This window comes from Nothobranchius furzeri, chromosome 14, assembly GCF_043380555.1.
Source record: "Nothobranchius furzeri strain GRZ-AD chromosome 14, NfurGRZ-RIMD1, whole genome shotgun sequence".
NCBI classification, from domain to species: Eukaryota; Metazoa; Chordata; class Actinopteri; order Cyprinodontiformes; family Nothobranchiidae; genus Nothobranchius; species Nothobranchius furzeri.
In genome coordinates, this window is record NC_091754.1 from 61,733,389 (window position 1) to 61,862,725 (window position 129,337).

A 129,337-nucleotide genomic window follows, 5' to 3' on the forward strand; every position below is an offset into this window, starting at 1 on the left:
GTTGGATCCAAGATGGCCGATTCAAAATGGCCACCATGGTCACCACCCATTTTGAAAAGTTTGCTCCCTCACATATACTAATGTGCCACAAACAGGATGTTAATTTCACCAACAATTCCCATTTTATCAAGGTGTATCCATATTAATGGCCCACCCTGAAATAATGAAGAAAATCAAGTCTGTAACTAGTTAGAAAAGTAGTTACCACACCTTATACGTGTAGGCTGGCATTACTCTTTGTGGAAAGCTATTCTGGTAACATGATGGGATAATTGGGGAGGAGGAATAATCTAATGACTACCCACAGCTTCACACAATTAGATTGGTTGGAATGTGCTGTATATTTTTAGTTAATGCAGTCTCCTACCCACAGAGGTTAAACTTAATGCAAATGCTTTGATTTAATCTTTGAAAAAGCTAAACGCTGAAAATATGTTTGACCATTTATTCTTTGTAAGAAATCTCCTGAGCAGGACTTTGTCCTCAATCCTGGTCCTCAAGGGCCACTGCGGCCATGTTTCTATATGTCCCTTCTATGATTCCCAACCAGTGATTAATAGGCTTCTGAAAAACCGAGGGCATGCTGAAGAGGTCGATCAGTAAGCGAAGGGTGTGGGTGTTTTGGAGTTAAAACATGCAGAGACCAGGATTAAATAACCCCAATCTGTAATCACTTTGTATTTATGCTAATGCATTTTCTTTCCCGTTTCTCCTGTCAGATTTTGGAAAATGGAGATGCGTTAACATGGAAGACGAAAATGCATCATTTCAAAAATAAACATTTTGACAGCGGCACAAGTACGTGGTCGCTTATTTTACTCTTGTTAACAGCTTGTATTAAATTCACAGCCTTTGTTTGGATTATCCCATCTCTCCACCATTCCTAATAACCTTTAAATTCAGTGTTTTAACTTATGTAGTCCCCTCCACCTTTCTAAAGATCATCTACTGGCAGTAGAACGTGAGGACGTTCTGTTGGTTTCCTCGTATTAATACCGCAGGACAGTGGAGGCCACAGGTCAGGGTGTCCAGCCAGGCCATGTACAGAGCACTGGGACAGTCACTTTGTGGAACCGGAAGGCTCCTGGGGGATAAAAATAATATTCACATCATCATTATTGAATATAACAACAACAGATAACATCTAATGACAAAGCAAGTCATTGAGTATTGGTCTTTCATCACTTTTCATATTTAAAAAGTACATTTCTGGGTAAAATGAAAGTTTTCTGTTTCTTGTAGACTGGACGCTACGGCTGAGTGCCTCTAAATCTCGGATCATTACTGAACAAGTACTCACACAAGAACTAGAGCAGTATGTTGGGAATTCTTTCGGATGATTTCGTTCAGCCTCACTTTACTTTCAGACTGTAGAGAAAAGGAAATAAGCTGACTTTAGCCGCATTAAAGAGAAGAGACATGTACAACATATTTTCATACACAAATATTTGACAGAAAAAATGAGTCATCCCACACCGCGTTAGTTCAAACACAAACCTTTAGCTTGAAGGCTTCATACTCTTTATCAGATATATTCCAAGGAGCTTTCTGTCTCAGTTCCTGCATGGAGACGCCTTCCTGCTGCTCATCAAACAGCCTGAAGGGGGCGACATTCTCCTCAAACCTGCTCAAACTGCAAAGCAACATCGAAGGAAAAATAACTGTTGTGTTATCTAGACACGTAATAGTAAAGATTAGATTCAGCTTTTAAAAGCAGGTGACATTAACTTTAGGTCTACAGCAGTGGTAATGTGCCCCCATGTGGTGGATTCTGGATATGTCACTTTATTCTACCATTAATGTGTTAATTATAAATAGTTTTACGTGAATGGACATTAGAATTGCTGTGACCTTTTAGGATGAGGACGTTTGTCTATGTCTGTCATAACTATGACGTCATGAACATCCAGGCGAAACCTCTTCAGCAGAGCAATCATCCTAAAAGAAAAGAAAAACAAATAAGCTTACAAACTTCAGGTGTTCAACACTAATCCAGTCCTCTTTAGCAGATTATGAATAGAATGTTTAATCACAGTAGAATAAATTCCAGATTGAATTGCCTAAATTATATTCTCAGATTTATTGGAATGGTGACTAATAACATTTGTAACCAACGTTCATGATTCAAATGCCTCTTTAATTAGAACATTTTAATAAAACCGAAAATTGAAACATAGTAAAAAAAATTTCTTAACCTAAAATTGTGATTTCCTACACAATAGTGACGACTCACCTAATTAGTTATCAATTTCAAAATTATTTACAAAGAGGAGCTAAAATAGCAAAAACAATAATATTAACAGCATCAAGTATTGGTAAAACAAGTAAAAGGTGGTTCAACAAAATACGGACATTTCAGGGGTGATCTTTATTAATCTCCGAATTAATTGTTTTCATTTTTGTAAGTTTTTCTGAACTGTAATTGTAATATTTTTCTGTTTGATGTTACGTGTTGTATTTGATAAGGAAAGCTGGTAAAATATATTTTGTTTGTTTTCATTTAAAGGCCCCGTGTGTGAAATCCATTGAAATCAAGATGAAAAAATGCGACTCTTTAGCGCCACCCAGGTCAGAGAAAGTATTGCATCTAGGGTGGCCCACTCATGAGTTTGACTGTATAACCAAGTTCCAACCTGTGTAGCCTAACCCACACGAAGCTTAAAACAAGCTACTCAACCTCTTTAGAAAACATTTATAATTATGACTGTTTATCAATCTACCAGTACTGAAGGAAGCAAGCTAGTTCTGTTAAAGCTGTCACCATTCACACAGGGAGGAGGGGTGACGTCAGCCGGGAGGTCCGGTGTTGTGAGAAATTGTGTTCCCCTGAAATATTTTCAGAAGTGTGGGGGATGTTGTCTGTGCCTAAAATAATTTCATGTTACTCATCTTGTTAGATTAATTTCCATAATAGCGGAGCAGGTGCGGATTTCAGACGCATCATGCATGTCTCCGTTTTAAACATGTTTAAACTGTTCAGAATACAAATCCAGGCTCTGTCTCGTTAGATTGTTGTAACTAAAGTTTGTACTGAATGAAACTTTACATGAAACCATGTTGAAAAGAGAAGGATCCGATTAAATCGTCTCCCCCTCATTTACAGTCACGGAGTACAGCTTAGTACGCATGGCTCTGGGGTTAATCAAGTTTAATTGTTTCTCTTTGCAACAATCTTCACAAGAAGGCAAAACAGTTAAATGGCAGCTTACAGATATTTCCATTTGACTGTTTATTTTGACGGATAAGCTCAAGGATGTTGGTTGTTTTGAAAGAATTACCGCGACGCACACTGATGCGCACACAGATGAGCTGACATTTTAATCATTATGCACATCGCAGAGGTAACTAAATCAATCAAGAAATGATTCCCATCAGAACATCAGAGCTTTATACTGGACACTGTGCTCAGCACGGCTCGGAGCGCCCACGGTGGACAGTGGGCTGAAGATCTGTAGAGAGGTTTGCAGCGCAGTGCAGAACCACGGCGCATGCGGTAAGATTTCTTCCCACTGAAACGGTCTGGAAACCCGGTCTCTCTGATGGATGTGTCACTTGGAAAAATGTTCACTGATTATGAAACTTTGGCTGAACAGCACATGTTCCCATCTCTAATATGCAGACACGTGATGCATCCAGTCGACCTTACCAATGGCTGCTTATTAGGGTCAAAACGCCCTGGGGAGTGCAAACTTAATCAAAATAACGAGTCGTCAGACTCGCTTTCATCAGTGGCAAGTGAAGAGGTAAATGTGTAAAACATTTAGGAATAGTCAAAGTTTTGTAACTGTTTGTTACAAATCAGTAAATGTGTTTTGTCTTCAAGGGGTCCCGTAGAAGGAAACATGGCATCTATTATAGCGCCGCCCTGCGACTTAGACACGCTCCCATGTATTTTAGACCTGATTTTTATGGCTATATGTCATAAAGCTGCCAATATTTTTCAACAACTGGGCGTCGTTTCATTAATTTTCAACATTTTGATAGATATTTCTAGAGATTAATGGTAAAATCTACACATTGTCCCTTTAAACCAACAACAGCCTTCCCCGTTGCGAGTCAAGATGGCTGAGTCCATGAATGTTTAGTTACAGTGTGACATAGATCTGTCAAGCTTTTCAGATCCTAGAGTTTCACCATCTATTTTCTATCAGAAGCTGATGCAGGAGATAGGTGTAGGAGACTATTTTCATGTTCAGCCTACATGAAAAACAAATTACAATCAGAAATATAATCAAAAAGTGGTTTTTCAGTGATCCACATCCTTTAAGGATGAAAAGGAAACATAATTAAGGTGGGTGATTTGTTCTACACCCACTGTATTTGTACAGTGTAAGTGGGGAGATAAAACACCTACTCATTGCGTCCCTCTTCCATGTTATGTTCATCTCCCACGATGAAAACTCTGACCTTACACCTTCGCCAGCGTCTTCTCCTGGTGAACAGATACGGCACCAATAACGTCAGACCTGCAACGAGACAATTAAAAAAAGAAGCTAACTTGTTATGTTTTTTTTTAAACAGGAATTATTTTTTACTAAATCAAAATTAAGCAAGACTGAAAAAATAAATAAAACACCTCAGTGTAAAACCTTTTTTACTAACATACTTATTTAATGTAGATAATTAGCATTTCTTTCAGCTCTGGGTTATTGCATTTCCACTACAGTGTTAAATAGGCGAGGTAAACCGTTTTGCTTCTCTTCAGTGGCTGATGCGTCACCATCTGTAGCAGCAGCGTTTTATTGATGGTTGGGACTAGGGATGGGTACGTTTGACATTTGAATCGATTCGGTACTAATTCCCGGTACCTAGGAATCGATACCGGTACTTAACGGTACCAATTTTCGATACTTTTGGGTGATTAATATTTTAATTCTCTTTTATAATCAAATATATATTTTTCTCAATTTATAAACATATTTGATAAATATCACAATAAATAACATACAACTGTTTGTATTTTAACATGGTCCTTGTAGTTTTATAAGCTGATAATTAAACTGAAGCAAACATCTTTGCTGTGACTTAAATTTACTGTGTATCTTCATTCCTTTTGCCCTTCTTTTTCATTTGATTTTTCCTACTGGGAAGTTAGAAATTCCGAGGAGAAAGCGAACGCACCATTTGCTGACAACAATGGTGGCAATGGAAGCTAACAAATCAAGCTAACATTATCTTAAACAGTTCATTTAGCTGCTGGAGCAGATTAAAACGATGATGCCTCACACTTAGATCGTTGTTGCTGGTTTCATCTTCACCCAATCACCCGTCACATTTAGTAAAGTGAAGCCAAACTTTAGAGCGCATTCATGTTCTTCTAGTTGGAAATTCGGAGTTCGGAGGAGAAAACGAACGCACCATTAGCGGAACGGAAGCTAACATATCAAGCTAACGTTATCTTAAACATTTTATTTACCTAGCGGAGCAGATTAAGGTGAGGATGTCTCACTTAGATCGTTGTCGCTGGTTTCATCATCACCCAGTTACCCATCACATTTAGTGAAGTGGACCCAAGCGTTAGCGTGCGTTCTTTCTACCATGCTGCTCTGTTTACAACTCGCTCGCAGCGACCGACGACATAACGCTCTTGCGCATGCGCAGCTGTCTAGGCAAGTTCTCGTTATGAAGGACGGGTACCGAAACGAGGCACCGTTTGAAACGACGTGAATCGGTGCTCAGTCGGTACTATGGAATTCGGTCGGTACCTTAAAAAGTACCGAATTCGGTACCCATCTGTTATGACCCCTGCGTTCCTGGGCTCCGTTTTAAAGCACTGCACCATGGACAGCTCCTCTCTCCGACTCGCTGAGACAGCTGATCAGCACCATGGAGAGAGGCACGCCGAGACGCACCCTTCTGCCGGCCCGCTGACACCAGCTGGGGACAATCAGGACTCATCAGGGACGCCTTACAAAGGAAGACGAGACGCGATTCAGGAAGAGGGAGCGCAGGAGTGGGTCCAGAAGAAGGGAGTCCAGAGCAAGAGGAGTTCAGCGAGAAGGATCCAGAGCGCGGAGTCCGAGGCGCAGAAAAAGAAGCACGGACTTCAGCAGAAGAGCGCAGAGAAAGTGAAGTATGAGGTGTTCCGGAAGAGAGTTGCAGCCGGAGATCGTGGAAACGAGTTACAGAGACACGATAAGTGGATTACAGAGACAAGAGACGAGAGACAACACAGGGATCTTTTTCTGGAGGAGAACCATCTGCTTCCAGAGAGAGAGGGAGAGAGAGAGAGAGAAAACAGGAGAGCGTGAGACGCCGGCCACGTTCGGAGCTGCACGGGACCGAAAGGAGGACAAATACCCAAAGGAGGGTATTATACGAGTGTAGGGCCTTGCCCAGAGCTTTAGTTATACTTTTAAGAGACCAGACCTCTGGCTTTATTAATTTCAAGGACCAGTTTTCACCTGCCAGAGACACTTTTAGTTTAATAAACTCCTTTTGAACTTTTAATTGTCCTCGTGTTTGCTCCCACCACACTTGTGTTGCCCCTCTTGGTATTCCTAGGACTGGAGGGGTGTAACACCATCACTAGTTGGGACTGCTCATCTGTACTCAGAGTTTTAAAGGGACGCCAGGCCATTAATGTGGTAAACCCTGGTCACCTGTTTTGTTTCTGGTTGCTAAATTCAAAATCTAATACCTCCTATTCGTTTGTACCAATTAGCATCATTTAAACTCACCTCCGTCATCTGCAATCCAGTAGACATCGATAGTTTTCTTCCCCTGGCTGTTTTGAAACACCGTCTTGATCTGATCACTGTTGTCTTCATCAGACACGTCATCGGCTACAAAAACCAGCAAAGAACAAATATGAGAGGAATAAATCCCCTATGATCTTTGTGAGTGTACCAACAAGTAAACCCTGCTAATCCCTGCTAATCTGCTCCAAAATTGTTTAATCTGGTATTTGCACACCTAGACACTCTGGATCACTCTGTTACACCAGTAACATTACCAAGAACTCAACGCATGAGTATAGATTGAATCAGTGGAACACTGAACTGAAATGTTTGTTTAAGGCCACGTTGAGAGCAGGAGGTTTGGACCCAAAAGGCAGAACACCAGAACTACTCAGGCAGGAGCGGTTGCATGAATAAAAAATTATTTAATTAGGATGATGAGCAAAAAATCCAAAAGGGCAGGAAGCCAAACCTAAAGTCTAAAACACTGAATGACAAAAACAAAAGCTCATTTATGAGCAAGAACCTAGAATTTCTAGAGGGGGACAAAATAACGCTGACAAAGACCATGGAACGACACACACTGAGGCCCTGTCCACACGTAGCCGGGTTTTTTTAAAAACGAATATCTGCCCCTCCAAAAACTTGCATCCACACCACCTTGTTTTAAAACAAACTCTGTCCACACGTACCCGGATAAATACGTTGTTAAGGACATGCCAGACCTGTAGGCGGCAGTACTTCCCCCGTTCTTAACCTCGTCCTTCGTCTGTGGTCTTCTGCAAGGAGCAGTAATTCCGCTTGCAAAAACAAACAAGCAGAAAGCGCTTGGACAGTTGATAAAGCGAGCGCAGCTCTGAGGGCATCCATGCTGTCGGCTAGTGTAAACACAGGTCGCACACGTGATGTCAGCATTTTTTTGTCGCGGAAAGTGACGTTGCGGACCTTAAAACTTCGGTTTTGTCTGTGCACACGCAGACACCCAAAACGGAGAAAACGCAGATCTTCACTTTGGCCGGAGTTTTTAAAAAGATCCGTTTTCGTGTGGAAGACAGGCCAAAACGTAGAAAAATATCTACGTTTTGGCAGATCCCCGGCTACGTGTGGACAGGGCCTCAGAGACAAGTCAGGGTTGTATACACAGAGGGAAGCAATCAGGGAAACAGGTAGCAGGTGTGTGGGGAGTATGAGCTGAAGGGATCAGGAGAGACTTATTAAATAAGTGGGGGAGGAACACATTGTACCAAAGGGAAATACTAACCAGATAATATAAATATACAGATAACTAAAGATAAGTGAACTACTAAACCTGAAACTTGACACCAGAACAAACAAGAAACACTAAATCTTCTACTTGGGAAACTAAAGAGACCAGAACCAAAAGAGAGGCAATCTATGACACTAAATGGGATGGGATAACTAAGTATGAAGTGACTAGGGGGAACATGAGGGAGATGTGGAGGAAGCTGGGGACCAAAGAGGCACAGAAGATTTGGGGACAAATGAGGAAAACCTGAAGGGACACCTGGGGGGAAACCTGGAGGGGCTGGGGAGCCAAAAGGATACAGAAACGCTGGGGGGGGGGGGGGGGGGGGGGGGGGGGCATTAGGGAAACCAGGAGGGAGCTGGGGACCAAAGGGGGCACAGATTAGGGGACACATGAGGGGAACCTGGAGGGAGAACTGGAGGGGGCTGGGGACCAAAAGGACACGAAACATGACAATTAATTCCTCCCGTAGGTCTATTTGTTACACCCAGCTGTGTAACAAATTAGTCACATGCTTTTAGTGTAGAGTGTTATTATTGTTAACATATTGGGTTCAGTGTGGTAATGTTTGGTCTCAGTAGCTTTTGTATAAAACCGGCTGGCACAAGAACTGTTCAGCTAAAGATTTGAACTAAGTACTCCCCTGTAATTATTAAGGGTTATTGGACAATAAAATGCAGTAAATGTTTGTCTGGATGGGGATTTCTACTCCAGTTACACAGTCTGTACACAGCATTTTGTGATGGAAAATATCCAAAGCCAGATTCTCATATGGCTGAGACTGTCGGTGAAAAGTTTTGGACGGTATTTGCAAATCAATTTGTAAAATGCCTTGAAATGTTTACAAAGGTTCTGTTTCCTTGCATGTGTTCCAGTGCTTGGCGTTCATGTTTTTGGTGTTTTTTTACCATGTTCAGTAATGTCCAAAGATGTTGCGAGAAAAACATCTGGAACACACCAATGAATCGTTTATGTCCAGGTGTGAAGGTCGTTAATACCCTACTTAGACGAGCTATTTTCACAACACATAATTCTGTCTGAAAGTGGAACTTTTTTAGAAATGAGAGGGCCGATCTGTTCTAATTTTATTTCCACGTCATTTGAAATGCTAGAATTAGTGTTGGAATCTATGTGTGTGTTCTCACCAGCTTCATCCTCATTTGGTTGTTGGTCATGATGTTCTGCAGGCTCATCGGGCTCAAAGCCCTGGTTTACTGTAGGATGAACGTCATATTAGCAGATTTGCTTCATGGAAGAATGTCCACAAGCACAGAGGAAAAAACATGTCACTGCATCAGACCTTCAGATTCCAAATCATCAGAGATATCCAGACCATCCATCATCCTCAGGATGCACAAACAGTAGTTAGAGTCAAATGTGTCACTGGAGAAAAGAAAAGAATAATAAAATAAAACAAAAACAACCTTAGAATTTGAAAGGATTCCTAGAATTAGTCTTTGGTTGTACTGGATTATGGACCATTTCTAGATTACATTGCCACAGAGCCAACAATAAACTATTTAGTTTGTTTTCTCTTGGAAAGGCACCAATAATATTAAGTTGCTTACTAAATTGTTTTGATGTAGTCTTCAATACTTCCAGGAGTGCTCTCCCTCCAGTTGGACTTGAAACCCAAAACCAGAGTGTTGGGTTTCAGCTTGCCAAGACCTGTGGCCTACAGAGGTGGAGAAGAACAAACAGGTCAAACAAATGAGGTATTGTCTAAACATCACGATTGATGATATACAACAACAATCTGTTGATCAGGGTTGATGCCCCAACTTTACTTTAATGTTGAATGTTAAAATGTCCATAATGTTATATATTGTATTGTAAATAGGGCAACTTGAACACATGAGTAGGTCAGACACTGAGTCCAACCCTCGTAGAGCACAGACTCCAGATTAGACACCCCAACAGGACAGAACCTCCAAACAGGCCATAATGGCTTCAGTTGTTCAACGAAATAACAACAACTGTTTATATATGTTTATATGGTTAATGATAAAACTATAGAAAATTGAGTTTTACAAATTTTCATCAGGAATAGATGTTGTAGGGCTGTGTTGGTTGATGCAGCTCTGCAATATCACATGGACATTAGGGGCAGTTCCCCTGGACTGGCAGACCGGGGTGGTGGTGCCCCTATTGAAAAAGGGGGGCTGCAGAATGTTTTCCAACTACAGGGGGATCGCACTCCTGAGCCTCCGGGGTAACCTAACAAGCAATGTGGTTTTCATCCTGGCTGTGGATCACTGACCAGCTCTATACCCTTAGGGTGTCCTGGAGGGTGGGTGGGAGTTCGCCCAACAACTCTACGTGTGTTTTGTGGATTTGGAGAAGGAATTCGACCGTTTCCCTTGGGGGACAAATATGGGCTATCAGGCTCTCTGATATGGGCCATCAGGGACCGGTGTCAGAGCTTGGTCCGCATTGCCGGCAGTAAGTCAGGCTCGAGAGTTGGACTGCCAAGGGTGCCCTTTGTCACAGATTTTGTTCATAACTTTTATGGACATGATTTCTAGATGCAGCCAAGGTGTTGTGAGGATCTGTGCTAGCGGGCTAAGGATGTGGTCCTGTTGGCTTCATCAGAACGTGATCTCCGGCTTTGGCCGGAGTGGTTCCAGCCGAGTGTGAAGCAGCTGGGATGAGAATCAGCTCCTCTAAATCTGAGACCATGGTCTTGAGTCGGAAAAGGGTAGAATACCTTCTCCAGGTCAGGGATGAGGTCCCGCCTCAAGGGAAGGAGGCAGGACCTTGTTCACGAGAATCGAGAGATCAACAGGCAGATTGGATCTACATCTGCAGTGATGCGGCTATGAACTGGTACGTCCTAATGAAGAGAGAGCTGAGCCAGAAGGCAAAGCTCCCAATTTACCAGTCAGTCTATGTTCCTACCCTCACCTATGGTCTCGAGCTTTGGGTAGAGACTGAAAGAACAAGATCACGAATACAAGCGGCCGAAATGAGTTTTCTCCGCAGGGTGGCTGGGCTCTCCCTTAGAGATAAGGATGAGAGGCTCAGTCATACGGGAGGGGATCAGAGTAGACCTGCTGCTCCTCCACATCGAGAGGAGCCTGCTGAGGTGGCTCAATCATTTAGTAAGGATGCCTCCTGGACGCCTCCCTGGTGACGTTTTCCAGGAATGTCCAACCAGGAGGAGACCCAAAGGTAGACCCAGGACACACTGGAGGGACTGTGTCTTACGGCTGGCCAGGGAACGCCTTAGGATTCCCCTGGAGGAGCTGGTCCAAGTGGCAGGGGAGAAGGAAGTCTAGGCCTTCCTGCGTAGGCTGCTGCCCCTGCGACCCGATTCCGGATAAGCGGAAGAGAATGACTGTTTCTTCTTGTTCACATTACAAATGACACAAGATGATCTGTTGAATTTTATCCCTCTTGCCGGGAATCTTTATTTTAAAACTCACTCGCAGCAACAGCATTTACAAGCTTTACACAGGCTCTGACATCACTTCCTTCTTTTTCACTGGTGTTACACTCTAAAACCCCCGGGTGAAACACATAGCTGTAAAAAAAGCAATTCCTATTGCTACAGAATGCATCATGCATATAAATGAGATGATCCCCAAAAATTATTTTCACATCTGCATAAAAATACCCAATTTGATACAGTTACACTACAGGTTCCAATGGAAATTAAATCTTCTAACCTGTTTATTTTTAAAATTGATGTTAGCTTTGTTGGTGAATGCAGACAGAAGCCCAATCCCAATACTCGCAAGTACGTAGGGTGTCTCGATTCTCAAATGCGGAAGTTGATCACGCCGCTCATGAACCCTTGGTCCGCCCGTATTACCCACAATCCATTGCTGCGGGAGAAAAGGCTCAAGTGCCTTTTTTGAAAATATGTATTTTCAAATGAAAGTGGTTAATTTTAGGAAGATTAGCTAATGCTCTGAAACTTTCAGAGAAAGCAGCAATGCATGTACATTTATTTCAAATCATTGTTTGGTTGTTCGTTAGAAATTTTGTTAATAAAGTTTTTTTTAAAGTATCACAGCGACCAGAATCCCAGCATGCGTTGCGGTTGATGACGCAATGTTCCCTCTCTCAATTCTGCAATTATTTGCACACCTGTGTACTACGAACTCGAAGCCTTACAGCGCACTTTCTCCAAGTGTACTTTGCTGAAGACCACAGTGAGAGTACTGAGATTGGGCCAGAGAGCTAGAGACACCCCACCCTACCCTGGCAGAGGAAACATGTCCTACCTGTAACAAGTGTTTAGCTCCTTCTCTGATGCTGTCAGCGGTAAAAGGAGTGTAAAATGATCGAACCTTCCTCTTGTTCATCCACTTCACCAAGATGTCTGTCCCATCCTGAGACCGTGATCTTCTCTCCGGCTCCTAAGTAAGTTCAATAAGCTCAGTATTGTCTCCTCAAACACGAAGAAATCCAGTGAAAAAGACATTTGCTGAGTTAATATGCACAAAAAGAAACGTAAATCACATTTTTACTTACTGGATAAAACAAATTCTGTTAATAGGTGACGCCAGTGTATGTGGCACGCCGTCTGCTCCCTGCTTTCTCTAATGTTTTTGTTTGTGCTTGTATCTTGTGTGAGTACAGTAACCCTGCTGATTAACCTATGACTGTGAAATGCTACTTGAGCTACGCCAAAACCCTGTCTTGGAGAAATCAGAAACTTTGAATGATTGGCAGGATTTTGGGGTTTCATCTCGCTTCTGTATGGCACTACTGATCAAACTGCGGCAGATCCCGTCTCAGACCTGCTGGTGGAGACATCGGGGGTGTCGGGGGGGTGGGGGTGGGTGGGGGGGGGACGTGGAGGGTGCTGTTTTTTGTTCTTTTCTTACACAGTTTAGTAAAAATATAGATTTTCCCCTGACATGTTTCAGCTAGTATCTCTAGCCATCATCAGAGATCACTGGTGTTGATGGCATCCCTTCCTTTAATCTGTGGGCAGCAAAGGCCCTCTGCCCCAGGGACGGTGGTCGACTGTTGCTTCCTGGGCGCTCTATAGGTAGGGTTAAAGTGGAGGTGGGGGTCTATGCTCCCCCTCCTCTGAGCGCCCTGACTTAGTGTGGAAGTCCTGATGCTGCCGGGGCAGACGGCTCCTCTGATGGCGTTTCCTTGCGTTACCATACTTGGCTCATCTGGAGTATGCTGAATATAAATTTTTACTGATGTGTGTGCGTGTGTGTGTGTGTGCACGTATGTGCGTGTGTGTGTGTGCATATGTTTGTTAATGTTTTTAAAATGTTATGGGAATTTGGGGTCATTTTGTAAAGCTCTTTGCTTGAAAAAAGCTTTATAAATAAAATCTGATTGATTGATTGATTGATTGATTGATTGATTGATTGATTGATTGATTGATTGATTGATTGATTGATTGATTGATTGATTGATAGGACAGTGTCGCCCTCTACTGCCCGCATCTTCCTTGCTGATCAACAATAGAAAAGAAAAACGAACCAACAAGAAGAACCAGAAATATAGAAAGACTAGAACCCAAACCAGTAATAACCTTTCTGTGTATCAAAGGCATATCAGAAAAAAAATTACAACAATGAAAAAAGAAAATATCAGGTTTCAGTAAAAGATTAGTACACTCAAAGGACAAGCAGGATAAAAATGTGGAGTCATACACAAAATACCATGCAAACTGCAATAAAACTGGAGAAACCGGACGCCAACTTAACACTGGAAGAATAGAACATCAGAGTGAGTGTGAGAGGAAAAGTCAAAGACAAGATGCAGAAAACACAATAAAGAAATCAGCTGGAACAGAGCACTGCACAAGGGAAACTCATATGATGGACTGGGACGGAACAAGTATCATAAACGCCGAACCACAAAAATACAAAAGATGGATCAAAGAAGCCATAGAAAAAAGGAGACGTGGGCACACAGTCATGAACAGATTGGATCACGCATGAGATTGTGTCATCAGCAAGGAGGATGCGGCTAGTAGAGGGCGACACCGTCCTCTGCTGCCCGCGGAAAAAAGAAGTAACGCCACCGTCACCGGCGATCTCTGATGATAGCTAGAGATACTAGTTCAAACATGTCAGGTAAAAAAACAGTTTTTTACTAAACTGTGTAAGAAAAGAACAATAAATGTACAACGAATAGAAACACAGAAGGAACGTACAAAACAGCTTAGCTGTCGGGTCCCACATACCGCCTTGTGGCTCCTTTACGTTTGTTGGATTCTGTTCCATCCTGCCTAGTACCGCTGGTGGGATTTGGACTTTGTATTCCTGTGGGTGACTCAAGTACTTTATTGGAAATATTACCAGTGGATTATACCTGTTTTAATGTCCCACATTTATCCAGAAGAGGGACATTATGTTTATGTATTTATTTAAAATCTGGGATGGCTAACCAAGATAAAGCCTCTCTTGTCAAGAGCACATTTGGAAACTGTACTACATGTTTTTTTTTCATGTCCCGCCTCGACTATTGTAACGCGTTGTATTCTGGACTGAGTCAGGCTGCCACTGACCGGCTCCAGCTAGTCCAAAACTCTGCACTAGAAGGAGGGAGCACATTACCCCTGTGTTAGCTTCTCTGCACTGTCTCCCGATGTGAATGTGTGCAAATGAGTGGATGAATGTGTTGTGAAGTCCCTTGGGGGGGTGTAGAACACTAAAAGGACCCTATACAAATAGAGACCATTTGCCATTTAATTATGTTTTCCCTAATGAAAAATCAGTGATTGAACTCTTACTAATAAAATGTCTCCGCAGATCATCAGGCTGATTTGTTTAGTGAAGCAGGCGACAAAGTCCACCAGTGCAGGCCGTTGGTTTGGAGGCCCAGTCAGAACAAGGCATTGTGGCCTAAAAAAATGAGAATGCAACAAATGGGGTCAATAGGTCATGAGAAAGAAAGTGGTTTTTGTGCCCTGCGTTTTAAATATCAGGAAATGGTTAACAAAAAAAAAACATGTTCCAAAACTGTTTTGATCTAACCTCAAGTGTACACAGTATCACAAAATGGTAAAAGCTCACGTATAAAACCATTTGCATTTCCCCTAAGACTGGGGACCTTGATAAAACTAAGGTCACTTCCCGAACACAAAGCAAAACTCGTTGAACCACCGCATCTTTTGACAAGCCGTCAGAACCTGTTGCACGCTAACGCTGGCACAGCAAATGGGTCCTTAAGAGTCCTTCCTTAGACGCAAACAACTACATGTTGTGCCCTGGAGACAACCCGAGACTGGTCTAGTGGTGCTGCGGTTTCTCCTACAGACTTTGGTGCCTTGGTGTCCACGGACTTCCTGACATTCCGGATCTACAACGGGGGTTTCATGTAAAGGTTACGTAGGCGCGACAGATTGCGTCTGATGCCGTTTTACAAACCATCACTTCTAGTAGATAGCAGACCAAATATCAATCACACTCAGTTCTCAGTTTCTTCCAGATACGAGGGTTCTGATAAACATCTCATCTATGATCACACCGCACACTCCAACACACTTCCTTCTTTCATGGTTGTCATGTCTTATAATTTGTTTAGAAAATAAATTTCTTACTTTTTATAAACTTGACTTTGTCTGAATTAATATGAAGGGCACTTATGGTCCATGAATAAGCAAAGAATCCTAATTCTTCTGGTAAAGTATTCAAGGATCAGTCAGGTTGATATTCTATTGTTATATGGAATCATCAAATCTTGCTGATCATAATTAAAACCCCAAAATACATATGTAGGCAAGCCCTACATATTGGCTATTTGGGGCTATTTGTTTAATAAACTTCTTGTAAATTTTGCCCCATTTCATCAAAATCAGAGCTGCTCATGGTTTCTGTTTATCTATTATTATTTTTAATTTTACATTTCCCCTGGCAATATAAACACCCCCCCCCCCCCCCCCCAAAAAAAAAAATTGTGTTTCTACTACAGGACTACAAATGCAAGGACAACAATTGCACATTTGTCCGGACCTACCAAAATCTACAGTGTCTACGTGCTAACATCACTTTTACAAATGTGGAGTGACCTCATCGGAAGGTGCAGCACCCTGAGCAGGCTCATGTAAATTATGGTGTCTAACATAATGTCCGCTACAGACTTATGTATTTTAGACCCAACTTTTATTGTTATATGTTTCGAAGCCACCAATATTTTTCAACGAATGGAAATAATTTTATTCATTTTCAACAACATTTTGATGGATATTTGCAGAAATTGAGTTATAAGCACACATTGTTTCTTAAAGGTTGGGACAGATGGCCAGGGGGGCTGGGTAGGGGTGTGCTCTGTAAAGCATTACTTAATATTAAGATTAATTTGTTAAGCAGTGGTTAATGCTTTATTTATTAGTGTATTAATGCTTTATGGGCTCGACACATGGGAGGCGACATCGCCTCTCCTCCATTCATTTTCAATGAGACATGCGCGACAAAGCGATAATCGCGGGTATCCCTCCTACTAAACGAAACGCGAAAAACGTGCGTGTGAAATTTTGTGCTTGTGCACGTGTCGTGCACAGACGACCCAGCGACGCGATCCCAGAAAGTTGAAATATTTTTAACTTGTCATCGCTGTCGCTCAGACGAGGACCAATCAACAGAGGTTTCATTCACTGACCAATGAGCAGACAGGATGCGCCGGACATCTCCGAGCAAACATGGAGAAGTTGATTATTATTATGTTTTATAGTAAAATCAGAAGTAATATTTCACATAACTCTAGCAGCACCTTGTGAAACATCATATCTACCACTTTATTAACTCTGAACCGCTTAAATAACCTTAATTCCCTCCAACCTGACACAGCCAAGCAAAACAACAGAAGTTTCGATTTCGCCATGGGACAGAACACGTAGACGGTGTGTCAGATAATAAAAGCGACAGCGACAAATTTCGCTGATCGTGGTCGTTTGTCGCCTCCCATGTGTCAAGCCCATAATAATGCACTATGTGGCATTAATAAAGGGACTAGCTTGCTACCAGCTAATTTAATATGTGCATTAGATTTTGTATTTTATTTGTCCTTTATAATAGTTTGCTTTGAAAAAAAAAACATCTTAGTAGGGATGAGCGAGTACACCACTATCTGTATCTGTATGACCATCTAAATTATCTGTATCTGTACTCGGAGTGGGCGTGGCCTAACCCGGAAGTGGGTGTAGTTTAACCGGGAGTGGGTGTGGTTTACATCAATACATTATTTTAAGTCTGATCAGGAGTTGTTATGTGTATTGTTTATTTGAAAACTATTTACAGAGCAGCCTCAGAGTTGATATTAAATGTTTTTGACCACAATAGTAAAGAAACTATGACAGAACAAGTTTTTCAATAAAATCAGAACATTAACATTTCAGTGCATGAATTAAGAGAGAGAGAAGAAAAGATGTTTACTATAGCGTCTCTCAAGATAAAAATCACGGGGCGCTTCACAAAAACAAAACATGTAAAATAGAAAAAAGAATTTAGAAAATGATTAAGATATATTTAAAATGAGCAAAAAATAGACTATTGTGATTAAAAATGTAACGAAAGAGAGAGAGTGAATAGGAAAGAGGGAGTGAATCCTGAGGAAGAGGAGAGAGGAAAAAATACCCGACCGGAGCGGAGGCAGTGACTGACGCAGCACGAGCCGTTTTCAGCTCTGTCTTGTCAAATGCAACACGTATGTCATGAAAAAAGTGACTTTAAAGTGACTTTAAAAAGAAGCAAACTGAAGAAAACATAGGGAGTACTGAAGAAACGTGAACAGTGAAGCAAGCACAGACATCCGTTATTGTCTGTGTGTGTGTGCGTGGATGGACCGGACACGGACTGAAATGTGAGTTCCAGGCTGCTGAGTTTTGTGTGTAGGGAGGGGCGGGCACTCTATTTGACTGGCCAATCACAGAGCGTGAAGAAGGTCAGTTACCCAATGAGGGTTTTCCTTCAGCATGATTACAGATATTTACGAGTTTTACTCGTTTCATGCTCGTACTCGTCAAAAATGCTTAATCCGTACAAGATACTCGTCTGAAACCAACACATTCTCACTCCCAGCGCGTCAAAAACAAACGCTTGGTCAGCCACCCTCCACGTCAGACCCCTGACGCCAAAAGTGCCCTTTTTCGTTACTTATGTGCGAAAAGGGTTTTTTCCCTTATTTGACTGCAGATCCCAATGCAGCGTTACACTGACGCGATGGGATGTCCGCAGCCAGGGCACCAAACAAGCTCATTGTACCTCACCTTAACCTTGTCCTCTTATTTAACCTTCCCCTCACCCCTATCCTAACCTTAACCATCTTGCCAGCGAACACGTTAGTGATGTGTCGATCGCTCTAAAAGCCGGCTCTATGAAGTGAAAGGCGAGAGCCGCCTCGTGATTGGTCGAGTTTGGACCGAGCCAATAAGAGGGGGAGGTTTCAACTACCACGGTGGAGGTTAAAAGCAGAGGGTATTTGTAACCTCCCCCTCACCAGATGGTATGTTCTAACGTTCCCCTTGGGCGGCAAATACGAAAATTCACAGTCAGACTCTGACTGTCAGAGTCAGAATGCAGGGGAAACAAACGCTTGATCGCAGTGAGAGTAACGTTTTAGGTAGCAAGAGGGTTAAGGTTAGGATGAGGGAGAGGGGAAGGTTATAAATAGCGAAACGTTAAGGTTTAGGTGCGGTTAAATGAGCTGGTTCGGTGCCGCATCAGCGGATTCTAATCACGTCAGTTTTACGCTGCATTGGGATCTGCAGTTACAAAAGGGAAAAACCCCTTCTCGCACATAAGTAACGAAAAAGGGCACTTTTGGCGTCTGGGGCCTGACGTGGAGGGTGGCTGACCAAGCGTTTGTTTCCGACGCTTAGGGTGTGAGATGTCTGAAACGAGTATCCGGCTCATCCCTACATCTTAGATGGCTTACCTGAAATTCTTGACATGATCCTCCACACCAGTCAGAGAGACAGAATATGACAGGGCCATGTTGTACGTTCCTGCTTGAACTGAAGAACCCCAGTTTACCTCTGTGGGAAAAGAACAATTTTTATGTTTTTTTGAGAACAAGAAGTTTGATTTTCAAATACCCAACAGGTCAGCGTGTCAGTTCTGAACCAATGGAGGGACAAACATTATAACTTTATCTTTTATTGGTGCAATCCAATTTAAATTGGGCAGGTTCAAAACAACATGGCTGCAATGTAATTCACTAGTGGCTGAGATCTTAGAAATATATGTAACTCAAACGGATATTTTTTAATAAACACCTTCTACTGAAATATTCTTCCTCAAAAATAAAACATAATTCGTTACAAATCAGCTAATTGAACTGTGCAGTTGTAAATAAAGCATGACAAAAATGATTTTATACTTTTTTCAACCTTAAAGGTGAACTATGTAAGAATTGGACATTATAATAAACACAAAACAGTCCCGTGTGTCTGCCACTTTGCAGGGAAGGTTACGATACCAAGACCTCCTTTTCAGCTGGCTGGGGGAACGCCAGGTTTTCTGTTTTCAAAAAAAAAAAAACAGCTGGGTCGTGACAGCCTTTCTGTTAACAAACGGCGCCCCCCTCATTCTTCCTGGTCCCAGAGCCAATCATATTTTCGTCTGTGGAGTTCAAGGGAAGTAGGGGCGCTGAGGGTGCTGCAGCACCCCCTTGTGGATGACAAAATGTATGCATGTCGACATGCTGCAAGCAAAAGTAAAAGTATTTTATTAGATTTTGTTTTGAGTTTAATTTAACACAACTATAAATACATATTATTTTCAAAAACATTTATGTCTTATATATAAGACATATGTGTGTACACACAAGTGGGGAGACTTGTTTGTTAATTTGCCTGTTGATTCGTTATCGGGATGGGAAACTCACTAGATTGTCTATATACTTTTTGTTCATGTATTTTGAAGAAGAGCTTCACGTTGGTTTTCCGTTGATAAATGCGGCCGCTGCTTTGGTGTAAACCGACGTAACATTTATTTATGTTTATGTTTATGTGCTTAGCAGACGCTTTTACCCAAAGCGACTTACAATTTTTTTTAAACTATAGGGCATGTTGTGATCTGAGGGGGAAACCAGAGTACCTGGAGAAAACCCACGCATGCATGGGGAGAACACGCAACTCCACGCAGAAAGGACGCAGCCGAGTTTCGAACCTGCGACCTTCGTGCTGCGAGGCAACAGTGCTAACAACTGCGCCACCATGCAGCCCATTACGTATTTATGTAGAGCAAGGGCGGCAAATACACACCTCAGACATGTGCACCTGCGTGGAAATGTTGTGGAACAGTTGGATATATGAGACATGATGATGCAGCGTTTCATCAGCGCAATTCCAGAGCGCAGGAACAATTTTGGAGTGCTATTGTAGACGTAAGTAAGACCGATTTGATTATTGCTCTTTGTTCACTCTGTGTGGATAGGTTGATCAGATCTGTGCTTGTCACCGTGGTCCTTAACTCATTCACTGCCATTGACGACTAAAGTCGTCATTTTAAATCCAACCGTTCACTGCCAATGACGATTAGTCATCATTTGCTTTTTTTTTTTTACTGTTTGGGCGTCGGACGAGCCCCCGCACAGAGAGAACAAACATCTCAACTCTGAAGCCGATCTTCATCCTCATATGTCACATGTCACGTGATCAGGACGCAGAAAATCCGTGTGTTAGGAGATCGTTTTGGGCCGTTCCTGTAAAAAAAGTGAGGCGCGAACCGGAAAAGCGTCTGCCGATCACAATTCGACAACGGATTATGAAAGAACGGATAACGCTCGAAAGGTGTGGATTCTTCCTGATGTAAGAGGTGAGTCTCCTCTTTGTTTTGGTGTCGACGTCATCCTAGCGCACAACGTTCTGTGACTCTTAAAAAAACAGTAAAAATGGTGAGAAACGCTGGCAGCGAAGGCCTTTAGCGATCAGGAAACGGCTGGTAGTGAATTGGTTAATTGCACGAGTTACGTTCAAAAAATAACACGCAAAATCCACAAAGTAGTCAACTTTATTTTTTTACACGTTTAGCATACGCAGCTACATTTTGGGTCACACACCAAAACACACCTGACTCTGTTTCTCAACAATTTTGTTCCCAGCATTTAAGCAGATTAGCATCTCCTCCTTCTGTGCAGGAGCGCAGATTACTGATGCGCTCCAGCTGTGGCTCAGTGCGCACTCCTCTCCCCACACGTGCTCGTCCCAGCGCACTGCAGCAAAAACTCCTCACTACACACCTTATGCACTTATGCACTTATTTCAGATATGCAATACCGATTTCACTTGTCTCTCGTGTTTAAACTTTCTCAAAGTTCAAACCTTGAGACGCTGACCACAAAGCGCTGTAAAAAATAAAAAAAGCCTTCATAGTGGAGCTAAAAACGTGTGTGAAAGGTGAACCGTTAACCGTTACCACACTGATGTTTGCTGATATTGGTTTGAAACGTTTTTTCTGTGGCGTCACGTGTACATAAGCAATGGGCTCAGTTTTGTTTTTAGTTTCCATTGCATTAAATGAGATGTTCTTTTTGGGTGGTTCTGTTTCTGTTGATAAACACTTAGGTGTCAGATCTGTTGTCTGAAGAGCTGCACAGCATCAGTTCCCTTGCCAACGAGCGGTTCGGTGTGGATTCTGGAAGTTTTGACTTGTTATTTGTGGGTTTTCCCAGTGTTGATCGTAATAACTCCGGCTCTTGGTGGGTGCAGACGCTTTTCCTCTCCTCTCCTCCATATCTTATCCTCAAGGCCCTTTGTCTGTCTGTGTGTGCTGGGTGCACGGCTGCTTCTGCATTTTTCTGGAAACTGAAATTCACTTAAATGGATCTCGTCGGTTGGTTTCTCAACGCGATGGATAACATTTTTTGAACGATGAGAACGGGAGAAGGGGCTCCCGGATGCCCCGCCGGGACAGACCCAGTTGGACACATCATGGACTCCTGGAAACAGTGGAACTTGATCTGTCTTTCTCAGCTGTCGGTGGAGGACTCTGAAGACGTGTGGATATTCGTGGTGTTGGTGTCGGGTTTCCTGCTCATTGGCCTTGGAGGCTACCCGGCTTACCGGAAAATTAACGAGCTGTCGAGGAATATTGGCTTGATCCCGGAGCTCAGAGATGGTTTGCACCGCGCTGTGAATTCACAGACTCACATAATTGTTGAGATGAATCGTAAGCTTGGGACTTTGGCCGAGATTCATTCATTGGCACAAAAGATGGATGCCATCAAGGAGAGAGTGGATAAATCAGCAGGGATTGGGATAGTTTAATGTCCATTATTGGGATTTTGAGAGGTTGAGGACCAGCAGACTGTAAGACAGAGAGGAAATTATCTCTGTCTGGCCCCAAAACAATTTCTAATTGGAATCTGGTGCCCATGAGCCTGCAAGGCTCCAACGAAAACTCCCCCCTCAGAAGATATGTGGAATGTGCTGTCGCTATGGCAACTCAACTCTGTCTCCTATCCCAGCCTGGGCGGGACTGTGGGAAGGTCACTGAAGCATTCCAGGGTCACTGCAACCCTCAATGCTCCACCCCCTATTCACACTGAGGTGACATGCGCTGCTTATCGTGGCTGCAGGAACTGAAGTGTGGATAGTCCCAACCCACCACCCCACCTAGTGGACACTTATGTTGTGTTGTCTGAAGTCTGTTGCATACATGTTTGAGGTGGTTTTTGCAGAGCAAAGCTGCCCTCCTGGTGGGAGGGTAACTGTGAAGTGCCTTTTTTTCCCTCTACCTGAACCAATCCTCTTGTAACCCTCTTATCTCTATTAAGGTAGCGTGACTCAGGGTTGCGAATGACCACAGTCACCAATTCTTGTCATGTGTCTTGCCCATGTATGTCTGACCTCTGAATTGTGTGTACTGAAACTCTAATTTCCCTCTGGGATTAATAAAGTATCTTTGATTTGATTTGATTTGATTTGATTGAACGTAATGCTCCACTCTCCACAACCGGCTACAATCTCCAGCCATGAGGAGCCTCTCGCCCCTCTGTTTAGTAGAAACAGTGTTGTGGAGTGATCTGAAGCCAGCACATGGTGCAGTAGTGAAGGATTTTCTTGTCAGCATAAGAAGCCTCCATCCATCCCAAAGACTGAAGAACAGGAGAAATACAATGAAGCTAAACAAAGATATCTACAGGTCCTTCTAAAAAAGTTAGCATATTGTGATAAAGTTCATTATTGTCTGTAATGAACTGATCAACATTGGACTTTCATATATATTAGATTCATTGCACACAACTGAAATAAATCAAGCCTTTTACTGTTTCTAATATTGATTGATTGATTGATTGATTGATTGATTGATGATCAGGTAACTTATGGGGGCAGCATAGAGAGTTGGAAAATCCATATGTGGCAGAGGAGTTCAATGCCCACCTTGTAACCAGAGTGTTGCAGGTTCGCGTCCCATCTGTCGCAATTATTGTGGATGAATGAATGGTTGGATGGAGGGACCTGCAGTGCCTGTGTTTGACAGCTTCGCCTCTGTCAGTGCACCCCAGGGCAGCTGTGGCTACATCACCACCGGCACGTTTGTGAATGGGTGAATGAGTGGTTAGTTGTTAGGTGCCTTGGGAGGCGTCAAACACAGGCCAGTTACCATTCTTTACCAGTTAAACAGTCTGATTCATTCAAGTTAAGATTCATCCAGGAAACAGCAGAGAACGTCTTTACTAGTAGGACCCAACTCTTAGCATTAGCAACTCCACCACATGGCAGAACTCCTTCAGGCTTGAGCTATTAGATAAAACATCAGTAGTGGTAGAGCTGTGTTGTTGTTATCCAATCAGAGAAGAGATGTCCAAATATCAGGAAATAAAACTCAAATTCTGTTGTCTGAAGCTTTTTTTTTTTTTGCTCTGACTGAATTCTCCATGCTGAAACAGGCACACCAGAGCTAGACCACGACTTACACGGCATTCAGTATTCAGTCCTACTACCGTTTGGCGGGTTCATGTGTCATCAAAACATTTGTAGTGGTGTGTCTGTGTGTCGGAAGTTTGTAGTGGGTGTGTGACGTGTGTCGGAAGTTTGTAGTGGGTGTGTGATGTGTGTCGGAAGTTTGTAGTGGGTGTGTGATGTGTGTCGGAAGTTTGTAGTGGGTGTGTGACGTGTGTAGGATGTGTTTGTATTGCAAAAAAGCACAAGAAAAAGCCGAAAGACTGGGACTACAAAGAACTACAATTCACAGGAAAATGCCATCAAAGCAGGTGATTGGGTGAGTGATAATCATGTGACAGTTCACGTTGACAGCGTGATGACGTTTATTCTAGCGTGTGAAGCCGTGTGAGCTGCAGATCAGAACGACACAGCGTCTGTGTCTGAATGAAAACGCTTTTCTTATTTGCGCATTTTGGTTGTTTTTTGCAAACTCCTTAGCGGAAATACTCAGTGCTACGGGACATGTTCAGTGTGTGAGATTTAATTGTTCTCCTCCAGTTTAATATGTAAAAAAATGTTGTTCTATTTCATGTAGTTTTAGTTCTACAAGCATTTAAACACAGATATGCAAATGGGAGCGCCGGCACTCACGCTGGTTTTAAAGGGTTAAAATGTGTTAAAGAAATATACTTTGTACGGTATAGTATATATGTTTTTTTGAAGTAGATCATAATTGTAAAAACACAGATAGTGTTTCATGGATAATAAAACATAAAAACTTTAGTTTCCTATCCCTAATCAGCAACCCAGAGAAACTGAAACTGCAGAAACCAAATCTGACCGCAGAATGTCACTATTACTCCATTTTTACATAGTTCACCTTTAAAAACAGGGGAAAAAAAAACATTTCTGTCTTTATCCTCTGCTCACTATAAAACAATCTCCCAGGGAAACAACATAACACAGTTTCCTTTGCAGACTCACTGGGTTTGTTGTAGTTGACGTATCCAAAGAGGAAGAGTATGATGCACCAGGTTACCAGAGCTGCCCACCAAGTGAACAAGAACATCAGAACAGCAGCGACCATCGCCCCAAACAGAGCCGCCCACTTACTGTAATAGTGAAACGACGGCCTCCACCCTGGAAGAAGCACCAATGTAAGACATGAAAGAGTTTATCATGGAAGAAAGAATGGATGTTACAGTGTTGGTAGTCATGGAACTAAGGGAACCTCATGAAGATCTGTTTAATTCTCTTCTGAAAACTTGGCTTTACGGAGCTGATTGGTTAGATGTTTATACACTGTTTACGAAGGACACATCAGATCATGTTAGGTAAACTCTAGCACCAGAGGTGTGACCAAGTCACAAGTAAGTCACAAGTAAGTCACAAGTCTTTCCAGTCAAGTCCAATATTCTAGACTCAGTGTCACACTCCAATCAGCTGATGAATCCAGAACACTTACAAAGGGTTCCTGAGCCTTGAAGCTCAGGGGTGCCCAATCCTGGTCCTAAAGGGCTGGTATCCAGCATGTTTTAGAAGTTTCTTTGCTCCAACTCGCCAGATTCAGTCGTTGAATCACCTGTGCAGCAGCTCATCAGGCTCTGCTGAAGCCTGTTAATCACTCGCTGATTGGAATCAGGTGTGTTGAATCACCGTTAAAACTAACAGAGGTGTGACCAAGTCACTCACTTGCAAGTCACAAGTAAGTCACAAGTCTTTTTAGTCAAGTCTCGAGTCAAGTCAAAGACAACCAAGTCCAAGTGGAGTCCAAAGTCAATGATGTGGAAGACCAAGTCAAGTCCAAGTCCTTAACTTTGAATTTTCAAGTCATAATTCTTCTTCCGGCTCTTGAAGAGTACAGACGCTTTTTTCTCCTCTCCCTCCCTGCTCGTCCCAAGGCTCTCTGTCCTGTCTGCCTGTGCACGGCGCTTCTCTGCATTTCTTCTGGAAACTGGAAATGATTAAACATGGATCTGGTCAGTCGGTCTTTCAACGCGATTGACAAAATCTTTTCAACGATGAGATCGGGAGAAGGGGCTCCCGGATGCCCCTCTGGGACAGAGCCAGCTGGGCATATCATGGACTCCTGGAAACAGTGGAACCTGATCTGCCTCTCTCAACTGTCTGTAGAGGATTCTAAAGATGTCTGGATATTCGTCGTGTTGGTGTCGGGATTCCTGCTGTTTGGCCTGAGCGGCTACCTGCCGTACCGGAAAATTAATGAGCTTCCAAGGAATATTGGCTCAATCCCGGAGCTCAGGGAAGGAATGCATCGTGCTGTAAACTCACAAACTCATATAATTGTCGAGATGAGTCGTAAGCTTGGACCTTTGGCTGAGATTCAGGCTCTGGCACAGAAGGTGGATTCTATCAAGGAAAAAGTTGACGGATCAGCACGGATCGGAATAGTTTGATAACGCCATTATCGGATCTGGAGGGGTTGAAGACCGACAGAACTGTAAGGCAGAGAGGAAATCATCTCTGCCTGTGCCCAAAACAATTCTTGTTATCTGAATCTGGTGCCCTTGAAGCCTGTGAGGCTGAAGTGAAAACTCCCCTCAGAAGAAATGTGGAATGCTGCCGTTGCTATGGAAACCCTTTCTCCCTATCCCAGCCTGGGTGGGACTGTGACCGGTGAAGGCCGTGGAACCGTATCTAGGAGTCAACGTGATCTCTAACCATTATCTCCCTCCCCTGTCCAAACGGAGGTGATGAGCGCTGCTCTTGCGGCTGCACGCTCTGATGTGAGGACGGTCCCAACCTACCTGCCCACCTAGTGGACACTCATGTTGTGTATCGTCTGAAGTCTGTGTGCATTTCTGTCTGAGGTGTTTTGTTCATAGCAAAGCTATCCTCTCTGTCGGGGGTAACTCTGAAGTGCCCTTTTTCCCCTCCCCCTGACTCTATCCTCACATAAACCCTCTTGATCTATAACGGTAGCGCGACTCGTGTTGCGAATGACCACAGTCACCGATTCTTGTCATGTGTCTTTGTATGTATGTCTGATCTTGGAATTGTCTGTACTGAAACAATTGCTCCTCAGGGATGATTAAAGTTTTTTTTTTTATTTGAATTTGAATAATCAAGTCATCTGTTCAACTTCATTTTAATGATGATGATAATAATTAAATTCCAGAATAAAAGCTTCTTAAAGTTTCATTTATTTACTCAAACAAGCAGAAACTGAAACTGATTGTAAACAAAGAGCTGCTGCTTTTCGCAGTAAATCAAACCCAGAACCAAGAATGATTGATGATTTTTGTCCATGTTGTTCCACTTTAGTGCTAAAATATCAAATATGCTCAAGTCATCATCAAGTCAACAGATACAAGTCGATTCAAGTCGCAAGTCATTGGCATTCAAGTTCGAGCCAAGAGGTAAGTCTTCATAGATTTTATCAAGTCAAGCCAGAAGTCATTAAAATAACGACTCGAGTCTGACTCAAGTCCAAGTCATATGACTCGAGTCCACACCTCTGTCTAGCACCAAAAGCATGAACGACTCACCTGGGGAATTGGTGATTGAAGCATGAAAGCAGCTGAAGTTAATCAGACAGTAGGAACACAAAAAGAAGTTGGAGATCAGGGCAGCAATGGTGTTCAACTCCGCTGTGAGGCCACAGGAAACATAAACAGGAAGATTTTAGAACTTGAAAGAATATATTTTTGAGCGCGCTGCAACTTTATAGGAATAAATATTTGTAAACGCACCAATGAGAATGAAGGCTACAGATATCAGATAGCAGAGCAAATAGGCCCGGAGTGGTTCACTGTTTTTCCCATAACCCTTCGCAAAGTATATAATGTATGGGTAGATGTTGTCCTTGCACAAGCACTGAAAAAAAGAAAAATGTTACAAATATATACGTAATAAAAATGTTTTGTCTGTAATTATAAAATGTAAAAAAATACTTTTTTTTACGTAATCTCTGTTAAATTCTTAATTGTAAACCAAAAGTACCTATCGAATGTTCTTAAACCAATAAAATGAAAACGTTGTTCCTTGATATATCACAACTATTCCAAAGCGGAAAAAGTAAATTCTTAGAAACATTGTTTTAATGTGACCAATTATTAAGCCCTCGTGCACAAAGTTTCTCAAGTTTGCATCAAACTTTCTCTGGCCTGAGAACTTCCAGATGACGTACTGAGATTCATTTTGTCCTCTAAAACGGGGGTAAGTAACTATCCAGCATGTGTTAGTTGTTTCACTGCTCCATCACACCTGATTTACTGGCTAATTCACATATTTAGCAGCTCATCAAGTGCTGCAGAAACCCGTCAAAGACACGTTGGTTTAAACCAAGTGTGTTGGAGTAGGAAAACGACTAGAATATGAGCGAAAGAGTCGTAATCAAAGATCAGGGTTTCCGATCGCCGCTCAAATCTATACATGTCTGACGCTCTCTAGTAGAGGGCTCGCAGGTGGCAGGTGTCAATTTTCTGACAAAACCGTAAAAAGTTGTTTTCATTGTCATTGCTTCCAAATTTCTGCCTTAAGGGGTTAGTCTCATTCCTTTATTTTGAAGAGTTTGTACAGATATGAGCTTTATTTTGAAACTGCCCAATATATTTCTATATAGCTAGAAATAATAAAATATGTTGGAAATTAAAAGCATGTGTCCTTAAAGATCTAAACACAACAACATGAAACAGGCATCATAACTACTGGCGAGAATCGGAACCAAACTCCTAACATCTATATGTCTACAGCAGGGGTGTCAAACTCAAATTCACACGGGGCCGAAATGAAAATCTGGGATGAAGTCGCGGGCCAAACTTAATCATTTTTGAAAAAGTGACGGAAAATTTCTCCATTTTCTTTATCAACATATATGCAATTTTGAACCATTTAATTTGGAAACAAACTTATTTTTGCACTAACACTGTAGACCAGGGGTGTCAAATATGCGGCCCGCGGGCCAAATCCGGCCTGCAAACAGGTTAAGTCCGGCCCGCGAGATGGTTGTGCAAATTTATGTTCATACTTTACAATGTAGAGTGAAAATAAACTTATCTTTGTGAGCAAGTTTTCTCTGTAATGAGCATAAATAAAACAAAGCTGCACTCAAGGCTCACACAAGAACTTGAATCACTTCCTGAAGTTGGCCGCCACTCAGGATGTGACTTCTGATGTTGATGTGCTGGCGAAAGCTAAAAGATGTTAAGTAAAATGAGTCAAATATACTTTAAGTGCTGCATGAAACGGATCTACCCACGTGATCTGTAAGCTCTTTGAATCACTAAGGAATGTTTTATTTATTTATTTATTTATTTCTCAAATTTTCAAGTACACTTCAGTTGTTGTACTTGTACTATTTTGGATACACTGTCCTCAGGCTCCAGCCTTGTTTTATATTGATTGTATTAAAACAAAGAAAACAATCTGAAGTTGGTTTTAATTTACCGGTCCGGCCCACTTGGGACTAGATTTCCTTCAATGTGGCCCCTGAGCTAAAATGAGTTTGACACCCCTGCTGTAGACTCTACAGTGTTGTATGCAATAGCTATGGAAAGGTTATAAATAATCTTCACTTCCACTGTTTGAGATTAAAATCTGTACTCAGATACAGTTGGCTGAGGAAACCGCTCTTTGGGTTTGATGGTTTCTCACCTGAAAGACTTTTGGTGCCGAAACCAGAAATCCAAGAGCAGAGGACAAACTGGCTGCGAAGACACCAGCGGTGATGAGGTAGTAGAACCCAGAAAGTTGCCCCAATACCTGAACGCATCAAGAAATGTGTAGATTTGAACAAATTACATGAAAAAGTTCATTCTTAGTGTAATTTGCCATAATGGTGATGATCTTTGAAGGCAAACAAAGCGGTACCTTTACACTGTTGGATAGCCCATACCGACAGGACTGTGACTCGATGCAGTTTGTGAAATTCCAGCCTAGTTTACATGCAAGTCCCACACAGCCTTCTGTGCTGTTTCCAACAATGATGTCACTCATATTGCCAGAAGCATCCCGCACTACACAAGCCCCTAGAGGAAATCCAATACAAACGTTTAATTAAGGTACAACACTGGATCCATTATTATTTACTTGTACATTTTTCTCTTATAGTTCAGTTTATTTATTTTTATTTTTATTCCCCCCGTGTCCTGTCTGGCTGTGAAGCAAACAGAATTGATGTCTGAATGCTGGTGACAAGCCTTACAGATTTACTCTCAGGTGGAGCATCAAAGCGTCTGCTTTTAATGTCACGCCTGATACTTAAAACTTTATTGTTATTGTTTTTGAATGCTTTGTAATTCCGACCAGACACGGAGACAGAGGTGAAAGAGAAAGGAAGAGACAAAAGCTGGGGTGGGTGGAGGGTGTTCCACAAAAATAAACAATAATGAACAAGAGTCTGCTTCTAGACCTGCAGAAAGAGAGAAGAAAAAAAATGAGACACAACAACAATACAACAAGATCAAGCTATCACTGCGTCAGCCTAATGAAGAAATATAAAATCAACATTGTTTTACTGAACAATCACACGATAATAAATCACAGTGCATTTAGTGCCAACCACAGCCTTAAGAGCTGTGTTGAACGTGCCCAAGTCCATACTTATGAGAGCACCATCCGACCCGGGACCCAGGGGCGACCACCCCCGCCGGGGACCCAGCAAAGCCCAGGGACCCAGACCCCACCAGGCAGCCACCGGGATTGATCAGGCCGACGCCAAAAATCTTAAACTCCCTGACCCGGGAGCCACGACCCAGGCAGACCAAGGCACCGCACTCCACACCAGGTGTGGCAGGGGGAGGGGAGACGAAGATCTATATCATCAAAAGAAGTCCCAGGAGAAGGGAGGAGTCAAAGGCCCCACCTGACATATACAGTCATACACAAACACAGTCACACACTCCCTCCCTCATGCTCACACATACACAAACAACCAAAGACTTACAAAAATGCACGCCGGACACCCACTCATTCTTCCCATACACACCCTATTCACTCTGGTCCCGGTACTGCTGCACACTGGGTACAACCATCACCGGTTCCCAGAGTTTGACCCTTTCTGCTGGGGTGCTGATGAGCAGGCTCCCCGCCCAACGCTGGGCACAGCAACCCACCAACCCAGACCCCAACCGGACGGCCGGATCTCCCTCCTAGCCTCAGCCCCAGGAAGCCAAGTGACAACAGAGGTGTGCTAAGACCCCTAGTCTCCCTCCGCCTGCTCCAATATGGTGTTAGTGAGTGTTGATGAGGTGTATTCCATGGCTGTGGTGAGCGGGCAGTGCGGGCATCGTCTGGCCTATGCCAGCTGATGCCACCGCACCACCCCACTTGCACCCACAGCCCTCAGTGTCTAAGTGCAGTTTAAAATTGGAAGTGGACACCGGCACTTGGGATGAGGCTGAGATATTCCCCTGCCAACTGCCGTTGAATGTGCTCACTCCCAAGGCCCTAAGTGTGTGTTTGCGTGGAATGTTGTTGGTGGAAGTGTTTAAGGTGCAAATAAAACTGGGGGGCAGGTTGCCACAGGAATGCAGAAATGGGGTCCATATCCACACTCTCTGATTTGTCCACCCCCCAAGGTCCTATGTGCTTGTTTGTATGACATTGTAAGGGAGCAGGAGGAGAGAAATGTGTGGGGATGGGGAGGAATGGCTGGTTGGTCTTACCCCCAAATTCCACTACCTCCGCTCCGCTCCGGTCCGCCCCCGCCCTCCGCAGCCGCTCGCTTCCGAGCTCAATTTTTACTGCTACCCGCTTTACAACGGCTCCGCTCCGGTGCGGAGACCTGAGGTGGGCAAACAAGCATGCGCGGGATTTTCGAGATCTTGCGATACAGTCCGAGCAATAAACGCGGAAGTTAGATCCAAACACCCGTTGTGTGGGAGAAGCATCGGCATGAGCTGTTTAGAATCGATCCTATTTTTGCCGGACGCCGGAACAGAGGGCGGCGCACGGCGCCGCACTGTCGGAGCACAGCCGCAGTAGTGGAATAGCTCTGATTGACTACAACGGGACCGATTTTGCACCGGCGTTCGTGTCGGAGCGGAGCGCAGCGGAGCGGAGGTAGTGGAATTTGGGGGTTAGCCTTCGGGGAGCCAGCTTATAGTTCAGTTTAGTTTCAGTTTATGCATTTAGAAAGCACCTTCAAGGTGCTGAACACTTTTATGAAATCACATGATGAGAACAAATGTGGTGTTGTGGTAAATTAAAGTAAAAATAAAAAGATTAAATAAAAACAAGCATGAAACATTCAAAGAAAGTCAACTAAAAACACAAAGTGACAAAAAAAAACATGTTAAAATGAGATTAAAAAAAAAGAAAAACAAATCCAGGTTATATTATGATCCCTATCACTGAAACGCCATCCGATTAAAATGTCTTCAGGTAAGCCTTAAAGACCTCAAATGGTGTTTCCTGCCCAACACGTACGCAGGTTTCACGCTGGAAGCCTCAGCGGCACGAAACGGCAGAGGAACGGTTTACTCGCGAACTGCGGTCCTTTTCACACCAAGAGAGTCTTTGCAGCGGCATGGCTTCCTCGCTGTGCTCTTCGCTGGTCTTGCGAGATCACACAATTCCTCAAGACTTTGGGTCACGGAAGAAATACGATTGATATCGCTGTTTGATGTCGCATATGACGTTGTTCCTCTCCACTGCCAGGAATAAAGGCGTGAAAAAACGCCACTGCACTTCGGGAATGATGCTGTGAGTCAATAAGACATTACATACGCTTCATATAAATGAAATTGCACCACTGCAGTACTTTTATTTTGAAATTTACCTGTGATTTCACAATAAAACCGTGTGTGATTTCCTGTCTAGCCCTATGTTAACTACAGAAATTGATGCATCCCAGAAGCGGCACGAGGCAAAAATAGAACCCGATCTTTGCGGCGCGGCGTGCCGCTTCTGGGATGTGCCTGGAAGTTGCCGTGTTGCTGCTGGTTTGAAACCCTCCACAGACTATACAGGTAATGGATTCTACCTGAAGCAGTGACATTCCGCTGCCGTTCCGCACCGCTGATGCTTTCAGTGTGAAACCGGGGTTAAAAGCTACTTGTTCCAGACCATTGTGGTCAAAACTGCGTCTTCTTTTTTTTTTCTTTCCTTCTTTTTTTTTCTTTTTTGCTCTTTTATTTCTCTCTGAAAATGTGAGCAGTTTCATGAAAATCATTGATTTTTGGTGAAGTTTGAACCCAAACTAGTAGAAGTGAGCTGTTTCATGAAAATCATTGATATCTGGTAGAAGAAAAACAAGAAAAGATCTTTTCTATAGCGCCTCTCAAGATAAAAATCACAAGGCACTGGTGAAGAGAAAAAGTGAGCAGTTTCCTTTTACTTTTAACCCCCCACCCCCACCCCCCACCCCACCCCCCGATCTGTCTTTGGAACGGGGAACCACCAACAGCCCCTGCTCGGACTGGGATGGGACATACCTATGTAGTACTGCTGACAGATAAGGGTGAGCAGTGCCTTGAAGAGCCCTACTTTTGAGTGTAATCTCTCCTATCTATACTAGTTCAAAATGAGTATTGACTATTAACCGTTAGTTCAATTCAATTCAAAAATACTTAATTAATCCCAGAGGGAAATTGATTGCTGTAGTAGCTCAGAATAATAATAATAATCAAGTCATCAAAGAGGTGTTGTATATTACAATGGCTGTTGGCAGGAAGGATCTCCAGTAGCGGTCAGTGTTGCAGCCAAACTGAAGAAGCCTCTGACTGAAGACACTCTTCCGTTGTCGGACAGTCTTGTGGAGAGAATGCTCAGGGTTGTCCATCATTTTCTTGATTCTCTGGAGAATCCTTCTTTGCATCATCTCCTCCAGCGGTTCCACAGTCGTCCCCAGAACAGAACCAGCCTTTTTTATTAGGCTGTTGAGCCTTTTCAGGTCCCTGCTCCTGATGCTGCTACCCCAACAGACGATGGCTGAAAAGATCACACTCTCAACAACAGACTTGTAGAAGATCTGCAGCATCTTGCTACAGACGCTGAAGGACCTTAGCGTCCTCAAGAAGTGCAGTCTGCTGTGCCCCTTCTTGTAAACGGCTTCGCTGTTCTTTCTCCAGTCCAGTCTGTTGTCCAGGTGAACTCCAAGGTATTTGGTACTTTTGGCACTTTGGTATCAATCTGTGGTCTCAAAACAACCCTGCAGGGCTTCTTCAGCATCCTGTGACCATTTTCTAACAGTTCTTCTTGTCACAGGTTGCCTCTGAACAAGTGGTTTGTATTCGGAGCAGAGAAAAACAAGACTGTGATCTGAATGTCCCGGAGGAGGTCTTGTTTTGGACATGTATGCATTCTTTACATTTGCATAACACAAATCCAATATCTTGTTTTCTCTGGTGGAGCAGCTGACAAACTGTTGAAATGTTGGAAGTGAAGCAGAGAGCGAGGCATGATTAAAATCACCAGATATAGCCACAAATGCATTGGGGTGCTGGGTTTGTAGCTTAGCGACAACGGAACTGATGGCATCACATGCATTTTCAGCAATGGCTGAAGGTGGAATATAAATGGTTGCCAAGAAAACACTGGTGAACTCTCTTGGCAAATAATATGGGCGACAACTTACTGCCAAGAGTTCAACATCTGGGCTGCAGAGACGACATTTCACTGAAACATGACCTGGATGGCACCATCTGTTGTTGACAAGCACTGCCACTCCACCTCTTTTTCTTTTCTGCTCATACAGTCAGGAATCCTGGCAGAAAGACGCTGGAATCAGGGATATGGTCCTGCAGCCACGTCTCAGTGAAACACATATCACTGCACTGCCGATACTCTGGCTGAGTCCTTGAAAGGGCTTGGAGTTCATCCATCTTGTTGGCCAGTGATCTCACATTGCCCATTATGATCGATGGACGAGATGGTTTGAATTTCCTCTTTCTCTGTCTCCGTTTTGCTCCCGCTCTGCACCCACGCTTCTTGCGTTTTAGCTCATTTGGGATTTGTGGCTTTAGTTGAGGTATTATTTCAGCCTTCCCAGTGTTAATCAGCTGCTCCCGACTGTAAACCAGCTTGTTACCATGGTTACGCATCATAACAAATGCTCAAAAAGCGAAAAAGTGAAAAAATAGCAGTAAAAATCCTCTAAGCTTCACAGCACCAGAAACGGAAACGTAAAAGGTCAAAAAAAAAAATACAGTTTTTCTTAAGATGCTAGAAGAAAAAAAGGTCCAAAAAGGCAAAAACATACATGTAGTTAACAGAGCTACTCCAACATGCAGCCACCCAGAGCAGCGCGAGAATTCCGACTAATTATTCCTTTAATTTCAGGTTATAAAAAGTCTAATTTAGGGCGTTAAAAGTACAAAGCAGCTGTATACTGAATGTAGGGATGGGTACCGAATTCGGTACTTTTTAAGGTACCGACCGAATTCCACAGTACCGACCGAGCACCGATTCACGTCATTTCAAACGGTGCCTCGTTTCGGTACCCGTCCTTCATAACGAGAACTTGCCAAGAACCTGCGCATGCGCAAGAGCGTTTTGTCGTCGCTTGCTGTGAACCAGTTGTAAACAGAGCAGCATGGTAGAGAGAACGCACGCTAAAGCTTGGGTCCACTTCACTAAATGTGATGGGTAACTGGATGATGAAACCAGCGACAACTATCTAAGTGAGACATCCTCATCTTAATCTGCTCCGGTAGGTAAATATAATTAGCTTGATATGTTAGCTTCCGTTTCGCTAATGGTGCGTTCGCTTTCTCCTCGGAACTCCGAAATTCCGACTAGAACAACATGAACGCGCTCTAAAGTTTGGCTTCACTTTACTAAATGTGACTGGTGAAGACGAAACCAGTGACGATCTAAGTGTGAGGCATCGTTTTAATCTGCTCCAGCAGCTAAATAAACTGTTTAAGATATCGTTAGCTTGATATGTTAGCTTCCATTGTCACCATTGTGATCAGGTAATGGTGCGTTCGCTTTCTCCTCGGAAATTCTAACTTCCCAGTAGGAAAAATCAAATGAAAAAAGATGGCAAAAGGAATGAAGATACACAGTAAATTTAGTTCACAGTAAAGATGTTTGCTTCAGTTTAATTATCAGCTTATAAAACTACAAGGGCAATGCTAAAATACAAACAGTTGAATGTTATTTATCGTGATATTTATCAAATATTGTTATATATTGAGAAAAATATATATTTAATTTTAAAAGAGAATTAAAATAAAAAACACTCAAAAGTATCGAAAATTGGTACCGTTAAGTACCGGTATCGATTCGTAGGTACCGGTAATTAGTACCGGATCGATTCAAATGTCAAAGGTACCCATCCCTAACTGAATGAACAACCTACCGGCTGTTACTGATATCAACAGGTAGGTGATTGTTGTCCAGAAAATGGCCATCAAGGTGCCTTTGGGGATAGCAGTAGCAGGGTCCTGTAGAGACAAACAACATGAAAGGCAGCATTTATATCCTTGTGACGAAGTGGTAGGGATGATTTCCCATTCGCCCCTGGAATTTATTTCTGTAGCCTGCTGGCACTGTGATGGGGAACATTTTAACCAGACTGAAATGTGAATATTGCACTGGTGTGGATGTACTGAGTTTTGTTGGTATGTTGATGTAGTTCCCATTTGGGATTTCATGTTTGCTTTGTATCCAGAGCAGGTTGTGAGGGGAGGGCCCACCCAGTACCACCTCCCTGGACCATCCCATGATTGGCTGCTTCATTTGGACAAACCAAAGGAAGTGGGATTTGTTTCTTTGCTATTAGTGTAAAATTGTTTCTTGTATTGTAGAAACAGTTTTGTCTTTTGTATATGTTAACACTTAGGTACATTTATGTGGATATTTATTTCGTTTTGGGTTTAATGTTGGAGCACTGATGATTGGGGCTGATTGTTTGCAGGTGTGATTTTCTGGGGTATTTAAAGGAAACCAGGTGGAGGCTTGAGGGTTTTTTTTTCTGTGAAAAGAAAGCAATGAAATAAATGCCTGAGGAGCATTTTGGCTCCCAAGGGAAAATGTCCCTGTGCTGCAGTTTGCTCCTAAGACCTTCTGGCTGCTCTACATCCTCACAATCCTTCTGAGTGTTGTGTGTGTGTTTATGTTTTCATACTTTAAGGTCTCCAGAGATGTTTGCTCCAGACAGAATGCCAGTGGTAGCCGGGAAAAAAATGGCAAACATCTGGAAAAAACTCCCCTCAGAACCTCTCCAGTTTGGTGTTAGATTCTCTACAAAGATGTCACCTATGGAGAAGACCAAAAAGAAGTTCTTGTTAGTTTCCCTTTAAGAAAGTCACATTATATGCATTCATGTCTTGCATCACTACTGGTAGACACACTTGACCTGGTCAGAAAAGCTGTTTATACAAGAAAACGTTAAAACACGACGAAACACGACTTTCATCATTACCCACGTGAATGGGTCCATTTTCAGATCGTGAGACTATGGATTTTAAGATGGAGGTAAACGTTTCTACTAATCGGAAGGTTGCTGGTTCGAGCCCCACTCAGTCTGTCGCTGTCGTTGTGTCCTTGGGCAAGAAACTTAACCCACCTTGCCTGCTGGTGGTGGTCGGAGGGACCGGCGGCGCCAGTGCTCGGCAGCCTCGCCTCTGTCAGTGCGCCCCAGGGCAGCTGTGGCTACATCGTAGCTCATCCCCACCAGGGTGTGAATGTGTGTGTGAATGGGTGAATGACTGATTGTGTTGTAAAGCGCCTTGGGGGGTTCCAGGACTCTAGAAGGCGCTATATCAAATACAGGCCATTTACCATTTACCATTTTACTAGACATTCTTTGGTGAGAAATGACACAATATAGATGTTATTAAAAGTAGAAAGCAATGATTTTCCTCTTTAACAAATATCTCATGCAATCTGTTGTCCAACATTACCTTGGTAGCCAAAGAGGCCGACTGCCTGTTTCTCAGGAGGAGGAGGAATTATCGTTCCTGCGAAGTAGCTTGCAAGGGAGATCAAAAGAACTAAGAAAAACAAAATCTGAGCCTGTAAGGGAAAAAAATGAAAAGATTGGAGAAAATATGAATTAAAGCAAATAAGAAAGATTTACATATGTTCCAGATTTCCGTATGAAAAAGTGTTTTAAGTGTGTCCACCTTAGACTCCCACTCCATTCCAGCCAGTGTAATGAACAGGAGAATCGTCACAGTGATCACACCCACAATGCGGACATCATTTACTGCATCAGTCATGACAGCGTTAAACTCCTGCATCAACAAACCAGAACATTTAAATCAAATAATTAAAAGAAACAGAAACATCTCACTCAGTTATTGAGATTTGAATAAATGCAAATCCTGCAAATCTGAAAAAAGGCTGGGATGCCTGTGCAGACTCAGAGCCAGCTGGATATGAAATATGGTTCAATTTAACCTTCCTTCAAAAATGACTGAAGCATTAAACTTCTATTATATTTACATCTAACTTAAGTTTTAGAATGCCCCAAATTTTCCAGTTTTTTAAATTGGAAATGATGCAGTTTGATGTCACATTGCACTCTGAAATGAAAGCATAGTACAAATAAGCAATTGGAGTTAAAAATTATTTTTGTAATAGAAAAAAATATTCTTCAGAAAGTTCTTCCCATGTCTTTTGCAGAAGTTCCCATAGGTTGCTTTGCTTTCACTCTTCTGTCCAGTTCATCCCAAACCAGCTAGATGGGTTTTATGGGCTCGACACACGGGAGGCGACATCGCCTCTCCTCCATTCATTTTCAATGAGACATGCGCAACAAAGCGATGATCGCGGGTCTCCCTCCTACCAAGCGAAACGCGAAAAACGTGAGTGTGAAATTTTGCGCTCGTGCACGTGTCGTGCACGGATGACCCAGCGACGCGATCCCAGAAAGTTGAAACATTTTCAACTTTTCATCGCTGTCGCTCGGACGAGGACCAATCAACGGAGGTTTCATTCACTGACCAATGAGCGGACAGGATGCTCCGTACACCTCCGAGCAAACATGGAGGAGAAGTTGATTATTATTATGTTTTATAGTAAAATCAGAGTAAGATTTCACATAACTCCAGCAGCACCTTGTGAAACATCATATCTACTGCTTTATTAACTCTGAACCGCTTAAATAACCTTAATTCCCTCCTACCTGACACAGCCAAATAAAAGAATGGAAGTTTCGATTTCGCCATGGAACAGAACATGTAGACGGCTTTGCCGCTGGCCGCGGATCGCCTCCCGTGTGTCAGGTAATAAAAACGACAGCGACAAATTTCGCTGATCGCGGTCATTTGTCGCCTCCCGTGTGTCGAGCCCATAAGTCTGGAGACTGTGCTGACCACTCCATGTTTACAAGCTTACTATCTTGATCTGGGACGTTACTCGAGGTGAACCGTAAGCTGGACAATGTCCTCACGGCATTGCCTGTGATAGTACGCAAGATGGATTTGATCTCGGAGAGGGTCGCCGGACGATGCGGGGATGTTTAGAATGTAAAATTGGCTTCACTGGTGGACATGAATGACCACTTAGAGACTCCAAGGCGGAGGGGAAAATTATCGCTGCCTGCCCTAAACAAAGTCATGTTTATCCTTATCTGACGCCATAGCAGCCTCTCAAGGCTGCCTCAACACCCCCCCACGAAAGGAGGAATGCCGACAGATGCTGTGTCCCGACCTTCACCCTCTTCCTTCAGACTGACATGTCTGCGGGAACTTCAATGTGCTCTCTGGTCCTTATCTCTCCCTCCCACCTGTTGGTCTGCAGCTGGTCGATGCGCCGCAGTGGCAGCTCCCGTTGGAGGCTTCAGGATCCCGCCCAACCCTGCCTCCCCATCGGACTCTGATGTTGTATCTGTGCTGTTTTGTGCTTCCATGCTGAAAGGAGTTTTTTTGTATAATAGAGTTACTCCCCGCTGGGGCTAACTCTGCTATGCCTTTTTTTACCTTCCCCCACTTATCCTCATGTAACACCCTTTTCATCTATCTATTAAGGTAGCGCGACTCATGTTGCGAATGACCGCAGTCACCAATTCTTGTTATGTGTCTTACCCACGTATGTCTGATCTTTGAATTGTGTGTGCTGAAACTGAATTTTCATTTCTCTGTATGTCCTGCACATGTGGTAGAAAATAACAATAAATGCTTCTTCTTCTTCTTCTTTTTTCCTGAGGTAGTTCTGGCGTAGCTTGAACTTATGTTTTGGGTCATTATCTTGCTGTAGGATGAACCCCTGACCAACTAGACACATACCAGAGGGTACTGCATGGCGCTGGAGAATGCTGTGGTAGCCGATTTGGTTCAGGGTGCCTCTGACTCTGCACAAGTCACCGACCCTGGATCCAGCAAAACAGCCCCAGACCATCACACTTCCTCATCCGTGTTTGACAGTTGATGCCACACTCTGTGAAACCATCCTTTCACCTACTCGATGGCGTCCTGTGTGATGCTCCGAAGATTTAAAATTTGGATTCATCAGTCCATAATACTTTCTTCCAGTCTTCAGTAGTCCAATGGCGGTGTTTCATGGCCCAGGCAAGCCTCTTTGTCTTATTCTGACATCTAAGCGGTGGCTTTCTTGCTGCAACTTGCCCTGTCAAACCTGCAGCTCCAAGTCTTCTCTTCACAGTTAAAACTGAGGCTTGCGTACTACGACCACCACTATTAAGCTGCGCTTGAAGCTGTTGTGCTGTGAGCCGTCTATCACGCAAGCTGTTAACGCTCAGAACCTTGTCCTTTAATGCAGTTGTGGCTTTGGGTCTGCCAGACCTCTTCCTGTCAGAGTTTGCCCCAGAGTGCCTTTTGATAGTGAAGGAAACTGTACTCACTGGCGACTTGACTTTCTTTGCAATTTCTCTGTAGGAACGATCTACATTTTTAAGTGTTATGATGGTCTGTCTCTCTTCCATTGTTAATTGCCCTTTTCTCGCCATTTTTGTAGCAACACACTATTGTTAGAAAGAAAGAAAATTATCTTTTATATGGCGCCTCTCAAGATAAAGACCATGAGGCGCTGTGTAGTAAGTTACACGGCCTAAAAAAATTCCTAGCATGACAAAAAAATTAAAAATAAACAAAACACCAAAAATCACAATAGTACCTGCAGCAGATCACGGACCACCTCTGCAAAACCAACAGTATTGAGTGCACACGCCAGTGCATTGGCAAAGGAGAAGACCATGCCAATGGGCCCTCCAATCTCAGGACCCAGAGAGCGGGAGATCATGAAGTATGCACCACCTGTAGTACAATGTATAGACCAAAACTTATCAGAACTGCTAACAAAACATTGAAACACAAAAATGACCAAAGTAAAAGGGCTAGATATTTGTCAAACTATCACTTGGCTTCTGTGTGCTTCTTTTATTCTTTCCCATTGGTTTCACTGATCCATGTCTTTTCTAGCATCTATCTTTCCCTAGAATGAAACATGGATTACTTCAGATGTATAGATTAAGCTCCTTTAGACCACATTCAAGTAACTTTTGTGCTTGTGATCCAGTTTGTCAGTTAATTTTAAACAGAAACTTCCAGTTTCAAATGTAGCCTTTTTAACCAAATCTAAAGATTATTTGAAACTGTTTAAACTTTATTATTGTTGAACAAAACGATGCAAATAAAATATGTTCTGCACCCCTTTGATTACCTTGCTGCATAATGTAGATTTGCCATTTGGCCATTTATATGTCATGTAACCTGCTGACCATCCCAAATAGGAAGCCATGTGAAGATCAAATCTATTGTGGCCTAGTGGTAGAGTGCCTGCCCTGGGACTGAGAGATCAAGGTTCAAATCCAGTCAGGTCAAACCAAAGACTCAGTGCAGAGATGTCATTTCTCCTGTGTGTGTGAAAATTAACTTTAATAACGTGTAAAGTGAATTGGAACAAAATCTCCATAACCTCATCTGTTTGATTGCTGTTCGCTTTCCAATTCGCTTGGTTGTGTGGTTTGTGTTTGTTTTTCTCTGCTGTGCTTTTCAGGAATCTATTTTATTGTTTCCACCTGAAGGCGGAGACTCACCTGAGACCACCCTCCCGTTGGTGGCAATGGCAGAAATGGAGAGAGCAGTCACTGTGGTCACCACCACAGACATCAGGATGATAACACAAGTCAACACTGTCACAGAAAATATAAAGATATTAAACAAAATGTATGCATCTTACGTTGTATTTATACTTTCTGCACCTCCCAGTTGCTACTAACCCTAAACGTTTGACAGTTCTTTACAATGCAATAGAACAAGCTGCATGGTGGTTTAGCTTGTTTAGTTTCAAGAGTTTACTTACATGATTTAGCTAATAGGGAAAATTAGAATAGGCAATGTACAACAGTAGTGATGTGACGTTCACGAACGAATCAAATCTTTTGAACGGGTTTTTAAAGTGAACAATGAGTCGAGTCCCTCTAGAGAGCCGTTCATCTTGTCTTCCGGTAACAAACCTCCCCGAAAGTCGGTAAAGTGCACCCTCTCAAACCCCACCCACCGCTGTGACGAGTGTAGGAGGAACCCTAACCAACCCCGTGCACCCTCACGGACGCCGCAGGAAGACGTTGCTCTTAATACCCCCACCCCCACCCACCCGCTCTCTTGGCTTCACTTCGTTCAAAGGAGACAGTCTTTTGAACGGCTCTTTGAGGTAAACGACCGCCTAAAGAACGGCTCCCATGAAAGAGCATAAATCCCATCACCACACAAAAGCTACATTTAATTAATTAGATAGAAGTGGTTTAATATAAGTCTAAAGGGCAGTGGACACATTCAGAGAAATCTGCAGGAGACACAATCTGGACTTTTCTAATCATAGATGCAATTCAATTCAATAATTTTATTTCACTCAAAATTTAAATGTACAAACTTCAAATCAGAATACAATTGCCAACCAGAATACAAGCATTTGAGTGAAATAGGCGGAGGAAGAAGAAAAAATCTTACATGACCTACCCCCTTTAACTAAGACAAGATAAATTACAAAAAGTACAAAATGCATGATTACTACATGCAGGCTGCAGGAACTGAAGTAGGGATAGTCCCAACCCACCACCCTACCTAGTGGACACTTATGCAACAGACTTCAGACAACACAATCTGTTTGAGGTGTTTTTGCAGAGCAAAGCTGCCCTCCTGGTGGAGGGTAACTCTGAAGTGCCTTTTTTCCCTCCACCTGAACCAATCCTCATGTAATCCCCTCTTATCTCTGTTAAGGGAGCGTGACTCAGGGTTGCGAATGACCACAGTCACCAATTCTTGTCATGTGTCTTGCCCATGTATGTCTGATCTCTGAATTGTGTGTACTGAAACTCTAATGTCTCTCTGGGATTAATAAATTATATTTGATTTTGATTTGATTGATGTTCCAACACCCCACAATCATGCATAAGACTGTTTGTTTCTTAGGTGCAAACACATGTTTTGTCTGATCGAGCAGTAAACTGGATCTCAAAAAAATTGTAGAATAAAATTCAAAAAAGTTATATTCTGTAGAAATGATTTGTTTTTACGGTAACTATTATGACTGTGAGAGGGTCTTGGGTGGGCCAATCTGAGGTGTACCATGGTGACTGACACCATAGATTCAGACACATTCCCACCCATGCAGCGGGGATTCTCTACGTTGAAGGACCGTGAAATGTTCGGCTGCATGTGGTATTCTTTCTTTAGTGTCGATCTCGCACTTTTAAAAAAAATTGAAGATGAACTTCTGAATGAGTGGGTTCTCTGTAGCAGGTGAGACAAATGAATGAAGAGTTTACTCACCAATGCCTGCTTGGGACGTGATCCACGACAAGCGGAGGAACAGGATGACCCCCCAAATATTCAGCATGCAACGAACCTGTGAGCCAAATTTTGTTTGTATGATAGTCAGTAGTCATACAGTTTTAAACCTATTCTGTTGACAACAATCCACAATAAAGAAAACATTTACCATGACTCCAACTATCCAGCCAAATCTAACGGGAGCCTTTTCTGAAGCGCCATGAGACTCGACACTTTCAACATCTGGCTCTGGCTGGCTGCCCGAGTCTGATGTGGTGCCTCCATCAATTCCCACCTGTGCTACCTGTGAGAGTGCAACCAATACAAGTGAATGTAGAATGCTGCTTCAAGATTTTACTTGGTTGTCAATGTTTTTCTTTCATTGGAAAAATCACGTATTAACCACTGATAATCATATTTTCATTCGCACATTATTTATTTGTAATAATTTGCAGTAGAAATAAATGATAATTTTCACTCTCAGTTGTCTTTGGCAATCATCTCAAAGTGAGTGCAATTTTAAACTTTTAATAGATTTTACCATAGTTCCTGTTGTTGCATGACTTAATCTCTTCTTTAAGTAGTGGTGTGTGTGCTCCAGAAGTGCTAACATGTACCAGCTGCTCGTCCGTGGTTCAAAGAAAATGACAATATTTTAATAAAGTAGCTGCAGCAGCAGCTGTCTGGCAGTTAAAGAAAAGCCTGACTGAGAAGAGAGGGTGGAGGAAGTGAGGAAAAGAGCGGCAGTGCATTCATTTTAGCTTCGAGCTTTAAAGAGATAAGACTCTGGTGTTGGGGTGAGTTGCTTTCTGAATCATGAAGATAAAGAAGGGCCCAGAGCATTCATCTCACAGTGATTAGTGGGCGAGTGAACAAACTCTTCTGTGTTTGTGAGAGACTCGTTGACTGGATGTGACAAGATCTGTTCAGCTGGGCGAAGCTCACACATCTACAAGCTGGCTTATGTTTGATTAGACACGTCCAAGGATGGGCATCCTCCTGACCTGGCTACAACATCAAGGAGACGCAAAAGCTTGCCTCAGATGTTTTGCGTAGAGTTTCAAGAGAGGGCCTGCTCTTCATTGTCTGATGAGGCAACGAGTTGGCGTAATTCCCCAACTGGGGCACCAGGTCCATGGTGCTATAGACGGAGGATCTGCGCAGCTCTGCTCTCGAGCCATGGTGCTCTGACGTGCTGTTGGTAAAAGGTACAAAGCAGAAGGAACATTTTTAAAAAGACTTTTCATTTCATTTCAACACCACGTTCATGGGAAACAAAAAATTTTATCAACTGAAATTATTTATCTTAAACTTAGTTGAATGTAGCAAATCTGAAAGACTTTCATTTTTTGTTCATTGATTACATTTTTGAGGCAACTGGATTATATTGATTTAAGAAAAAAATGCTTCTTAAATAAATAAGAACAAATAATAGCCCACATGAGGACACCGCCACCACCGTGTTTCACCGTAGGCAGCATGCATTTCTCTTTGAAATCCTCACCTTTGTGATGCAGGTTTGAAACCATTAGTTTAAAAAAGAGATCATTGTCTCATCACTCCAGAGTCTAGATTCCCAGTAGTCTTCAACTCTTTCAGCATGGACCCTAGCAAATCCGACGTGTGCTATTTTTGTACGTGGGCTTTAGGAGAGGCTTCCTTCATGGACAATACCCATACATGCCATTCCTCTGCAGTGTGCGCCGTATGGTGTCATGGACAACGGCCACTCCAGTTTGGTGGATATATATACCCACACTTAGATGTATAGATTAAGCTGCTTTAGATCACTTGTAGGAGGAACCCTAACCAACCCCGTGCGCCCTCACGGAGCGGGCTGTTCTAGGTTGGGAAGTCCGGTGGAGTGTTATGCCAGTGATTTGTGGGAGTGAATTGAGGTGGGCCACCCAGAATGGGGCGGGATGGTCTGGGCTACCCATCGCTGCACCATGCAGGGGCTCTCTTCATTGAGGAACTTCTGACCCTGATTACTTTGGTGTGGGAGCCCAGTCGATGGCCAGCTGAACAGAAACTTTCCTGAAACCGGGTAAGCTTCCCACAGCTCCTAGATCCCACAGGCCTGATTTCTGTAAGGTGATGAATGCATGGTGTCTACCAGGTTGGTGCAGTTGCTTTTGCAATCGGAGAGTAGCGTTTATTTGTTTTATTTATATTTTTTTGCACCGTTCCAGCATGGCTTCCGGTTGAGTTGCTCAACGATGGACGCTGTGACACCATTTGATTTGGATGTTCGGTGGGCTCTGTCCAATACAGAAGTGGTGGTGGTGCTTTAGGTCATTGAAAGGACCTATGGCATGCTGTAGAAGGAGGGCCTTTTTTGGCCCTGCATAGCGCTAGAGTGCAGAAGCAGATGTTGCTTTGGATTTGGGATTTTTTGAGTGGATCCAGGTGAGGGTGGGGTTGGCTCTGTCCAGGTCCGTGTCTGTTGAGAATGGTGTCCCGTATGATAGTGTGATCAGCCCAGTCCTATTTAATGTTTAATTAATGGTTTTTTGGTTCATTGGGGGTGATGTGGGGAGGTCCTAGTTCGTGGACGATTGTGCGTTTTGGAAGCAAGGCCGGAACCTGCCACATATGCTCTGTAGGGTGCAGAAGAGTCTGGAAAGAGGTGGAGGATTGAGCGAGGAGCTGGGGTTTTAGGTTGTCGGTGACCAAGACCAAGTATGTGGTGTTTGGTTTTAGGAAGAGGGCTCCCAAAGGGCGCCTGACGTTGGGGTCTCAAGAGGGGGGCTTCTTATTATTTGGGCTTATGTTTGGATGAGAGGCTGACTTGGAGGTTGTGCATGAGCAGTCTGGATGCCAGGTGTGGTTGAGTACTAAATGTCATGTGCTGCTTGGCTGGGACTGGTTGGGGGTGGACAGGAGCTCTCGGTTGATGATGTACAGGGCTGTGTTGAGATCAATCCTGGACTATGGGTGTTTTGTGTATGGTTCAGTGCCTCCCTCGACCTTTTGGCTGCTGGATGTGGGGCATGCAGCTGCTTTGAGGGTATGCAGCAGGGACTTTTGTGTGACTCCTGTGTCCGTGCTTTAGGTGGAAGTGGGTTAGATGCCAATGGCCTGTCGATGGGTTAAGTCAGGGTTGCGACACGTGGTGAGGGTAAAATGGCTGCTCTTCTCTATCCGGTTGATGCTTTTCAAGTTGAGAGAAGAATGTGATGTTTGTTTTAAGTGAATTCCCTCTCATGTGTGGTTTGTGGTAATGAAGAGGTGATTTTGATTTTGGTGACTAAGAGCTTGCTTGGGAGTGATGTGGCGGGTTTGGGTGTGGGGGTGGGATCCCCAGAAGGCCACGCTGTGATTAGCTGGGTGGCTATGGAGCAGTGGCAATCCTCAATGGAATGAGAGAGTGATGGGTAAGGCATTTTGTGAACTGTAGAGGTCAAATGGAATTTGAAAACTGGACTTGGGTTGCGGGAGGCGGGATGCTGTGGTGTTGACCCAACTGAGACTGAGCTATTGTGATCTCAGGAGCGGGCTGTTCTAGGTTGGGAAGAACTCAGATGGGAAGTGTGATTGTGCGGGCCAGGAAACTGTGGTCCATGTCCAGTTGCACTGCCGACGGTATGAGTGTCGCAACTTGTTTGGGTTTCTGTGGGTGTGTGGGGTGAAGGTGTTCAGCCTTGGGATGGTGTTGGAGGCTGGGGACAGGCGGAGGGTGAAGGTGCTTATGGGTTTCTTTTGTGCCGTGGGGGTGTATGAAAGGCTCAAGCAGGGTGTAGTACCGGTTATGTTGTGGTGGCGGCAGCGATACGCCTTTTTGGCGCCCAGGCTGCTGTCCTTTTCAAAGAAAAAGAACAAATTTTTTCCAGTTATTTCTTTGGGTACCATAATTTTTGGTCTAGGCCTTTCCCATGAGTTTATTTTTTTAATAATTCCATTTAAAAGCAATGCCTGACTTTCACCGGTTCAAATTTCATAACATTTTTATTACTACTTTCATTACTTTTGTCAGATCCAACTAATTTCTGTGTGCATTTATTTCAAATTCCAACCTTAATTCCTCATCTGAGACGATGATGGTGGGAGGGATTTGTAGGTTACGGCCTCGCATGGTGCTGCCATCAAAATGATGTGACGAGTATCTGGGCGGCCCCTCTTCATTTGTCGAGAAGTAGACGCTTCTGACCAGCGCATTACGTCTGGATGCAAACTGCCCCATTGGCACCTTGTTCTTCTGATGTGTGATACAGAGAAACAATAATTCACTTTTATTCACTTTATCATATTTGTACACCTTTGTTTGTAATAGGAGCAAGCTAAGAGTGATGTAAGCACAAAAACCAAAGGATGGAGCCTGAGATCCTTAAGCAGTCACACGACTGAAAATTAGATATTACAATGAAGCAATTCAACAAATCTTTTCTAAAAAAAGAATAAAGGCGGCCTTGAGGAGACAGTCTGAAAGGTTATAATTAATTTGGATGGGGGGAAAAAACCTTTATATAGGCTCATGCGGTTCTGAACAAAGGCGCAAATGTCTAAATTCCGCTTTAAATGGAGGAATAAAAATGGTAGTATATCCGTTTACCGTTAGAAAATATTTAATTTTCCTAAATAACAGTTATACAAAACCTTTTGGATGTAGTGCACATATTTATTCCATGATTCATCCTAAAATAATTTCCTATAAACTGATTTATTCTGATTCTGTACAATAGTTAAAATATTTGTTCCAAAAATCTGATCTAGACTTTTATAGAAGCAGTTCATGTGATTCTGTAGTTTTACACTTTCACTAAAACAAACAAAAGTAATAATCTAGAAATGAATAATAAATATTACAACTTAGTTTCTCTGTGGAATATTTTTAGCATTGTAACAAAAACAAACTTCAAAGCCCAAAAGCTTACCTGACAATTTGCTCCGTTTGCAGGTGAGTCACCTTCAAGAGATGAAAGATGTGCAACGTATCGTGCTGCACACCTCCTCTAATTTATACCTTCAGTGAGGGCGGGTTACACCTCCCATTTACTACTTGTACTTTCCTCCCCCACACTCACACACACACACACACACACACACATTTCTAAAATCTCTGTACTTTCACCACCATGATTTTTTCTTTTTGCAACTGTTTTCTGGAAGGACGTCTCTAGGAAAGCAAATCTTAGTCACACATCAGTGGAAACATTCGGCAGCAGCACCGTTTGGTGTAAACAGCAGGATAAGTGGGCACTGAGTGGTGGGGACTGTAGCTGACCATGTTGTCTTACGTTAACATCTACTCTGTGTGATTTATTAAATACACAAAACCTTCATTTTTATCCATTTCTGTGGAAAAATGTCCTTAAATTCCTGTTAGCATCAACTTAACTTGGGAAGAACTGATCAGTAAAACAAAAAAAAAACTTATTTTGAGAATTTGGGAGAATAATATAAGCTGGTTTTGCTTTTAAAACCTGGTTTTGCCCGTATTATCACCAGAACCCCTTCCTTTCACCACATCACCCCGGTTCTCCAGCAGCTTCACTGGCTCCCAGTTAAATTTGGGTCCATCTTCAAAATTCTCCTCCATACCTTCAAAGCAATCCACAACCTCTCTCCTCCATATATCTCAGACCTTATAAGTATTCACACCCCATCCCGTTCTCTCAGATCTTCTTCTTCCATCCATCTTGCGGTTCCTTCTGCCCGTCTCGCTACCATGGGGAGCAGCGCTTTCAGCCGCTCTGCTCCTCGTCTCTGGAGCTCACTTCGCCCAGACATCAGGAACATCGACAGTTTTACCCTTTTCAAAACAAAACTCAAAACACACATGTTTAAATCTGCCTACAACCTCTGATTTTACTGAACTGTTTCTCTGTTTTTTCTTCTTTGGGTTTTATTATTGTTTTATTGTATTTTATTACGTGTTTTCTGTCAAGTGACCTTGGGTGTCCTGAAAGGCGCTTTTAAATAAAATGTATTATTATTATTATTATTAAAGCTGACACACGGGTTCATATTAATGGTTGAATGTTTTCAGATGTTTCAAGCTGAAGGTTCTAACCTAGATTTAGTTTTTTCTCCAGAAATGTTGACCATACACAAGCTTAAAATGTTTTCTACATCAATAAGGAACAGGAAGAGACCACAGGGCCCCTATGCCTTCCTTTTGTCTGTGTTGTTCTGCTCTAGCTTTTTGAGTTTGTGGACATTATTCAAACGTCTTTCCATTCAAGCAATATCACTCAGTATCTACTCTGTCGTTTGGTAATAATGGTTCCATTTCAGTCGTTCTCCAAGCGCAGTGATGAACAAAAGAAAGTTTAGCCCTTTCGTCATCCATGTGTACTGCAGACGTAAAACAGCACACATTAGACAACACTAACGAAATGAAGCGACTGCCTTTGTCTGACAAACAGCAACTTTTATTTATTAAATTTTATTCATTAACTTTTATTTATTTATTTGTTTATTTAACTGGTTTCCTGTCCGGTCACTGAATGACCTCTCCAACATGTCTTCTGGTTCCACACATCCTTGCAAATTGACTATTTCACGACCATAGGGTGCACCGTGTTATAGGGCGCAGCTTCAGTTACGGGTGTCTTTTTGGTATTTAACACGTACAAAAGGCGCACCAGGTTACAGGGCGCGGGCTCGGGAATCGGAACATATCAGTGCAAACCAGACATCGTGAAAATTATAAACAGCCAAAAGCATGCTTCACTTTACTGGTCTAGTCCTGGTTCAGACCTGGTTTAGAGCGCACGTGCGCTTCCTCATTGCGTGCGCTGACGGCTCGTGCTCTTCTTAAGGTTGGTTTATGCTTGACGCGTCCGCGAGGTCCGCACGGCTCCGCGCGGAAAAGTCGCGTCATTTTGCGTCATTTTAACAACCACGCCCCTCCACTGCGTCTCCGCACGGCCCAGAATTTCCGCAACGCGCACCTCGGAAAATTTCTAACCACGCGGACGGTCGGACGCGGAAAAACATGGCGAACCAGCAAGAACTAGTATGGCAGAGGTTCGTAAATACAGACATTTGTATGATTCAGCTCTCAGAGATCACCGTGATCAACATGTTGTTAATAATTCTTGGAGAGAAATAGCTCGCACTGTCGGAAAAGACGAGGACGCTGTTAAAAATGCTGGAATGCCATGTTGTAAACAGTCATTTCTACTTCTACTATGGTGTAGTGTTGGATGCATGCCGTAGAGCTCCATGCTGCCCCCTACAGTTTGGGACAATATTGGCTCGCCGCAGAGACGAGCCGCATGAACCATAAAAGCTGCGAGTTGTGAAGCGCGTTCCATCTGCGAGCCGCATCATCGCGCGGAAAGTGAATGTGTCAAGCATAAACCAAGCTTTATGCGCCGTGTTGAAGTTCAGAATGTGTTTACCGGTAGTTGGTGGATTTAACCACATAAACTTTCCACATGAACACAATCATATGTGTGTTATTAATAGGCCAAAGAAAATAGTGTGATTTGAATTGTGTTTTGTTTTAAAAAAAAAAAAGGCAGCGGGATCAAATATGAGTTTGGTTGTGCTTTATTTGAGTGCTATTAAATAATCATCAAATCCATCAAAGTCCTCATCTTCTGTATCTGATGAGAACAACTGGAACAACTGCACGTTCACGCCACGCCCCTTGTCTTCTACTACGTTTGCGTCTCACAACAACACAATAGGCACACCGCACCATAGGGCGCGGCGTACATTTTGGAGAAAATTTAAGACTTTTATGTGCGCCTTATGGTCGTGAAAATACGGTAAGATGTGTTCGAGAAACTAGGCAGTTAAAACATATTGGATAGTGACCCTCAAGTGCCAGGATTGGACGTGACAGATTTATTCGGCTGAGCGTTTACGGACACATTCTTGCATTATTTAAAGTGTTTCAGGTTTAAGCCTAAAAACGGAACAAATTAGAGCAAATTTATACAACACGAAACTATTAAAGTAAAATGTTTCACAGCGGTCTGGTGTCTTTGTTTGAAGTATTTACATGATGTCACTTCTGCGTGACAAAGTTGTTTATGTTGCAAACACCATCTATGTTGATGCTTAAACTTCTGCAGTTAGCGTGCAAACATGCTAATCATGTGAGCCTCCATAAACAGCTGAATATTTGTAAATTACAAACCATTAAATCTCAAAAGAGATCATTACTTATTTATTTTTTAATACCTCATTTTTATATCTAAACACAGCAGACTGTAGCAGAAGCCCAAAACATTTTACTCTGCAGGTTGGTCTCGCCGCCCTCCAGCAGAGCCTCAGCAGTCCTGAGTGGAAAAAACAAAGATTGGCGACAACTCATTTGAAACATCTTTGGCACTAACTTCGCACTATTAAGACTTGTGCTATTCTTTGTTTCAAGAGCAGTTATAAGTACTTAAAGCAGTTGTTTACTTGAGCCGGATGTTGCCGGAACAAGATCCGGGAACTATCTTATTTTGAAAGGACAGTTCCGGCAACTGTCTGCTAGGATCCGGCAACTCACGCGACAAACTTGTGCTACACGCGGGATTCGAATTACAGGTGAGCTAGGGAGCTCCTGGAAGCCCTCAACACGCCCAGGGAGAGTCCGAAACGATGGTTCTACTTCGGTCTATGTGGACTCTCCGGGGATTATTCAGAGCTGAGAGGTGCAGAGCTCTGATCGTTGACGCGCTCCAGACAGATGCATCCTGAGCACGGCCACAGTAACATTCTCAAAGTGTCGCCACCTCAAAAACTAAGTTAACACGTGATCGTTCATGTCGGCTCATTTCCTTTTATGTTTTCTGTCTTTTGTTTGTGTCTGATGCGTTTTACTGCTGCGGCGCGAAGTGCATCACCTGTTTTGTCCTCCAGTGACTTCAAGCTCTGTGAAGCTGACCCCCGTCAGCTTCAAAAGTGCAGGCGAATAGGCTGCTCGGTTAGTGCTCCGTTTGTGCTGATTTGTGCAGGTGAAGCTGACGTTCGTGCTGCTATGGTTTCTGAGATATTTAACTTTATTGTATAGGTCATTCAGAGGTCACCGTCCCCTCGGACTACTCCAAACTGCTCCAAAGTGGACCATAATAGTCTACCTCTTTAGTGCTTCGTTTGTGCTGATTTGTGCAGGTGAAACTGACGTTTGTGCTGCAACGGTTTCTGAGATATTACTCGTTTTAATTTAGCATGACGAGCGATGAAGCGATCAGCTCGGATTGGCAAGTTTCCATGTTTGAAAAGGCCGTGTTTTATGTTTTTGAACTCCGCTTCAACAGTGGCTGAGCTTGCTGTGATGCTGGAGCTTTGAAATGCAGGGACCATTATTCCTGTCCAGAGTGGCAAGTATGTGGAATAATGTCAGGAAGGAAGTGAATATTATCCCTGTCCCCATCAGCTGAAGCAAGTGACCTGCTCTCCTCACATATTTCTGTTATCCACTGTCGTATGTCAGTCTGGATCTCATCAAGGGATTCCTCTCTGTCTCGTCAGGAACGATGATGGAGTCATCAGCAATTTGGGCTTTCAGATATTTTTTGCTTGTTTCTGATGCAAGAGGGGCCCCAGAACTGTCATCACCTTCCGCTTCACTGAGGGCCACAACCATGATGGCGCGTTGGAGGTGTTTTGCTTGGTCCAAGCACTGTGACTGCAGACATTTTGCAATTGACCTGACAAAGAAATCTTTAACACGGCGTGTTTTCTTCTTCAGGCAGTCCCACTGGCACGTCATCTTGGTGCAGTGTGCAACATCCACCCTGATGAAACAAGGGGGAGGTTCAGCGGCCCGAGTTCCAAGAAGGACATGAAAGCATTCGTTGATGTAGGACTTCAGATCAGGGTGAGGAGTAAAAGCCTTGACCAGAGCACCAAGAATAGCTAGAGAAAAGTCACTCACAGCTTCCTTTGGTACAGGCGCACCCGAACGAATCCATTCTGTCAACCAGTTTGCGATGGCATTAATATCGTGTTTTTCTGACAACATTTGCACTACTGGGACACTGGGGCAATTTTTTGCTGTCAGAAGGCCTTGGTATATAAAGACATGACCAGATCTGCCATTTGGTGTTTGCAGCTTTTTCACAACTGAGCCCGTTGGGTCAAAGCACACAATTGAGGAATTTGTTTTGGACAACGTTTTGTAAACATTAGGGGTGGGCCGGTACGCCCCTGTCGGTCCGGTACTCACTTTCGTACAGAGTTTCTACTCTAATTGCGTTGCACATTAACCTACAGCATGCTAACTAAACACATAGTGGAGCACCGCAGAAGTTATGGCAAGCAACTCGGGAGAGGAAGAGCTCGAATATCCACCGTTGTTATTAAAGTCTCCTGTTTGGGAACACTACGGCTTCCCGGTGAGATATGTAGCAATGAACACATGTATCCCCACATTGCCAAGCTAGCAAAATGCTACCTTGCCATACCAGCATCCTCTGTCCCCAACGAGAGTTTTTTTTTCTACTGCTGGAGATATCGTAACTGCCAACAGATCTGCCCTTTCTGCAGACAATGTGGACTAATTTCTGGCAAAAAACATGAAGGTTGAGTGAACCTAAAAAGGCAACAAGCTGGAACTTCTCCATGTTGCAGACTGTTTTTGCTAACCTATTTCAATCTGAATAATTCCGTTTGTTCTTCATTTACACTTTAAGTTCTTAAAAAAACAGCACAATAATCATCTTGCAGATTCCTAAATAAATATTTAAACTTGCATGTCTCATACGGCTGCCACATCGTTGCCGCCCGCCTTCGACGTCTCCAAGTGTGTTGCCCTGCTTCCGCCCTTCCGAGAGACTGACGTGGATGGGTATTTTTCTGTTTTCGAGCAGATTGCGGTGACCTTCCAGTGGCCTCGTGAGGTGTGGTCATTATGTTTGCAATGCAGGCTCACAGGTAAGGCCCTTCAGGTCATTTCGGCTCTGTCTCTAATGGGCAGTTCTGATTATGAGTGTGTAAAAACCTCTGTGTTAAATGCATATGAACTCATTCCTGAGGCTTATCGTCAGCGTTTTCGCTCCGATAAACCTCGGTCTAACCAGACTTATGTGGAATATGCTCATGAGAAATCCGTACTCTTTGAAAAATGGTGTTCGGCTTCAGGGGTAGACTCCTTAGCTGACCTCAAAGAGCTAATTATGGTGGAGGAGTTTGAAAGACACGTGCCTGAGAAGCTCGTTATGTATTTGAATGAACAGAAGGTCTCCACTCTCTCTGCTGCGGCCCTGTTAGCAGATGAGTTCTCGCTAACGCATCGGGCTTGGGAGTCAAGAGCTGACCCCGGTCAACGTAGGAGACCCTCTGACACCTCCTCTGACCCTAGTGACCTTCCGGAGTGTTTTTATTGTCATGAAAGAGGTCATGTGATTCGTGATTGCTTTCATCTCCAGCGGAAAAATCGGAGGAGTGGGAACCTACCTCCGACAAAGCCCATAGCTGCTTGTGCTAAGAGCTGGAAGGCAAAGCTCTTGATTTCCTGGTTGATCTACGTTCCAACCCTCACCTATGGTCACGAGCTTTGGGTATTGACCAACAAAATGAGATTGCGAACACAAGAGGCCGAAATGAGTTTTTTTCTTCAGGGTGCCTGGGCCTTAGAGACAGGGTGAGAAGCTCGGTCATCCAGGAGGGGTTCGGCGTAGATCTGCTGCCAGTTGAGGTTGCTTGGGCATCTAGTTACGATGCATCCTGCACGCTTCCCTGGTGAGGTTTTTTTTTGGGCACGATCAACCAGGAACAGACCAAGGACACGCTGGATGGACCATGTCTCACGACTGGCCTTAGCGTTCCCCCGGAGGAGCTGGCCCAAGTGTTGGGCATTAGGAAAGTAGACCGCTGCAGGCTTCACAATTTCTTTTGTTGTTAAGCCTTGAAATCACATTTTCAAACACTTCCATGTTGCTCATGCATGCATTTTTCCAAGGTTTTCTTTTTTATTTGTGGTTTTTAGCAGTTGAAGATTACAATACTAGACTACTGCCTATGTGTATATACATGTACCTTGTTGTTATTTATCTTCAAATTATTCTCTTAAGCATATGTGTTGCTATAACAAGTGAATTTACCCACTGTGGGATTAATAAAGTGTGTTCTATTCTATTCTTTATTCTAGCCTCATGGAGGGGGCCGTCGGCTAGCACACTGCTGCTGACCACTTAAACATTCTTCGTCTCCTGAAAATAACATTTCACTTTCTTTGACGTTGAATGTGCTACTACTAGTTTACCCGTTGAATTAATTATAGATACATTTGTTATCTTTATCCTAGTGAATCTCTTACCAAACAGAATATTTACTAAGGAATCGCAATTCAGCCAATTGTCTCTTCTGATGTTAGAACTAATTTTATAGTACTGTTCAAAACCCAGTGTGAGGTTTTCACACAAACAACAACTTTATACGTTCATATTTTAGAAAATTTTATTACACAATTAAAATATACATGTACAAATATTGGTTATTAGTGGCATTTAGAAGGAACAAACTGAGGGTTACAATGCTACAGCTAATAAATACAAGTACAATTTGCTACGGGCAATGATTGTAGAAGCTTCAGCCCTCAGTTGGCTGCTTTAGCAGGTAAGTGTAAGGTTTCAGTGGTGACCTTTTTTCATTCTACAGCAAGAGATTAACAGAAATACAAGTAAAGGAATTCCGTAGTTGGATCATTTAAGCTGTTTTTACAGGACCGGAGCGTTTGCAAAACGGGATTTGCCGCGGCTCCCTGGGGAGGGTAAAGGTCGTTTATAAGATCAGACCGTGGCGGTAATGTGGCGCAATCGTGGCAATTTTATAAAAGATTAGGTGATGGTGACATAAAGGGGGTATGGGGGTGGTCTCTGCACTCCTGCAGACTTCCGTTTATCTTGGACATAACTTGCTTTTTATTGCGATTGAAGCTGTGATCGTCAAGTTTTTTTTTTTAACAAGCAGCTCCTAAAGGTGTCTGTCCCCATCCGTCCCTGTGCAGTCTCTGATGATCTGAGCTTCAGCTCTAACAGAGAGGCGCGTGGAGCGCTGCGGCGCTCCAGTTTGCCATCTCAGCTGATTTTGTTCAAAAAGCAAACCTTACCGCCTGTGTTTACTTTCATTTTCAATAAATTTGCCAGCCGGAGCTCAGCAATGACCCCCCACGTCATCATGACATCTGCCTCTGTTGCGCCATGGCGCATACGACAGACCATTATCGCAATATTACTACCAAGCAAGGTGGAACGAATGCCGCTATATTCGCGCAACGCCATGCCGGCATGGCGCGTTTAAAGACATACCATTGCGGTAATAGTACGCCAATTTGCCAGCATGGTCTGTCTTGTAAAAAGGGCTACAGAGGTTGAGTTAGTGGTGGGCAATATAAATAATATAAGGTAGAAACGATATAAAATTGGGTAATGATAAGTTTTTGGCTCTACCGCGATAACACATGATGTCACTAAGATGTGCACCCACGCCGACATTGGAACAACAGAATGGCAGTGACTGCATGCATGCAGCAGCAGGAGGAGGAGCATTCTACACTTTTTGGACACGTCTTTATTCTTCTGCAATATATTTTCCGTATGAGGATTTTTTAAAGCATGTCATTTTGACATACCGTAAATCCTCTAATACAGGCCCGGGCCTCTATTTGACTCAAGCTCATCAAGCTCCAGGCCTTTATTGGAAGGAGGGCCAGAATTAGAGGCAGGCCTCTATTTCCATTTGAGCAAAATGAACTAATGTTCATTGGAGTTTTTGACAATTAAAATTGTGCCCACATTTTCAAAGTTAAACACATTTCTTTTAACAACGGTAGTTTCTGCTTCAGTCATCTCCCCCCTCCCCCTGCTTTAGCCCTCCCCCCCCCCGCGCAGCGGCTGCAAACTCACTGATGCGCCTGCAGCCTCTCGGAGTTCCTGCTGCTCTAAACATTAAAATAATTATTTCATTTTCTGTTCCTCACTTCTGATTACCTTCAGTGGTGTCTGTTTGTTGCAACCAGCAGGAACAAACACTAACTTGTTTTTATTTGGCTATTTTTCTGTCCTGCCTGTTTATTATCTTCCTGCATCTCCTCTCAATCCTAAAGAGAAACTGCTACCTGGGTTCATATATATTCACCTTATGAGTTACCTTTGAACTGCAGTTCTAAAAGATCTACCGACCGCAAAAACAGCGGAGCGCTCGCTGTTTGGCGGCCGTATCAGTGATCAGTGCGTCTGAGGACAAGGTGATGCGCGCAGCGCCCCGCTCCACAGCATGCAGCGAAACGCATCAGGCGCAAATAAAAGACAGAAAACACTAAAGGAAATGAACTGACATGAACGATCGCGTGTTAAATTAGTTTTTGAGGTGGCGACACCTGATTGTTACTGTGGCCGTGCTCAGGAGGCAGATCTACCGACCGCGAAAACAGCGGAGCGCTCCCTGCTTGCCGGCCGCATCAGTGATCTGTGCGTCGGAGGACAAGTTGATGCGCTCCGCTCCACAGCAGCGATACACATCAGGCGCAAATAAAAGACAGAAAGCATTAAAGAAAATGAACCGACATGAACGATCGCGTGTCAGTACCTACGGTCTGGCACAGCGCGTTGCCCCCCCCCGAGCGCAGGAGCTTGTCACCTGCTGACAGCAGGCTGCTGTCTTTTCCGAGGGCTGCATCTTGCCGGTCATTATCACGTGACAGCGACTAGTCGACGACAGGCATAAAAAGTCACTATAGTGAAGTTGACTAGTTCATACAACCCCTACTGCTGCTCTCCAGAGTGTTCTGCAGCATAATCAGCACGTTCTCTTTGAACTTGATAGTGTAATGACCTGGCTGGGGTTGTAAGCCAGGTGCATTCTGGGTATTGTGTTATATGTGTTTCCTATGGTTCTGCTAGTTCCTATGTGCTGATTTGCGTGTTGTGTGAGTGTTATGTAAGCCACAGGGAAGGTGATGTGTGTTCTGTGGAGCGGGTTGAATTAGCATGGTTAACTGACACCGTGACTCTGTGTGGTAGGAGCGTGATAGAGGATCGTGTCTGTAGCGTTACAAAGCGTTGAAGAAAGAGCCTAATAAAGGGCTGCGTGAACCTCTACTGCCTCCTGCTGGTTGATTTGGGGTCTATAACCCTGTCGCTGGGACGCTCATACTTGCTTGTTACTACATTCTGCCCGGCCACAATAAGAGACCGGCCATTATTTACCTCAACTGACTCTGACACCGGCCACAATTGGAGGCCCGGCCTTATCGTAATAGCAGATGCTTCATATGCAATATAGATTGGAGGCCACATCGCCCAGCCCTAGGTTGAGTGATGCAAAAGCAAAATGTGCTGCTTTATTTTAGGGCTGTGATGGTACTAAACTGTCACAGGAAAGAATCAGCAATGGGCGCATGCAACCTGAAAATCGCAAGTTAGTCACTGGAAATGTGCTCCTTTCACACTAGCACCGGCTCCACACCGCTCGGGTAGCCCCAGTCAGCCCCAGCCTGGTGCAGTCGATTCCACACATCAGAATCAGAATCAGAATCAGAATAGGTTTATTGCCATTTTCAGTTAACAAACAATTCACAAACTAGGAACTTGCTTCGGTACTAACGTGCTACATATAACATGAATAATATAATTAAAAATAGAATAAAGTAGAATAAAATATAATAAACTAGCATAAAACTTTGCTATAACAATGGCAGGTAAAGGTAATTTGGCCGATAACGTGACGTTATGTCAAGTACCGAAGACGAGCATGGTTGTGTATTTATAAGCTGTTCACAAGTCCAACGGCAGATGGAAAGAAGCTGTTCTTATGGAGGGGGGTTCTGGTCTGGATGGACCGTAACCTCCTGCCCGAGGGAAGCGGCTCGAAAAGTCTGTGACCCAGGTGAGAAGGGTCAGCTGCTATCCGGCCTGCATGCCCCCGAGTTCTGGAGACGTACAGGTCCTGGAGAGATGGAAGGCTGCAGCCAATCACCTTCTCAGCGGCGCGCACAATGCGCTGCAGTCTATGTTTGTCCCTCACTGTGGCTCCAGCGTACCACACAGCAATGGAGGAGGTGAGGATGGACTCAATGATGGCCGTGTAAAACTGCACCATCATCTGGGCCGGCAGCTTGGCCTTTCTCAACTGCCGCAGAAAGTACATCCTCTGCTGGGCCTTTTTGATCAGGGAGCTGATGGATGACTCCCACCTAAGGTCCTGTGTGTTGGTCGTTCCGAGGAAGCGGAAGGAGTCCACAGTGGTGACGGGGGAGTCCGTCAGGACGAGGGGGAGAGATGGGGCTGTGACTTTCCTGAAGTCCACAATCATCTCCACTGTCTTCTGAGCATTGAGCTCCAGGTTGTTGCTGCTGCACCAGTACACCAGCCGTCCCACCTCCCTCCTGTAGGCGGACTCATCACCGTCAGAGATGAGCCCGATGAGGGTGGTGTCGTCCGCAAACTTGATCAGTTTAACGGAGTCATGGCTCGAGGTGCAGCAGTTTGTGTACAGGGAGAAGAGCAGAGGAGAAAGTACACAGCCCTGTGGAGCTCCTGTGCTAATTTTCTTAGCGGTGGAAACATTCTTCCCCAGCCGCACGCACTGCCTACGGTCTGTCAGGAAGTCAGTGATCCACCTGCAGGTGGAATTGGGTACGTTGAGCATGGAGAGTTTGTCCTGGAGCAGAGCAGGGAGGATGGTGTTGAACGCAGAGCTGAAGTCCACAAACAGGATCCTAGCGTAGGTTCCCGGGGAGTCCAGGTGCTGCAGGATGAAGTGGAGGGCCAGGGTGATGGCATCGTCTACAGACCTATTGGCTCTGTATGCGAACTGCAGAGGGTCCAGGTGGGGGGAGGTGAAGGACTTGAGATGAGGGAGGACCAGGCGCTCAGAAGACTTCATGACCACAGACGTCAGCGCCACAGGCCTGTAATCATTCAGTTCAGTGACATGGGGTTTCTTAGGCACAGGAACAATGGTGGACAGCTTAAAGCAGGCTGGAACATGGCAGGACTCCAAGGAGATGGTAAAGATGTCCGTGAAGATTGGAGACAGTACCTCTGTGCAGTGTCTCAGGGTCCTTTCTTAGGAATGCCAGAATGCAGTAAGAAGTTCTCAGCTCCTAGCTAATCAGCATTATAACGCCGTAAGGCCAGGTGGGCTGATTCTACCCACCAATCGGAGGTTTCCCCTAATGGAAGGTGTGAATTTGAGCCAGCTTATCAGTCAGCAGTGGGGGTGTTGGCTCTGGTCAGCCTGAAGCAGACCACCTCAGGAAGAGGGCTGAAAAACAGTCCGGTTGCTCCCTGACAAAAGGCAGGTTGTGCTAATGTGGACACTCTCCATGCTATCCAGACCATGCAGAGCCGATGCTAGTACAAGCACTCATTATCAGTACATAAAACAAATAAGCAAGATATTATCTGAAGCACTCAACACCAAATCACATAATAAATGTCTAGTTCAGATAACACACAGGCACTAGAAGACTTCCCTCTAGCTTCCTTCTTTCAACTCAGCAGTACAGATGTTCGATGCCCACTTGATCATTGGATTTAGGCACATTTCTAGCAAACCACAAAGTCAAAAACTTACTGAACCACAGATTATTCACACTGTTACATCCCTAGGTGTTGGAAACACTGAGGGAACATTTCCAGCACTTATACTTGAAATTAGCAGCTTCATCGAATACATCTAAAAACAAAAACAAGGTCAGGGACGAGGTCCTGCCCCAAGTGGAGGAGTGCAAGTATCTCAGGGTCTTGTTGGCGAGTAAGGGAGAGATGGAATGGGAGATCGATAGGCGGATTGGTGCTGCAACTGCAGTGATGCAGGCGTTGTACCGATCTGTCGTGGTGAAAAGAGAGCTGAACCGGAAGGCAAAGCTCTCGATTTACAGATCTACGTTTGTAAGATCAACTATGGTCATGAGCTTTGGGTAGTGACCAAAAGAATGAGATGGTGGATAGTAGTGCCCCATCGAGTTTTCTTTGGAATGTGGCTGGGCTTTCCCTTAGATATAGGATGAGAAGCTCAGTCATCCTATAGGAGCTCGAAGTAGACCGGCAAAGCAGTCATTCCTGCTAGAGACCTCTGCAACTGAATTGCTTAAACGAGTGATCCAGACCTTTAACTACTACATTTATTAAACAAATAGGGGTCCAGAAACTTCATCTTTCAAAACAATCATCTACTGGCAGTAGAACGTGAGGACGTTCTGTTGGTTTCCTCGTATTAATACCGCAGGACAGTGGAGGCCACAGGTGAGGGTGTCCAGCCAGGCCATGTACAGAACTCTGGGACAGTCACTTTGTGGAACCGGAAGGCTCCTGGTGGGTAAAAATAATATTCACATCAACATTATTGAATACAGTGATACTAGAAACAGTTGAGTTTTGGTTATTTATCACTTTTCATATTTAACCCCCAGAAACCCAAATTTAGAAAACAACTGCAAAATCTTTTTTTAACCTTTCACATGTTGTTCTAGGAGGCCAGATAAACGGGCCTATTTACACATTTTAACAGCCAATAGTGTTGCAGAACTGAGCAATAGGACCTATTAGCAATGTAAATGTGGTTTTAAAATGAAAAAAATGGGGAATGTTTATTCTTGTAGACTTAAATCTGATGTTGTAATATTACAACCGTGGGTCTCTGGGAGTTGGGACTTTAGAGACTGTTGAATTTTTATGCTCGCGATTGCCCCCTCAGGCCAAAAGCGTAACTGCGGCTTCAATAGTAGGCTCGTGCACGAGGCACGCATACTGTACGTGCACACTCCGTGTGTGTGTGTGTGTGTGTGTGTGTGTGTGTGGCCCGGAGGACAGAGGACAGGAGAACGTGCAGCTAATTAATTAAATAATGTGGTTCTGTACCTTTCTCTTCAGCACAGCCGACAAAGGTTTATGATGGGTCAGTCCTCCTGCATGCTCAGATCATTCCCTTCCCTTGCTTGAAAAATTGTTCCAAAATGAAAGTTGAACCCACACCTTTTTATCTGTGAATTCAATGCCGTTCGGCGAGTCTCAAATAAAAATTTGGGCATCTTACTATAAAAAATATACCATTAATGTAAAAAAGAAAATCTAAATAAACTATGTTCACATCCAGAATCAAACCCAGGTCTTCTGCATGGGAGTCAGATATCTTACAAGGTGAGCTACTCTCTAGTAACATTCACAGTATCTGTAGCATTTATATCCTTGATAACAGCTGAAACGTCAACCCAAAGAATGGTTCAGAGTGAAAATGGCTATTTTGTTGCTAATTAGCAGGAAATATCTAGAAGAAAGTTCTACAGAAAGTAGCTAAGGGTCCTCAGAAATGTAGCTAGCTTTGTCACTAGGCGTTAGGAACAGCGACAAAGTGGCACTGCCTCTCTCTCTGCTGCTAAAGCTACGGATAGCAAATGCTACGGGCGATGCCTGAGCGTGAACGCGCATGAAGCAGCCTGCTCGACCCGAGCATCTCTCTTTTTCTGTGATTTTGCAGAAAAACAGGCAATCACAGTAAAAATGCCAGGGCTCATTCTACAGGACCAGGGCATTGCAGGAGAATGTATGAAGAAGACATTTATTATTTCTATACGTGTTTTGGCCGTCAAACTTCCATAATGCCCCTTTAAAAAGTACATTTCTGGGTAAAATGAAAGTTTTCTGTTTCTTGTAGAAAGGACTCTACTGCTGAGTGCCTCTGAATCTCTGATCATTACTGAACAAGTACTCACACAAGGACTAGAGCAGTATGTTGGGAATTCTTTCGGATGATTTCGTTCAGCCTCACTTTACTTTCAGACTGTAGAGAAAAGGAAATAAGCTGACTTTAGTCACATTTGAAAGAAGTGTACAACATATTTTCATACATAAATAACTGACAGGGAAAAAAAATATGTCTCCACGTGTCAGTTGACTAAACACAAACCTTTAGCTTGAAGGCCTCATACTCTTTATCAGATATTTTCCAAGGAGCATTCTGTCTCAGTTCCTGGATGGATACGCCTTCCTCCTGCTCATCAAACAGCCTGAAGGGGGCGACATTCTCCTCAAACCTGCTCAAGCTGCAGAGCAAAGAGAAACACAAAACAAAAGGTAGTTTGCTGTAAAAAAATGTTTTATATTAAAATATTTTAATAAAGTACATACCACAAAACTATTCTAAGTTAAAAACACAAACAGCAACACCATTACTTTTTTCACATGGAAACAACATTTTAGCTAAATGTTGCGCTGTTATTGGACTGCCCAGCTTTCTTTAACCTGCTGGAAATATGCACCAGCTCACTAGATCCATACTGGATGAAGCTAAATTAATGAATGAATGAACATTGTTAGTTGTAACACTTTAATGGAAGGCTGATATTTCAATGTCTCCGACATGCAGGCTAGCATTAGCATTGCAGCAAAGCTAGCAGCTATGCTAAGCTTTAAAAGCATAATGAAAAACCATGAAGATTGCATCATTTGAAAAACAAAACCTTTCCAACATTCTTGTTAAGATGTTACTTGATGCACACTTACAAAACCCAAAATCTTGTGAGTCTTAGATGTTTCAGCGTGAGCTGTGACCTTCTAAAAGAATGAAAGTTTCCCATACATACCTTTTGGGATGAGGTTGTTTGTCTACGTCTGTCATGACGATGACATCATGGACATCCAGTCGGAACCTCTTCAGCAACGCGAGGATTCTAAAATACACAAAAATCAGAAGTTCAATATCTGATCTGATTTGATAATGGATACATGGACAGATGAACAGAACATCTATGACAGCTTCCAGTCAGGTTTTCGTAGAGCTCATTCTACTGAAACCGCTCTTCTTAGGGTCTCTAATGACCTTCTGACCCACAGTGATGCAGGGGACTGTTCTAGTCCTGCTGGACCTGACTGCAGCCTTTGACACTGTTGACCATCACCTGCTACTGGAGAGGCTGAGAGACTGGGTAGGCCTATCAGGATCCGCTCTGGAGGGGTTCTCCTCTTATCTCTTTGAGCGCTCCTTTTCTGTGGCCGTCTCCAAGTTTAGATCCTCCACCACCTCCCTTACCCATGGTGTCCCACAAGGTTGTGTGCTGGGGCCTCTACTCTTCCTCCTCTACCTGCTTCCTCTTCTGCACATCCTGAGCTCCTTCAAATGAATATCATACCATCTTTATGCAGATGACATCCAACTGTACATCTCCTTTAAGCCCCATGAGATGTCTAAGCTGCAGCTGTTACACACCTGCTTAGACTCTATCAAAGCCTGGATGGCTGGGAGCTTTCTGCAGCTGAATGAAGATAAGACTGAGATCCTCATCTGTGCCCCAGACAAGCTGGTTCCCAAAGTCAGAGACTCTCTTGGTCAGCTTGCTTCTCACACCAAACCTTCTGTCAGGAATCTTGGTGTGACCTTTGACCCAGCTCTCACCCTGGATTCTCATGTCAGTTCTCTTGTTCGCTCTTCCTTCTTCCATCTCAGGAACGTTGCTAAGCTGAGTCCCATTCTGTCCCACTCTGAACTTGAGACAGTTCTCCACACCTTCATCTCCTCACGCTTAGACTACTGTAACTCTCTTTTCACGTGTCTGAGCAGAACCTCCCTGAACCGTCTACAGGTGGTTCAGAACGCCTGTGCTCGGCTTCTGACCAAGTCCTCCAAACACACCCACATCACCCCGCTTCTCCTCCAGCTTCACTGGCTGCCAGTCAACTTCAGGGTTCATTTCCAGATCCTGGTTCTGGTCTATAGGGCCTTACATGGACAAGCACCATCTTACATTGGTGATCTTCTTAGTCCCTACACCCCCAGCAGGTCCCTGAGGTCCAGTGAACAAAGCCTACTGGTTGTGCAGCACCAGGCTAAAGGTCAAAGGTGACACATCATCTGCTGCTGTGGCCCCCAGACTCTGGACCTCTCTCCCCCTGAGCCTGAGATCAGTGGACTCAGTGGTCTCCTTTAAAAAGCAGCTGAAGACTCACTTGTTCAAGCTGGCTTTTGTTTGACCTTCTTCACCTCTCTCTCTTTATTCTGCTCTCCCCACCTATTCCACCTTCCTCAGGATCCACTGATTTCCCTCTTTCCTGTTCACTCTCTCTTTCTTTACATTTTTTCTTTTAAATCGCAATTGCTTATTTTTGCTCATTTTAAATATGTTTTGAAACATTTTCTAAATGCTTTTTTTATATTTTTACATTTTTTTTGTTTTTGTGAAGCGCCTCATGATTTTTATCTTGAGAGGCGCTATAGAAATGATATTTTCTTCTTCTTCTTCTTCTAAATAGATGCATATTTACAACATAGTATCATTGAAAATGAAGTTTGAAAATGAAGACGTGGAATTGCATAGACAAAATGAACTAGTACGTTAAACTGGAATGTTTACTGTGTAAAGTTCCTTGATATGATTCCGGTTGTGATTTGGTGCTGTCTAAATAAACTGAACTTGTCTTGTCCACGAGCCGAGGTGTGTGCTCCTCTCCCACTAACCATTTGCAAGTCAGTTTCCCACAGGTGAGGAGCGGGGGGGCAGCATCTGCACTGACTTTCCAATCAGGAGGTCGGGTATAAAGGGAGGATGGAGACACCACTCTACGCCGGATGATTGCTCCAGTTTAGGTAGCCCCAGCGACTCGTGTTTGTTTGCTCGCTTGACTCATTTTTGGAATATTGGATTTAGAACTTTGGACTGTCTTGGATTACGTTTTTGGATTATCCTTTGAAACTCCTGTTTTGTTATTCAATTTTTTTTATTAAGTTTTCCAAATTTTTATATACAAACACAAACAAAATACCCAAATACCCACCCCCCTTAGCACAGGCTAACTCAAAACTACACACAACCACCATTCATAATAATTTCAAAACATGCTATCCAACAACTTTTATATCTTTTTACCAATAAAAAACAAAAATTCATTCCAGGTTTCAAAATATGAGTCTTTTTTTCCCTTCATTTTAGCAATTGATAGTTCATAAGATACAATCTCCGTCATCGTTATTATCCCGTCTCTGTAACCAGGTAACTTTTCCATTTACACAGTATGACTCTAGCTGCTGAAATAAAACATGTAAGAGCCAGAGCCCCTGCCATTGTAGATATTTCGGTACACACGATAAGTCTCCTAATAAAGTCGAGCAGTTTCCAGGAGCCGGATACCCAACCACTCTTGCATTGTATTCAATATTTTTTTCCAAAAAGGTTGAGCAACATAGCATGACCACATAGAATGAATAAAAGTACCTTCCTGCCTTTTACATTTCCAGCATAAATTGTTCTTCATTAAACCCATTTTATAAAGACGAACCGGTGTACAGTAATATATGTGGATTATGTCTGTGAAGGTTCTCAGTCATCCAGGTCATTGCAGTCTAAGGAGCTTTGAAAGTAAAGCGTATGGACTTCTTTGAGTTGCTTGAAGACGTTTCACCTCTCATCCGAGAGGCTTCTTCAGTTCTAAGGTCAAATGGTGGAGAGTCCCAGATTTAAACCCAGTGGGAGTTTCCCCCCGAAGAGGGAACAAAAGACCCCTTGATGATCTTCTACATAAACACATTGAGGGTGTGTGTGGGTCCTATTCAGCCAGAGTTTCGGGTGAGCTCATTGTGAAACCTGGCCCCACCCTATCATGTGAATTCCTGAGGTCAGATGGCCCAGGATATGCGTGGGTGTTGAGGCATCTGGGAAGTGATCTCAAAACTGGATGCACAGTTGATGAAACATCTAAATGAATATCAGGTAATGGACACCTGTCAGTCTGGTTTTAGACAACAGCACAGCACTGAAACTGCTCACGTTCGGGTGTTTAATGACATTTTTCTGGCTTTAGATTCAGGTTTCCATGTGGTTCTGGTACTTTTGGATCTATCTGCAGCATTCGACACGATCGATCATGACATTTTGATCACAAGACTTCACACTTGGGCTGGCATTTCAGGCACAGCCCTGGATTGGTTTAGGTCATACTTTTGTAACAGGTCTGCTAGGGTCATGTTGGATGGCTGTTCATCCGAGTCACAACCTCTACGTTGGGGTGTCCCACAAGGTTAAATTCTCGGCCCGTTACTGTTCAACCTCTATATACTGCCCTTAGGAGCCATTTTCAGAAAGCACGCTGTCTCATACCATCTTTACGCTGACGACTGTCAAATCTACTTTTCATTCAAGCCAACTCAATCAACGAAAGCTCTGTCTGATTGCATCCTTGAGGTCGAGCAATGGCTAGCTGACAACTTCCTCCATCTTAATGACTCCAAGACTGAGTTAATCGTTTTCAGTCCTAACAGTACCACGGCGACTCATCAACCTGACCTCAACTATCTCTCACCTAATGTGTCCTCTGTAATCTCCAAACTTGGAGTAAAAATGGACCAGGCTCTGAAGATGGATGCCCAGGTCAATAACACAGTTAAATCATGTTTTTACCACCTAAGACGCATCTCGAAACTAAAGCACATCCTGAGTGTCCGTCTTCTGAAATCTGTGGTCCACACTTTCATCACCTCAAGGCTGGATTACTCCAACTCCTGCTTATACGGCATCAGTAAAGCAGCTCTTTCTAGACTTCAGCTGGTCCAGAATTCAGCAGCTAGGTTGCTGACTGGAGCTGACAGAAGACAACACATTTCTCCAATTCTGAAATCTCTCCACTGGTTGCCCGTGCAGTTCAGGATAAACTTCAAAATTATGCTTCTCACTTACAAATCCTTGAACCATCAAGCTCCTCCATATCTGTGTGAACTTGTCCATTACTACAACCCGCCGCGTGCTCTCAGGTCTGAAGATGAGCTCCTCCTAGCTGTTCCGAATGCACGTTTAAAAAGCCGTGGAGAAAGGGCTTTCTCTGTCTGTGCACCAAAGCTGTGGAACGCATTACCACTGCTAGTGAGGCTAGCACCAACAGCTAGCATTTTTAAATCACGCCTGAAAACTCACTACTTCAACCTAGCTTATACAACATAATTATGAACCTCACTTACATCTGCACTGTTTATAAACTGACTCCACAATTATCGACTTCCGCATTATTGAGGTTCTTTGTTAAATGTTTTTTCCTATTTTTATTCACCCTGTGTCTTATTGATTTTTAGCTGTTATTTTTGGGAATTTTGTTGTATTTCCTTTTTATCTTTTATCTGTGTTCAACATGTTTATATAACGCCTGTTTAATTAACCAACATTTTTAGTGTACAGCGCCTTGTTTGGTTGTAATGCCTTGTGAATGTGCTTTATAAATAAAATTAGATTGGATTGGATTATAGATGGCAGACAGTTGGTGTCGTAAACCACCGCCTCTGTTCAAAGATGGTTGCTCACAGTGGACATAAATGGCTTCCTTTACTCCTCTTTCAAACCATCGGTCCTCTCTGTCCAAAATGTGAACGTTGGCATCCTCGAAAGAGTGACCTTTGTCCTTTAGATGCAAATAAACTGCTGAGTCCTGTCCCGTGGAGGTGGCTCTTCTATGTTGTGCCATGCGCTTGTGAAGTGGCTGTTTGGTTTCCCCGATGTAGAGGTCTGGGCATTCCTCGCTGCACTGTACAGTGTACATTGTTCAGTTTGTGTTTAGGAGTTTTGTCTTTTGGGTGAACCAGTTTCTGTCTGAGTGTGTTGCTGGGTCTGAAGTACGCTGGTATGTTGTGTTTGGAGAAAACCTTCCTGAGTTTCTCTGATACACCGGCTACATAGGGGATGACAAGGTTGTTGCGTCTGTCTTTCTTTTCCTCCCTCGCTGGTGTCTGGTCTTCTTTTCTGTGCATCTTTGCCACATGTTTTAAGTGATTCCTTTATATGTGTGTGTTCCTTCTTTTTCCTTTCCGGCTTAGAGGGAACATGTTCTGCCAGGTGGTGTAGGGTCTTGATTACTCCAAGTTTGTGTTCCAGAGGGTGATGTGAGTCGAAGAGGAGGTACTGGTCCGTGTGTGTGGGCTTCCGGTACACCTCATATGTTGAGGTTGCCATTTTCTTCAAGGTGCAAAGTCCAGGAAAGGCAAGTAGTTGTCCTTTATGTTTTCCCTGGTGAACTAGATGTTTTTGTCCACGACATTGATGTGTGTAGTGAAGGATTCCACTTCTTGTGTTTTGATTTTGACCCAGGTGTCATCCACATATCTGTACCAGTGGCTGGGTGCTCTCCCTTTAAAAGAGCCTGGTGGGGAACACCCCACACCACATCAAGAACTCCACCTACTTCACTGACAAGGTCCAGAAACTTACCCTGGATCCAGATGAAACCATGGTGTCCTTTGACGTAGTCTCCCTCTTCACTTGCATACCCACTACGGAGGTAGTGGAGACTGTCAGAAAACGACTACAAGAAGACAGCGCCTTGGAGGACAGGACCAACTTCACACCCGATCAGATTTGCACACTGTTAGACCTCTGCCTCACCACTACATATTTCACATACAACAAAGGTTTCTACAGACAAAAACATGGCTGTACCATGGGCTCCCCTGTGTCACCTATTGTAGCCAACCTTTACATGGAGGAAGTGGAAAGAAAGGCTCTTTTAAAGCTAACCCTAACCCTAACCCTAACAGGGTCAAGTTTCACTCCCAGACTGGACACACAAGATTTGAGATTTAAAAACGGTAGAGGGTTGTCACCAGGTGCATGCTTTGGATTTACTGGATTAAAAAGAATGGCGTCGGTCTTGTTTTCGTTAACTGCAGTAATACAGTCGACAAGGACGCGTGTTGAGTCAGGTTTACTTAAAGCCAGATAAATCTGGCAATAGTCCGCGTAAAGGTGATAACTTATTCCAAGGCTTGTCAGAAACATCCCTAGTGGCAATAAGTAAATCAAGAATAGGAAGAGATACAAACCTTTTCTTTGTTCTGTATCAGGGAGAAGGGGTGTCTGGATGCGCTAGGGTGGCCAGAGGAAGTGGGGTAACAGGTTGATCAGAGACCCCAACATGGGACTGTCACCACTGACGTTGCCCAGGCAACTATCAAGTGACCTGGAGGTTGCTACTGCAGGTAGAATTTGACCAAGGGGCCAAGAGGGTGGAGACCCAACTGGGGCAAGAGGGGGTTTGTGGTGGACGTCAGACAAGACCATCTGTCTGGTCAGAGGACTCCAAGATGTTTTGGGGATGTGTCATTTTTGAGAGAAAGGGGAGTGTAGTGTGTGGTTGGTGAATGGGGGAAGGAGTAAGTTGGTATTTGATGCGAGTGAGTTTAGTTGATTAATATTTTCAAGTCAATATTTTCAATATAGACATTGATAAAGAAGTAAAATTGTAAAATTTGTTATATGTAAAAATTATGGTACACCAATAATATGGTTCCAGCTGGAACACAATGGACGGTATAAATTCTGCTCTCCGTTTTCAGCACCACGGACAGCGCTCCTCCTGCTAGCCCTGTTCCAGCACCACGGACAGCCCTGTTCCAGCACCACGGACAGTGCTCCTCCTGCTAGCCCTGTTCCAGCACCACGGACAGCGCTCCTCCTGCTAGCCCTGTTCCAGCACCACGGACAGCGCTCCTCCTGCTAGCCCTGTTCCAGCACCACGGACAGCGCTCGTCCTGCTAGCCCTGTTCCAGCACCACGGACAGCGCTCGTCCTGCTAGCCCTCTTCCAGCACCACGGACAGTGCTCCTCCTGCTAGCCCTGTTCCAGCACCACGGACACCGCTCGTCCTGCTCCAAAACTTTGCTGACAATATTTGAGCAGTAACGAACTTTAAGAGACTTTGTTAGTGGTTACGCAATTAAGGCAACATTTCCATCCTGCACGTGTTAGCTGTTTGTTTGCTCTTACACACTTGTTTGAAATGAATGAGTAATTACCAGCCCTCTGCAGAGTTAAACAAGGCAAGGGGAGAATTAAATTACTCCATTCAGGTGTGGTAGAGCACCCATACCTTCTTGGCAGCGTCATCCACAGTAAAGTGGATGAGGTGGTGGGTAAGTACAAGTATCTTGGTACTTGGATTGATAACAAGTTGCACTTTGACACAAACACAGACTGTTTTTAAATGTGGACAGTAGAGATTCTATCTTTTAAGGAACTTGGATTATTGTAATGTAAATAAAAGGATTCTCTGCCACTTTTACTGCTGCTTCATAGAGACTTTTTTCATTAGTTTGCTGGTACAAGGGTTTGTTTGTGAAAAAATAAGAACAAACTGCAAAACATGGTCAGAATCTGCTCTTAAATCATTGGAGTTAAACAAAGAGACCTTCAGTCTCTATGGGAGGAGAAGGTGCTAAAGAAGGTAATTTGGCTCCGCCTCTCCACGCTCCACACTTTGAGCTTCGCTCATGCCCTCAAGGCTTCGTTTTTATGTACCCTTTAAAAACAAATTGTTTCTCCAACTCTTTTGCCCCTTTTGCTATTGAACTATTAAAGAGCAAGTCACCCCCAAATCAACTATTTTTTTCTGATTAACTACATAAATGCATGTCTAATCGTGCTGCAGACACGTGTAGACAATAGTTTTGCACTTTAGTGCATTTTAGTTCAAATTAAAATTTTCTGTCTGAAACTGTCAGTGTTGTGCCGTTGTCGGGTAAAAACTCTTCACTGCATTTGAATTTAAATCTGCCACCGCTATTGGCTAAGAGGTATGCTATGATGTAAACTGGTACATTATGATGTCACAATGTCGTGAGTGTGTGTATTTGTTAGCGGCTCCACCCTCTCGGTCTGCTAGGCAACAGCATTTGTTGCATTTTTCAAACATGAAGTGGGAGTGAAGTACGCTTCTTGTAGGGGGTGACTTGCTCTTTAAATTTAATTAAAGAGCAAGTCACCCCTTACAAGAAGTGTACTCCACTCCCACTTCATGTTTGAAAAATGCAATAAATGCTGTTGCCTAGCAGACCGAGAGGGTGGAGCCACTAACAAATACACACACACTCACGACATTGTGACATCATAATGTACCAGTTTACATCATAGCATACCTCTTAGCCAATAGCGGTGGCAGATTTAAATTCAAATGCAGTGAAGAGTTTTTACCTGACAACGGCACAACACTGACCGTTTCAGGCAGAAAATTTAAATTTTAACTAAAATGCACTGAAGTGCTAAACTATTGACTTCACATGTCTGCAGCACGATTAGACACTCCCACTTCATGTTTGAAAAATGCAATAAATGCTGTTGCCTAGCAGACCGAGAGGGTGGAGCCACTAACAAATACACACACACTCACGACATTGTGACATCATAATGTACCAGTTTACATCATAGCATACCTCTTAGCCAATAGCGGTGGCAGATTTAAATTCAAATGCAGTGAAGAGTTTTTACCTGACAACGGCACAACACTGACCGTTTCAGGCAGAAAATTTAAATTTTAACTAAAATGCACTGAAGTGCTAAACTATTGACTTCACATGTCTGCAGCACGATTAGACACGCATTTATATAGTTTATCAGAAAAAAATAGTTGATTTGGGGGTGACTTGCTCTTTAAGGAGGTGTTACTAAGTAACATGGATCCTGGGTAGGGGCCCATTGTGATGGCTACTTATCACTGGAGCCTCTACGTCTGTAATGTTGGTGCTGATACACATGGACTGATTGTTTGTTTGTAAATTGTCGTCTATGTGGTTTGCTACAAACTAATTGTGGATCTTTGTAGTAGGTTTGGTGGGTTGGTGGACAGAGCGCCTGCCTTGCATGCTGTTTTTCTTTTTCTTTGACCTTACCGGTGTGAATCCCAGTTTCAGTAGTGATTTACTTTCTTTTTATTTAGACAGCTGACTACATTGCATCATTCATCCATTCACACACTGATGTTGATGAGCTTCGGTGTAGCCACAGCTGACCTGGGGGCACTGACAGAGGCGAAGCTGCCAAGCACAGGCGCCACCGGTCCCTCCGACCACCACCAGCAGGCAAGGTAGGTTAAGTGTCTTGCCCAAGGACACAACAGCAGAATGTTCTGTCTGGAGCCGGGATCAAACCTGCAACCTTCCGATTACCGGAAAACCCGCTCAATCTGTTCAGCTACTACTGCCCAAATAACTCATATTTAAGATCAAATGGCATCTCAGTAGCGTCAGCGGTAAGACTTTATCACACACTGTGCCTACCTTTGCTCCCATAAGTTTAAAATAGCATGATCTGGTCACTTAAACGTACATTTTTGGATTGAATTAGAATCAAAAGTTACTTTAGTGTCATGATCAAAATTTAAACCATGTAAGAAAAATATTTGGGCATCGGCAGTAATTGCATTTGCATTTCTGTGCTTTTTAATCATTTTTCATTTATCTTTCAAATTTCCCTTTAAGCTGAAAGACGAAAACTTGGTTAAAATGTTAGGGAAACAAAGACATACTCATCGCAACTCTCTTTCACAGTCTCCTCCTGTCCCATGATGAAAACTCTGACCTTACATCTGCGCCAGCGTCTTCTCCTTGTAAACAGGTATGGTACCAGTAATGTCAGACCTGAACAGAGTAAGATGAGTTTTGTGTTATGAATACAAGTTTGGTGGAGGGAACCAAAGCTGAATAGTTAAGACTCACCTCCATCATCTGCAATCCAGTAGACATCGATAGATTTCTTCCCCTGGCTGTGTTGAAACACCGTCTTGATCTGATCACTGTTTTCTTCATCGGACTCGTCATTGGCTACAAACAGTAGCAAAGGGCATCAACAAAAGAAAGAAATCCCGAGTGTAGCGTTGAAGGACAAGGAATGCAAAGGTTAAGACGGTGTCCTCTAGAGCTGAGGAAAATCAAATAATCGATGCATCGGGATGCGGACATGAACGATTCTGCATCGTAGAAGAGTACGCCATCATCGATTATAGTGGAATGTGGTTTTGTTTTTTTCACGGCGGCACCAGCGCAGCATCCAAATCTGTCAGAGTGAGCGTCCTCCACATTTACCAAGTGGTTCCACCTTAATGTGGTACTGCAGGGCTGAGCGCTAGAGTTGTAACCTGAGACCGATCCAGAACCGAATCAGCCCGACCGGTTCTGTTGAATTATGTTAATTGAGCGGGTTGTCATGCGTAGCGCTCCGCTCGATCAGCCACGAGAGAGAGAGAGAGAGAGAGAGAGAGAGAGAGAGAGAGAGAGAGAGAGAGAGAGAGAGAGAGAGAGAGAGAGAGAGAGAGAGAGAGAGAGAGAGAGAGAGAGAGAGAGAGAGAGAGAGAGAGAGAGAGAGAGAGAGAGAGAGAGAGAGAGAGAGAGAGAGAGAGAGAGAGAGAGAGAGAGAGAGAGAGAGAGAGAGAGAGAGAGAGAGAGAGAGAGAGAGAGAGAGAGAGAGAGAGAGAGAGAGAGAGAGAGAGAGAGAGAGAGAGAGAGAGAGAGAGAGAGAGAGAGAGAGAGAGAGAGAGAGAGAGAGAGAGAGAGAGAGAGAGAGAGAGAGAGAGAGAGAGAGAGAGAGAGAGAGAGACTCATCAAATCTTTTCAAATTTGGGATTTCTACATGTCATCGCATTTGGGGGGGTGTCAGTATTTTTTAGGTCAGCGAATCTGCGGGTCTGCAGCCGTAGATATTCATCACGTCTTCCTCATTCTTCACAGGTCGTGATGCTCTCGGATGAAAACATCTGTCTCTTTAGCTCCTGATCAGCTGATGACAGCTTCAACACACCACGCTGCTTAACGCACGCATGTCCTTATCAGTAACAGAAACTACGTTTTGTTAAAAGAAAACGGTAATTAATCAGTTTGCTCGTTACAGAAAGAAATATTTTTTAATTTAACGTGGTTATTTTAAACAGCGTTATTCCCATCACTGCTCTGTTGTGTCTACGGCATGCGGTCTCAGTGAGAACACTGAGGGTCTCCGCCCACCCGGCCAATCATCATCGTGTTTGTAAGTGCGTTACCGACACCTCTCTCTCCCTGGCTGCAGCTGAAGTGTGGCGGTCAGAAAGCCTCACACTGTTGCTCAACGTTCGACAAGCACATAGTAACGCACAACCTTCCGTCCCCGGTAACGGCGTTGCAAGTTCCCGCATTCCAAAAACAGTGGCAAGAAACGGAGTCAACAGGTGGACCACAGAGATAAGACTGGGCTCACACTGAAGTACACTGAACTTGCTCCTGCGAGTAAAATCAGCCAGAAGATAAGAAGGAGGGGTCCAACTGAAGGACAAGCACCGAAGCTGGGACAAAATAAGACCAACTGAAGAAAAGCATCTCAGGAGAGGACAAACCCTCCATGGAGAGTTCTGGACTTTGGGAGGAGCTGAAGACCAGTTTACAAATGTGACATCATATGGGTTTGGCTGTCTCGTGTTGAGCTAAGATAAGAAACTGACAAATGATCACTTCATTTTGCTGTCTTGTGATGATGAGATGTATGTAACTGAAAAACGATTACATTGTTTAGGCTGTCTCATGACTGTTTGAGATATTGCTTGGCAGTCACTCAGGATGAGTATAAAAAGAGCAGCTGGAAGTAGAGAAGTCAGTTGTTGGGGAGAGTTGGAGAGAGTTAGCCTAGTGAACTAGACCAAATTCTTGCTTTGCAAAGTTTGGTCTAGGCACGCTCCACTGGAACCTCGGCAGCTCCTACCAGGACTCTGGCTAGCCAATCACAGCTCTCTAGAGGGGTTTCAAACACATAAAGAGCTGTGACTGGTCCATAATGGTGGGCCAATCATAGTGCTCTATCTGCTTAGTGAACAAATCACAGAACTTTATCCGCTTTGTGGGCCAATCAGGGCACTCTATATGCCTGGTGGGTGGGATGATGCAACAGAGTGAAACAAGAGTATGTCACATTCATCGTCCAGTGGAATGCGGAGATCATTTGAAAGACAACGGTAGAACCCGCCCCACAACCGAGAGCCGTCAATGGAGCGTTGCCAGACTAATAATACATTTATTTAGTCTGGCTTGCCAGGCTAGGAGAGAGTCGTACTTAGAGTTAGAGTGTGACAGGTTAGTGTTGACACAAGTCAACCAGTTATTCTCAGGAAGATTTTAGCGTTGGCATCCTCCACAGGGGATAGGTTAGTTTTATATTTACCTATTTTTTGTATTTTGCAATTTTGAAATACATTTTTGGAAAAAGAAACCTCATTCTTGATTCTTAAAGGTCCTTTTTAAAGATTTAAGTGGAGGCCCTGACCAGATCTCCTCGAGGAGGTAAGCTGCCTTGAATAGCTTGTTCCTGTACTGCAGGTCTTGTTTACAGGTTGTGACAGACTAAGAAAAGAAACCTTAGATGAGGGAGAAATTCTCCCCCCCTTCTCGGTAGCGGGACACCCTAAGGATTATAGTTCATGACGGTTCGTTGGTTCAAACAGGCTCTTTTTGCACTAAAAAGTCTTTGTTTAGCGTGGGATGGAACCACTTTAAAGGGTGGATTAATTAGATTAATTGATTAATCTATGTTAGTCTGGCCAACTAATAAGAATCATTTTCTAGTTACCACCGCCCACAAATCAAACAGAAGCGCAAATTAATCCTGATAGGACCCAAATATTAATCACAAAGATGGCCTCTTTGTGAACTTTTGCCCTAGTATTTAAAACCACTAAATAACGGGAGAAGCTAAAAGGAAAGTGGTGTTATTACGGAAGAACAAGTAGCGCAAATTTCATTTCATCTTAAACTAGAAAGCAAGTCCTAATTAAAGGTGCGTGGTCCAAACCAGGGTCTAGTACAATAATACTCACCTGCGACCCCAACTTCCCTGAGAAAGCAGCGTATTCTAAGGTTCTAACGGAACCGGGTTCTAAAGAAACCAACAAATAGGACACGCTCGCTTCAACGGTAACGATGTTGCAACGGTGGGAAAAGTAACTAATTAGATTATTCCGTTACCTAAAAAAGAACGCCGTTAGTAACGCCGTTATTTTAAACGGCGTTACTCCCATCGCTGCTGACCGGCTATGGGTGACTATCCTGTGTCGATTAAACAAAGAAAATCCAGCGTTTTTCATGATAAATTAAAAACGCTGGAGAAGCTGACCAGGAAGGCAGGCTCTGTGGTCGGCATGAAACTGGACACGTTGGTGTCAGTGGCAGAGGAAAGGACATTAAAAAAACTGCTTGACATCATGGACAATGCTGGGCATCCTCTGCACACGGCCATGAACAAACAGAAGAGTCTGTTCAGTGAAAGGCTGCTTCTCCCCAAGATGAGAACTAACAGACTTAAAAACTCCTTTGTCCCACACGCCATCAGACTGTATAACTCCTCTCTGGAGAGGAGAGGGAGGAGAAACAGGAGGACAAAGGAGGGGGGGACACCGAAGCTGTAGTGACTCTTCACTTCACCGTGCACTACCTCAATGCAAGTACCTTTGTTAAACAGTTAAATTGGTTTAATGGTCAACGGTGCTAAGGACGTTGATATCTGGAAGGTGCAATTCAATTGTATTTTTATATTTATTTCTATTTTTATTAGTATATAATATTTTCTGACGTTCTGTAACCTCTGTCGGTGTTGCGCTGCTTTTTTTGGAAACTGAATTTCTCGAAGGAACTCACCCGAGGGATTAATAAAGTTTTATCTTATCTTATCTCTTATCTTAAATGAGCCGCACTTGTATAGCGCCACTCAGAGTAAGGACTCCAAAGCGCTTTACACTACAGTGTATCATTCATCCATTCACACACACATTCACACACTGATGGTGATGAGCTACGATGTAGCCACAGCTGCCCTGGGGCGCACTGACAGAGGCGAGGCTGTCGAGCACAGGCGCCACCGGACCCTCCGACCACCACCAGCAGGCAACATGGGTTAAGTGTCTCGCCCAAGGACACAACAGCAGCATTCACTGTCCGGAGCCGGACAGTGATCCCGGAGCCGGGATCGAACCTGCAACCTTCCGATTACCGGACAACCCGCTCAACCTGTTGAGCTCCTGCTGCCCCTAATTTTAAGGAGTCCGGAAGTCACTGTGCAGAAAAAGATTTTAGCAGGAAAACGGCAAGAAGTAAAATATGTACAAAATGTAAATAAGCAGCAGGAGCGAACAGGGAAGCGTCTGCACTACAACAAGGTGAGAAAACACATTTTAGAACACTTTTCTTGCTCAGATCCATGATAGACCCTGTCAGTGCGCCCCAGGGCAGCTGTGGCTCCATCGTAGCTCATCACCATCAGTGTGTGAATGTGTGAGTGAATGGATGAATGATACAAAGCGCTTTGGAGAGGTGCTATGCAAGTGTGGGTCATTATCATTATCAATGTGCAAATGAATGAAAAACAGCTTGAAACGGTCATATTTTAGAAAACAATTTTATTGCACAATTAAAGCATACATGTACACACTATGCCTTTAAATGAAGTTCATACACAATAAACTCTACTGTGCAAATGAATTTACTGCAGAATATTTTCTGTCCTTAAATTATAAAATGAATTATCTTACAGAGTTCACAGAAGCACCCTATCATTATGTCTTATGTTGGTTATTTAACGTGATGTTTGACTGATTTTCTGAACAAAAGTGTTGTTAGAACACCGAGAGCAGGACAGTGATTGTCAAAGCTTCAGCACTCGACTGGCTGCTGTTGCCTAACAGCAGGTCTGCATAGGCTCGTTTTTACTGGTGATGTTTTTGTCGCCATAACCAGGGGAGGATCGAGGTGCACAGGGGCCCATAGGCTACACTTGTTCGGAACCAAAAATGCTTGATCAAAGTGAAATATTCTTATCTGCAGATATTTATTTTAATTATGGCTGTCAAACAACTAAAAATGTTAATCTAATTAATCATTGGGTATTTGTGAATTTACCATGATTTACCAATATTTTCTGGCATTTTCATCCATTTCACCCCAGCAGCCAGGATCCGGGTTTAAGTTAGCATCCACCATCAGCGTCACCTGGCTAGGACCTTCTGCCGGGCTCCCATCAGAAACTACTTCAAGCAGGTCTGCCTCTGCCCCCAAGTGGACAACATCAGCTTCTCTGTGACTGCTCGTTCCCTCCATTGAGCTAGCATCATGAACCGCTGCCGCTCCAGCTAGCGCAGCTCCGTTGCCTTCATCGTGAACGTCTTGCTTTTCTGTAACCTGCTGTTGGGTCCAGCAGCAGGTTTAAAATATCCTGACAATTTTGGGATTCTCTGCAGAAGATTTTTGTGCTTTTGCTCTTTGATTCTCTCCGTTTTTCTTTTCTGAGCGACGCTCTCATGTTTTCTTTCAGACATTTTTTTTTCATTTTCCCTCGTTAAGTGCAGCAGCCTATGTGATACATGAATCTGACGTGTCACGTGACACGTTACTTAACTCAAGACCGCCACAATGTTTACCCAATCAGTGTCGCTTATGATTTTGTCGGCCAATACAGTTGAAGAACATTCTTGCATGTAAATTTAAATAAAATCATATATTTTTAGCTGGCCAATGGGGGCCCCAGAACACACGTGGCCCCCTAGGCTTAAGTCATATCAAGCCTGTGCATTAATCCGGCCCTGGCCATAACGCAGATAAAACAAACGTCACCGAGGATGCAACAGCCGATTGTGCAGGTAGAGGAAGTTTCCACAGACGTGTGGTGATGCTAAGGGCAAAAGCTTTATGTTATTAAGGAAATCAGCAACAGGTGCAGGCAACCTGCTGAAAAACACATTCGTCACTGCTAATCGGTGTTCACCGAGAAGCACACGTCTGTTTTAACAGAATAATTTGTTTACAGAAAACAAAAAAGAAATATTTTATTTAAAACACTTCACACCAACACAAATTATAGATGTTTAGCTCGGGTGACACATAGGAGCCTAAAAACCCGCCTGTTTCTTTCAGGTTATCCCTGAGTGTGGTAGTGCACGTAGGGCATGCCACAATCCAAAAACACACGGCATCATGGGTTACACACACTATTCCACCCACCGAGAGAAATCCAACCTTCTCGCTGTGAGATGAAAAGCTGCAGCTGAAGATCCAAAAAGGACTAAAGTCTCGACCCGTAACGCTCTGCCCCCTCTAGGACACTTCTGCTTCTGATTCTTTGGGTCATGCTTAATGTTTCTCATCAATAAAAATGTTTTAATATCAGAGATAATCCACATTATTTCATTTGGGGGGAAAAGCCACTCGATTCACCGTGGCCCCGTGTCACAAAGCTGCCGAGTGAACTGTGATCAACCAGATCAGGCACAAAGCTGATTTTAGCCACGCCCACGCCCTGGCTACAACCAGATCTGCAGACTTAAAGAGAAAGTCACCCCCAAATCAACTTTTTAAAAATAAACTATATAAATGCGTGTCTAATCGTGCTGCAAACACGTGTAGTCAATAGTTTAGCACTTTAGTTGAAATTTAAATTTTCTGCCTAAAACAGCGTCATGCCGTTGTCAGGTAAAAACTCTGCACTGCATTTGAATTTAAATCTGCCATCGCTTTTGGCTAAGAGGTACCCTAGAACATTAGCTGGTACCATGTGATGTCATAATGTCATGAGCCTGTGTGTATTTGTTAGCGGCTCCACCCTCCCGGTCTGCTAGGCAACAGCATTTGTTGCATTTTTCAAACAGGAAGTTGGAGTGGAGTCACACTCTGGTAGGGGGTGACTTGCTCTTTAAGGAAGCACTTCACAAGAACCTCTCTGAAATAATGGAGTAGGCTAAATGAGCTCAAAAAGCAAAGCTCTAAGAAAGATCAAGAGCACTTGAATTCATCCAGGAGAACGTCTGAAGCACTGCAGGACTGCATTAGAGGTCACGGGAGGCTTCGGGGAGGCGAGCGCTCAGCTACATCTGTGAAGCGATCACCACGGTTACGCGTAGTGATGGTGGTATGGTGGTTCGGGGCTGCTGCGCTGCATCAGGACCACACGAATTCTGCTTTGTAGCAGAAAATCCCGAAGGAGAAGCCTGACCTTTGACCCTAAACAGGCTGTTGGAAAAACACCCCTATGGGGCTGAATTGAAACAATGTTATAAATATGCACGGGACCTGATTCCTCCACAGAGATATCACTGCCAGGTGTGACAAACGTGTGTTTGGAGTTGTTGCTGTTATTAGTGTTTACTACGTACACGGTTAGCGAAGCAGGGGGATTTCCCTCAATGTGTCATCCACCTCCCATCTACTGTGCATCCATAGTAACATTTAAACTCAGTGCTTTCAGTTATCAACCCCCTGAGACTCCTCCATCTTTCTACACGATCATCTACTGGCAGTAGAACGTGAGGACGTTCTCTTGGTTTCCTCGTATTAGCACCGCTGGACAGTGGAGGCCACAGGTCAGGGTGTCCAGCCAGGCCATGTACAGAGCACTGGGACAGTCATTTTGTGGAACTGGGAGGCTCCTGGGGGATAAAATTATATTCACATCAACATTACTGAATAAAACAACAACATGTAGTGTTATTATATATAATACGTCATTGGTCAGTCATCATGTTTTTACTTTAAAAAGTACATTTTGTGTTTGTTTTAGATCGGATGCCACTGCTTTGTGCCTCTAAGTCTTGACACATCCTTGAGAATGTTAAACGTGCACTCACACAAGCACTAGAGCGGTATGTTGTGAATTCCTTCTGATGATTTCATTCAGCCTCACTTTACTTTCAGACTGTGGAGAAAAGAAAACAACCGGACTTTAGTCACATCAAAGAAAAGAGGCATGCTCAACATTATTTCTTATAAAATATTAGAAAAGTCGGCCCGCTCCACATGTTTGTTGAGTAAACGCACACCTTTGGCTTGAAGGCTTCGAACTCTTTATCAGATATTTTCCAGGGAAAAGCCTGTCTCAGTTCCTGGATGGAGACGCCCACTTGCTGCTCATCAAACAGCCTGAAGGGGGCGACATTCTCCTCAAACCTGCTCAAGCTGAAAATTGATGAGAAACAAACAAAAGTGAGTTTGCTGTGAAGAAAAAGTGTAATAATAATAATAATAATAATAATAATAATAATAATAATGATAATAATGATGATAATAATAATAGGAAAACAAATGATTATTGTATGAGAGGATGTTGGGTGGTGCCAGGGCTGCAGCCCCTTTTGCTGAATAATGACTATTATTGTACAATAATATATTGTAACATAATTCAATTCAATTCAGTTCAGTTTATTTATATAACACCAAATCACTACAACAGTCGTCTCAAGGCACTTCACTAATAAACATTCCAATACAGGTCAGTTCATTAAGCCAATCAGTAACAAGTGTCCTATATAAGGAACCCAGCAGGTTGCATCGAGTCACTGACTAGTGTCAGAGTCTTTACAGCAACACTCATACTAAGCAAGCATTTAGCGACAGTGGAGAGGAAAACTCTCTTTTAACGGGAAGAAACCTCCAGAGGATCCTGGCTCAGTGTAAGCAGCCATCCTCCATGTAATGTAATATATTATAATGTAATATAATATATATAATACAATGTAAGATATAATATAATATAATATAATATAATATAATATAATATAATATAATATAATATAATATAATATACTGATATAAGATACTGGTACCAATACCGATACCAATGCAGTTGCATGAAAGTGGCTTCACTCTAACTTGTCATTTCTGTTCACCTAATATTTTTGTTTTGTGATAAATTCTATTAACATATTTTATTTTTATCTACCTCATGGTCTTTTCCTGTTGAAAGCAGAGAAGAAAATTAAACCTGTAATCCAATTCATTTTATTTTATGTGTGGTAGAAGTATCAGTATCGGTAATCAGTATCGGCGAGTACTCAGATCCAGCTATTGGTATCGTATCAATTTGAAAAAAGTGGTATCGGTGCATCCCTGAATATAAAATAACATAACATATCATAATGTAATGCATTTGTTTAGCGCTTTTCTAAATCAGGGATCCCACAGTGCTTTACAGTACAATCATTCACACACTGATGGTGACTTTGCAGCCACAGCTGCCCTGGGGCACGCTAAAAAAGTTTAAATGTTTAATTCAGCCACATTATTTCATCAATATATAATTGATTTTAGTTTCAGATTTAATGTTTTGGAGTGGCTAAAGCAGATGGCAGGAAAAATATCAGACATCTCAGTCAAGAAAAGTTCTAGAAACAGCTTAGATCCTGCAGTATGCATATTTTATACAATAAAGACGTATATGTTCACGAGAAAGGTCGCCAACTCTGCATCCGTCTAGGTACATCCTCATACTGCTGTGCACTCTCTGATTGGCATTTGCACGTGAACTGGCTAACTGCGTGGGGCTCTCCGGGAGACAATAGCAGTAATGTAATGCCTACATTATAACCAAGTGCAGGGTCAGACTCTAACTTTCACGAATGTCTAAAGAGTCACACAGAAGTCCTGGATTGCAGCTTTAAGACAATGAATGAATAAACATTTATAAAAAAAATTAAAAAAAAGTTTCCCAGACGTACCTCTTGGGATGAGGATGTTTGTCTATGTCCGTCATCACTATGACGTCATGAACCTCCAGGCGGAACCTCTTCAGCAAGAAAATGATGCTGCAAACATACAGAGTGAACAGTTTAACATCTGATGGTCCCAGCATCACGCACGCACACACACACACACACACACGTCCAGACGGAATTACGTCAACAGAGACAAACGAGAAACGGTAAAAATGCTAGCTTGCATTAAACACTAAAAATCCTATCTTTGAGGTTTCCTGCTACACGCATCCAGACGGATTTGCTTTCTGCGGTGACCTGCATGCACCCATGTTCTGCGCTTGGGCTACCTCTGACTGCTACGTGTCACAGTGCTTTATAACTGACTTATTATATTTATGGCATCAATGCTAGACCTGTTTGGCCCTTGGCGTTGCTGTCACCTCAGTCCTCCTGCCTGTTGTTGCTGCCCTCCTGTGGCGGGAGAGGCTGTTTCAGGAGGAGTTTTTATATTTGTCCCAGGGGGAGACATTACCAGTCACTGGACTACCCGCTGGACTCGCGATTGCCCCTTTAACACATGTGACAATTGGATTATTACATCCTGGACCAGGATTCTTAAAGCTTCACCAGTCACAGATGTCCCAGTGCAGCCCCGACTCCATTTCCTGTTTGTGCTCTCCTCCTGGAGCTAGCCAACCTTACCGAGAGCAGCGTTCCATCTTCTCATCATCCCACAGCCCGCCCAGCCGTGACCAGACAGTCTTGTGGAAGGTTTGGCTTCACCTCGGTTTGCCACCTTGACCCATCATGGCTTCAGCCTCCAGTCACAATGGGGTGTATGGCAAGAGCAGTGGCTGAACGAGCCAACTGGAGTACCGGCCTCCACCTACAGGGGGTGCTGGAGCTAGAGGTCAGCTGTCCCAGCTCTCTGAAGTGTGTAGCTGCTGGCGTGGGTCTCTGTCTGCCCCACCATTGTACCTTCCAGCTAGTCACGGCGATGAATAACACCACCCTGCTGGTCCTCAGCATCTCTGGGATGTTGGGGGAGGGGATGGATCTGCAGGTGGAATCGAGCTGATACAGTTTTATAGCTCTGTGCAACCCCGGCCAGAACCTGGCAGAACCTGGCAGACCCGTCCAACAGGGAAGTGTGAGAAGCTCCCATCAGCCTCAGGGCTCCGCCTGCCCCGCTGCTCAGACCCAGCAGCCTCTCCTGATCCGGATCCCAATGGACCGTCAGTATAAGTCTGGGACCCATCGGCTGCAGGAGGAGGTGTGTGTGTGTGTGTGTGTGTGTGTGTGTGTGTGTGTGTGTGTGTGTGTGTGTGTGTGTGTGTGTGTGTGTGTGTGTGTGTGTGTGTGTGTGTGTGTGTGTGTGTGTGTGTGTGTGTGTGTGTGTGTGTGTGTGTGTGTGTGTGTGTGTGTGTGTGTGTGTGTGTGTGTGTGTGTATCTAGGAGTTCCTCTGATTTCCCTCAAAGGCCTGTTTCCATAGCAATCTTGTCCCTGCTCAGCAGCCTGATTGTAGAGAACCCCTCCCCACCCTGTTGCCCTAAGGGCATGGGCTCTTCCATTGTGTCTTTTGGCGTCACTCGCCTCGCAGTGTGACCAGGAAAAGTGCGCCATGGCAGCTGGGATTTAAAGACGTGTGCAAATGATCAAAACTATCTTCTCTGCGTTTCTATTCTGTTTGAACTCCAGCAGTAAAATTGAGTTCAGTGAAGGAAACAAAGACTTACTCATCACGACTCTCTTTCATGGAGCCCTCTCCGACTGTGATGAAAACTCTGACCTTACATCTGCGCCAGCGTCTTCTCCTGGTGAACAGGTACGGCACCAGTAACGTCAGGCCTTAACAGAGACCAATCACGTTAAAATCAGACAAACAAACATTTACGGAAGGAGCCAGAGTTCCTTTTCTACGAATCTACACGACATAGGCCCAATCCCAATACTCGCACTGCGCCCTGCAGACTGCAGCAAAGTGCACTTGGAGAAAATGTGCAGTAGGGTTCGAGTGCGTAGTGCACACGTGTGCAAATAATAGCAGAGTTGAGACGGAGCATTGCGTCATCGATCACAACGCGTGCCGGGATGCTGGTCGCTGTGAAAATTTTGTCTAAAACCTTTATTAACAACTTTCGAACAAACAATAAAGCATTTATTTGAAATAAATTTACATTTATTGCTGCTTTGTTTAAAACATTCAGAGCATCAAATAATCATCCTAAAATTAACTAATTCTATTAGAAAATACACATTTTCAGAAAAGGAACTTGAGCCTTTTCTCCTGCAGCAATGACTTGTGGGTAATACCCTCGCCCGAGGTCCGCATCGCTGCAGACTCGGGTGAAGTGCAGATTTAGGGTGCAATGGGGGCGTGGTCAACTTCCGCTCTTGAGAATCGAGACACCCTACACTTGCACTCCTGGCCGGGAACGCGCAAACGAAGGGCGCCAGTGCGAGTGTTGAGATTGGGCCTTAGACTCACCTCCATCATCAGCAATCCAGTAGACATCGATGGTTTTCATCCCCTGTCTATTTTGAAACACCGTCCTCATCTGGTCACTGTTTCCTCCATCAGACGCGTCATCGGCTACAAACAGCAGCAAAGGACAAATTATAAGAGGAAGCAATCCCCTATGAGCTGCGTGTTTGCAACAACAACCCTGCTGAACAGCTCCATGAAGCAATGTTTGGGCTAATCACACCCAAACACTCTGGGACGCTCCCCTGCACCAGGAACATTACTAACAAACACACATGTCTTAAATTTAGATCGTTTAAACGAAAGACTGAACCACATTTCCAGCCAAGTTCACTGAAGAGTTCTTTCTGTTCCATTATGTCCAAAGGTTTCCAAGAATCCCTGAGCTCCAGCATCAGTTATTCATAAACAAAAAGCTGAAATGTCTCAGTTTAAAAACCTCACATCTGTTCTTTTATTATGAACGTAGCACAAACACAAATCATGACGGTGCTCCAAATGAAACTCTCTCCTGCCAACACAAGAAAAGAAGAATTCCTGTTTATGAACCAGATTAACCTCATAGGGACTCATTAAAATACAAATATCATAATATCATATACACAAAAGAGTAATTATAAATGAGATAGTGCATATTTCAAGTCAGTTCAAAAGAAAAAAGGTTGGGCTACATTCATATTATAAAGAAACTTCTGAAGTTTTCTCAACGACGGCCTCCTCGTGTGGTCCTTTTGTTCTGATCTCCAGTCTGATTACCGTGTTTACACCTGTGCACCAAAGGAGGGACATCGTTCTATTTGACTGGACCAAAACCACAAAGAGCAAAGAAAAGGACAACAGGCTCAAAAGCACCATCATACGTGGCACGAGTCTCAGAGAAAATTAGAGGAATCTTCTCCAAACAGAACATCACTCTCAGAGAGATACTGGTCCATCCAATAGAGGCTAATGACTCATCAGGTAGTGGGGGAGGGGGGTACTCATATGTAGTTTCTGCTCATTAAGCAACAGCAGACAGCTACAGCTTATAAGCTTGACTCTCCCATATTCCAGTCAGAATTGACAAAGCTCCTCAGACGAGAAGCAAAATGTCTTCAAGAAACCAAAGAAGTCCAGCTGCCTCCATCAGAACCCTTTAGGATTACCAAGCCCTGGATGACTGAGAACCTTCACCAGCATGCTAAAACTGCAGGTGTGAAAATTCCCTTAATCCTCACCTGCATTCTCCTCTTCCTTGGTCTCCTCTGGGTTCTCCTCAGATTCATCAGGCTCAAAGCCCAGGTTCTCTGTAGGAGAAGCGTGACACTTTCAGGCTTGATTTATTATCAGAATTAATAAGCAGATGAAATAAGTTGTTGTGTCAAACCTTCAGTTTCAAGTTCATTATCAATATCCTGACCATCCATCATCCTCAGGATGCACAAGCAGAAGTTGGAGTCAAACGTGTCACTGGAGGACAGGAAGTAAATCACCTTTTTTTTTTTTGTTTATTTTGAATTGATGGTTAAGAAAAAGCCACTTACTAAATTGTGTTGGTATAATCCTCGATACTTTCCGGAGTGCTCTCTCTCCAGTTGAACTTGAAGCCCAGAACCAGAGTGTTTGGTTTCAGCTTCCCCAGACCCGTTGCCTTATTGAAAGTGAGAGTAAGAAAATAGCAAGTCAAACATAAATTCATAGCACTTAATTAAACAGTATTAACAGTCTAAAATAATTTAAGGTTGAATACGCAACCATTCATTAAAATGCTATGTTTTTATTTATTTAACCCCCCCTACGGGGCGTTTAGAGGTGTGCAGAATGAAAATACAGCATTTCCTTCAAAAGCTACATTTTTATCAAACATTTATTTCTGCCGTGTCTCCTGTGAGCTAATGCCGCAGCGCCAACTATCGTAATTTGACGACAGCTGGCAAAAAGCTCCAGAGTTGTTTAAAGTGGTTGCAGTAACCACATTTTACCACAGAAAGTCATTTTTACTTCATTTCTACACAATGCATCGTTACAAAATGCATCAGTTAAAACAATGCTTGTCAGCATGAGGATAAATAAAAATGGTGCAAAATTATTTTGCTTCAACTGTATTGTACACACTTAAATATTAGGGCCGGGACTTTAACACGTTAATTATGATTAATTAATTAATTAATTAGAAAAAACGATGCGTTAAATAAAATTAACGCATTTAATCGCAGCTTGTATTTCGAGCAAGGCGGAACCTTTTGTCATTGCACGATTTCCTCGTAGACCGGATATCACTGACGCACACAACAATGCACAGTGCTAATGGCTACTAAAACGGAATAAAAACAGAAGGAAGTTGCCTTGCTTGGACTGATGCAGGATTTAGGAAGCACATTCGCCTCTTTTCTTAACTTGGAAAAATAAAACTTCCAGACAACAACGGAGTCCGTGTCGCGGACATTTTTCAGAGATCGTCTCTGCTGCGGCTGCCCGGTGGCACCGGGAACTTTACAAAAGTTGCTGTAAGCTATATTTTTAACATTTACGTAACATCTGTGCAGCGCTGAAAGCACCAGACAGAATAATTCTGTGCCCTAACAGTAGTTTATGAAAGTAGTCAGACAAACGAGAGGCACCTGGCTGCCGCTGGGAGAACGCTCCGTGTTCCCACTACTCTGTAAACAATCACAAACAACGTGTCTTAAAGTTGAAAACAGACGTTTAAGTTAAAACACAAACACTCTAAAAATGTGATTAATTTAGATTAATTAATTACAAAGCCTCTAATTAATTAGATTACATTTTTTGATCGAGTCACGGCCCTATTAAATATTGCTTATTTCTCTAAAATTAATGCTGTTTTACAATTTAAACAAATACAACAGGTTAACAATTATTAAAATCGCCAAGTATATTTAGACTGACGTAGTAGTTTGTTGATGTCTTTCTTACCTGCAGCAGGTGTCTTGTGCCTTCTCTGAGGCTGCTAGAGGTAAAAGGAGTGTAAAAAGATCGGACCTTCCTCTTGTTCAACCAGTTCACCAACGTATCTGTTGCCTCCTTAGGCTGGGTATTGCTGTCCTCCTAAAAAGGTCAAAGTTCAACAATGAAGAAATGAATAACTGAATTTGCTCCACAAAACCAACTATGTATACCAAGGCCTTAACACAACGTAAGCTGCTTTGCTTTTTCTTTATGAAGACCCTCGCCTGAAGCTCATACCATTAAAATGTCTCCACAGATCATCAGGCTGACATGTTTAGTGAAGGTGGCAACAAAGTCCACCAGGGCAGGACGCCGGTTTGGGGGCCCAGTCATGACAAGGCACTGCGGCCTAAATCACCAAACAAGACCAGGGAGCAAGCATAACGTTCAGCAGCTACTCTCTAATGGTATAAATATAACACACCAAATGGGAAGGACGTTTTAGGTGACTTACCTGAAGTTTTTGACATGATCGTCCACACTAGTCAGTGAGGCAGAGTATGACAAGGCCATGTTATACGTTACGGCTTGGATCGATGAACCCCAGTTGACCTCTGTGAGGCGTGACAGAGAAATGCTCATGAGAGACAGGTTCCAGAACGGCTCAGAAAGTCTTCTGTCTGATCCAATGCAGCGTCGTCTGTGGAGATCCTATCTCTACCACTCAGTCTGAACTCGAGTCATGCTTAAGAGAGTTGTGAGTTGACTCGATGAGAACACCAGTGACTTGCACTTGGTCTCCGATTAGCAAAGTTAGGACTTGGACTTGCTAGGCGTGGTGCTGGTTGGAGCACTGCTGAGAGAGAGGAGCGGGCCTTGCAAGAGCATTCCTACCCCTTTCACACATTCTGACATCTTAACACCAAATGAAATGTCCCACTGAGGTTTTCTGCGATAGACCAACATAAAGTAGAACATAACTGTGAAGCGGAATTAAGCAAATAAAAATGTGAAGTGTGGTGTGCATTTGTATTCAGCCCCCTGCACTCTGATATGTCCCTAGATAAAGTCCACTGCAATCCTTTACCTTCAGAAGTCACCAGTTTAACAGAGCTCACCTGTGTGTTGTCAGACCTGCTCTGTTGTGCAAGTTCCTTCAAAAAAGTAAGGTAACGCTTTACAATAAGGGTCCCTTTATCAACATTACTCAGTACATTATTAAGCATTAATAAACAATTACATAAAATTTTACAACTGCTTTTATGCATTACATAGCATTACTAAACATATTATTTAATGAAATATTAAGCAGTTAACTAATGTCTATTACTGAACCTGAGGGTCCAAAATTCATTCAGTAATGATCAATTATGGTTAATTAATGCTTAAGTAATGCTCGGACATCTATTGAGCATTAATAAAGTGTTTACAAATGGATAAATGTTTACACTTTACAATAAGTGTCAAAAAGCTTAGTGCTGCATTAACTAAAATCTATTTAATCTGATATCTTTAATAGATATTAGTTAACCGTTTAATAATTCATTAGTAACGCTATGCAATGCATAAAAGCAGTTGTTAACACATTTTAATTTTTATTAATGTTTAATAATGCACTAAGAAACGTGAATAAAGGGATTGTAAATTGTTACCAAGGTCAATTAGTTATAGTTACTAAATATTTCCTTAAAAAACTGAGTAAGTAACTGAATTGCAATATCATTAAAGTAACTAGTTACCAGAAAAGTAACTGTTGTGTTACTCTTAAAAAATAAAGCTATGCAGTAACTATAAGTTGCTACAAAATAAACTAAAATGACTAAAACCTGTGTCCATTTTTTTTAAAATATGAAATTAAATCATTTTAAAAATGGGCACTTGTCAGATGGAACTACAAACAGGAGCTATAACAATCAAAACTATTAAAATTTCACTGAAACAATCAAATAAAATGCATAAATGCAAATATTATTTCTACATTTTTAACAGTAGAATAGGAGTGGATCTACATTAGATTATGTCTATTGTATAAAAGCCCTTTGTAGTTTTGTCTGTAAACTAACTGTATGCCTTTATTAACATTTCTACTCATCACTTAGAAACAGCATAACTATAAAAAACATCCTTAAAGACGACACGAGCACAGGCACAAAGAGGGCGACTTCTTTTTGCAAATTTGGTCCAGACCCAAACGCAGAAATGCCGGCTCTGGGTGGTACAGAGACACCGTTTGTTATAGCAACGTGAGCGCCTAAGGTCTATTCCAACAGGTTCAGCGTTACTGAGGGACTAAGGGAAGGACAAAGGACACTAACAGATTCCAGTTGGATGACTGGAGACTGAACCGGGAAGATCGTGACGAGGAATAAAAAAACTAACGTCTGAGCGGTGAACAGGAAAGCAGAACTTCCTTTCATGATTATGACCTGCATTTGTACAGGACCATTCTGGATCAGAGGACTCCAGAGTGCTTTACACTAAAGTCATTAATCAAAAGAAAAATTGTGTAAAATGTTGAGCTTCTAACCGATCTTATAGTTTGTAACATCACACATTATATCAGTATACTGTGTAGAGTGTGAGCCAACACGAATAAAACCAACACTTATACTCTATTGTTCATAAAAAAGCCATAAAATTACAGAAAAGTTAAATTTAGAAAGCATACTAACGATTTGTTTATTCAACCATCTATTCTGAAATTTTGGAACTTGGTGAATTTTAAAATTCTGTTAGTTAAGTAACTATCCATCCATTCATCCACCCATTTTCAGGCACTCATCCGGAGTTTCGTCACGAGGGCAGCAACCCAAGCGGTTAGTTAAACACCGTCATGTAATTTGCAGAATTGGCAAAAGTTTTCTTAAAGACCGAATAATTTAATGTTTATGACCATGAAATTAATTTTCTTTCTTTATTGAGAAAGGGGCGGGCCCTTAAAAAAGTGCTTCCTGCTCCCTTTTCGCTTATGTACAGTAAACGATGTACTGTGTGATTGGTTGACGTTATTTGTCCACTTGTGTGAAACAAACCCATTGGCTGACTGGTTGAGTCTTAAAGAGTAGGTCACCCCCTACCAGAGTCTTATTTTACTGCTACTTCCTGTTTGAAAAATGCAACAAATGATGTTGCCTGGCAGACTGAGAGGGCAGAGCCACTAACAAATACACACATATACACACACACCGCTCACAACGGCATTGTGACATCATGGTGTACCAGCAAACATCGTAGGGTACCTCTTAGCCAATAGCGAGGGCAGATTTAAATTCAAATGCAGTGCTGAGGTTTTACCTGGAGACGGTACAACACTGACAGTGTCAGGCAGAATATTTAAATTAGAATTAAGATGCACTACGGTACCAAATTATAGACTACACATGTCTACAGCATGATTAGACGCTCATTTATAAAGTCTATCAGAAAAAATATCTTTTGGGGGTGACTTGCTCTTTAACCGGAGCAAATAATCTTTTCTTGCAATTAATCTGTATCAGTGGTAAAGTCCTCCTTCTGCAACATACATAATTTTCTCTTTTTCTCACCAATAAAATTGCCTGTTGGTGATCAAAGCAATTTTTTTTAAGTTACTTATTCTAAAGAATGTAAAACAGACAGAAAACTATGCTAAAAATGAACAAAGGTCAAAGTATGCAGTCTGGCGCCCTGTTGGTTGAGAATGTTGAAAGCCACATCCTTCAAGCCTATACCTGTAGTATAAACGCTACTTATCAGCAGAAGTGTTCTTTTATTCAAAGACTTACTTGGTTTGGCGTAGACTACGTATCCATAGAGGAAGAGGACAATGCTCCAGGTGACAAGTGCAGCCCACCAAGTGAACAGAAATGTTAGAAGTGCACATACTACTGCTCCAAAAAGAGAGCTCCACTTGTAGTAGTACTTAAACCTCGGCCTCCACCCTAAAGAAAGCAACAACCAAAGAGAAAAAGGGCAGAATGTGAAAGAAAGAACATTTTTTCCTGGTGCCTCATTTATAAAGCTTGCGGGGTCGGAAAACTGTGTTAGCAACTTTCCGCGCAAACTTTGGGATTTATATAAAAAAAATAAATGGAAAAACTTTAAGTTGACTAAGGACCAGGCTTACGCACATTTTGGACATGGAGAGCCCCTACAGTGCTGCTGCTGAGAAGGATACAACAGCTGACATTATGCAATACCTGTTAGCTGATTTCTATTTTCTCACAAGTTAAATTCTGAGTGGTAATTTTTAACGAAGTAGGCACATACGTCCATAACTCACCAGGGGAATTTGTTATAGAGGCGTGAAAGCAAGTGAAGTTCACAATACTGTAGGAGCACAGGTAGAAGTTGGCAATCAGGGGAGCGATCGAGTTTAACTGTGCTGTGATGACACAAAGAACAAAAAAGTGAGGAAAATTCAGAACATAAAGAAATTTTATAAAGAGAGCCACAATATAATATGAATAAAACATTTCCTTTTTCACACGCACCAATCAGAATGAAGGCAACAGCAATGAGGTAGAAGAGAATGTAGCCTCGGACTGCCTCGTTATTTTTCCCGTAACCCTTTCCAAAGAACATAATGAACGGGTATATGTTGTCCTTGCACAGACCCTAGAAAATAAGTAATTAAAGAGTCAAAACACAATAAGCATGTTACATATGATACTGCACTCATGTACAAATGATTCATAAATCATATTTGCTAAAATGAGCACAACAATTTTCCATCCAACCATCCAATTTCAGCTGCTTAGCCAGGGAAGTAGCATAAGCAGAGCGGCCCAGATGTCCCCCTCCTCAGCCACTTGGGCCAGCTCCTCCGGGGGAATCCCAAGGTGTTCCCTGGCCAGCCGAGAGACATAGTCCCTCCAGCGTGTCCTGGGCCTTCCTTTAGGTCTCCTCTTGGTTGGACGTGCCCGGAAAACCTCATCAGGGAGGTGTCCAGGAGGCATCCTAACTAGTTGCCGAGCCACCTCAACTGGCTCCTCTTGATGTAGAGGAGCAGCGGGTCTACTCCGAGCTCCTCCCGGATGACCGAGCTTCTCACCCTATCTCTAAGGGAGAGCCCATCCACCCTCCGGAGAAAGCTCATTTCAACCACTTGTATTTGTGATCTCGTTCTTTTGGTCACTACCCAAAGCTCGTGACCCCAGGTGACGGTTGAAACATAGACAGACCAATACACCGGGAGCTTTGCCTTCTAACTCAACTCTCTCTTCACCATGACAGACTGGTGCTATGCCCGCATCACTGCAGACTCGGCACTAATCCACCTTTCAATCTCGCACTCCATCTTTCCCTCACTTGTGAACAAGACCCCAAAATATTTAAACTCCTCCACTTGGGGCATGACCTCATCCCTGACCCAGAGAAGGCATTCTACCCTTTTATGATTGAAGACCACGGTCTCTGATTTCGAGGAGCTGATTCTCATCCCATCTGCCTCACACTCGGCTCTGAACTGCTCCAGTGAAAACCGGAGATCACAATCTGATGCCGCCAACAGGACAGGACCACATCATCTGCAAAGAGCAGAGACCTGATCCTTAGGCCACTAAACCAGATCTCCTCAACACCATGGCTGTACCTAGAAATCCTGTCCATAATAGAACTGGTGACAAAGAGCAGCCTTGAGTCCAACTCTCACCGCAAATGAGCTCGGCTCACTGCTGGCAATGCGGACCAAGCTCTGGCACCGGTCATACAGGAACCTGACAGCCCGTATCAGAGGGTCTGGTACCCCGTACTCCTAGAGTACCCACCACAGGGCCCCGCAAGGGATGTGGTTGAACACCTTCTCCAAATCCACAAAACACATATAGATTGGTCGGGCGAACTCCCAAACAACCTCCAGGACCCCTAAGTGTATAAAGCTGGTCCAGTTTTTCACAGCAAGGACAAAAACCAAATTGATCCTTCTGAATAGACTTTATCATGGAGGCACAGGAGTGGGATCCCCCTGTAGTGTGAACACACCATGCAGTCCACCTTTTTAAGCAGGGGGACCACCACTACACTGCAGCTCAACATCCTGCTCACTCAGTCTCTCTCAACTAGCCATCGACACTTGCACAGGTATGCTAGACTGCCCACAATGACTTTGATAATAACTTCCATTAGCATTCTCACATTAGCTTTACCAATAACATGATGCCTAAGCTTCTGATCTACATCTTATCTCATCCAACAGGTATGGGGTTACCCCCACAAAAATGAACAATAAATAATGAACAAGAGTCTGCTTCTAGATCTGCAGAAAGAGAAAAACAAACCAAACAAAAAAAAGGGGACACACAACAAAACAACAAGAGCAAGCTATCACTGCGTCAACCTGATGAGGAGATATAAAATCAACATTGTTTTACTGAACAATCACACGATAATATATCACAGTGCATTTACTGCCAACCACAGCCTTAAGACATGTGTTGAAAATGCCCAAGTCAATACTTATGAGAGCACCATGTGAGCACCTGTGTGCGTAAAGGTTTCTCGATAGAAGTGTCCAATAGAGAATGTGAGGGGCCACAGATCTGCCCCACAAAGATGTGTAGAAGATGGAGGAAGCTCCAAGCCCCAGAGATCCAGGAGCTGCTCCAGAGAGCAGGGACCCCAGGGAGACTGTAACCAGAAAAGCCTCCTCGAGAGGCACAGAGTATTGCTCCAGGGGGGGCACAACCAGCAGCCGGCAGAGTCCCGGGAGATATCAGCGGCAAGTCCACAGGCCTGCCTGCAGCCTCCCACCCCCACGCTGGCTGAGCCCGGAACCCAGCGACCCGGGACCCAGGGGCGACCACCCCCGCTGGGGACCCAGCAGAGCCCAGGAACCCAGACCCCACCAGACAACCACCGGGATCGATCATACAGATGCCAAAAATCTTAAACCCCCTAACACGGGAGCCACGAGCACTCAGGCATACCAAGGCACCACACTTCACACCAAATGTGGCAGGGGGAGGGCAGGCAAAGATGTGTAGTAGCACAAGAAGTCCCAGGAGACGGCAAGAGCCCAAGACCCCACCTAACATATACAGTCATTCACAGACACAGTCACAGACTCCCTCCCTCATGCTCACACATACACATACAACCAAAGACTTACAAAAATGAACACTAGACACCCACTCACACTCCCCATTCACACCCTATTCACTCTGGTGCCGGTACTGCTGCACAAGGGGTACAACCATCACCGGTTCCCAGAGTTCGCCCTCCAGGGAGCCAGCTCCCCCACTGGCCCCGCTATGCACCTCTGTTCACAAAATGTCACCCAGGGCACGGAGACCCCAGCCCATCTCGCCAGGGCCCAAAGCAGCAGCATTGCAGGGCTCCACAGAGTCTGAGGGCACCTACCCAGCCCCACCCCAGCAGAATATCTAGTCCCGTCCCTGCATTTGCACAACTTCCAGAATATGTAAGACAGAAGACATCCAGGTAAGGTTGGGTCCTCCCCCTCCTTGACATCCCCCTCCCCCGTGAGGGGACAGAGTTGTTATTATTTCAGAGGAGCCAAGGTCCACCTGAGGCCAGTGAAATCCCTAAAACCAAGTGAAGTCTCTTGACACAAGACGATTTAAGACTAGAGCATTGCTCATGGCTGGTTGGATCAGTAACAAATCATAATGTATGTTGATTAAAACTTTATTTAAATATGATGGCTTCTCACCTGGAAGACCTTTGTTGCAGAGACAAGATGTGCAAGAGCAGAAGACAAGCTGCATGCAATGACACCTACAGTGATGAGGTGGAAGACCGCAGACACCTGTGCCAGTACCTGGTTGGAACATTCGTTATGCAAAAATGAACAATCTGGTCTCACATCTTTAATTAACTTTTAAACAATTAATATTTGTTTATGAACAAAGATGAGAACTCCTTGTGCTAAACCAAATGGACCACCTGTGAAGTGTTGGCTAGCCCATTCAGACAGGTCTGCGACTGGCTGCAGTGTGTGAAGTTCCAGCCCAGACTACATGCCAGTCCCACACAGCCATCTGTGTTGTTCCCAGTTATGATGTCTGACACATTCCCTGAAGCATCTCGCAATACACAAGCCCCTGTAGAGGAAAAAACACAGACGTGCTTTACCAGGGGAAAAACATATAATCCACATTTCCTCATTTTTAAAGTTAGTCTTATTTGTTTTAAGTTGAAATTATGCATTTATGTTTTGTGGCACATGGGTCATACTCTTCTTCTATCCTTAAAGGCCAACTTCCACTTTTAAAATCATCTGAGCACTTTTGAATAGCTTAAAGAAGTTTGCGTGAGTTTCACTTCCGCTTCCGGTCGGCAACAAGATGGCGCCTGTGCTTGGCTGTGCCGCAGTCACCGGCCACTTTTTCAAACTTTTCTCCACTAACCTCCTCTTATCCACCTTGCTCCTGTCTGCGGTCCTCTTCAGTAGTGTCCCTGCTACCATCTCCTATGATCGCCAGACTCTTTTGTCCTTCCGTTCGTTCACGATCGCCCAAGACGCACCGAGGATGTACCATCCCATTTGTTTACCTGAGTGGCGCACCGGCCCAGAGCCAAACGACGGTCCCGAGCTGCCCGCCTCCGGCTATGTTTATCCGGTCCCGTGAAAACGTCGGAGGAAAAGAGGTAAACGAGCAGGATCCAGGTGAGAATAAGACTTATCTTAAACCGTGGTTTATCTAGTAAACATCGGCGCGATCTTCTAGCTTCTTGTTCTTTGTTTGGTGACCTGAGTGCCACTTCCGCATTCCCGCCAGGCCGCGTTGCGACGTGGTTCATCCGCCAAAGTTTTTTAAGGTCAGTTTATCCTCATTCCTCAGTGGTTTCTCCTCCTGTTCCCTCCATATGTGGTTTTTATAAACACCGTGGATCTAACCCTGCTAATTTATGTCCACTAACTCCAGCTGTTTCTGTAGTTTCTGATTCCTCCACCTCAATCAGCATGGCTCTATTAAATACCCGCTCTGTTTACAATAAGACCTTCCTGCTCAATGATCTAATTCTCTCTAAAAACCTGGATTTTCTGTGTCTGACTGAAGTTTGGCAGCAAACATCTGATTATTCTGCTCTGATTGACCTTTGCCCGAGTGGTTATACTTTTCTTAGCGTGCCCCGGGGTTCTGGTCGTGGTGGAGGCCTAGCTGTTGTTTTCAGAGACCATCTTCCATGTAGCTCTACAACCTCTGGTCGCTTTGCTTCCTTTGAACTGCAGCTGATTAAAGTCGGGCGTAAGGACCCGTTCTACCGTGCTGTGGTCTATCGTCCACCTGGTCCAAACAGTTCTTTCCTTCAGGAGTTTAGTGACTTTCTATCCTCCACTGTGAAGCTGTCCAGACTGGTTATTGTTGGTGACTTTAACATCCACGTTGATGATCCCTCCGATCACTTTGCCATGAATTTCTCCGGCCTTATGGACTCCTTCAGCTTTACCCAGCATGCTTCTGGCCCCACACACACCAGGGGGCACACTCTAGACCTTGTTTTTACCCTGAGTCTAAATGCTGACAGTGTTTGTCCTGAGGACGTTTATATTTCAGATTACGATTACATTTTCTTTAACTTGTCAGTTTCTGCATCCCCACCTCCTGCTCGCCGTATGGTAGTTCTCGTTTTCTTAATGAGAGCACAGCTAGCAATTTTTCTGCTGCTTTTGATCCACCCTGTTCTTCTGATAACGACCCAGATTCCTTAACTTCTCAGTTTAACGAGCACTGCCTCTCCATTCTGGACAACATCTGTCCTGTCAGAACCAGATCCGTTCCTGCAGTGAACCCTACTCCCTGGTTTAATGACAGCCTTCGCAGCCTGAAGCGCCAGTGCATAAAAATTGAGCGTTTTGTGGAAGAAAACCATCTCCACGTCCATCTGCTGCACCTAAAGGATCTTCTGACATCCTTTAACTCTGCAGTCAGAGACGCCAGGGTTTCCTATTTCTCCAACCTGGTGTCCCAGAGCAAAGAGAACCCCAAGGTGCTGTTTAACACCATCAGCAGCATCGTCTCTCCTGCCTCTCCTACAGCCTCCATCCACTCTGTTGCAGACTGTGAGAACTTTCTGTGTTTCTTTGTGGACAAAGTCAATAAGGTTAGATCAAGCATCTCTCCTTCAGGCTTATCGCTGCCTCTCCCGACTCCAACCAGGCCCATCATCCTAGATAGCTTTGCTCCTGTTTCTTTGCCTGAGTTAACCAAACTAGTTAACTCTATGAAGACCTCTGCATGCCCCCTCCACATCTTACCCTCATCTTTGAAAGTGCTTTTCAGTCCATCGGTCCCGGCTTCTCTGGTTTCTGGTCAGGTCCCTGCTTACTTTAAGAACGCTGTAATCCACCCGCTTCTTAAAAAACCGAGTCTCGACCCCTCTCTCCATAGCAGCTTCAGACCCATCTCTAAACTTCCGCTCATCTCCATGATCTTGGAAAAGGTTGTGGCTAAACAACTCACAGCTGCTCTTGATGAACATAACATCTATAATAGCTTCCAGTCAGGTTTTCGTAGAGCTCATTCTACTGAAACAGCTCTTCTTAGGGTCTCTAATGACCTTCTGACTCACAGTGATGCAGGGGACTGTTCTGTTCTGGTCCTGCTGGACCTGACTGCAGCCTTTGACACTGTTGACCATCACCTGCTACTGGAGAGGCTGAGACTCTGGGTAGGCCTATGAGGATCTGCTCTGGAGTGGTTCTCCTCTTATCTCTCTGAGCGCTCCTTTTCTGTGGCCGTCTCCAAGTTTAGGTCCTCCACCACCTCTCTTACCCATGGTGTCCCACAAGGTTCTGTGCTGGGGCCTCTGCTCTTCCTCCTCTATCTGCTTCCTCTTCAGCACATCCTGAGCTCCTTCAAAGGAATCTCCTACCATCTTTATGCAGATGACATCCAACTGTGCATCTCCTTTAAGCCTCATGAGATGTCTAAGCTGCAGCTGTTCCACACCTGCTTAGACTATCAAAACCTGGATGGTGGGAGCTTTCTTCAGCTGAATGAAGATAAGACTGAGATCCTCATATGTGCCCCAGACAAGCTGGTTCCCAAAGTCAGAGACTCTCTTGGTCAGCTTGCTTCCCACACCATACCTTCTGTCAGGAATCTTGGTGTGACCTTTGACCCAGCTCTCACCCTGGATTCTCATGTCAGTTCTCTTGTTCGCTCTTCCTTCTTCCATCTCAGGAACGTTGCTAAGCTGAGTCCCATTCTGTCCCGCTCTGAACTTGAGACAGTTCTCCACACCTTCATCTCCTCACGCTTAGACTACTGTAACTCTCTTTTCACGTGTCTGAGCAGAACCTCCCTGAACCGTCTACAGGTGGTTGAGAACGCCTGTGCTCGGTTTCTGACCAAGTCCTCCAAACACACCCACATCACCCCGCTTCTCCTCCAGCTTCACTGGCTGCCAGTCAACTTCAGGGTTCATTTCAAGATCCTGGTTCTGGTCTATAGGGCCTTACATGGACAAGCACCATCTTACATTGGTGATCTTCTTAGTCCCTGCACCCCCAGCAGGTCCCTGATGTCCAGTGATCAAAGCCTACTGGTTGTGCAGCGCACCAGGCTAAAGACCAAAATTGACAGATCATCTGCTGCTGTGGCCCCCAGACTCTGGACCTCTCTCCCCCTGAGCCTGAGATCAGTGGACTCAGTGGTCTCCTTTAAACTCACCTGTTCAAGCTGGCTTTTGTATGACCTTCTTCACCTCTCTCTCTTTATTCTGCTCTCCCCACCTATTCCACCTTCCTCAGGATCCACTGATTTCCCTCTTTCCTGTTCACTCTCTCTTAACATTTTTTAATCACAATTGTCTATTTTTGCTCATTTTAAATATATTTTTAAACAGTTTCTAAATGCTTTTTTATATTTTTACATTATTTGTTTTTGTGAAGCGCCTCATGATTTTTATCTTGAGAGGCGCTATAGAAATGGTACTTTCTTCTTCTTCTAAAGAAGTTTGCGTGTGCTTTTGAGCAAATATTGTCACTGAAACATATCCTTATGTTGTTTGACGCAGTGATATCTTGGCTCTGTTTTATTTTTGGGTTTCTCCTTTTCCTCTCTTTCTGCAGGCCTAGAATCAGATTCTTCAATCCTTTATTGTTTATTTTTGTGAACCTTTCCTCCCACCTCATCCTTTCTTCTCCCACTTTTGTCTTCATTTCTGTCTCTGTGTCCACCCGGATTAAAGACAACCAAAAGCATTTGTAATTAACTTGTGTTATCAGGGGACAACAGCTGATTCTGTAATCAGAGTAGAACTGTGAGGCTTGTTTTTGGCACTCAGACATTAATTCTGATTGCTTTACAGCTGGACAGGACACACGGGGGTGGGGGTGGGGGGGGGGGGGGACAAAGTTTACTGAGATTCTTTTTTTTTTTTATTCAATTGGAGTTTCACATGCAAGGTGAACGTTAAATTGGTCTTCTACCCCTATTTCCTGCGTAAGCTGCTGATAGAAATTAGGCGAGGAAACGTTTGGATCAGAGAAATTCACGTAGATCACTCCAGGGCTGCAACTGAGTGTGAGACACGCGGATTTGACTGCCTCGTGCCCAAACTATTTCTCGTGCTCGATTAGAATGTGAAGTCATTTATACTTGAGACCACCCTGCTGGGAAAACCAGCACCGTTGGTAGCATATGTTGCGTTTTGGTCATGCAGCGGTGTTGCCGTGGGGTTCTCTCACAACAGTTTGTCCTCGCTCTCCCACAGTCAGTCCGAGATGTGGTCAGTTCAGTTCGGTTGTATTTATGCAGTGCCAAATCACGTCAAGAGTCATCTCAAGGCACTTAAAGGGAAATTTGCTTGATGACATCATTGCCAGAGTTGGATAAGAGGGAGTTTTTCGTTAACCATCCGTCATTCTCCTGGCCTGGCTGTAGTCCTTTAGCTTTAGCTTAGCATAAAACACAGCTAGTGAATGGATCCAGCTAGCATTTGAGCAATAAAGTCTTTAAAATTACTCATTAGCGGTCCCGATTTCACATGCCCAACTATGGGAAAAGTAAGTAATTCGATTTCTCCGTTACCTCAAATATAACGGCATTAGTAACACCGTTATATTTAATCATATTTACTCCCAAAACCCACAGCGTGGTACACAATTATACTTCAACACATCTTTTTTGAACTAAATCATTTTTAGGATCAAGTCAAACCACTGAGAATAAAAAAACTTTATTCAAAAGTACTTTCTGATAAACGAGACCTACCAGAAGTTACAACGATCATCACATAGCCTGCTGTAGTAAAGAGAATGGACATCAGCGTGCCTTTGGGGATGGCAGTGTTAGGGTCCTGTGAGGTGAAATGACAGAAAGGTCAGCCCAGTGCTTGGAATTTGGTCTGGTTTGTATTACTATTGGATTTTTAGTAATTTCTTACTTTAAGATCCCCAGAGATGTTGGCTCCAGCTAGAATGCCGGTAACAGCAGGAAAGAAGATGGAAAACATCTGGAAGAAATTTCCTTGAGAACCTCTCCAGCTTGGTACTAGGTTCTCTGCCAAGATATCACCTTAGGAAGAGATGACAAAAGAGTTGTCACATGGCGAATGACCAGAAACACACCACAGCTTTGTTAAAGTGTGTTTACTGAGGATGTGCTCCCCAAGCCCTGCCACTTGTGTTTGTGTCTTCCCCTGTCGGAGTGACTCCACTCCTGTTACATGATTCTTCTTATGTATTTAAACTCTCTTTGTCACTGGATCATCTGCTTATTCCTGGCCTGGCTTTAGCACAAAAAAACTTTAACTCAACTGCTTATTTCCTCGCCTTCACTTGACTCCAATCCTCAACTCACCATGACAATTATACTGATTTAAAGTTTAGTTTTTATTCCTAAATGTACAAAACACTCTTAACTTTCCCCCTCACTGCTATTTTTGATTCACCCATCATGCGTACGAAACGCGACTTTTACCTCGATATCCAAAGACACCAAGAGCTTGTTTCTCGACTGAAGCGGGAATGAATGTGCCGATAAAGTAGCTCGCGACAGCGATGCAAAGAGCGGAGAAGAAAAAAATTTGAGTCTGAAACAAAGAGTAGAAAATAAATTAAAAACAAGTAGCAGAATTATGAGATTGAATCATTTTGTTGTTTACATTTACATAAATATGGAAACATTTGTTTAAAATAATGCATATCACACACTTTTTTAAGGTAAAGAAAACATTTAAACCATTTAGGGGGAAGTTGGAGTTGCTGCCCCTCCATATAAAGTAGGGATGTCCAGGTCCAAGCTGGTGATCGAAAAACAGTCCCAATCACGTGGTTTCAGACTTAGAACCGGATCCGGACTCGGATACAGCCGGGTTCCAATCAGGGGTGGACAGGCACCAAAATTCGGCCCTGGCATTTTTACGAATCGTTGGTCCTCAGTCGGCCCTCCCCATTGGGAGCGCGGTGGGGGTGGGGGGTGTTGCCGCCTGCGGACTTGTCTCTAGGCCGAATGTGAGATCTGATTTATCTAATAGATCTAATTTAATCAATTTCCCTCTGGGATTAATAAAGTATTTTTGAATTTGAATTGAATTGAATTGAACTGAATTGAATATGGGCTGGGACTGTTAAATTACAAGCAGGGCCAGACTGCTGCAACCGGGAGCCCTGACCTTCCAGATCAGCTCATTCTTCACGGGCTGAGATCAGCGGGACATTAGCTACATGCTAACGCGGTAAAACAACTCCTCATCATCGCTCTACTCATCGTTTTTCTTGCAAAAAACGCCTGGAAAAACTCTGTTAGCTTCGGGTTACCATGTAGCTAATGTTCTGCAGATCACCAACTGTGGAGTAGTGTCGGCCCAAGCTGGGAAAGCAGCCCACTTGGCTAAGCGGCCCACCAGGACAGTGCCAGAATGCCAGATAGGCCAGTCCACCCCTGGTTCCAGTTACGGGGGAATCCGGCTCACCTGAAAGCACGACGGGCCCGAAGCCCTCAACTTACACACCCAGGGGAGCCCGAGAAAAGATCCTGTTTCTGCCTGTATTACATTATTTTAAAGATATCGGCCAGACGCAAAATTCCTTTGAATGGTGTGTGTAAAGAAGTATTAAAACCTCTGATGAAAAAGGTTTTTGGATTTTGACGGCTGGAATTGTAAGAAAATCTGATGTTTTTGACCGGCGCGGGAAAAACAGAACCTAACTTCCGGTCTAGGTCCTGGGCAGCTGGTGACGTTTCACAAGGCGCTCTGCTGAAACAGCTGTAGTAAACAACGCCTGACTCTGGTGTTTCTGCGTTAGCGTTATAGCAGAGAACAATGTGTCATCAGTTAGAGCTAGCTTCTGAAGCCTCTGCTAGTCGGTCACACCTGTTTTTTTTCTCTGGGATGCGGCGACAAGAACGGATATTGGATTACCGGAGACGTTCAACCGAACTCCGTGCCCTGCAGCTCTATATCAGAACCGGAGGTGCAGACATGCTTTGGACCGTTTCATTCAGAAAACCCGTGGCCCGATTAGGACACCGGGGAGGATTCTGTTCGCCTTCGGAACCAAAATCGGTACAGTTTCTTAAAGTTTGTTCAACATGTCATGTCTGTGCTCCATCGGTAGCTTTCAGTTAAGTTCTCAGCTGATTAGCTCCATCATATTGTCCCAATATAATTCAGTAATCTACAGATGAGTAAAATATCGTTTTACCAGCTTAATCGCTGTGTGTATTTATTGATATAACATTGGAAAATATTCAACCAATTGCTTACTAGAATACATCTTCCTGATGCTAACTCGCCAGCTCGGATCGTTGTTTTCTAATCCAGGATGACACGAAGGTTCTACCGGTCCTATAGGAGGATCTATTGTTGAAAATGGGGATCATCTTTTAGATTATATCTGTGTGTGTGTGTGTGTGTGTGTGTGTGTGTGTGTGTGTGTGTGTGTGTGTGTGTGTGTCATAGCTTTCACAAATTACTTGTTTATTCTTTACCGGCGCTAACACGGTTAGCGCTGCAGCAGTCATGCTAACGGGACTCTTGCTGGAGTCCAGAAGCAAGATGGATTTATACATGTAGTTTATAATTTTAGATCAAACCTATGTTAGTTAAAAATACGTGTAGGACACGGACATATGGCTCAAGCCTTTAGCTGCAGCTGTAAACGCAATTTTCTGTTTTAATTAGGAACACGATAGTAAACAAAATACAGTGATCTACCATGCTAGCAACAGCAGCTACCTAGTATGGCATGTGTGAGTGACGTATGCAAAACACAGTTCTTCGCTGCCTGGAGGAGAGAATTTTGATTTTCTGTAATGATTTATGACAAAATTCCTTAACAACTCAAAAACTGAACCCAGTTCATATTCATATAGATGGTAAAGTGTAGTTATACTGTATTTCTACAATTTTAATGCTGAGTCTGGCCACTACCTTTAATGGACTCTCAGCATATCGAGTTTTATGGTATATATTGGGCTGCATGGTGGCGCAGTGGTTAGCACTGTCGCCTCGCAGCACGAAGGTTGCAGGTTCGAAACTCGGCTGCGGCCTTTCTGCGTGGAGTTGCGTGTTCTCCCCATGCATGCGTGGGTTTCCTCCGGGTACTCCGGTTTCCCCCACAGATCACAACATGCCCTATAGGTTATAAATTGTAAGTCGCTTTGGATAAAAGCGTCTGCTAAGTAAATAAACATAAACATAAACATATGAGTGGAGAGGACAGAGAGCAGCAGAGTGATCTAATCTCAGTCCCACACCCAGGGCCACTTCCAGGCATTTTGGGGAACAAGGCTAAATAGGCTTCTGCTGGGAATTTTTAATCTCAGGTGCTATTTGTTTTTATAGACTTTTTCATATTTGCTGTTGCAATCAATTCCGAAAATGAAGAATTCAATCAATCGAAGCTTTATTTATAAAGCACCTTCCACAACCCCTTACGAGAGCCCAAGGCGCTGGACACGGCACTTAAAAAACTAGAACGCAGTACAATGAATAAAACTAACACAAAAACCAAACTAAGGAATTAAAAGCATGGATTAAGAAGGATGACTGACCCAGCCCAGCAAAATCTCAATAAAACACAACAGCGCTCTGCTTGTTAACTTCCTGGATGTGTTTCTTTGCTTTCTTTATTCCTTTCTATCTATTATAGAAGTATCAGATTGGGACTTGGTATCGGTAGATGCTGTAAATGAAATGACTTGGACTTGGGGGCAAAAAACCCTAATCTGGACATTTCTAATATAAAGGTGGAGGTTAGGCCATCTCAATGGGCGTTTTGAATGGCTTCCACGGGTGTTTCAGACATGAGGAACCAAGTAGAGGCCACGAGAAACACCCTGGACTTACTGGTGAGATGATATCCTGCAGGTGGCCTGGTAGCTGTGTCTAACCTGGTGCCCTTGCAAACAGATTCCAGTAACAAAAGATGGACTCTTATAGTAGACGGCTTTTTCAACAGATGATATCAGATGTGTCTTAAAGGTACTCACCTTCATCTCCCACTCCAATCCAGCCAGGATAATGAACAGGAGGAGAGTGAATGAGATCACTCCAATGACACGGATATCGTTGGCTTTGTCAATGAAAACAACATTATGTTCCTACATTTACGAACAAAAACACAAACAACTCATTCAGCTGCTTAGCAATGTATGGGAACACTCAATTACCTTCATGTTTAAAAGTAAATGTTTTCAAATAGATCAAAAAACTACGTACCGTCATCAGATTATGGACCAACTCTGCAAAACCAACAATGTTGAGGGAAGATGCTACTGCGTTGGCAAGGGAGAAGATAACTCCAATGGGTCCTCCTAGTTCAGGACCCAGAGTCCGGGAGATCAGGAAGTATGTCCCACCTAAGGAACATTGCACACACAAATATTATTATATAGAGAATTGATAACAAAATTAAAATCACGATATGATTTTCATGAAATGTGTATTCAAAGTGACTTTTATTTATTTCATTTAGAAATCTCTTTACTCCAGATAAATAACAGGAAACATGGAGTTTGTGTCTATTGTACTTTTGGAAAATGATCTTCTGATCTCTGTAGATTATGTCTAAATCTGCCATGTCTTCTTTTATTCTCCCTGCTCTCCATCTGTCCTTTGTGCAGCAAGACAACATCGCTAACATGCAGCCTGTTAGTGTGTCTGACTTTGTTTTTGTTGACGTTATGGTTTCCTTTCAGTCTTTTAAATATTAAATTCAAATAAGAGAAAAAAGCCTAAACTTACTGTTGTTTGTAAAACTGAATATAAAAAAATGACTGTGTTTATGTCGATTCATATTTGTGCATGGTTTATCCTGTTTAACCCTAACGCCCCCCAACTGGGGGCCTCTACAGTTTCATGTCCCAAACATCTACAACTGTCCACGTTCTCCAAACACGACTAAAACCACACTCAAACAGCCCAGATGGGAAACAAGGCCATTTTAAAGTGTAATAAATTAACATACAATGATATTTGAACTTTATTTTAGAAGAGCACCTGACCTTCTCTGGTGTCTGCTAGAAAAAAAAACATTGAACAAATGTAGTTGAGGACCCCTGGAATAAATAAAACAATTGACTAAATTTCCTAAATGGAATTTGAACTCACAACCTCCATCCTGTCAGCACTTTCACGCAGGGCAGCTCTTCTAAAATAAAGTTCAAGTATTATTTTATCTTAATGTATAAAAAACCAAAAAATAGCTTTGTTTACAATCTAAACTGTTGTGATTGTAGCTGTAGCTGTGCTCGGGGAATGCAAACCATCACTGACGCTCGGGACATGAAACTCCAAAGGCCCCCAATTGGGAAGCGCCAGGGCCCAAAGAGAAAAGGCCTGGGGCCTAAAGGGTTAAACAAGAGGCGTCCAAATTATGCCCTCTGAGCCGTTTCTGCCATTAAAAGGGTGGCGATGATGCAGCTTGTTATGAACAGAAGCATTTGACCCGCTACAGCAGGCTGCTGATTTTTTTTATTACGTTCAGGTTTTTTTTTTTTTTGGAATGTGAGCAATAACAAAAAATGTGAATAAATGAAATTGTGTTAAAATAAAAAGGTAGAATTTTTTTCTTTTAATTAGTAGGTTTTTGCTTTAATTGTCATTAATTTCCTGGTAAATGGCACGACAAACCTTCACTTTTACTACAAAACCTGACTTATTACTGTAAAGTGACCAAGATCAGTTAAGTCTGCCTCTTTTTAAAGACCAAATTACTATAAAACAATCGACCTGTCAGATGAAGGGATTTGAGGTCTTTCTAAAATTAAAGCAAACATATGAAGCATTTTTATGCTGTAAATGTAAATTTATTAAAATTGTCATTTTCTTTTTGTTAAATTGTTTTAAAGTGACACTGTGTAGTTTTGACCATTCATTTCTGGAAATATCCATCAAAATGTGATTGAAAATAAATTAAATGATGGCCAGTTGTTGAAAAATATTAGCAGCGTTGTAACAAATAACCATAAAAATTAGGTTTAAAATGCATGGGAGTGGGTCTAAGGCCCAATCTCAATGCTCACACTGCGCCCTGCGGTCTTCAGCAAAGTGCACATGAAGAAAGAGTACTGTGGGCTCCAAGTGTGTAGTACACAAGTGTGCAAATAATAGCAGAGTTGAGACGGAGCATTGCGTCATCGATCGCAACGCGTGCCGGGATGCTGGTTGCTGTGAAACTTTTTTTCTTCAAAAACCTTTATTAACAACTTTCAAACAAACAATAAAGCAATTTTTTGAAATAAATTTTTACTTCATTGCTGCTTTGTCTAAAACATTCAGAGCATCAACTAATCATCCTAAAATGAACTAATTTCATTAGAAAATACATATTTTTAGAAAAGGAACTTGAGCCATTTCTCCCGCAGCTATGACTTGTGGGTATTTCCCTTGCCCGAGGTCTGCATCGCTGCAGACGTGGGTGAAGTGCAGATTAAGGGCGCAACGGGGGAGTGGTCAACATCCGCACTTGAGATTCGGGACACCCTACACACTCGCACCCCTGGCCGGGAATGCACAAATGAAGGGCGCAAGTGTGAGTATTGGGATCGGGCCTAAGTCTCTGGATGCTTAGATGCCATGTTTCCTTCTACGGGGGCCCGTGAGGACAAAATGCATTTAGTGATTTGTAACAAATGGTTACAACACTTTCGTCATTCTTAAATGTTGTTTTACATGTTTGCCTCTTCACTTGTTGCCAGTGATGAAAGGGAATCTGATGTGCTTGTTATTTAGCTAAAGTTTGCACTCCCCAGTGATTTTTGACCCTAACGGGCATCCGTTGGTAAGATTTTACTCCAACACAAAAATACTGCTTGCAACGATTTAGGTATCTACTGCCCCCTATCGCCAGGAAAAATACACACTGTCACTTTAACAATTTCAGTGTATTTTTGAGTTTCACAGAGGTACTCATAAGAGACGTCATAGCTTCATTCGCATATATGTAGATACTCTCAGAGTATTTCATTAAAGAACTATTATACTCTAACCACATTTGTTGAATTTTAGGTAAATTACCAACTAACCAGGTGTTCTCCATGTTTAATATGATATTTACTTTACAGAGACACTTACCTGAAATGACCCTCCCATTAGTAGCAATGGCAGAAATGGATAGAGCAGTGATTGTAGTCATGGTCACGGACATTGCAATAATAACCAATGTCAACACTGTGAAGGAAAATACAAAAATATTAGTCCTAAGTGAAATCTGTTTGTACATTTTAGTTCTAAACCTGGTTTCTGCACCTCGTGTTACAACGTCAGACTAGCTTAGATCTGCTGAAGTGGGTTTCTCAGGAAACACTTTGAGATAGCTCTCCAAACAACTTCCTTTTGGAGAAGTTTTGACTAGTTTCTAACAGATGAGCTAACGGCTTGTCTAAGTGAGCACAAAACAAAGTTTCTTTTTTTTTTGAAAGCTAGAAAAAGGATCCCGTACTCAAGCCCAATGACAGTATTGTGGCATCAGTGTAAACGAAAGTGGACTGATGATAAAAGGGCAAAAATAAATCTACTGATGGAAGGCAAAGAGAGACCGATGGGCTTAATTAAAGTCCCATAGTCATCATCACTCTGGTGAAATTCATCTCAGCATTTGACCCATCCCTGTGGGGAGCGGTGAGCTGCAGCTGTGGCTGCGTTCTGGAACTATTTGGTGGTTTAACCAATCCAACCCTTTAAAGCTGAGTGTCAAGCAGGGAGGCATTGGGTACCATTTCTAAGTCTTTGGTATGATCCGACCGGGGTTTGAACCCCGATCTCCCAGTCTCAAGGTGGACACCCTACCACTGAAGTGCACCATTTACTCATTACATCCTCAAATGTCAATCAACAAACCATTAATCAAAAAGGGACTGTTGCTTTTTTTCTAATCTCATACCCAAATTCTCAACATTTCACTTTTAGGCTCAGAAAAAATGCACAAATTAAAAAAATGGGAATTTTTAATCATGAAAAAACAAATGCACAGTTTTTATGTTTTTTACTGAACAAACAGATGTCTTACCAACGCCTGCCTGAGAGGTGATCCATGTCAGGCGCAGGAACATCAGGACTCCCCAAATATTCACCATGCAACGAATCTATGAGCAAAGTTTAATCAAACTTGCTACATATGCTAAACCAGCTCAGCGACACATGAATTATCGGTCTTTATGTTTAAAAGCTGTAGATTTAGCTTTAAGAAGTGCTTACCGTGACACCAATCACCCAGCCAAATCTGGGGGGAGTTTTCTTTTTGGGAGCTTGAGATTCTTCACTTTCGATATCTGTTTCTTGCATGTCGCCTGGGTTGGTAGTGTCTTCTACCTCTTTTATCTTTAACCAAACAGTCAGTGTAAGTACATTTCACCTATTTTGTTTATCATTTCACCTAGTCTTTAAACTGCAGATGTACAAAAGCTCTCCTTGTCTATGGTCAATGCTATTTCCTTTACTTCAGACATTGTTTCAGTTATTAATGCAAAAAAAAAAAACACAACTCTAGGCTGAGTTGTGACTTTTTTGGACAGGATACTACCTCAAAGGTACATCACCTAGTTTAAAATAGTCCCCCCCCCCCCCGACCTCTACCGTGGAGCAAATAGTTTATGCGAGCCTGGAAGGTTGGCATTTAAGGATCCACAAGAGGGAGCTGACAATCAATGGGAATGTGTCGCATTCCGCTAGCAACTGCAGTACTGCGTTGATGTACACTGAGCTTAGCACAGCAACCTAGCTTGAATGCTAACTCGACCTGCACATAAATTAGCAGGGGTGTGCTACCATCGTCGGTGTGGAGTTTCTCTGCTTGAACTCTGCAGATTTAATTAAAATGAGTATTTAGCTGCTAATTCAGTAGTTAGAATCAGGTGTGCCTGAGCAGAAACATATCCAACACACGTGGCGGCCCTCTACTAGCGCTGCATCGTTATTCGCGCATAGTGTGAGGCGTGGCTTTCAGCTCCTTCCACAAAGGGATGAGAAACTAGAACTGTTGAAATTTCAAAACCTTCTTTTTTCTCAGAAGAACATCACCTGTTAAACTAAACGAACATTTATCTCTAAACACTGCAACTTGGTTTCACCACATATCATTGAATGAATTTATGGAAATCAGAAAGCTTGCCTCAAACACATTGCGGAGGGTTTCAAGAGATGGCCTGTTCTTTGTTTTCTGACGAGGTGCAGAGTTGGCATAGTTCTGCAGCTGGGGCAACTGGTCCATGGTGCTGTAGACGGAGGCTCTGCGCAGCTCCATCATGGCGGCACGATGGTCAGCCGCACTGCAAGATTCAAGTGCAAACAATCAATTCTCTTTCTGATAGATTGATGGGAGGGGGGTAGAATCGATGTCTCCAGAGCTCCACTTTGACAAAGCTATCGCAGCACAGCTGAATTCTGTGATAATTATTATTCATCCATGTTTTTATTCTTGCCAAATCCAGTGTTGGTACTTTTTCTGAATACCCAGCCATCGTCCATGTCTTCATTCGGACTTGCCGAGAACAAAGGACGTTCTTCTGGTCATCTCCAACTCGTCATTCTCCTCTCTGCTGGCAAGGCGATGCTAACCTTTACCTTGAATTTCATCTTCTCGTGTTTCTCAGCCTTGAAAACCGTTTTTGTTCTTGTGGAAGATGCTGTAGAAAGTTACGTTTACATACTAAACGAAACAACAAGGTGCCAATTCATTGTTCTCTTTGTTGATTTTCCATTATTTTTTCTACTAATTTCTGTGAATTGCTTTAAAAAAAGATACACTGTTAGAAACTGAGTTTAGTTGATTTCACTTGACTCAACAAATAAAACCAGAGTTACAAACATATTCGTGTGTCAACACAAGTGAAAGGGAGCATGAGAAAGAAAAGTCTTGCGTGAACCTCAATCTCAAAATTACAAGGTGGGGATCAGGGTATTTTTTTAAGTAATTCCAAGTATAAAATATATTTGTATCATCAGCAGAGAAAATAAACTGTAATTCTTTTAGAAACGTCACAGAAATTATTAACATGTTAAGTGAAAAGCCTTGCACAGAACCCTGAGCCCTGAGGGACCCCATATTTGATCAATAGGAGGTCTGAGTTTATATTTTCTAGCAGTACAAATTATCTTCTGTTATTCAAATAACTGCTGAACCAGTTAGGACCTCTACCTCTTGCTTCAAATTCCTGCAATTTAGAAAACAAAGTACGGTCAATGTTGTCAAATGCTTTCCTTAAGTCAATAAACTTTCTGACTGTAAATTGTTTCTATTCTATTCAAGGACGTAATTTTCACTTTAGAAGTGGGGGGGACACGGGGGTGGGGGAGGGGGTTTACAATATGTTCTAAGGGGAAACAGGCTTCAACACAAACGGTTGTTTTCCGCTTGGTCCTAGAGCTCAACCAGTGTCAATTTAATATAGCGTAATATTGTTTTTCGATGGTAAAAAGTGCAGGGGTCAAAACTTGACTTTGGGAAAAGTGGGGAGGACATGTCCCCCCTGCCCCCCCCCCCCCCCCCCCCAAATTACGTCCATGATTCTATTGCAGCTGTGACTTCTTCCTGTGATTTTTGTGGTGCAAGAGATGCAGATCTGTTTGATCTAAATCTTTACAGACTCCCATTCATCAGGTTCTTTTTAATTAAACTGTCTGGAAAAAACATTTCTCCAGTGCTTTAGAGAACTGGGAAAGCACTGAAATTGGTCTATAATTATCAAAACTATCGTCACTAATTTAGCTTTTTGTCACTTATTTGAAATATATCATTCCAACACATTCTCACACCTGAAGCAATTAAAACTGACACACGATGACCAAGCATTTGTTTCCGATGAGCTGGGAGGCCCAACATTGTCTTATTGTCTGCTGGGAGACATTTTTGTCATTTCCCATTAAAACATAACTTGCTGGTTGAATTAAAGTAACTTTAAGTAAAGATTGGCCAAGAAGTCTGAATAATTATGGGCAGCAGTTTATGTCTATCTAATTTGCTAGCAGCAGCAATACCTCCATGACAAGAAGCAATGGTCAGATACTGTGCCAGCCTAGTAACGGATGGACAACGTTAAATTGATTTTGGAGCTAAATAAAGGTCAACGTTTAAACCCTCTTAACTCCAAACTCATGTGTAATACGGACATTCATTAGAAAGTCCTGTGGGCTGGTGTTGTTGCTGTGCCTCCATGGGGTAATGGGACAGACAACGTTGATTAAAAACACAAACTCTGCATTTGCTTTCAAACGTTATTGGATTCCAACTCCAAACAAGCTTACACAGATTATAATTTATAGGAAGCCTAAGCCACGCCCATCTACTTCCGGACCACGGGTCCACGGATAAAACGAAAAAATGAATGCAAGTCAACGGGGCTAAAATTGCTATTTTCTAATTCCGCTTGTTTTGTGCCACGGCTTTCACATATGATGCCCGTGAATTTTAAAGAAGCTTTTTGATACCAAGAATGCGCTTATTTTCAAAAGGGGAAACGGTATTTTACGTTTTGTGTGAAAATAAGTCCAGGACTACAAATGTGCTTCACAAAAGTGACGTCATCAAACCAGACACGGAGAAAACTGAGGCAAAAGTGCTATGAGTTCATCAAACTTCCCACAGGAGGACAGAACCACCATAAATCTGGTCATGTGGTAAGTAGCAGCTACGCTAGCAGAGAGAAGATTAAATGCGACATGCCAATTTCTGGTGTGTAGTCATGCTAATTACGAACATTTACAAGCTGATAAATCTCAAAGTACGTGACTGGCGTGGTCGAAACACCCATCATTACTTTTCATTTAAATTACAATACAATATGTGTGTGATCCAGGGCGTAAGGCAAAGCAGATTAGAAAATAGCGTTTTTAGCCCCGTTGACTTGCGTTTGTTTTTTCGTATTCCGGGGACCCACGAGCCGACCAGAAACGGAGGAGACTTTGGCTCCCTATAGGTCTGATGTAGATGATAGCAGCCCAAACCTGAAGTCCTGGTGGTTGTGACCATCTAAATGGTGTGACGAGTACCTGGGCGGTCCTTCTTCATTTGAGGAGGGGGAATTCCGGGCCAACGGATTACGTTTGGATGTCAACTGCCCCATCGGCTCGTCGCTCTGCTGTGATACAAAAAAATAACCAATATTAATTTTCCTGTTTACGATTGTTTCTGTGAGTAAAGCTTTTCCTCTGTTGTAGAAACGAGGCTGGAACAAGAATGAACAAAACAGCTGATGCATGCTCCGCCTGTGTGTGTTTTACTACTAAACTACCACCAACGGGGCAGCAGTAGCTCAGGTGGTAGAGCGGGTTGCCTCATGATCGGAGGGTCATGGGTTCGATTCCAGCTCCCGCCAGGAGTATCCTGCTGTTGGGTCCTTGGGCAAGACACTTCACCCAACTTGCCTGTGTTAGCGGTGGTCAGAGGGGCCGACGGCGCCAAATGTCAGACCTCCCCAGGGCGGCTGTGGCTACAAGTAGCTTACCATCACTAGCAGTGTGTGAATGTGAGAGTGTGTGAAAGCGTCTTTGGGGGGTCTTGAAAAGCGCTAAATAAGTTCAATGCATTATTATTATTATTATTATTGAATATATACTCTATACTGTATGCTTATTCGTTGTCTTTTTCATTTTTAAATCTTAATTGGATTTTGTGTATTTTAATTGTGCTGTCACATTGATTTAATGTTCTTGCTAATTGGAAAGCACATTGAATCGTCTCTGTATGTGAAATGTGCCATGTAGACACTAGATTATGGACATCTATGGAGTCCTACCTAGATGTTTGAGTCCTCACCCTGAGACAGAGTCCTGCCACTGTGAAGAGGAAACTCATTGTGGCTGCTCATGCTCATAATATTGCTTTAATAACTGGGAGTTAGCGAATCTGCTTGAAATTTCACATGAAGGCATTTATATTTCTAGGTTGCAGTAAAGTGATTCCTAACACAACTTTTGAATATAGTAGGAGTTAATAAAAGTTTCATTTTATTCTCACACTGCAGTAATCAATCATCTGAACTAGGGCTGCTCGATTATGGCAAAAATAATAATCACGATTATTGTGACTGAAATTGAGATCACGATTATTTAAGACGATTTTTCTATTTATGTTGATTTTATTTGTTTTTATTCAGTCATAAAACTGCTCAGGGCACAATCAGGACAAAAATAAATAAGAAACAAGATGATCACTAAAAGAACTCCTGATTCCCAGTATAAAAAGACCAGTATACTTACAGCTCATAGTCTATGACCCAAGGGCTACAGACCTTGGTTTAACTCATTTAAGTCTAACCAGTACAGACCCAAATACCAATATCTTGCAAATACTGACAGCAAGAATTATACAGTGGCATTCATAACAAATAAACGCAAATAAATTGATGTTCACAAAATGTTGCATAACATTTATTGAGTTGTGTCAAGGTGCTGTAGGAGAGTGAACTAGCACCGTGTCCTCAGAGAGATTAGTTATTATTTATCAGCGTGAGGAAAATTATTTATATTTCTACCTTAATTATAAACTATTTATTTACAAGTCTATCAGTTAATGTAATAATTGTCCCAACCACAGCTGCACCCCCCAACCCGGTCTCAGCAATCGGGGCAAGCTGCACGTGTGTTTAGCGCGCCGCACGCGCACATTTAGCCATTTTTAGCGGCTCAGGAGTCCGCAGGTGCGGTGTGTGTGTCACTCACTCTGGTTAATCCAACAAGGAGCCGGCTCTGAGAGCCGTTTCTTTAGCGACCGACACATCACTACATCATTCCCTTTCCTAATGTCCTCAAGAACGGTCGGGAGCGCAGGCGGAGTGTTTAGCTAACCTGCAGGAAACGTCGACGACAGTTATCCAGAAAGTAGCTAAGGGATACCAGAGATGTTTCTGAGGTGTTCGCTAGGTACTTTTAAGATTTAAAAAGTCAAGAAGGGGGTCTGAGAAGCTGCTAGAAATAGCGTCAAAGTCGCCAAGTTGGCAACACTGTGGGAGGAGCGCTTCATTTGCAACTCAGGGCAGCACAAGTGGGAGGAGCAAATAATCGGCTTGTTTTGTTTTTTATAATCGTTCAAAACTCAGATCGTAATCGTGATTAAAATTCGATTAATTGAGCAGCCCTAATCTGAACCCCATTTTAAGGACTAAATATGATAAATGACCCACACTTGTTCCTAGCTCAAAGGACTTCAAAGCGCTTTACACTACAGTCATTCATTCACAGGCTGGTGGTGATGAGCTGCGTTGGAGCCAAGGCTGCCCAGGGGCACGCTGACAGAAGCGAGGCTGAAACATCCTCCGGTCACCACCAGCAGGCAGGGGTCTTGCCCAAAGACACGACTGACATAGACGGGTGAACTCCTAACCTCCTAACCCCCTTGTCACCCCTAAACAATATAGCCTTTATGATGATACAAAACAGTTCATTACTTACAGTCAATTCCTGTTTCCAGTCAGCGAGTCTCCTCTAGCAGAAGATTCACCTGCTGCTTTTGATGCGCTGTGGAGCTCCTGTTATTTATACCTTCAGTGCGGCAGGTTTTACACCCTCCCATTGGAGTTGTGTTTCTTCCCACCTCACAAGAACACCCACATACATCCTTCTGTGGCACACACACAAGCAAAACTATCATCACTTCACTAACTCTCACTTTTTTATGTCTGGACGTTTTCCAGAAGTGGATCTCTGGGAAAGAATAAAGGCCTGACCGAAGTTAACATGCTTCATGTAGGAAAATGTTCATCTTTCATCCATTTCATGGAAGATTTTCTATTCAATTCCAGGAATTATCTTTAGCACCAATGCGTGACAGCTCTGAGCTCTTTTTTTATCTGCTGCCATTTTGCTGTTTGCTGTGCAAAATGTAAACATTTCATTATTGAATGAAAAATAAGGATCTCCACCAAGAGATGAGGGCAGCAGCCTAAGCAGAGAGGCCCAGACTTCCCTCTCCCCAGCCACTTGGACCAGCTCCTCCAGGGAAATCCCAAAGCGTTCCCTGGCCAGCTGAGAGACATAGTCCCTCTGGTGTGTCCTGGGTCTTCCTTTAGGTCTCCTCCCAGTTGGACGTGCCTGAAAAACCTCACCAGGGAGGCATCCAGGATGCATCCTAATCAGACACCCGAGCCACCTCAACTGGCTCGTCTCGATGTGGGGGAGCAGTGGGTCTAGTCCGAGCCCCTCCCGGATGACCGAGCTTCTCACCCTATCTCTAAGGGAGAGCCCAGCCACTCTGCAGAGAAAAGTCATTTCAGCTGCTTGTATCCACAATCACATTTGATCGGTCACTACCCAAAGCTCGTGACCATAGGTGAGGGTAGGAACGTGGATGGACCGGTAAATCGAGAGCGTTGCCTTCTGGCTCAGCTCTCTCTTCACCACGACAGACCGCATCGCCCGCAGCAACGCCTGCATCACTGCAGACACGGCACCAATCCACATGTCGATCTCACGCTTCAGCTTTCCCTCACTTGTGAACAAGACGCCGACTATAAATGACTAGGATGTATTTTGATTTTCAAATATCATTATTATTATCAGACAGTATCAGGAGCAGGGGTGCAACTACCTTCTCTGTGAGGAGTATGAAAACCCATGACAGCACCATTGATGATTAATATAACATAACATGATTAATGTAACTGCATTGTTGGTTCTTTTTTAAAACACAGAAAAGGTTGTTTTTTTTTTTTTACCTTGCTGCTGACAGTTTCATTCGCAGCTGCGAACTTCCTCAGAGCGGGCAGCAGAGGGCAACAACGTCCTCTGCTGCCCACAGATAAACGGAGTAGGAAGTGACGTCACCATCAGTGTCAGCTCTGCGGAAGTTGGCAGCCGCAAACGAAACTGTCAGCAGCAAGGTAAAAAAAAAAAAAACTTTTCTGTGTTTTAAAAAAGAACCAACAATGCAGTTAGAAAAGCAACACAGTAAGAACATACCAAAGATGATTAATATAACTTTTTTTTTGTTCCCCGTGTCCTGTCTGGCTGTGAAGCAAACAGAATTAATGTCTGAATGCTGGTGACAAGCAAAAATAAGCAATCATTGATGAACAGGAGTCTGCTTCTAGACCTGCAGAAATGGGACACACAACAATACAACAGGAGCAAGCTATCACTGCGTCAACCTGATGAGAAAACATAAAATCAACATTGTTTTACTGAACAATCATGATAATAAATCACAGTGCATTTAGTGCCAACCACAGCCTTAAGACATGTGTTGAACGTGCCCAAGCCCATACTTATGAGAGTACCATGTGAGCACCTGTGTGTGTACACGTGCTTGTTTATGTAAGGTTTATCTATAGGAGCGTCCAATAGAGAGTGTGAGGGACCACAGATCTGCCCCCCAAAGATGTGTAGGAGATGGAAGGAGCTCCAAGTCCCAGAGATCCAGGAGCTGCCCCAGAGCACAGGGACCCCATGGAGACTGCAACCAGAAAAGCCCCCGCCCCCCTCGAGAGGCACAGAGGATCGCCCTGGGGGGTCGCAACCAGCAGCCGGCAGAGTCCCGGGAGATATCAGCGGCAAGTCCACAGGCCTGCCCGCAGCCTCCCACCCCCTAGCCAGCCGAGCCCAGAACCCAGCGACCCAGGACCCAGGGGCAACCAGCCCCGCCGGGGACCCAGCAGAGCCCAGGGACTCAGATCCCACCAGGAACCCACCGGGATCTATCAGGCAGACTCAAAAAATCTCTAACTCCCTGACCCGGGAGCCGCAAACACTCAGGCAGACCAAGGCACCACACTCCACACCAAATGTGGCAGGGGGAGGGCAGGCAAAGACATACAAGAAGTCCCAGGAGAGGGGAGGAGTCCAAGACCCCACCTGACATACACAGTCACACACTCCCTCCCTGATGCTCACACATGCACATACAACCAAAGACTTACAAAAATGAATGCTAGACACCCACTCACGTTCCCCACACACACCCTATTCACTCTTTAGTTTAGTTTAGTTTAGTTTATTTGTCATATGCAAGTTAGCACAGGGTCAACATTGCAATGAAATGTGTTTGACGAGCAGCGGTTTCTCAGCAGCATAATACAATAGAAAAAAAGAACAAGGTATAATACAGTAAAAGCAAAATATTAGAGAGTCATGCTAAAAGTAAAAGCTTACTAAATAGATAAGTAAGTATAGATGACTAAATATAAATATATCTAAAAATAAGTGAGTAGTAACATTAAAATGAAGTAACCAGTGCAGGTTAAATTTTACTTGTGGAGCTGCAGGGTCCCGGTACTGCTGCACAGAGGGTACAGCCATCACCAGTTCCCAAAGTTCGACGTTTTCTGCTGGGGTGATGATGAGCAGGCACCCCCGCCCAACGCCGAGCAAAGCATCCCACCACCCCAGACCCCAACATGACGGCCAGCTTCCCCTCCTAGCCTCCAGCCCCAGGAAGCCAAGCAACAACAGAGGTGTGCTAAGACCCCTAGTCTTCCTCCACCTGCTCCAATACAGTGTTGATGAGGTGTATTCCATGGCTGTGGTGAGCGGGCAGTGCGGGCATCGTCTGGCCTACGCCAGCTGATGAAACCACACCACCCCACTTGCACCCACAGCCCTCGGTGTCTAAGTGCAGTTTAAAACTGGAAGTGAGCACCGGCACTCGGGATGAGGCTGAGATATCCCCCTGCCAAATGCCGTTGAGTATGCTCACTCCCAAGGCCCTAAGTGTGTGTTTGCGTGGAATGTCGTTGGTGGAAGTGTTTAAGGTGCAAATAAAAGTGGGGGGAAGGCTGCCACAGGAATGCGGAAATGGGGTCCACACCCGCACTCCCTGACTTGTCCACCCCCGAAGGTCCTATGTGCATGTTTGTATGATGATGTGAGGGAGCAGGAGGAGAAAAATGTGTGGGGAAGGGGAGGAATGGCTGGTTGGCATAAGCCCTCCAGGGAGCCAGCTCCCCCACTGGCCCTAATAGGCACCTCCATTCCCAAAATGCCCCCCAGGGCATGGGGACCCGAGCCCATCTTGCCAGCGCCCAAAGCAGCAGCAATGCAGAGCCCCACGGAGTCCGAGGGCACCAACCCAACCCCACCCCAGCAGAATATCTACTCCCATCCCTGCATTTGCACAATTTCCAGAATATTTAAGATATGAGTTATCCAGGTAAGGTTGAGCTGTGATTGGCTCACCGGACTGGCCGGGGAGTGTGGCTAAACTGACATGCAGAGCAACATTGTTTGCTTTGGCCTAGATTTCTAGGCTTACCACTCTTGTAACAAAAATTACAAAAGCCAGTGCTATCCAGGCGTTTACCTCTAAACCTTTGAAACACAAAAAGCTAAAGTTTTAAACATCGAAATACCGAAACTGAAGTATTTATTGGTTATTGGGAATGTAATACCTACATTTTCAGTTTTATTTCATTAAGTAATTACATAATAATGTGTGTGTACATGTGTGTGTTTGTGCGTGCGTGTGTGTGTGAGAGTGTGCGTGAATCTTGAATCTGCAACAAGACTAAGTCTGTGGTCTCTGGGTCTGCAGCTGTGTAATGTGGAATTCACATTGGAGGTGGGGTTTTCTTCGAGTCCAAGCCTCTCATTTTGGGGTGGAAGGAATGGCTCACGAAAATAACTTGCAGTATATTTAATAAAAAATGATATCTCAATAGTGCTAAGTGTTACATGTTATAATTAATTGTGTAAAATAGCATGACACACCCTTTAATACCAAGGAAACGTACTTCCTGCAAATAACATCTCCAAATGTTTTGGAAATCTTTGTGTAAAATATCATTTTAATTGCGTTTTCCATATTTTGACTTTAATTGCTCCCTTTTTTAATCTGAGTGGCTGTGGTGCACAAAATGTACACTTGTACTTCATGTACTTCCAACTCAAAACTCTGATATTTCCCAGCATCCGTCTCTCAGGATAGCCAAATCACTTGATGTAATCAACCATCTGCTTTCGTAAGAAGCTGTGGCGTCAGAGATGAAAACACTACCTGAACAGGTTGTCCATCTAAAAGCGAGTTATTATTTAACACAAGTGAACTGAGGAATTATTTTCCACTAATGCTGATCCAGTTGTTGCGAAAGCAAAACTAGACACGGGTACATTTTTGTGGACTCTATGAAGCTCTTGCAAAGTTCTTTCTTAGAATAAAAGCCTTGTCTTATTTTCAGACCCATCTGCCTTCCGTGTTTGCTTTTTATCAGTTGGTACCTAAATTAGACCGATGGTCTCACTATAAAAGGAACAATACAGAACTTTAGTCGAATGGAAACATTTAAGCCTAAAAAAGTTTGTTTCAACTAAACTAGTCAATGTTTATTTAAAAAAAATAATTACAAGGATAAAGAATCTGACACTCTTAATAGCTTCTGTATTTGTGAGATGTTATGCTTCTTGAAGATGTAAGAATAGGAGGTGGAACACCTCAAAGAAACCCAGAAGAACTATCTACTGAGCCGTGGTTCTGTGTAAGCTTTTTTCTGAATCACTAAATACCGTAATATGTTTGGTGCTCATCAACCTGTCCTCTCTGGGGTTCATTTCCTTTTGTTGAAGCCAAATGCCTAAAGATAGACTTCTGTTTGTCGTCTCTTAACAGCAACCCACATTTGTCTACTTTAAAGGACAAAAGCCACGTGACGAAGGGTTTCTAAGGTGATGAATACATTTTATGTTGGCATTAGTATCTATATATTGAAAGAAGTCTTTATTTTCACCATAAACATGTATGTGTAAATTGTTGTGGTGCAGTGGTTCTGGGGTTAGTAGTTCACCCTGGACGCTCCAGTCTTTGTGTTGCTGGGCAAGGCACTTCCACCTGCTTGCCTGTTGGTGGTGGTCAGAGGGACTGGTGGAACACTGTTTCTGTCAGTGAGCCCCAGGACCTTCACACACTATTAATGTGTAAATGATTGTAATAGGGAGCCTAAGCCACGCCCATCTACTTCCGGACCACGGGTCCACGGATAAAACGAAAAAATGAATGCAAGTCAACGGGGCTAAAAACGTTATTTTCTAGTTCCGCTTGTTTTGTGCCGTGGATTTCACATATGATGTCCGTGAATTTTAAAGACCCATTCTGATACCCAGAACATGCTTATTTTCAAATGGGGGGAATGCTATTTTAGTTTTTGTGTGAAAATGTTTATGTTTATGTATTTAGCAGACGCTTTTGTCCAAAGCGACTTATAAGTGATAATCGGCATGTTGCCCTTGAGGCTAACAACAACAATAACAACAACAACAACTTGACATCAGTCATGGAGAGGAGGGAACAAGGAGTGGACAGTAGAGAGGGGGGACGGGTGCAGGGAGGGTGCTAGTTTAGAAGATGCTCTCTGAAGAGCAGGGGCTTCAGGAGTTTCTTGAAAATTGAAAAGGAAGCTCCTGTTCTGGTAGTGCTTGGAAGGTCATTCCACATTTGTGGAACGATGCATGAGAAGAGTCTGGATTGTCCTGAGCGTGGTGTAGGCACTGCTAGCCGACGGTCCTGCGATGACCGGAGCGGCCGGGCCGAGACGTAAGCCTCTGCAAGAGGATTCAGGTAGATGGGAGCCGTACCGTCTCAGACTTTGTATGCTAGTGTTAGCAATTTGAATTTGATGCGTGCTGCTAGCGGTAGCCAGTGGAGCTCAATGAACAGAGGGGTGACGTGTGCTCTTTTTGGCTGATTGAAGACCAGACGCGCCGCTGCGTTCTGGACCATTTGAAGAGGTCTCACAGTCCAGCCTGGAAGACCAGTTAGAAGGGCTTTGCAGTAATCGAGGCGGGAGATGACAGTAGATTGCACCAGGAGCTGGGTGGCATGTTGTGTTAGGTATGGTCTGATCTTTCGTATGTTATACAGCGCAAAGCGGCATGAATGAGCAACAGAGGCAACATGATCTTTAAAGCTCAGGTGTTCATCAATCACAACACCCAGATTTCAAACTGCCTTTGAAGGAGCCAGAGATAGGAAGTCATTTTGGATTGAGATATTGAAAATAAGTCCAGGACTGCAAATGCGCTTCACTAAAGTGACGTCATCGAACCAGACATACGGGGAAAACTGAGGCAAAAGGGCTGTAAGTTCAGCAAACGTCCCACAGGAGGAAAGAGCCACCATAAATCTGGTCATTTGGTAAGTAGCAGCTACGCTAGGGGAGGAGATTATGAGGTGACGTCACATATGCAACTTGCTGATTTCTGCATGCTAACTACGAACTTTACAAGCTGATGAATCTCAAAGTACGTGACTGGCATGGTCGAAACACCCATCATTACTTTTCATTTAAACTGCAGTACAACATATGTGTGATCCAGGGCGTAAGGCAGAGCGGGTTAGAAAATAATGTTTTTAGCCCCGTTGACTCTCATTCATTTTTTTCATTCTTCCGGAAAGGGCGGAGACTTAGGCTCCGTATTTGCTTTGGAGTCCATGACTTACACAAATGTGCTATATTATAAATATCATCAATTTAAATCCGTTAAACCAAGATAGCACCCTAGTTGGACGTTGTCGTTCTACACACACTTGTACTTTGTCTTTGCTTTGCACTGTATTTGGTTTCCATTCAAGTATTATTTTCACCAGAGATACAACACAGTTTTCCTTCCGTTTTCACACATCCAGAAAATGTTTCTGAGACCCTGGCTGGATGCACACAAAGCCTTAGAAAGAGAAAGTTACGACACTCTTTGAACTCGCCGACGCGCGGTCACGTGGTTCATGTAGCCCGGAATAGTTCCAAACAGCTCAGCGCTGCTAGTCAACATGAGCGGCTTCTGGCTGGAATTGACGCTAAAATGACCCTTTTCTCATCTCTACAGTGATTTTTTTTTTTTGGTCATCACTGACCAATAATGGTTATTGATTATTACACTAGTATGTATTTTATCAAAGCGTTTAACTTTTGGAGCAGCACAAACGACATTTATCAGTTTTATATTTTAGAGGACAGCCAGGCTGCAAACAGAACGTAGACAACGTTGGTTATGTATTGTAACCCCAGATTCTATGAGTCTAGTCTTAGCCCTTAAGCTAGCTGCTATTGGAAGGGTGATCTCAGCATCAGCCAATCACGAAGAGCTTAAATGTACGCCCACTAATGGTGGGCACCCCTGTGGGTATATAAGTGGAGCGACTCCACTGTTCGCCTCCGTTTTCTCTTCAAGCCAAGCCTAAGAGCTTCATTAAAGAGCAATTATCTACTCACGACCATGTCCAGCGACATCAGGACCTGCCCGGTCTGCCAGACGGGCTGCCTCTCCAGCGGTGACCTGCACGCCAAGTGTGAGGTCTGTCTCGGGGCTCATCACGCTGGCCTGGTTTTGACCCCCCAGGCCTCGTGCCCGCTTTGTGCCGCTCTGCCCGTGGTTGAAAAGATCCGCCGGGTTGAATACTTCACCCCCGCTGCTGACGAGGAATTTCCGGTGGCTGACACATACTCGCTGGACAAGGCCTTACAGTTCTTCAACGTCAGCCAGGAGCCGGCTGGCTCCAACCGACTGGACGAGGACATCGACCGTGAGGAGTACGACGAGGCTGGCTGCCATAGCCCTTCTTCCCTCCTGGACAACACGGAGGTCGACGAGCCTCGCTCAGCGGGTCCTTCTGCTCCACTGACTTCTCGCTCCTCCCTGCCAGCAGTCAGAGCACTGCTCCAGGAGCTACCTGCCATCATCTCCGCGGCTGCGGCCCGCAAGGGGTCTAGCCGTGCCAGAACCGGCTCCGCCTGAAGCAGATGATTTGGCGGGAATTTTCGGGGCAACACAAATGCGCTGTCCAGACCCCATCTGGCCGCGTTTTCCCGCTGCCATGAGCTGCTGGTCCGCCGCCTTCTCCAAACCTGCTAAACTCAATGCGCCAAATTCCACATATGCTCCCATCACCAAAGTCGAGGGCTTCTCCGACCAGGGCAGGCCATCCGTTCCTCCACTGGAGCCGGACTTGGCCTCGCTGTTTGGCGCAAAGAACCACCTCACTGGCCAGCGAGCAGTTCCCGCTTCTAAGCATGACCAGTTGCTGACGTGGCTCACCGATCGCGCACCAGCGCGCCTTCCAGACCAGCGCTGCAGGACATTACAGTTCATTCTGAGCTAAAATAAGTTATATTGTATAAAAACAATAAGTGCTTATATAAACCACTCATCAATGTAAGGATGTAGTTTATAATTAAACAGCTTCTGTTGTCTGCATGCTAGCATAGATGCTATACCTTTAGTCCCGATACAGGCTTAAATATGCCAGAGGAACAGAGCTCTGCTCCTGCTTACCTTCAGATCTACAAAGCAGGAGATGTTACTGCAGGATTTCTTCTTAAGTCTGTCTGTTCTCTCTGCCTGCTGTCAGATGGAACATCAGCTGATCTAAATTAATTTAATTCAGTTCAATTCAAGTTTATTTATAAAGGACCAAATCACTACAAGAGTCGTCTCAAGGCACTTCACATAATAAACATCCCAATACAGGTCAGTTCATTAAGCCAATCAGAAAAATGTTTCCTATATAAGGAACCCAGCAGGTCGCATCGAGTCTCTGACTAGTGTCAGAGTCTTTACAGCAATCCTCATACTAAGCAAGCATGCAGCGACAGTGGAGAGGAAAACTCCCTTTTAACAAGAAGAAACCTCCAGAGAATCCTGGCTCAGTATAAGCAGCCATCCTCCACGACTAACTGGGGATCGAGAAGACAGAGCACACACACACACACACACACACACACACACACACACACACACACACACACACACACACACACACACACACACACACGCGCACACACACACACACAGAGAGAGAGTATTGTGTCTATGGTTGTGATTTCTTAGTAAATATTCTATTTGGTGAAAGATAAACTTCATTGTATTTATCCTAGTGGATCTATAATTAAACAGATAAACTAGTAGTAGCACGTCCAACGTCAAGGAAAGCAAAACGTTATTATAAGGAGAGGGAGAATGTTTAAGTGGTTAGCAGCAGTGTGCTAGACGATGGCCTCCTCCATTAGGCCACCACAGCTCAGCAGAACATCGTTGTAGCTTCTTCTGGGGAGAAAAACACTTAGAGAGAAAATAAAGTTAACAGCTGAAATAGCAGGAAATAATACAGTTAAAGAGCAGATTGTAGAAGAAAGTAGTAGAGTGTGAAAAGTGGTCAGTGTATCCTCCAGCAGTCTAAGCCTATAGCAGCATAACTACAGAGATAACTCTGGATAACCTAGCCCTTTTAGATGGAGGCATGTTGGAGGCAGGGCAAGGGAGAGCCGTCTTTACCGACTGTACACTCCACCTCCCTCTACTCCCCCACTTGTCCAGATCTGGGCTAACATCAGATTTTAACCATAGGCCCTATCAAATAAAAATGTTTTAAGCCTAGTCTTAAAAGTAGAAAAGGTGTCTGCCTCACGGACTAAAGCTGGGAGCTGGTTCCACAGGAGAGGAGCCTGATAACTAAAAGATCTGCCTCCCATCCTAATTTTAGGTATTCTGGGAACCACCAGTAGACCTGCAGTCTGAGAGTGAAGTGCTCGGTTAGGAACGTATGGAACAATCAGATCGCTGATGTATGATGGAGCTTGATTATTAAGAGCTTTGTATGTGAGAAGGAGGATCTTAAAATCTATTCTGAATTTAACAGGTAGCCAATGTAGGGAAGCTAAGACAGGAGAGATATGATCTCTCTTTTTAATTCTCATCAGAACTCTAGCTGGACAAGCTGAAGACTTTTAACTGCATTCAGAAGGATGCCATGGCTGCTTAGGGTTACAAGAAATAACCTCTGGTCTGCTCATTTTACAGGCTTTAGTTCTTTAAACAACTCTGAAGCTTTTTGCCAGCCAGTGTCAAATTACAAATGCCTGAACTGCAGCGCTAGCTCCGCTCAGCTAACTGCAGACTCGGCAACAGATTGTAAACAAAGGCCACATCCCTCTTTGATCATTTTGAAAGGAGAAAAACTGCTAAACCCTCAACCAGGAGGAAACTAAACCTTCCTTCTAACATGATTGAGACATTAGACAGCTTTGCGATAATTTCATTGTAAACTTCTTACAAATTGTTCCTTTAAAGAAAGTAAGTCGTTTATGTAGAACCTGTCACAGAAAAGAAAAGTTTTAAAGTATTTTGCAAATAAGATGGGAGCCAGTGTTGGAACCTTCCATGCTAGCATGGAACCAGGAATTTCTTTTCCCTCTGGTGAGACGACGAACAGCATCCAAAGATACTACATTATTATTAATCACAAGGCCATCCCTGGCAAGGCACAGACATCCTTGGCAGCTTTCAGTCATCTCTTCAACACACACTTCCCTTTTAACCTTGAATCACCGAACAACTTATTTACACTTATATAACCACCGTTTCATAATTTGATGTTGAAAGGAAAGTCAAGGTCAAGAGGCACAGGATCTTTGCATGACATTTGGTGTTATAAATATCCTTGGCTGCAAATATGTTCCTTTGTTGTGTTTTGCAAGGCACACCTTAAACTTTCTGCATTGCTTTGGAAGCAAAAACTCCGGCACGGTCTCGGAAATGCATTACGCTTGAAATGTGGACAGTTTATCATTTTGACCTGTTTTTCATATTGGTGTATTTGTTTGTAATGGAACAAATCCCGATGTTCCTGTTTTCAGAAAGGTCACCAACACCATGAGCAATCTTTCACTTGCAGAGTGGACGGTTGATTTTGAGGATCGTTCCAACAAGAGCAAGTTCATTTTCTGATTTTTCCAGTTAAGAAGTTGTTGTTTTTACAGACCCTAAACAGTTTTCTAATAAGTTCATAAATAAACTATACCGCCTTGTCGTATAGTGTGACCTCTTTTGTGGTTACTGCAAAGACGTGCTGCTTGTGGTGGTTTTCTTTGCTAACTCAAGTAGTGTGTGTATTGTTATTGAGTGTGAAACTGAGGATTATTCACTGACTCCCTGTAGCTCTTTCAAAATTAAAATCTGCTATGACCGAATTCTATGTTTTACTGTTTCAATTGTTAAAATAAATTGAAGCTTAACATTTTTAGAGACGCACTGATGGCATTAACTTTTCACACACATTCGTGCTGTGATTAAAAATGGTCATCTCTTAAATTTCAATTATAGGTTTTGTTCTAACTCTGACATCGTTTTAACTGTTTAACACTTATGACTTTCCTTTGTACCTTTGAGTTATTATTTTTTGTACAATTTGACTTTAATCCCTACAGTTTGTCATTTTTTTCATCTGAGTGTCCCTAATAAACCAGATGTGATAACATAGCCACCATTATGGTGTAGACTGTAGTGATACTTCCTAAAGATGAGTTATTCTGTAATTCCACCAGGTGAAATGTCATTGAGATGTCAAATTTCATTTGCAAGATCGACCTGATCCAGGAAGGCAGCATTAGAACAATAGAGGGAATTACACATGTCAAAAAAACCAAAATAACAAACAAAACAAAACAGCAGAGTTACTAAATCATAGCAGGGTTGGGATGATTCAGTGTGTAAAACAGCTACATTTGCACAGGGAGCTGTTTTCTTGATCTTGTGAAGGTTTTATGAGTTGGTCTAATGAAATATGATGGGAAATATTTCGGAGGTTTTTCTAAGAAGATGAAGCAAAATAATTTTACCCTGTTGTACTCTGATTCCAGGGATGGATATTTGGAGGGCAGTTTTGACAAGTTTTACTCAGATAAGATGAAGTCAGACCAAAGGGACACTTGTAGACAACACAACAAACGAGGAATTGCCTGGTTCACCTCCCACCTCTCTGGCCATTTCTGCTGGTGTGCCCCAGGGCTCTATCCTGGAGCCCCTTCTTTTCATCTTTTGCCTTCTCCTGCTAGGTCACATTTTCCAGAAACACAACATTCATTTTCGTCATTACGCCGACAACACCCAGCTCTACCTCTCAACTAAACCCTCAACTTCACTTCCACCTTCCTCCTTTACCCTCTGTCTCCAAGAAATCTTTTCTTGGTTCATTTCCAACTTCCTCAACGGAACAGTTCTAAAACTGAAGTCCTCCTGGTAGGCACACCTCACTTTCTCCCCAAATCTAACAGTTTCCCCATCTCTACTTGATAACATAGCAGTTACCCCCTCCCCTCATGTTAAGAGTCTGGGTGTCATCCTCAACAGCACACTTTCTTTTCAGTTACCCGGTCT

The 129,337-nt window shown here is 43.5% G+C and overlaps 3 protein-coding genes across 4 annotated transcripts; all 3 read right to left on the reverse strand.

Moving 5' to 3' along the window:
- Positions 1-707: 707 nt before the first annotated feature.
- LOC107377152 (solute carrier family 12 member 3-like) lies at positions 708-47,584 on the reverse strand. The gene is made up of 27 exons (XM_054747566.2): positions 47,418-47,584; positions 44,440-44,596; positions 43,571-43,705; positions 43,402-43,477; positions 41,667-41,762; positions 40,745-40,884; positions 37,792-37,902; positions 37,570-37,681; positions 36,792-36,922; positions 36,024-36,108; positions 29,588-29,745; positions 29,372-29,479; positions 27,469-27,592; positions 27,265-27,366; positions 24,740-24,895; positions 18,802-18,901; positions 14,660-14,771; positions 12,177-12,311; positions 9,516-9,622; positions 9,248-9,330; positions 9,093-9,161; positions 6,681-6,785; positions 4,355-4,466; positions 1,852-1,938; positions 1,498-1,633; positions 1,301-1,368; positions 708-1,084 (listed from the first exon to the last, which is right to left on the reverse strand). Exons 1-27 carry the CDS (start codon positions 47,582-47,584, stop codon positions 946-948), a joined length of 3,111 nt encoding a protein of 1,036 aa, XP_054603541.2. The 3' UTR covers positions 708-945.
- Positions 47,585-61,423: 13,839 nt separating this feature from the next.
- LOC139062683 (solute carrier family 12 member 3-like) lies at positions 61,424-63,960 on the reverse strand. The gene is made up of 4 exons (XM_070544288.1): positions 63,878-63,960; positions 63,202-63,337; positions 63,008-63,075; positions 61,424-61,607 (listed from the first exon to the last, which is right to left on the reverse strand). Exons 1-4 carry the CDS (start codon positions 63,910-63,912, stop codon positions 61,469-61,471), a joined length of 378 nt encoding a protein of 125 aa, XP_070400389.1. The 5' UTR covers positions 63,913-63,960; the 3' UTR covers positions 61,424-61,468.
- A 14,463-nt stretch (positions 63,961-78,423) lies between these two features.
- LOC107377151 (solute carrier family 12 member 3) lies at positions 78,424-116,773 on the reverse strand. 2 transcript variants are annotated; one of them, XM_054747567.2, is made up of 28 exons: positions 116,660-116,773; positions 114,260-114,348; positions 111,384-111,540; positions 110,471-110,593; positions 110,283-110,358; positions 109,349-109,444; positions 106,493-106,632; positions 106,264-106,374; positions 102,748-102,859; positions 102,212-102,342; positions 102,040-102,124; positions 96,761-96,918; positions 96,528-96,635; positions 93,349-93,472; positions 93,138-93,239; positions 92,641-92,796; positions 89,391-89,490; positions 89,174-89,285; positions 88,904-89,035; positions 87,511-87,617; positions 87,354-87,436; positions 87,205-87,273; positions 85,991-86,095; positions 85,239-85,350; positions 83,523-83,609; positions 81,849-81,984; positions 81,657-81,724; positions 78,424-81,458 (listed from the first exon to the last, which is right to left on the reverse strand). In XM_054747567.2, exons 2-28 carry the CDS (start codon positions 114,331-114,333, stop codon positions 81,320-81,322), a joined length of 3,003 nt encoding a protein of 1,000 aa, XP_054603542.2. In that variant the 5' UTR covers positions 114,334-114,348; positions 116,660-116,773; the 3' UTR covers positions 78,424-81,319. The 2 variants fall into 2 exon arrangements, with proteins under 2 accessions (XP_054603542.2, XP_015802075.3); XM_015946589.3 differs by having other exon boundaries at positions 114,215-114,348.
- Between the last annotated feature and the right edge of the window lie 12,564 nt (positions 116,774-129,337).

Coding starts and splice junctions, on each gene's coding strand:
- LOC107377152 (XM_054747566.2), bottom strand. CDS start 47,584: ATGGGGCAGTTTGCATCCAGACGTAATGCGCTGGTCAGAAGCGTCTAC. Junction 12,312..14,659: donor TCTGCGGAGACATTTTATTA/GTAAGAGTTCAA, acceptor GAACTTACTTAG/GAGCCGGAGAGAAGATCACG. Junction 1,369..1,497: donor ATGAAGCCTTCAAGCTAAAG/GTTTGTGTTTGA, acceptor TTTTCTCTACAG/TCTGAAAGTAAAGTGAGGCT.
- LOC139062683 (XM_070544288.1), bottom strand. CDS start 63,912: ATGACAGACGTAGACAAACAACCTCATCCCAAAAG. Junction 63,338..63,877: donor AAACAACCTCATCCCAAAAG/GTATGTATGGGA, acceptor TTTGCTCTGCAG/CTTGAGCAGGTTTGAGGAGA. Junction 61,608..63,007: donor CATACTGCTCTAGTCCTTGT/GTGAGTACTTGT, acceptor TTTACCCACCAG/GAGCCTTCCGGTTCCACAAA.
- LOC107377151 (XM_015946589.3), bottom strand. CDS start 114,333: ATGGGGCAGTTGACATCCAAACGTAATCCGTTGGCCCGGAATTCCCCC. Junction 96,636..96,760: donor GGCTAGCCAACACTTCACAG/GTGGTCCATTTG, acceptor TGTTCCAACCAG/GTACTGGCACAGGTGTCTGC. Junction 81,459..81,656: donor CATACCGCTCTAGTGCTTGT/GTGAGTGCACGT, acceptor TTTATCCCCCAG/GAGCCTCCCAGTTCCACAAA.